The sequence below is a fragment of the Lepidothrix coronata genome, unplaced genomic scaffold (genome assembly GCF_001604755.1).
Source record: "Lepidothrix coronata isolate B3197 unplaced genomic scaffold, Lepidothrix_coronata-1.0 Scaffold113, whole genome shotgun sequence".
NCBI classification, from domain to species: Eukaryota; Metazoa; Chordata; class Aves; order Passeriformes; family Pipridae; genus Lepidothrix; species Lepidothrix coronata.
In genome coordinates, this window is record NW_016690293.1 from 1339548 (window position 1) to 1444852 (window position 105305).

General features: G+C 39.5%; 1 protein-coding gene across 3 annotated transcripts; it reads right to left on the reverse strand.

The window, feature by feature from the left end:
- Positions 1 to 355: 355 nt before the first annotated feature.
- VSNL1 (visinin like 1) lies at positions 356 to 92155 on the reverse strand. Of its 3 annotated transcripts, none has more exons than XM_017824813.1 (4): positions 92039 to 92155; positions 52118 to 52284; positions 2921 to 3136; positions 356 to 2005 (listed from the first exon to the last, which is right to left on the reverse strand). In XM_017824813.1, the coding sequence occupies exons 2-4, from the start codon at positions 52277 to 52279 to the stop codon at positions 1808 to 1810; spliced, it is 576 nt and encodes a 191-aa protein (XP_017680302.1). In that variant the 5' UTR covers positions 52280 to 52284; positions 92039 to 92155; the 3' UTR covers positions 356 to 1807. The 3 variants fall into 3 exon arrangements, with proteins under 3 accessions (XP_017680302.1, XP_017680301.1, XP_017680303.1); XM_017824812.1 differs by lacking the exon at positions 92039 to 92155 and adding an exon at positions 91168 to 91316; XM_017824814.1 differs by lacking the exon at positions 92039 to 92155 and adding an exon at positions 91155 to 91306.
- Between the last annotated feature and the right edge of the window lie 13150 nt (positions 92156 to 105305).

Here is a 105305-nt window from a genome sequence, read left to right on the forward strand (position 1 = left end):
AGTCTAAGTAAAATTCTGGTATTAGAAAATGTAGTTGAAATTTCTGCCATTTGCTGGTTTTTTGGAATATGAAGAAACTGAAATATGAATGAATGGCTGTGGTTGTGGCAGTAATTGATTCTGTGTTCCCCCCAACAACGTTTCTTAACAAGCTGTGTAAAACTATTTTTGGTTGCTTGTTTTCTTTTCCCTTTCATTTTAAGATGAGCTTCACTTTTTACATTTGAAAATACAGAGAATGATTTGGTTTGTGTCATCTTTTATTGTTTGATTTTTAGCTATTAAGAGTACCATCTCGTTTCTTCATAAGGTAAGGAAGAAATAGCAAACATGCAATTGTAAGATGTTCAGACTGTTGTTTGTTTGTTTGTTTGTTTAATCCATCAAGCAACCAACTGTTTGGAGCATCAGGGAAATAGGAAAGTTTTTATCTGCAGTTTCTGCAGTCTGATAGTCCTCCATTCTTTCCCAGGGCTGTGCAGAACTTGTACTTGTCATAGGATAGAGGGAAACTTGATTTATGCACATGTAAGTGAGGAAGAGGATGGTTCTCCTCACTGTCCCTCCTTTATCATCATACTTTATGGTTCATTTATCAGTAATGATTTTTAACATGTCTGTTTACATCGAACCCAGAGTAGTTTAGTGTCATACAGTAAGAGGAAAGACTCTTACTTCAGGAAGGAAAAACATTAAAAAAACAGGTTTAGGCCAAGCAAATAAACTGTATTTGACTTGCAGCTAGTTTAAAAAGCTACATCAGCACAAGTCTAGTAGGTGTGCTGTTAGATCTTAGCAGTAGCATCTTAGAGCACCAACAGCAGCTCTGTTGGTAAATACAAGAACTACAACATTTGGTTTCATATAATATGACTCTCCTAGTGAGTGAGTGCAAAGTAGTTTTCTTCATGCTTTCATAATGAAATATATATTTCCCAGTGTACACTGACAGATAATTAAAGAGATTGAACTTTTTTTTTTTTATTACCATGCTGAAGACATGAAATAAGAATTAGGGGAAAAGATCAAATGTTATAAATTTATTTTGGGACATATATATTGCAACCTCTGTGGAAGCTTTTGAAAATTCTGGCAAAGATCAATACACTTCCAATAAAACCTTTAAACTTGCAATAAAACAATATTTTAAACATTATATATATATTTTTATATATTCTTAATTAAAGGGATAATTTTAGCAGGATTTTCTTTTTTTTTTTTTTTAAATATACTGCATTCCTCTGACATAGCTCTTTCCAGATTGAAGGGATGCAAATGAGGTAAGAATTAAGGCAAACCTAAAAGGCATGCAAATGAAGTACATTTATATCCATTGACAATACAAGCACGTGTGGATCAGACTCGGGAGCCAAAGAGCTCTGCCCCTCTGTCTGTCCAGTACTACTTTACAGCAGAATGGTGACATGATTTATAATAAACAGTTAACATTACCATGGGAATTCAGTGTCACTAACATTACTCAGTCTAGGAGACACAGAGCTAGCATCAGTAAAACATGAACAATAAATAATATAATTCACTGCAGCACAGGCCTGCTGCACAGGCTTCAGAGGAAGAGGGTTGTTATGAAATGACATTGCACACGTCACGTTGTGGCAGTTTATTTTTATAATATATACTTTTAAAATTCTTTAGCAAATGACATTCTCATGCACACAAGTGTTTCAAACACAAGAAGCAAGTCCATTTATAGGTAGTCCAAGCAAATTTTTGTGTGTGTGGAAATAGCTGCAAACTGAATGGAACATTAAACTTCTGTGCAGTCTATGACGCGTTGTACACAAGCTCATTTTTGAATGTCACACTGCAGGAGTAATACAATGGACGGATCACTCTTTGCAGCTTCTTTGAATTCATCCAGTGTGATCTGATCGTCTTTGTTCTTATCCATCTTACTGAAGATCTTGTCTACCCGTTGCTCAGGCGTCAGACCATCCTCATTCATCTTCATCATTATCACAGTGCCCACCATTTTGTAGATAGCCTTTGGAAAGAAACCAAATGTAAAATTTAACATAAAATTCAATCTAATTTTTTGATTTGATCAAATTCTGGAAATCTATTCTAACAATAAAATGATTGCCAGTTTGTCGAAAGATTTTTTCCTTTTTTTCTTAGGATCCAATGTCCAGGCACTTAAAACAAGAAAGAATGTATTTTACTTTCCTCAGATGCAGGTTTATTTTGGCGGTTACATTTTGCATCCTGGAATGAATTTCTTTGGCTTCCTGTTTCACAGTGCAAAACTCTTGTAACTTATTCTCTGGGTCAACTGCTTATTTGAAATATTTCACATAAATTTTGAATACTAAGTTTTAGAAGTCATCACCTAATAGGTTTCTGTGTGTACATGTGGGCACAATCTGGTATTAACTACTGTGGCAAGTAGCTGGCAGATGATGAAGGTGGAAAACTTTATCCTTCTTCTTATGTGTTGTGGTCATCTTAAAGCCCATCTGTGAGAGCTCTCTTAAAATAGCATGTTGTTATCCCTGTAAATTTCTGTAATCATCTGAAGTTAATCTCTGGTAAGGTTTCAGCTACTTGAGCTACAATCCAGTAATTTCATGGGTGTCAAGTGACTTTGAGATGGGCTTTGTAAATCCTGTGCTGGGCTGTTCTTGTGGTTAATCCATTCATCAGGAAAAAAAAATCTCTGGATATTTAAAAGTTTATTTGCACATATGTACTCTCTGTAATTCTCCAAGATTACATCTATTAATATGTTAGTTAGTGCTTGTATCACTTAGACATGAGTCAGAGTAGGATGAATGTGTGCCATGTGTGTTTTTAATGATACCAGCCTCTGGTGTGAGTAACATCTGAAGTCTGTGTGAACAAGGAATCAAATTATATTAATGTTCTGACATGTTATTTTTGAGTGTCATACTGATCTCACCTCTATGATTTCCAGCATTTCCACTCTTGTAATTTTACCATCACCATCCAGGTCGTACATGTTGAAGGCCCAGTTCAGCTTTTGCTCAAAACTGCCCCGTGAGGTGATGGACAGGGCACAAATGAACTCTCTGAAGTCGATGGTCCCATCTCCATTTTTATCAAAGGTTCGGAAGGCGTGCTGGGCAAACTTTGAAGCATCTCCATATGGGAAGAACTGCAAAATAATATAATGCATAGAACTGTGGGTAATGCAGAGGAGCGAGCTACATACCTGCCTGCAAAATACTGCAGTGAGGCATCTATGAAGAGTGGCTGGTGAGCTGTGTGGGAAACTGAGGATCTGCAATGGAAGGTTTCCTAATAGTTACACTGGAATGATTACTAAAAAATCTATTACTACAAAAATCTCTCACTTTGCCACAGACTATATTACAAATATATTTAATGCTAATTTAAAGCAAAATTAACTAGATGAACCTTAAAATGAAGTGTAAATGGATGTAAATGGGAGATTGTGTGTAATATTCTCTGACTATGAAATACAGAAACTAAGGTGCATGTTAACAGTATTTTAACCAGCCTGTTACATTTTGCAACAAAGTGTATGTGTGGGATTGTTGTTATATAATTTCAGTTATTTTAAAAAAAAAATCCACACCTATAAAAAACTCCACGAACACATGTTCTGTTCTGCCAACCAACATTCAAGTACCTGAGAACTGAGATTCAGTTAAACAATACTGTGCAATGCTTTTCATGTTTAATATACATTATCAGTGAACACGGCAACTGACTGTAACTTAACAGAATATTTTAAATGACCATAACATGTAGGTTTTCAGCTGATGTATTTTCCCCTCAGGAAATGTATGGTTTAAGACATTTGAGCCAGTAGTTAGTCTTTATGTGAGCCAGACTCAAGAAAACACATCCCTTAAGAAACGCAATTTTAAATCAGTGCTGAAGTCCTGTGGCAGTGCAGGGACTATACACAAAAAATGTTTGTTTTTATATTCCCAGCATAATTTCATGGAGGTTTTCATGCTCCTAATATATAAACATGCATTACTCCCCATTTGACAGCTATCTCATTTTGTGCTTTTTAAAATTCCAATTCTTAGTAAGTACTGCATTTAATAATGTCATTTTTTACAGAAGTCTTCAGTGGCAGCCAAGGAAGTGGAACTCCATTTTACAATTTTATATTTTTCTGTCCAGAGCTTCCTCTGCAGGCTGATGTTTGCTGTGGTCACCTGTGAACGCTCTTGAACAACACCCCCAAATTTCATGGCAGATTTTGGGGATATTGGAGCATATACAGAAACCAGCACTGACAACTGTCTGACTAAATATGGCAAGTCTTTGCTGCTTTTCATTTCAGGAAGCCAAATAGTAATTTGGATACTGTGTCTTGCCCTTAAAATGCAAAACTTAGTGTACAGCCACCTGCCTGCACTATGTGGCCATGTGGGTCATGTCAGAAGCCACAGCTGTGTTTCCACAGGAGTCCTATCCTGAAGGGTTCCTTTCAACTTACTGTTTTCTCTGATATCAACTCTTCAGACATGATTCTAGATAACCTTTGCATTGTTGAAGAGGAGTGCTACAATTGCTTCTCTGACCTAGTGCATTATAGTCACTGTAAAATCTTCCCTTCAAAAGAGAGAGCAGGGTTAAATGTTGCCCAGCTCCATCCATTCAAAATATTGTCCTGTTGTGAATTACTCCAAAAGGGATGAAAAATTGCTGTATTAACCCAGAAGTGGTATCAAATATGCCCATCTCACTTCCCAAGTATCTTTTTGGGAGGATATCTGAACATGGTGTGGAGTCATCAAGCAACCGGGATGCTGTACCCACTCCATTGCTGTTAAAGTTGTGATTTCTCATTTGACTTTGTGTGGGTCAGCATCCACCCACTGCTTCTATGCCCCGTCTCCAATAGCTGAAAGAGTATTTGATATTGTCCCCCCTGAAAATGTAACTTCTGTGCCTGTACTCAACCCAGCCCAGTTCTTTTTTGATAATCAGAACTGACAGAGTTGTAAATACCTCAGGGTACTGCTGCAGATCTTTCTGAACTTTCTGCTTTCTGGCCTTTAAATATAATCATGATTGGGCTTATCAGCACATACAAAGAAATATGAGTTCTGTGATACAGTTCAGGACTGCAGAGACTGCAGTTACCAGACATTGCTGAATTAATCTTCTAGTGACAACCTCAAACTTTTGTCAAACCAAAGAGAGTTTCCTCTGTAGGAAGGCTCCTTGGGCTCACAGTCCTAGATTCAGCCAGGTCAGAACAAAGTTTTGTGAATGTGAATCCAAAACCTGAACGTTATTTGCAGGTTACTGAAAATCCTTCTCACTGCTTCCTCTTCTCCTTGAGATACCTCCCTCCTCCAACTCCTGTACCAACTGCAGATGTTAACATAGGTGATATTTAATTTTACATGTGAGTGCAGATGAATGGGGACCTCTCCAGACCACAGGTGAGAGTATAAAAAATGGCTCTCATCCCTTGTATTCCACCATGAATTCCAAGCCCCCCCTTCTATTCTTGAGAGGCTGTTCAAAGGAGAAAAGACGTATCTCTTACTTTTTAAATCTGTACTGATGACTACCCTGTGACATATGTGTTACAGAACAAAATACTTCAAAATTTTACATTTTTATTTTTGTTTAGAGCTGACTATTGCTGAGGATGCTGACCTATCTGTATTCCTGTGACTGTCACTCTACAGTCCCTATAAAACAAAGGTAAATAGCTGAAGAGAACTGGGACTGTTATTTTCACTGTCCAGAGAACCAAAATACAGAAATGGCATAAACATACTGCTAGGACCAAAGAACTAAATTCCAACAAAGAAGAACACCTATACAAAAGGCTAAGAAATGGCAGACACCCAAAAACATGCAAGAGCCCAAGAACAAAGCAGGGAATTAGAAGGGTCAGTGGCTGGAGGTGCCAAAGACCATTTTTAAATTACTCTTGAACATATTTTTCAGTCTCCCACTAGAGGAGCATCAGCAAGCTGTGACTACCTCTTTGCCAGTTACACCCTTAACCACGTAGCAGGGAGAAAAACATCCTTCTAGGGTTTTTTTATCACAGACAACACCTCAATTTTTCACTTCTGAAGTGAGGAAGGTGGTGGTACTGCTCAGAGCTAAGCCCTGGCATTTACAGCCTCGTAAGGTGAAAAAAATAGAACTGATGCCATTTTTTTTTAAATTTTTTTGTTTCTATTTGCCTTCCTGTAGGGAGCAAATGCAGTAAAAAGTCCGTAAGGGCTGAAGACACTCTTCTCCAGTCTGTATCTGCTGATTTGTGTTATTTTAAGCTCAGAACAACTGAAAAACATTGTCAAAACTTGTTTAAAAACCTACTTGAAGACTTCCATTGGCCTGCTTTGAAACAATTCATAAATAAGACACGGAGTAAAAGAAAACTAAAACAATTATAGAGCAAAAAAAACCAGCTCTGGTAAAACATTATTTGAATATTAAAATACAGTAAGACCTTAGCAAAGTATAAAGGCACACAGGCTTTAACAACTTTCAGAGTAGTCTGATCCAAGTGACAATGGGAGACAAGGATCTGGAAGACAAACACCCATTTTTTGTCAAGGGGAATATGAAGAGGGTAGTTTAGTCTGCCTCTGGCATGAGTTCAGTGAATACCTCAGAAACAAGTAAAGAAACACAATAGATTTTGAGATACTAGAGCCTTGTTGGAGGGTTGGTGCCTTCAGTGTTTTCTGCAAACTCTTGTCCAGGTGATCAGTCTACATATGACAGTAACCAGTTCCCTTCTACTGCAACCTACCACTGAAAAGTCCACTCTACACACCAGCATTGCCTCCTGCTTTACGTGTTTCCTCCAGAAATCAAGACAACAAAAAAAGCCCAGGCTTTTTACAGCAGCCAGCACCATGGGTTACCCAACACTGTTCATTCCTTTGTTTCTGCTTCTCTAGTCTCATCTAGTGAAAGGTCTCCCTGGTCTAGCGAACAGTGTGCCTGCCCATGCCAGGAGGCTGGAACTAAATGATCTTTTAGGTATCTTCCAACTCAAACCATTCTATGATTTGTCTCTTGCTTGGCCTGTGTGTTTTCTAACCAGTTAGATCAATGTGCTGGGGCGTGAACAAAGTGTTATCTCTACAGACAACTGCCAATTAGGAAAGGAAAAAGGAAAATCAAAAGAAATTCCCTTATTCTGCTTCTAAATGTTGAAGGAGAGGATTGTCTTGCAGATTCTTAGCTCCTACATTGTTTCTGGACACCTTTCTGGTATACAGGGGGCATTCAAACGGTCCTGGAATAAGAGTATCTAGCAAATATCATCTACAAATTGTATGTAACTCTTGACAAAACTGATCAAATACCTGGAAATATTTATCTGCTTGGCTGCAGCTGCTTTAGCCTCTTTTAAGTGATGCTGTTCACAGATAACTCGGTGATAAACTCTATTCAGATCATCTTTGGGAGGGAATTATTGCAAAAGCATAAAGCATATGCTAAAGCATATGGCTAAAAATTTAGCATATGGCTAAAGATAAAGAAAAAAACCCTAAAGTCAACTTCTCTAAATTCCCCAGTGATGGACATGGTGGGAAACAGAAGAGTCTCTCCTTCCTTGGTAAGGTGGAGTGGAGCCAATCTATAGACTGGCCTGAGTGGTACTTTGTTTTCCACGTGATATTTTATCATGGCTGAGATGCATTTCTATTAAAAGGGAAACTCTGCTATAAAATAGAGAAAGCCAGAATTAGAGTAGTGTACAGAAAGCAGAACACGCTGCCCACATGGGCCCAGGTCACTGATGTGAGGTCACAGCTTCCAGAACCGAGATGGGAGCTGGAGTGCAGAACAGGAGGTGGGGAAGCAGAAGGTGGTACAGTGCTTCTGTATAAGAAGCAGCTGCTGATTCCCCTGGACACATTCGGGGCTCAGCACTACCAGCTCTGCTGAGGGTTGGTACAGCAAAGGGGGATGAGGGGGCACAAGCATTGTCTGGGACCAGTAAGTAAAAATATGCCTCACAGTTAGCTCCCATCAAAAAACCTTGCACAACTGATGCTGTTATCCTTTAGGAAGGAGTTATTTACCTTTCTTATCTATTGTATTAGGTTTTATTTTCCCCCTTTTGTAAGTTTGCTAGGCACCCAGCTCACCTTTGTTAGTGCAGAACATGAACACTCTGAGAATCAGAAAGTTTGGTTGTTTTTGGAAGCTCATACAGGTATTTTTTATAGCAAACTCTTAAATTTGAACCCAGATGCTGACAGCTGCTGGTCAAGCCTGGTCTTACAGCTCCTCAGAGCTGAGGTCACTGGGGACGATGCCTATGATGACTGGGGAGCAAGTTTCTGCTTGCTAGTTTTGTAAGAGGATGAAGTTCTAGATTCGCGCCAGCAGTACAAACACAGAAGTTGAGGAAATAAGGAAAAGGATTACTCCTAAATTGTCTCCTTTATTAAAAAAAAATAAAATTGTAACTTACTGCAATGTACTGTACTCTTGCACTTCAAATTCTAAGGCATGAGAAGGGGAAGATGTGTCCAGACTGTGATTGTCAGGACCTGTTGGGAAGGCTGTGCCACTCTGGTACCAAGGTGACCCACAGGGCTGCAGCCTGTCCCTGCCAGCATCTCCTTGTAAAAAAAATGAAAACTAATGTAACAAGGGCACTACCAGACCACCACAAAAAGATGCAGCAGCACATCTGTCCTTCTCAAGAGATCTGACTGCACTGTGACTACACAGCTCAAGAGCAGGTCAGGACAGAAACACCTTTAAAATAGATAAAAGAAACATTTTCAAGTGGATTAAGAAGTGGATAAGACACAATGTGCCCCTCTTATTCAGGTTATATCTCACCCTTATTCTCTGGAGTAAGTCAGTGAAATGAATGCGAGATGTGAGCTGCCTCCATGCCCTGTGCTGGAGAGGAGAAGGCTGGCAGAGATCATCCCACCAAGGTTGACGGGGACTGAGGGGGACCAGTGGGACAAGGCAAGGCTGAGCAGGTCAGGGCTGTGAGCAGGAGCCTGTGTGGGTGTGAGAGCCACACCGAGACCCTGGATCACTGATGTGCATTGGTCACTGGAGAGGTGACTCCAAAGAGCCACCTGAAGCGGTCAAGTGTCAGAGACTTCTCCCTTGCCTGGCTATAGGGCGAGCAGATCATTAAGGTTAAATTATGGGTTTAATTGCAAATTAAGTTCTCCCAATCCAAAGCATGGAGACTTCTAGCCCTTGTAATTCTCTGATTAGGCCCAGCTATCTTCTACATACTTTTGGCTGGAGTGTTTTCAGGGCTTGCCTACAAAACAAGCTTTCGTAGGCAAATCGCAGCAGTGGGATGGTGCAGCATCCTTTCCTTGCTCAGAGGTGTCAGCTTGGACATGGAAACCTCACACTTGCCTCCCTTCCCTATCTGAGACAAGATGAACAGGCAGCTCAGAGGAATACAACAGCTACAGCACAGTCAGTATAGGTCAGGAAAATATAAGTTCCCAAACTGGGAACAACTTGTGTGAACTAATATTAAAGGGACCAGAAAGAGAGCAAGAATTTTTATTTTTTTTAACAAATCAGTGGTTGAGGAACTGCTTTAGGAGACAGAAGATTTGGATTTGAGTATTTCCTCCATTAAATATAGTTAAAATCTACTTTAACTCAGGTCATTTTCACAATTCTTTCACTTCATCTGCATCTTAGCCACTACAATAGCTAGAAGAACATATATTATTAGCAGTATGGGCCAATTCAAATGATCCAATTACTTCAATGAGCTTTGAACTGGGCTTATGATCATGCTCAATCTGAAAGTATTTCCTTACCAATTTCTAGTTCTGTTAAAGGATTCCCCTGAGTTATTATTCATTGGATGAGATCTTTAATGAACTGAAACAAATCCAAATGTTGTTTTTCAAGTCCAGATCCCCGAGGGCCTTTAGGCAACCAGGTCAAAATCCACAAAGGGACACAGGCAATGAAAGGCACTGAGTAACCTTCTCCATAGCCAGGTCTTCCATCTCTCTAAGTATCTAAATGTTTTGGCTGCGGATTTTCAAGGGCTTTTCTCACACAACTCTTCTCTCTAGACCTTGGAGATCTAGTTCCCAGAGGCAATTAAACACACCTCACTGTTTTAAGCTCTTTTGTGGTTCCTATCCCCAACTGTCCTTTAACTGAAAACTATTTAGATGCATTTAGAAAACCCCAAAGGATTTCAGCCTCAGAGCTCTCTAAGGCAGATATAACAAGCAGTGAATGAGCACCCAAGAATCTAGCTCCACAGAAGCAGAATTAACTTCAGCAGCTATTCATCCTTCCATTAACAATTTAATCAGATGTTAAAGGATCTGGATCTCAGAGATACAGATGTTCTTGTCCTGTTCCCAGCTCTTAGCCACAGAGTAGCAGCACATCAGCACAGAAAGGCACATCACATGCCTTTGAAAGGTTTGGGGCTGTCTTGTTCATACATATAAAAAATGAAGTGAGGGTTACAATTTAGTTTCATTACTGAAATTCCAGGTGGAACAGGATAATGTTTCTGCACTGTGCTAGAGGTGGGATGCTGTAACAGATCCAGACATGATATTCATAATTGTGGTAGAGATGGGGACCCTCTTCTCAGCTTTCTCCTTCTCCTCTGTTCCTCCCCACCCTGCACTGTTACTCCCTTACACAGAGAAATCCTAGGAGAGGTCTGAAAGCAACAGCTCACCCCCAGCTACAGCACTGATGCCACTGATCTCCACATGAAGCAAGTGCTGCACTAATGGGGCTGAAGGGGATCCTGGTCTCTGCTCCACAGTCATAGGAAGATGGGCAAGTTGGTTGGCTCTTGTGGGTTAATAGTGCATGTAAAACTGGAATAGCAGCAGGATTTTTGTGCTGCTATTTCAAAGCTGCCCAACCTTGCCCAACCACATCTTGTGTGTATTACCAGGCTATTCAGCTTAAAAATTTATTTTGTTAAGCTATTTTCATGTTGCATTTAAAACTGGAAAGGGTTAGTGTAGGCCTAATAAACTGTTCATGGTTTGCAGGTTGTATTTCATCTGCCTTCCAAAATACAAATAAATGTATAAAAATGGTACTAGTGTGTCAGAGTGTACCTTCTGAAATCCAAGCTCAGTGTATTACTCCAAGGCACTAATGTAAATCAAGAAACAGCAGGATCACCAAAGTAGATTATGATATTTAGCCTGTCCATGTGTAGGACTGCAGCTTCTACTGGTGGAATATGCAAAAAAGCAACTGCATCAATGTATTTTTTTGCTTGCATGTAAAAAAATATATATTGCTTCAAAAATCAGATTCATTTTGTGTTCCTCCTACAGCTGCCTCTACTGGGAGGAAAATATTATCATAGTTTTCCAGTTTCTCCTTCTCCCATTCAACCTTTGAAAATTTGAAAGGTTATTCTCTCGTTCCAGCCTGTCATATATGTACCAAGCCATTTCACACATAAAGCAGGTGGGTCCCTGCTCAGTGTCTGGGAGAAAGGCCATTTCCTGGCTCAACTTGAGCCTTTTTATTATGCTTTACAAACAAAAGGTCCACTGAAATATGCAGAATTGGAACATGCAATGCCACAACCCAGTACTGCAGGTCTGCATAGCTTTTACCAGCTGTATTCCTTCATAGAAATCAAATTCTTCTCTCAAGTCAGCCAAAAAAAGGAGTCTGATTATGTTTTGCTAAGTATCAGGGAAGAGATTACCCCATAGGATTACAATGGATTTATACACACAGATCTGGGCTTCAGTCTGACAGGATTCAGATCTGAACCTTTTAACAGTGGCAAAATTCATTGCTGCAAAGAAAAAAACAGAACACTGTTTTCTGCAGCAAGGCAAATAAAAACAAGACATCAGGGATAAAGCATCAGTTGCAGAGCAGGAACAAAACAGAAAAATGAAAAAAACCTACACCCTTATGCACTGTAGCAGAGTTAATCCTGACAGTAGAAGCCCTCCAGCCTTTTGCCTCAAAGATGCTGAGTCTGGTACAGCTGCACATCTGCAGTGTAAGATAGAAATATCCCACCTAGGACACCTGCCTCCAGCCACTTGGCTTCAGCTTGCAAGAGGGTCCCAAGGAGTGGGAACCATCCACAGCTGTGGGTCTATAGGTCTCAGCAGCAGCTAAGCCATGGGGCTCAGCCTCTGGAAAGAATAATCTTGTGGACCACCAGAATCTAAATGTCTGTTTAGATCCAGGACTCAGTTCTCTATGTGTAAATTTGTGAGCTGTCCCCACCTCAGAGGTGTGCTGGGAGGGCAAATACAAAAAAGGATTGTGATTATTTCAGATACTGCAGCCGTGGGAGTCACAGAGCTGGCAAGAACTGGGGAGAGCTGCCAAACCTCATGGATGTTTACTGCTCATGTCTCTGCTCGGTAGCTTTAATGCTGTGAACACATATGCATGCACAGACACACGGGGAGGCTTTATAAGCAGCTGTTAGTTCTTTACATAAAGATGAGCCAAGAAATGTAACTTCTTCCCTTCACAAGGGAAAATTCACAACTTACACAAGCTGAAGTGGGATCAGTAAAGAGTTTGTGTCTCACCCAGACCTCCAAAGACTGTGACTAGCCCTTACATTATTGTTAAGGACAAAGTCACTCTGTCTTGCAGGTGTTTTTAGCCACTGCAGAAATGCTCATCTGAAGAATACAGAGAAGAAATATTTGAGAATTTAGGAACTGACCATGAATTATCAATACCATTTTTTTGCAGTCATGTGAGACATCGGTTAAGAGACCAGAGAACAAGCATAAGCCACAGGCTATGATAAAGCACTGTAAAAAGGAAGAATATGCCAAGAGGTTGGAACAAGATGGATGGGAAAAGAGCAGCCATTCTTCTTCTTTGCAAACATCCATCTGGGAGAGTCTACCTCTAAAAAACCATTCAACCTGAAAAGTTAATCTCTATATTCACATTTGTGGGGAATTAGTCATTAACTAGCAGGAAATGAATCGATTTTCAGTCTCAGCTTTTCTCTGATTAGATTTGGACAATAAGAAACTTTATTGAGCTGTGGTAGTGCTAGAGGTCAATAACAGCAGCAGATCAGCTATTACTCAGTGCTAATAAAAAAAATCTTCAGAGAAAATTCTCATCAAAACAATTAGTATTGCTAGTCCTTAACACCACAACTACCACTGATTAATTGTTATTTCTCTTTGATCTTCCTTAACTGAGGAGCAGCACTGGAACACTTTATTTATTTTAAGTTTGCCACAATCTTCCACTACCCCAAGGTCAGTGACAGCACAGGGCTATGACAATGGCAGGATCCTGCTGTACTGTAGCTATGCCCCAACCTCACATAACATTCTTTTACTTGACACTATGTTATCTCTTTAGGAATCTGGGAACAGACCAGATGGAGAATACACTGATCTGCGACATTTCTTTCTCCCCCCTCCTCCTTTTTTTTCTCTCCCCAGTAAAGATCATCTGACTCGTTTTCATTTCTGAAAGAGGCTTTATTTTCCCAGTGAGTTTTGGTTCCAAAGGTTCAGAGTATTAACTTGAATGCTATGCCTGCTGTGTTGTGAAGTCCTTAGTGCAAATTTCCCAAAAGAGCAGGACTATAGAAGCATCAGTAAGTGCCATTTCCAGCCAAAAAGGGATTTGAAACACGAGTTGCTAAAGTCTGAGACAACCATCTTATGAATATACAGATGGAACTGCAGAAAAAATACTCATGCCTGAAATATCTGCCTGTCTTACATACTTATGTAATATGTCCTCCTAAAATTCTTATACATATGGAGCTGTTATAGCCCAGTACTGCAGAAAGGAAACTGCAGAAAGAGAAGGAAAATGGCTGTAGCTAGGCATAACAGAGAACTGATACTTCCCAAAGGGAGAAGAGGAAAGGGAATGAAATAGATCCCAAAGTCAGAGGGGAGAGGCAGGAAGGATGGTAGCAACAGCAGTGATAGTTGACATAACCGATAAGAGGCAGGTGGGTAACTTGGCATAATTCTTTTTTCCCTGTTGTCCCTAGGCATATCCTGTTGACTTTTATTTTCAGTACTGAGTTTGAAAACAATCCAACAACTCACAGAGGAAGTTTTGACTAATTTGAAATCAGCCCCACATTTCTATCTGCTGCAAAACTTCTGTCTCAGAAGTTTTCTTCTGCGATGAAGCTGAAAGCAGATAGGTTTTCAGGTAACCTTCTGAAAATTCTGTACAGCCTTACCTAGGAGACCCATCCCTCCGCAAGCCTTCCAGTTCTGGAGAATAATAATAATAAAAACAGATTCTTTTAACACAGTGCAGTTTTAAGAAGACAGCTTTCCAAGATAATGTATTTTCTTTCATATCTATGCTTTCTCATATACCATAAACCCTTTCAAAGTTCAGTGCTAAGACTGACAAGTCCAACAGTATATAAAAACCTTAAAATATCAGCATTCTGGTGCAAGGGATCATGCATCTATATCTATATATACCTAGAGAATCTGTATCTGTATATGTATATAGAGACATATATGAAGAGAGTGGACTAAATCAGTTCCTGTCTAGAAAGAGGACAACATGTTGAACTCATTGATATTTAAAATGAACTAGTTTTATTTACAAGAAGTATTGTGCACATTTGTGTTCCACATGAATAATTATTATTATTGCTGTTACTGCTAGTCACAGTATCTAGGAGTCTTGGTTGAGCAGCATTTGGATAACACCTACAGCTTAACATGTAAGGAAAAGGAAAAGACAGTGCAAGGAGCTTGGAAGACTTTTCTTTGCGACTTGATTCCAAAGGATTTTCTCGAGTGTGAAAAGAAGATGGGAATGGTACAACTTACTGTGTCACCTTCTGGGAATTAAGAAGATATGTGAGCAGGTCTAGAAAAAAACACAGGTATTCAAACAATGACAGTTCTCAGGTACACTGTCTCCTTGGCTATTAGCTTCACAAATCAGCTCCCCTAAGGGGAAAGGATCTTAAACAAAGACTTTCAAAGGATGTGTGGAATCATGTAAAGGAGCATTACACTCTTGGGTTTTGTCTAAAATAGTGCAAGAAGGGAAAATTCTCATCATATACAACTTATTTTTTTCCATCAGTTATGTTCTTTGCTATATGCAGAAAGAGATGTGGAAAATCTCCCCATGGGCCATATGGATAACTGCCATCTCCCTGAATATGCTGCTGCTGTCCTGGTACTGACTGTGCTCAGCCAATGGAGATAAAACGTGGATATTGATGCTAGTGATACTCAGTACTACATGGTTCCCAAAGGTATCTCCTTTTTAGGCAACTGGTCAGCTAAAGAAGACAATATCATCCTAGAGAATACAGCTTCTCCCTGGTTTCATCCCAAACAACTCAAATCAGCTCTTGGGGGATGGATGCAGATTTCTGTGAGATTACATGAGCCAAATCTTTGGAGAGGGAAAATCACCCACAGATTCCTTTTCCTCAGAAGTGTAATTTTGGATTATCACCTTCCAGTGGGTTTCTGTGGGTTTATCCACTCTTCTATCAGACACAATCACAAGGGCTCATTTTAGGGAAATCTGTAAACTTATTAGTATAAACTGGAACATGCTGCTTGTTGACTTAGAGCATTGCAAACGAGAGGAAAGACTGCCTCCCCTCCTGCATTTGCCTGATGAAGTAACTTTAAATCCTTCAGTACATGGTAACTTTGAATTTCAGCACCTTTTTGCCAGGATTAAAAGTCTACTGAAGCAAAAAGATACGTGTAGAGTAGCCTCTTCTGTTACAGAAAAGTCAACAAGCTATGAGCTTACCTGCCACTTGGTTCCTTTAAGACTTACAATTATTCATGTACTTAGTCTGCAAAAGACAACACTAGAATGCAGTAAGACCATACAAAGGGATAGTATAAAAAAAAAATCTGAAATCTGCAGAGAATGAGTTACCTTTAATTAAGAATTATCTTTATCTAAAAAGTGACAAAACTATACTCACAAAAAAATTCATCAATATGCATGCTTAAAAGAAAGCTACCACCCATCCCCATTCTTCCAGCACCAGGATATCTCACTGCATGCACTATTTGACATCATCACAGTAACTGAAGTTTCAATAACATAATTAGGAGTCAGCTGAAAGGAAGACACAATAAAAAGCACTTGAGCAATACACTTCTCTAATGTTGATCCTTTGCTGCTTTATTTAGCACACAGGCTTAGTGTAGCTACGTGTTCTTCTTTGGATTAAGTTTCCCTCTGTGCACCAGACCAGCTGAAGATACCAGCATCACTTTAGTTGTGCATAAAATTATAAGCCTGACAAATGCAAAACTGACATCTTCACTGTAGTGGTGAATGCAATTTCATTTCAAAATCAGATCTGTTTGAATTTTTCCCCTCAGCTACAAAACAAATCTCTAAAAACCTGAAAGTCCAACTAAATCCACATGCAAGCAGGAAAATACAAGGTCTATTTATAGACACAGCAAAGCATAACTAGAGGGATGTATCAAAATCAATCTTTCCCATTAATAAACATTACCTCAAAAACATGCTCAAAAATGTAGTGATGCAATTTGAACTGCCCAGCAGTATAATTATGGTAACTATCTCACACTGGGGAGCAACTGTTACTTTTCCACACTGAGTAATGAATATGAGTAATAGATTTGACTTTTCCCCTCAAGTATTCTGGTAAACATGTTAAATAAATCAGGTTGTAGGCTTTCATGAATACACAACAACAGCTACTCAGCTCTTAGCAAGCACACAAGAATACAATAACAATAACAGTGGAAAAAAAAGAGTTCAGTACTGGGGTGAGAATTCAAAGGAGGATTGATTAGTCATATGTGCCTTTGGAGAAGTTCACTCTCTTATCTTGTGAGAGCAACACTTGCATCATCCTTAATACTCTTGTACCCCAGAGTCAATAAAGATGATTAAAAAGCCCTATAGACATTAATGGTTGAACAATAAACCATGTAGTCATGACCAAACTATTACACTACCAACTGCTTTCCAAAAGGATGCTAGTTTATGCTTGCCAAGAGTGAGTCTCCAGGAACACTGTTCTTGGTAATGCCAGTTCCCAAAGTGTATTTTTAAAGTTTACAGCTGGGGGATACAGCCCAGTTCCTGATATCCACAAGTTCTTTCATTTCTCCTCCATGAGCTGACCACATATAATGCTCTCTAAAGACAAGCTGTTTCTAGAGGAACATACATTATGCATATATGATGTAATGACATATACTTCATACTTACTTGATGGACTCACATTTCATACTAGAATGTCATTAAGGATAAAAAATAATGAGTTAATTCTAGTAAGATGTTAAATTCTCAATCAAACAAAAATATCAAAACCAAAGTCACAAGAAGATGAGAATTAAACAAGAAAGCTTTCTCTCAGTTGTTTACTATTTACCACATAGGTAACCGGTAGACCTTTTCTTCAGCATGAGGGCTTTTCTGAATTTCCTCTCCTATTGCACTCCTTTCTCAACACACTCAACACACTCCTGGCTTAGTGTCTTTTTGATGGTCAAAGGATTTTAGAGGTCAAAGCCTCTAAACACTTAATAATCCATCTCAAGAGGCATTCAATGAACAACCACTCTCTTAAGGCAGCTGTCTCTAGAACACAACTAGTTTCACACCACGTGGAATCTTATTTAAAAATATATGAAAAATTTGGCATTTCATCAGTTTTAGAGTTCACATTCTTATAAAAATAGGGCAACCTCCCCCTTCTCACAGCATGAGATCTTTATGGAGACACGGCAACACCTTCATAACTAAAGTTACAACCAGATTTGCAAAAGTCTTTGCATCTTCCCTCAGTGACATCCAAATACCTGAGAGAAATACTGCCCAGGAAATGACCCTCAACAAACCAGCCAGGGAATTCAGCCTCTGAGGAAGTAACAAATACTTACTGAACAAGAAACACAGGAGAATTGTGTCTAGTCCCTGTTAAACAATAGGAGAGAAGAAACTTGAAATATGGACAGGACATATCTGAAGAAAAACAATAGCCTACCAACCTACGGGGTGCTAATGCTTTTTAGTGCTCTCAAAATACACAGAAACTTATCTTCCAGGCTGGGGTCTAGGGTCCAACTAGAAAACATAACACTGGCATTTCTTAATGCATCTGGGATGGAGCCCAGAGGATACCTAGTCCAGCTGCCAGGGCAGATTTAGCAGCATCATCTGCTGTGACCCTGGGCAGAGACAGCTCATGAGAAAGAAAGCAAAATCCTAAACCACAGCTCGAGAGCTCTCACTAAGCACTCGCCCAAGAAGACAACATTAGCAATAAGAAGCAATATTTTGGGTTGTTCAAGTACACTGAGGAGAGAATTCTGACAGCACCGAAATCTATGAAGGTCAATCAGAGACTGCTTTTTGAGGTTGCTCTGCTCTTCCTTTCTTACACAGGAGTTGGCAAGAGCCTGTACCTTTGATAGCTCGGTCTCTCCTGGTAGAGTGCAAGCAGTCTGCCAACTCTTTGGAAGCTCCCAGAGCTGAACAATATTTTCATAGAAATCTGCCAGTTGAAGACTCCTTGTGTCAAGGTTTTGGCTCTAATAATTTGGGAAACAGTGAGAGTATACTTGAAGCGAGCACAGAGAAAGGTAGCTTTTTCACAGTTGTCCAGGTTATTCATGAAGAAAATTGTCTAAATTCAATCTAAATGAAGCCCCGCCGGCAGAGAGAGAAAGTCTTAAATTTAATCATTTCTACCTGCTGTCAGCATCAATACTTCTTCCAGCCTTGCCCTCAAAAATGTTCATATCTGACTTCCCTTATTCACCATATTTCTGACACCCTCTCAGCTGTGGACAGCCCTGATATCCAATCCGTGCCACAGGACCTACATCAGTCATCTGTGAATACACCATCTTTTTTCTGGTAGCACTGCTTGCTGAAAAAATATTTTTGCAAGCTGATGAGTTTAAACAGTCTGTCACGTGTAGTTTAACAGTCAGCCTAACAAACACCAATTCAATGCTCATTGCTCAGTGGAGAGAGATACTGCACCTTGATGGGTGATACATCCCAAGACAGGTCATATATCCCAACAGCAGGCATGACCCGAATCCCACTCCAGGTGAGAACTTTGTGATTTCTTGGGGTTATGAAGGATTGCATGACCACAGGCTGAATACAAGAATATCTCAGTGAAGAGTAAGATTTTAAGTCCCAACTGAAATATAAAGTGCTACTTCCTCATTCTGTCTTAAAACTGATGGCATACTTACAACCCTTCCAGATATACCAGTGAACAAGACAGTCCTGTTGCATTTCCAATAACATGCATAATTATGTGCAGTCTACAAGTGACTATTCCAACTGCTGATCTGAAATGACAGGGAGAGAAGGGGATGGTGTGGCGCTGAAGCTTGAATGGGATGCAAATTTGAGGTCACAGTATCCTGTGTTTGAGACCTGTCATGAAGCTCAAATACAAGTGAAGCTGCCACAGCGATACAATGACAGCACAATCCAGCATGCTGAAGAAGTGATTAAAATCCAGGATGACTGCAGAGCCAAGGGGGAAAAAAAAAAACCTCTTTTTTTTTTTTTTTCTACCTTGTGTACATAAATAGGAAAGATTTGGTTGTGTTGTCCTGTGAGCACACTTGTCTGAGATGTCAGTCTAAAGCAACAACCGCCCTGTGCTATAATTACAGAGTGGCAGAATACATTGACTTTTCAGCTGAAACGTATCCTTGGCTGTTTTTATTGCTGCAGCAGAGCTGTGTTTTCACAAGAGGGCAATGTACATTTTCTACTCACAGCAAACTAGTCTGTGCTTTTCCCCTGACAGATATCAATGATCCCATTGTCTCAGGAGAGGCAACAGTGTGTAGATATAGCCAGATATACCAATTTGTAAGATGTGTGCTTAATAACAGGTTTTCAATTAAAAAAAGAGCTGTTTTCACACCTACAGAACTCTGAGTGATCCCAAAGTGCTTTGCTAGCATCAGTCTAATCCCACAACCTACCCACATAGGTGGACACCAGAGAACCAGCAAACCAAGCAACAAAACAAATGAACTTGTGAGATCACAGAAAAATAAGCCATAAACAAACTCTACCACTTTTATACCTGACTTATCACCTTACTGTTGTTGAGAACAGGTTAGCAAAGGCATATAGTGCCTTTGGAAAGCTTCATAAAAGAGTTTGGCGAAATAAACACTTGAAGAAAAGTACAAAGATCAGTGTTTACAGAGCCATAGTGTTGTCTACTCTCTTATACGGATCTGAATCATGGATCATCTACCGCCACCACCTGCAACTCCTAGAACGCTTCCATCAACGCTGCCTCCGTACAATCCTAAACATCCACTGGTCAGATTATGTGACCAGTACATCTGTTCTAGAACAAGCAGCTGTCACAAGTATTGAGGCCATGTTGCTGAGAACACAGCTGCGCTGGGCAGGGCCCGTCTCAAGGATGAAGGACCACCACCTCCCTAAGATCCTACTTTATGGTGAACTTGCCACTGGCTACCGCAAGAGAGGAGCCCCGAAGAAAAGATACAAGGACTCCCTGAAACAACATCTCAGCCTTGGCCATATTGATCAACATAACCGGTCTACTCTGGCCTCCAATCAGGAAGTCTGGAGACACACCGTCTATAACACTGCCGATGCCTTTGAGAATGCACGCAGGATCACCCTTGAGGAGAAAAGACAACGCAGAAAGAATCGTGTCTTGCAGAATTTACCACCTAAGGAGTCTTTCTGCTGTGCCTTTTGCAACTGGACATGCCTATCTCGTATTGGCCTTTTTAGCCACCAGCGTGCTTGTAACAAACGTGGGTAGAGCCCTTCCCAAATCTTCGTTCGCGAAGCCTAGCCATGATGATCACCTTACTACTCTTTGGGTCCATCTGCCTGGGACTTTCAGGTGAAAAAAACATGGCATTTGTTTTAGGTAGCCTTTAGGAAAACTCAAATTCCCAGATAAAGGACCACCCTGCATTTGCAGTCTGAGTCCCCAGTGAAGCATAGCATGTATAACATGTACCAGGAGCACCAGAGTCCATGCACTGCAGAGTCAAACATCACATATACAACATGCCCAGGGCTGATGCCAGAAGGTGCGAAGCTCATTGTTTCAGTGCAAATCAGTTATACAACATACAGGCATTAGTTACACAACATACAGACACTGGGAGGAGGTGACCTGCTATTCACACTGCACGGCATGGAAGCACGTAACTCTCCCCAGGAAGACTACCAAGAAGTCCAGGCACAACTACAAGAAACAGTATTTTCTGAATTTTGGATACTGGAAAGAATTAGCACATCAGAATCATCTACAGCTCTCGAGCCATGAAAGCAAACAGTGCACTACTGAGAGGGCAGGCAAATTTCTGGCTGCTCCAAAAAGCCCAGGAATTACAGTTTCCATGTAAAGCAGGTGAGATCTGGGTTTCTAAATACCTTGGATTGTGAATCTAAATTTTCTTCCAAATTCTCCATGGAAAGACTGATTTTTGGTTTTAGGCACTAGAAACAAATGCCAAGGCCAGATGATGAGCTAAGATGCGGCTTTTATGTCCGTGTTATGTTTCCGAGCAAGTCCCAACCACTTACTTAGTAATTTACATTTGAATACTGCATCATTCATTGCTTTCCACTGCACTGTTTAATGCCAGGTTTTCATCTTTACTTAAAGATTGTCCGAAGCTGAGGGAGGGTATGAAGCATGAAGGAGCTTCCACAGTGGGGAGCCTCAGTGTCTAATGCTGCTCAGCACTTCTGGGCTGCTAAAAATTAGGCAGCATCCCAAGAAGCTTCAGGGAATTGGCAGAGCTCCAGGGCCCTGAAAATAGTGACCATTTTCACTGGAACAGTTATGACACTGGAAAGAAGATTCCCCCATGTTCCTTAGCTTGCATCAAAATCCTGGAGGCATGTCCTCCCTCACCTGGCAAGCGGGTGCAAGGAGGTTACAGCACTGCTGCACATCCATAATCCCCTTCCACCATCATCTCTTTTCAGTGTAACTTGAAAAGATAAAAGCAATTTAATCTTTCCTGCCTTCAACTTGAAGGTTTTGCTCTAAATATATTTTGACAGCAGAAATAAAGACGAAGTTTTAATAGAACTAACTGAACCACAAACTGAATTATGTATTTCCATTTCAGGAGACAATCTCACTGCTAATAGCATCACTCTCCTTCCAAACGCATGTATGACAAAATTCAAAGCATTTCTCTATTCCGTCATGGTACTGGGTGTCTGGCAGCAGCTATGCAGCACACAGAGCTGCCTCTTACACGTGTATGTGTCATGTGTCTCACTTGCTTTGTCCAGGAGCTGGGGTGGGACCATCTGAATTGCTGAACCAGTCTGTCTGGAAAATTTGTATGCTAGTGGAGTGAAATGCAGACTGAACCCTGGCAAGATCCCTGCTTTGGATCTCTGCCTAGAACCTTTATTTCTTCATATTCAGTGTTCTCTGGAAACATGCAGCAGCTGCAGGCTTTCCATAGGACCCCCACACCAACAATCTTCCCCCATAATGGAAGCACATGGCAAGGCAGGGTCTAAACTGTACTGACAGTCTGGAGCATCTTAATTTTCCAACACTGGATCCTTTATTTGGTTCCCACCTTAGAGAAACAACCGCAGTCACCAAGCAGCTTACTAAACTGGGATCAAATCCTGAATAGATGCCTTGCTCACAGATTTGTTCTTAATTAGTCAAACACCCTGTGAAGTCAACAGAAGTGCCAATCAAGCAAAGGCACATTTTATTTTGTAACCACAAAGAAGGGGATTGAAAGAATTTACATCGGCTGTTAAACATATGCTCTAATGACCACCACTGGATTATTAGTAGTGACCTAGATGTAAAAAGCTTTGATCTTCTTACTCCTGGGTTATTATCCAGTTTCTAGATCTCTTAAGATCAACCAGAGTGAACAAAAATTAGGATGGGTAAAAATTGTGTGCGATCCAAGAAAGAGGACCATGGAATATCGAACCCAGATATTTCACTGACTAAAGCAGACAGACACCAGTAAACATGATTAATAAAAGCAAGCCAGAAAACAGCATTAAAGTTCAAAGAAATCTAAGGGTGAGTAGCTTGAGAAAATGATATACAAAGTCTTTCACATGTAGGTCACCAGTTTTAATCCAGCTCTGGTCATAGCAAACTGCAGTCATTAATATCTGACAGCTGTCTGGCAGCCACATAAAATGAGATGGTGGTCTTGGTTTAATTGTAAAATATAACTTATCATCAGAACTGCAATGTTGTTAAAAGTCTAAGTAGGAAGGTCAAGGACTGACTGGGCATTGACAGAGGATCTCTACCCCCCTTACAAAAAGCGTCATTTTCTATTAGTGTCAATATCTCAAGGGTAATAAATCTTTGTGAGGAAACAGAGGATAACGAAAGTAAAAAGCAGTTCAAAGACAGCTGTGGCAACTCTGCTGCCTTGAACTCAGACCAAGGGCCAGCTCCCCAGCTGGTTCTTCCACTGAAGTGGCAGCACAACACTGGTCCACACTGTCCCAGACTGCTTCCTGATCCTTCCAACAAGAGCAGCTCAAAACCAGGACCAGCAGATGTGAGGGCAGACACATGGAGCCAGGGAAGAGCAGACCACGGCCACAAAAAAGAGACAGAAGGAAGAAGGTGCTGCGAACAAGCTTAGAGGATGACAGTGCAGAAGATGACCTTAGCATGGGTCTTTCCCCACATGGAGCTGGTTTTCACATCTTGGCTCAGGAGGAGTTTGTGATGAGCACTGTTGGTCCCACTGCTGCCTCTGAGGAGGGTCACAGCGGACACCAGGGACTGCAGAACAGCCTGCACAGCCAGGTTGTGCAACTCACCAACCCACTCCTCAGTCCAGAGTCCCTCTCAAGAGTCACAGCAACATGCCAAGTGACAGGTGCAGTGTGGGGAGAGGATGAAGTTGTAATTCACATAATTCGAATAAAGGGTCCACCCAGAAATGATGAGTAAACAGAACTCCTTACTGCTGCCTTTTCAAAGCCTTTTCTTTACAATAAGAGAAAAGCCTGAATTTCCAAAGCTCATGTGAAATGCCTAGTATTCACCTCAGGAAACGAGAGAAGAGATAATTTTACAGCTTGCAAGATGGAGCCTCTGAATTGCACATCAGAACAGAAAACTCTGATTACTATGTTTAACTAAAAAATAATATTTTTTATTTTTTTTAAATAAAGGCCAAATTTAAAAATTCAACTTTGATTTATAAGAGCAAATGGTGATTTTTTTTTCTTTTTCTCTAATAACTGTTTGGTTTTTTGGAAAAAATTTATCACACTTTAGCTGTCTCAAAACCAGGTATTCCATCTCAGCTTGTTATTAAGGTTCCCTCAACAGGGATGTAAAACAGTCACCTCCAACAGGAGACTGATCTTTTTAAATTAGGAGGATGCTTGGAATAGGCAGGATGAAATATCCTCTCAGGAAGTGGTTGCTGGAGGTGCCCAATGCATAACTCGTTTAGACTCCAACATGGTAAAGTCAAGTGATTTGAACATAATATTTTGTAACCCGGAGTGACTCTTCAAGCATTTTATGGACATTCCACATGGATACTTTGGGTTCTGTCTTGAACAATCTGCTCTTGATGCTATGATATAAAGTATTTTTACATGTAATAGTCAAATTGTCTGAAGATTGTTTGCAAAAATGACAAATCAAGTATGTGTCTAAAAAGAATAGTATAGAGTTAAAAATTATGCATTTAAATACTTCTCTGCAATTACCAGTGCTGTTTTAACTGCTCAGCATAAGAAACATGCCAAAATCAGTCATGCTTATTTTTTTAAAAGTTTTTATCTTATAAAACCTCTCCACTTGCTTTTGGAAGTGCACGTGACATGCAAGAGTTACATTTCCAAGAATCTTATAAAAACCAGTGCTCTTTCACATCACATTTTAGATTCTATACTGATCATTCACATGGCCTCTCCAGCTGTTACATGGGGACACACTTACCAACAGAATTTTTTTTTTGAATGCTTTCACTAAGTAAACAAATAAACAATACAGAAACGCACTGAGGTAGAACAGCCCCAGGTGAGAGTTTTCCCAATTTCCAGAATAATTCTGCGTAGTTCTTTCCAAACAGCTATCCATCAAGCTGGAAGATAATCACCACTAGATGGTGGTGGTGGATGCCACACACTTCTTGCTTGGCTTTCTCACAAATCTCAAGGAAGGAGAAACACTTGGGCACACTGCACAGAGGTCCACTGTAGTGCAAGTCAAACACTGGATCCTGGATCCTTGCCAAGCAAGAGCCAAGTGCTTTAACTTTTTACAGGCTGTTGTACCACTGTCAAAAGCTGCATAATGATAAGTCTTAAAGCTTTGGAAAAATGTCATGCCCAGTGTGATACAACTGAGCACTGCAGGACATTGACAAAAACAAAGATGAGGAGTTTCTCTAGACTTCATTTAAAATAATTCTGCCCAATCATGCTACAGCTGCATTTGTGGAATTTAGCTCCATAATTAGCAGTGGAAACCTTTTGCTTTCTCTCTTATGGAATTTACATGTTCTGCTGCTCTTCCTTCAAGCAATGTAATTAAAAAACCTGCTTAGCATAATTAATTTGCAAACAGGTTGGATGAAATGGGATTGTATCCCAAAGGCTTTTTCAGCATTAAGTGAAACTACTTCTTCAAGTGAACTATAATCTAGTCTCCCGTATAGCAATTTTTTGCATTTTGCATTTTAAAAGCTCTTCATTTTGAGAAGTGCTACACTTGACAGCCCAGTTCTGACTTGTGCTGCCAATGTGGACCTAGATTATACAGCTCATTCTGCAAACCATGTCTCCACAGTCCCTCCAAACCCTGAGCAGAGGGAGGCTGTGTAGTCAAGAGCTCCTCCATGTTGAAGAGTTTTTGCTGAAAACAACTTATCTTCCTCAAAAATCCTGATCTGAAATAACAAAATGGCATTTTAGATGACAAAGAAAATATTACAATCAGTCCTGTACAGCCAGTCAGAAGAATGCTGAGGGAGCGGGGAGGGAGGAACATCTTCCCACAGGAAGCAGCTGAGACCTCGGATGAGCTGCAGTTATTCTCCACTGAGAGCTTTTCTCCTGGCTGCACCAAGACCTGCCATTATTCCTCCCTCATGTATAGGCTGTCTGAAAGGACAAGGACATAGAGAGGGCCCCTTTAGTGCATCACCCTCAGTGACAGCTGCTCCACCTGAGCAGCTGAGACATCTCCTGGTACAAAGCACACCCACGGGACACTCCTGCACCCTCCCCTGACTGTGAGCAGGCTGCAAAGGCACCCACTGAGCCCTACACCTTCTGAGAGCTCCATACAATTAACAGCCTGTTAACTGTGACATCCACACTTAGCTTCATGTTACCTTTTTTTTATTATTATTATTTTTTTAACTGGAAACCTAACCTCTTCAGTCTGCAATGCAGAGATTTCATCTCCCTCCCATGACAAACTCATTTCCAAAGAGTGACAATAAATCAATCATTTATGGCATTACCAGCTTAGCTCTAGAGACTTTTAATTCCAATACAATCACCACTAGCTGATAACAACAGGCAAATGGAAAGCCCTACCCCCAAAACCTCATTTAAAGCTGATCATCCCAGATTAGAAAGAAAGAAGATTATTTCAGTGATCTAACCTGAGAAAAGACCATTTGGGTAGTTTTACAAAAAGAGAAGAACATTTATGACATCCAGTCTCCTTCAGCAAAATGTTTTAACCGCTTGAATTCACATAGCAACTAACAGAGTTGAGGTCTGGCAATGTAAGGGATAAGGATTATCCTCTACTAGAAGACTGATTTGTCGTAGTGAAGCACCTATTAAGCTCAGCTATTATGAAAACAAAATCCATTTAGCAAACTCACAGTTTCTACTGAATATATGATACTGCCTGCTAACATTATTTCTATTTAAGCCCTAATTAGACTGCTTTTATAAACAGTTATTTTCTAATACAAGCTATACAGTTCATCAAGTAGTGAACTGGGTGATGCTGCTTAAGATATCACCAGTGGAGAACACTTGGCAGAGAACTCAGCAGATTTCATCTGTTGATTCATGACTGGAAGGAATGAACATACATGATGCTGTATGATGTATTGAACTGGTCATTCCCAAAAATCAGACATGAATCCTCAATAAATGTCAATCTAACAATGCTTCTACAATGTGGGGGCATTTGAGCAAATTCAGTTATTGAAAAGACATATTATCTTTATTAATGAAGGTCTCTTCCACACATAATCAACTTTTATCGCATCACTGGACAGTTACAGGGTATATCAACTAAAAAACCATGAAAATAGTCTGCAGTGCATACCTGAAGCCTTGATTTACAAACTTATAATAGACATGGAGGTTTATCAAAAGCTGTATGTAAGGCTATTAATTACAATCTACTATGGTTTAAGCAATAAATTTAAAATCTTAATGATAACACAAAAATAATGTAATACATTTTATCTTACTTTCAATTATTAAGAGAACAGGAGAGAAACAAGAACTCAATTGCTTCCATAAGCTTCATAATCTTAATTGCTTAATATCAAATATTTTACTGAAATCATTAATAACTTAGTTTCATTATTAAGTACAATATTGAACAGGCTATTAAACTTGCTAAACAGGGAACAGATAACCTCTTGAGCATCAGACTCAGAGAAACTCGTCATTACATCTCACAATTGAGCGCCCATGTGAATTATCTGATACATCAGAAGGTTTCAGTGCTTGTTGGTGTCTTTCCTCTGTGACGGTACTACGGCTTTATGGGGATATTTTTTATATAAAACTTATAAAAGGAATATTTTCTTTTTGTTTATTTGTTTTTGTTTGGTTTTTGGATTGTTTGGTTGGTTGATTTGAGCGGTTTTTTTTTGCATTGAGACTTTTATTCCTCTGTTCAAATTATATGAATCAGGGATACTGATCCAAAACTCATTAGAGGAAGTCAGAAAGACAGATGCAAACAAGCACACAACTCAATCACATCATCTTTAATTCCTTAAGAAAGGAGACAGCAAATATTGTCCAGACAGATATGACAGACTAACTCTTGGACCAACCAGGGACCTCAGCCAGCAGCTCTGATCTAGGACAGACCAACACTACTCCCTTTGTTTAGCATCACTGAGGGAGACAGACAAAGCCACATTAACACCAAGTGTCAAGGGGACCTTAATGGAAGTATAGAAAACTAAATTTAAATAATATCCTCAAGCAAGGACAAGACTGCACCTCAACCCCCAGTATACTTTAAGGCACTACTTTGAGGGCTCTAAAGGAGACAGGAACACTACTTTTGTGGAAAGGTTTGAATTTGCTCTGGTGCCCTGCTCCAAGGAGGGTTCTCCACTCTAGAAATCAAGAACTGAGAGACACAGCCATCTTCAGCCCAGGTCATGGGATGCTATGCTTCCTGGGAGCAGTATTTAAGCTAAATCACCTTCCTGGACATTTTTCATTGGAGAATCAGCTCTCTCTTGAAAATATTGTCTCAAGTGACTCAGCTCATCCTCCCACTGAGAAGGCACCTAGAAGCACACCCTGTGTGAAGAAAAAAGGAAAAAATATATTTTTTGTTTCTTTAACATCTATGTTATGCTGGTACTCCCAGGATCTCTTGTGCATATGCTGTTTGCACAAACTCTTTCCAACAGTGCTCTTCATCTATGCAGCCTGTTCACTTTCCTTTTCCCAAATCAGACCACTAAAGGAATTTGCAGCTCTTGCTTTGGAAGAGCTTTACTTCCTTGAGATAGACTTAGCATAGGGATGCTTAAGACATAGACCTTAGCACTGAATCATCCATCCCAGGTCCTTCTTTCTTGGCAAAGGCAGGCAAAGAATGATCTTCTCTCATGCTGGCACAGCGAAAAAGAGATCAAAGCCTAAAAACCATGCTGTAATAAACTGGACTCGGACTTTTTGGGGTGACAATTTGAAGAGGACAGGAAAAAAGACTACCTGCTTTTTCTGGATCTCCCCTATGATCTCGGCTTCAAAAACTGCTGGTTTAGGAGTGATAACATAATCCCTGTTCCCAGAGGAGTCCCAGCTGGGTCATGGTGAGCACAGCTGCCAGCACAACCACTGGCAAACACAACTTCCTGCTGTCAGAGTAGCTGCAATAGAAGCTTTGCTCTCATACAAATTCAGTGGGATTAATGGATTCATTCTCTTGGATAGTTAACCCAGGGACACAATTCCTCCATTCTCAACAGGGCTATTGGAAAGAACAATTAGTTGTTGCCTTGACCGATGTCATCCAGATGTATTTTTTAGAGAGTCATGGAATCATTTAGGTTGGGAAAGACCCTTAAGATCATCAAGTCCAACCATGAACCTGACACTGCAAGTCCACGACTAAATCATGTTCTTGAGCACTATGTCTACATGTCTGGGTTTTGGCTTGTTTATGTTTGTTTTACTTAAGTCTTTTATTTGTGACCCATGATGCTATTTAGCCTTAGCCCCATCTTGTATTTCAGTTTCTCTCTGGGTACATTATCTCAAATTCCTTCCATTAAGTTAAAACACATGAGTGCAGGTGAGAGCTTTAATTGGAAGTGCTAGAATGAGGAGTAATCAAATTATTTAGAGGTTTATTTTTCTTCCCATGGTTTTTCTCCACTGGTGCTGATGACACAATCTCTTTATTCCAAGCAGTTCAGGTCAGTGCCTTCAGGCACTGCCATTCAAGAAGTAATATGATCCTCCTTTATGAATCATAATACACATGAGAAAAGAAGGTAGCCATACTCTGTGAGATATCAATTACTGCTCTGAGAACAGCAGTAAGATTTTCAAATGAGATAATCATTGTTTCTCCTCACAGTCTTAAATATATGCCCAGAAGAAAAGATGATTAAGGCTGAGAATACGCTGCCTTTCAAAACAGCATTAACATATTAAAGTCAACAAAAATAATAAAGCATTTTGAGGCACAGGAATCCAGAAAATCCATTTAAAGACCCCCTATGGATAGTAAAGTGAGCAGTTGAAAGGCTTGGGTTATCCGAGGTGGACCTGTTTCTCAAAGGTCCTCTGTACTCAGTAGAAGGTATCCTTGTTCTGAATGATTCCAGGGAGAATTTTTATCTCTTTTCTATAACTTTTCTAGGAGAAACTTCAATCTGGTAAAGGGCTTTCCTAAATTCTGTGAGAAGTCAAGTAAATAGTATCAAGCAGATTATCTATACACACATGCCCACCCACCCCATCAGACACTTCGAAGAAGTGAGGAAAGAATACACGGTGCTGACTCTTCCCCAACAGACTGTAAATACATAAATAGCTATGGAAAAATTTCAGACTTAATACTAGTGACGCTGACAGGGGAAGTATAGCTAAATTGGACATAGTCAACGAAGTGCTGAAAAAAAATTGTGTTCAGTCAGACTAAATCATTGATTTAATCTGATTTTTTGTATGTCACTTTTTCCTGTTACTCGCCTTTTTTTTTTTTCTAAAAATACAGTGCAGTTTTATTACAAAAAGATAAACTAATCCTAACTTTTTTTTAGATTTTTTTACAAATTCAGTTGTTCTATTCTTATTGTGCAGAGCTATAAATACGTCAGTATCTTTTTTTTCCTGCATAGCATTTTTTTCTCTTTTTTTTTACAGTCTAAATATTTTGCCCCAAATGTCACAACAGTTTTGTTGCCTCATTTCAACAGTTTTAGTTTTTACTAACAAAACATAACAGTTTTGTTAGTAAAACAGTGTGCACCAAAGAACAAGCAATACATATGAAAATGCTTTGTCTCTTACAACTGTATTGTTAAGGGACTGCATGTATACACATTGGTTCCAAGAGAACCAGGGGAACTAAAGAACTAGGAATTTATTGCATGAACTGCCTGGCTAAAATGATATTTTATGATGTTATATTCTCATCAGACGATGTCTTGAAGTGCAGGAAAGAGTAACCACTTGGTAGGAAACTTCTCTTAAATGCTTTAATAAAGAGAGTTAAACGTCCTACTTGGCATATAGGGTTATTCTAAAGGAGGGAATGCTTTAAGGAATTTTAAAATGCCTTCAAAACTAGAGAAAAATATGAACAAACTTCAGAGGAGAATAAAGAACTTACACTTCTGTTGTTCATGATGAAAATCTGACATTTTCTCAGTCCAAACAGTTTAAACTTGCTCGTTGACAACCTTCTGTGTCCTACAGCCTTCACGGTACCTCTTTCTTCACTGTTCCAAGGCACAAATGCAGACTGAGTCTTCACTTCAAACAGTGATGTCGCCTGTAACTACCTACAGTTTTGTAGCAAGCAGCATTATATGTTCTTCCCACTTATCCTGCCCAGTGCAGGATATTTCCTGCTCTTCAAAGTGTCTTCTTGAAATCTGTCTGTCGCTACCCAAGCCTTGACAGTAGTCATCTGCCATTTGGATGTGACTTCTGGGGCTCTTGGTCTGTTTCCCCCCCATGTACCACCTTCTCCTTAAATGCAGACTATGAAGTCTGCAGGGTAAAACTGTCTGTATACTTTGTGTTAGTACAACACTACTGCTCATACAGCCTTAGACTTGAATGCTAATGCCATTAAGTGCCACAGCATTTCTAACATCCAAACCATTTCTCAGGAACAGTCCCACTCAGTCAAGCCGAAGGCATGAGACCAAAAACACCAACAGAAAAGAAAACCAATCAAGACTTGGAAAAGCACTGGAGACTGACTCTTTTCTTATCCAAATATAACTACATTTGCCTCTTTTAAAAAAAGTAGCAAAATCACTATGAATCAAACAAAATACTACGAATCAAATTTTGTTGGAACTAGATGATCTTTAAGGTCCCTTCCAACCCAGGCCATTATATGATTCTATGATTTAGAAATACTACATGCATTCAATTAAATCTTCTTCGTGATGTTCTCCCTATTCCTTACTCCCCATTGTCCAATACTGCATGTATACCTATTCACTTCTTGGTAAGGTCTGACCTTGGTAAGGCTGTCTGACAACAGCCTGTTTTCACGAACAAATCACCAAAATATAACAAATTGATGGAATTTCTAATTTTTCTCTAACACATTATATCACCCTTATTCACACGATTCTAGAATGGAATTGTATTCCCCTCATACGTCCGCATTTCTACATATTTCCAAAACCACATTCCTCACTTGTTATTCTAAGTATATTACACATCCATATTTCTATCCATCCTTTTTACAGACCTGGGATTTCAATCCAGGCCTTGGCAGGTAGCTCAGCCCTGTTGCTTAGCAGCGGCTGAGGCACATGTAAATGCAATAATGGAAATTCTCGCGGTTACAAAAGTGGAAAGCCCTCGCCTGCTGAAAGCGGCTGTTTATAAATCGGCTGGGAGCAGAATAAGTGGCACTAATACATTAGAAAAATTCTTTCCAAACAAAATACAGTTTTGAATGGAAAACCAAGCAGCCTGACACAACCGCAGTAATAGAGACTGAGGTTAAAAAATCAAGAGTCAATATTTAATTATGATTGCTTCTATATATTGATTACTCCAGTCTGTTAACCATCATATGATTACCAGTAAAACAGGCCACTCTACATTTCATTTAATGGGTGAAATAATGGATTCTTGAAAGTCAACTGCAAAACTTTCACCACCTTTATAAAACTGGGTCTTCTTATAATCTAAATTTGTTTTCGTTAAAACTTATTTTTAAAAGCACTGATCCAAGTGTCAGTGTGGATCTAAAGCCAACTGCTTAGCACTCCATCTCTGCTTAAAAAAAAACCCTGCTTTAATGTGTATTTGACAGGTCCACATGCTCACAGAAACGTGGATTACAACTGAAGCTTCTTAACTCCATGGTACCATCAGCAGTAAGGAATCTAAAATGGTCTCCAAACTGAAACAAATGACATTGAGAATGACCCCAGTCAATGACGAGATCTGTCCCTTCTCACAAGTACTTCAATATCTTCTGCATTGCTGGCACGTAGCATGTTGAGAGGTGAGCCCATACTCCTCATGCAATTTATCTTAGGCATCTAATTTGTCTAAAAGACAGCTATAAAACTTGAGAATCCCTCTATAGTGAGAGTGGTGTTTCCAAAGCATCATTAATTTCTTTGAAAAATAAGTGTTTACAGTCAGATTAATTCCTTTGAGAACTCTCCTTTGGTCCATCAGCTAATAAAGAAAAAAAGGTGGTTTTGCATAAGGCAGAAAAAAATGAATAATCCTATGGAAACATCTCTTTCTTTCCATTGACTCTAATGGATCCTAAATAACAAACTAGCCTTCAGATGGCAAAATTAATCCCAACCTTTGACTCTGTGCTGAAGCTCAATGGCCAAAATGAGGATGACTAAATAAGCAATGATCTAGTGGAGAACATCCTGGATTTTAACCAACAGAATCTATCATCCACAAAGGTGCTAATAATCTCCTGAAAATTAACTTATGTCCATTGCCACCTCTAAGGCAGACGGCTTCTTAGAGACTGTAAAACAGTTATTTTGATAGCCAGATCTTGCTTGGAACTTCGTCGACTTAAAGATAATTTAAAACCTCATATTAGTCTACAGTGACACATTCCCTGAGTTCTACCTCCATTTATTGTTTATACAATGCATATTCACACATGCACAAGGTTTTTTTTTCTTCACTGAACTCTGTACATCAGAAAGGAAGAAATATTCCTTCCTATTCTAAATATTTGACAAAAGGTTTTATTTATTCCAGCTGAACACTATTTATTTGTGATTTTTTTCTCCCTTCTAAGTATGATGGTTTGTGAGCTTGTGACGTTCATTCTCTATTCATTTCTATCAGCTGTGTCGCTGGCTCCCATGAGAACACTTCAGTTTTGTTGCATGGCCCAGAAATATGATAATCAACAAATATTTCTAGGCCAAATCCATTGTCACAGTGTCAGCGTGCTCATGTGAAATACTGATGCAATTAAACACTGATTTGCCACTCCATCTCCCAGCAAGAGAGATATAAAATACATTTTAGTTATACAGATCTTTTAAAATTATCCCCTTTAAAAACCTTATGAAAGATAATTGGTTATACTGAAGAACTGAAACAGGAAAAATGCTTAATACTTTTATGGTGTTTTGCATTTTACTGCTGTACAAACATTAACTAATTAAGCATCACAGTACCCAAGTGAGGAATGGAAGGAAGTATTATTATGGTTATATATTATAATTATACTCTCTCCTTTAGAATTTCCTGGGTTTTGACTTTTAAAAGAATTATTATAATTATCACAAAACTAATAAAAAGTCAGAAACAATCTTTTTTTCCCACTATGAATATCCTCTAAAGTAAGCAAATAAAAGAGTTTACAAATGCCTAAAAACACACTTTCTTCCACGTATCTCAGCTTCTGTTTTCCCTTTGTCCATCTGAGTCCACAGGACTGGATCTTATTTGCACCAAAGGGGAAGAAAATCTTGTCAAGGACCACAGTGGATCCTTGAATTCAACAACAATAAAAAGATAAAGAGTGTGTGAAGTGAGCTTATCTCTATGATTTTTACCATTTGCTAAGAAAACATTGTGAGGTCTTGATATAAAACATGCTTATATATTCCAAACAACATTACAAAATCTGTATGATATTTTGCAATTGGGATTAATTTTTAAGTATTATTATGCAAAATTGCTTTTCTCTCAAATACCTCTCACCAAGATCTAGATTCCTCTTCCTAGTTCTAGCCATCTAACAGCTCACTGGCACCCTTTAGATAGAGGTAGATAGGTTATTTCCAAGGATGATTTCTGCCATGTCTCTTATACATTTATCTTGTAAAGAAATGGTTTCCCACTGGAGATGCCTTTGCTCTCCATTAGTAACAAAGTCCCATACATTTCTCCTATAATACTGGATTTTTTAAGGTCTATAGGGACAAAATCCATTTTATTAACTATACAAAAGTGTCATACAACATTTGAATGTTCAGCTGGCTCCATCATTATAGTCACTGCAAATTCTTAGGATTTAACCATAGCATGATTGTCCTCTGGGAGAAGATTCCTTATAAGGCCATAATTGACTGAATGATAACCTGGAAGAGGATCTCAGGTAGTTTCTTTTTAGCTGGAAGCACAGCAGCTGTGATAATTTCCTTCTTCTTCTTTTTTATTTATGTAGTATAGACCTAATCATACTAATGTATGTACAGTAGATCCAGCAGAAGAGATGAAAGAGAAGTAGTTTAAAGAACCCAAAATACACACAATACTATTTTGCCAGCAGGTGCTGAAAAAATAGACAAAGAAACTAAGATCTGATGATATATAAAGCAGGTCAGGCCAAGATTAATACAAGACACAACAGAAGGACCACAGGGACCTGGGCAAACTCAAGAAGTGGGCCCACAAAAACGTCAGGAAATCCAACAAGGTCAAGTGCAAGGTGCTGCACATGGGTTGGGACAATCCCAGTGTAAGTACAGACTGGGAGAAGAGCTCATTGACAGCAGCCTGGTGGAGAAGGACTTAGGGGTTCTCACAAATGAAAAGCTGGACATGAGCCAACCGTGTGTGCTCACGGCCCAGAATGCCAAGTGTATTCTGGGCTGCATCCAAAGCAGTGTGGGCAGCAGGCTGAGAGGGGGATTCTGCCCCCCTGCTCCGCCCTGGTAAGACCCACCTGGAGTGCTGCATCCAGCCCCGGGGTTCTCAACACAAGAAGGACGCGGACCTCTTACGGCAGGTCCAGAGGAGCCCACAAAGATGATCAGAGGGCTGGAACATCTCTCCTATCGAGACAGGCTGAGATAGCTGGCGCTGTTCAGCCAGGAGAAGAGAAGGCCCTGGGGAGACCTCACAGCAGCCTTTCAGTACCTTAAAGGAGGCTTATTAAAAGGAGGGAGAGGGACTTTTTGTATGGGCAGATAGTGACAGGACAAGGGGCAATGATTTTAAACTGAAAAAGGACAGGTTTAGATTAGATGTTAGGAAGAAATTCTTTACTGTGAAGGTGGTGAGGCACTGGAACAGGCTGTCCAGAGAAGTTGTGAGTGCCCCATCCCTGGTAGTGTTTAAGGCCAGGTTGGATGGGGCTTTGAGCAACCTGATCTAGTGAATGGCATCCCTTCCCATGGCAGGGAGGTTGGAACTAGATGATCTTTAAGGTTCCTTCCAACCCAACCCATTCTATGATTCTAACATTAAAAGATTAATGTTCCTAACTTGCATTCCAGAAACCAACCATAGCACTACTCCGTTTTATAGGCTGCCACCTACTCCGTGCATACCTGAACCATGGCTGGAGATGGTGCTCAGTTCATCTGCCTGTTAGAAAAAAAAATGCCATCAAATGCCATCAACAGGGGTTTTCTGTAAAGTAATTCCTTTTCTCCAGCAAGTTGCCAGTGCAATCCTTGTGCTACTTGTAGATAGTATTTTGACTGCACTTGCCTCATGACACTCGAAAGACCATCTGGCTAAACAGATGTGGTAATCTGATTTGTTTGGCCAATGAACTGAAAAAAACCACAATGGTTTGAATGGGAGTTCCCAGGAGTTCCCAGTCCAGCATCTTCTCCGTGCTTGTTTGTCATTTCAGGAACAGTTTGGTAATGGATTATTTATTTGTGGAAGTTACCAAGAGAGAATGAATTTCCATACAAAAGATAAAAAGAGGTGAATGTATTTTCATCACCAAAAAAAAAATTAGTTATACGGTCATCTGTCATTCTTTTGCAGAGTGTATCATACGTTATAAAACAAGAAACTGGTAAAATGCAAGCCAAGCCTTGGTCCCACAGAAGGTGTCAAATCTCCCATGGATTTGAACAGGACCATTGGCTATTCAATCTGGTAATTTATAACCTTATTTAAAGGCTGCAGTACAGGTCTTCTCAGAACCATGTGTTTTATTACAGATAAATAACCTTAAATATGGAATGGACTGTCTAGATAATGTCCTCCTGCCAACATTCCCTTCATCATCTGTCTTTATTTTTAAAATCCTTAGGTTTACAAAGGTCTACAGCAAGTTTACACTTACCCCCCCTCAATTTCTTCTCTTCCTACTTTATTTTCATTCCTCAAACCTGTATTGTTTGACAACACAATGCATATAACTGGCATTACTGTCAAAAAACATTAAAAAATAAAAAAAATACAAAGCCTCTCCCCCCCCTACCTCTGGCATAGTAAATTAGAAATTTATACATTTGAAAATTAAAAGGAAGGTACTTCAAAATCTTTCTGGAGACATTTCATTTTAGTTCAAGTGTAAGAGCCTGGACAGTTCCATTTCTTGAAGTGTTTCTCAGCTCCATTCACAATAAACAAACACTTAATTATGCCTATTCTTTTTGCTTTGCTATGCAGTATCTTGCCAGAGCTTGTATACTTGTATTTTAGAAAAGCTTTCAGCTGTAAGGTTTTCCTTTGCATAAAGGACCAGGCTGGCTTTCTGATGTTGAGCTGCCCTTGTCTTGAAGTAAAGAGAGACAAAATAAAATGACCAAGCTACCATCACAGGCTGAATGAGCACAACTAACAGAAAGCTTCTCACTATGCTTAAGTCACAAGGCAGAGTTTGCAGAAACTCAAAAGTTGCAGAAGAAAAGGACAAAGGTATACAGATATCACATCAGGCTTCACCACTGATCCAGCCAGTGCCTTAGCGAAGAAGGAGATGAGCTAGATGAGAAGGAAAGCACATTATGGTTAAGAAAAAGATGGAGATGTAGCTCAAGATTCCACATGCCTGACAGCCAGAACTGTGCAGGAGTTTGAAGATGCCAAGGTTGCATCTTCTGGCACACTCCAGGAAAAAGGAAAGCACTTTGCTCCATGGGGAAGAAAACTTACTTTTTCATTATATTGCATTCTGTGAATTTACCCAGTGATACCAAGAATTAAGGGCTTAGTACAGTAAATCAGCTTTAACATTTTAAAAAGTGTATTTTTAGTGCATCATGAATTATATTAAAGAAATATTCTCACTTTGGTCAAACTCTTACCCGCCACCGTAATGTTTCCACTTCACTGTATACGTGACATACACTGTTACCACTCCTTTTTGTTATACAGTAAAAGATCTACACAGTAATTAGGGACTGCATTTCTTTTAGAGACTTTCTTTTCCCTTTGTTTTTATTTGGCTCCAAGACATCCTGTTTGCATAGCAACACAACTTTAGCTGTCCCCTGACCCAGTTATTGCACCAATGTGCTGGCAATAAAACCTGTGTGGGACTTCTTCAACCAGTGAGCTGTGTGAATTCACTCACACCACACATATAAAGGACTTCCATGGAATATTTCTATCCTGTCTACGTAAAAGGGAAGGAGAAAATATAAAAAGTATTCTTGCCCACAGTTGTACTTTGCAGTGACATAGGCCATTTCCACAGAAATCAGGGGTCCTCTTAGGACTACATACTGGCTTTCATAGCATTATATGTAGAACAATATTTCTATGAATCTGGAAATGTAAATATAGCCCAAAGTACTCTGGCAACATGTAGAATGTGCACGCACGAGCCCAGAATAGATGACAGCAAAGAAAATGATTGAGATGAACAATCATGTGGAAATAAAAACACTGGGTACATGTATAGAAAATGGAAACAAATAACTGAAAACTGCCTGAAGGCAAGTACTACTGGTGATAATCCAGGGATAATGTTTTCATAGGGATTAACTGTTCTGGAGCATTTTTCCCATGTGTAAAGCATAACATACTTTTTATTCAGATAGGTTGATTTGGCAGTCTCTTTATTTCTAGCAAAAACTATTTATTGTGCCTGTGAAGGAAAAATTCCACCCTTAGATAGCCAGAATACAAGTTTTTTTCTCTCACACTGACAATTGCCTGCTGGATACAGCTCAAGAGCCAATTTCCCACAGATAATCTGCTTCTATAAGATTATTAGAAGTTTGCATGCCAAATTAATAATTTTCAAAAGTCTTTAATAAATTTGGCTACATGTTATTGTCATTTTTATACTGAATGTGTTAAATTTATCCTTTGGAAACAGATTTCATTTCTTTGGCAAAATGTCATTGTTTTTACAGAGAGGTAACAAAGAGGTACATCATTTTAAAAGAAACTGCTGTATACAAAGATCAGCATTTACCTTTTGTTAGCAGATTTTTTTACTCAGTTTTATTGCTCTGGACCTGCTGGTGATTTTCTGTATAAGCAACTAAATTTTCTGAGAATGAAAACAGGGTTTCCTTCCAGGTTGTTTCGGAGCATGTGTTCTTTTTCATGATTTTCCTGCTTCAAAGATAACCTGGGGTAGTAGTTACAAAACGCAGAAATATCATTATTCTCCCAACTCTTGGTCATACATTAGAATAACCCCAGCATTTATGTCTCTGTGAAGGTAACATCACGTCTATTAAACACCACATTCTTGGTATACAGAAAAACTCCAGGGGAAAAGAATCTTAAAAATAAATGAGTACATAGACTAATACACCAGAAGGGCTAATCTGCGGCACTGAGTTAGCAATTCTAAGGCTTCCCTTGTCATATACTGTATTTAATTGTAGCAAGAACGAATTGATAAACGTTTGCTTCTTCAAGCCAAGACTAATATAGCACCCTTACAATTACATATGACTACTACTAACTCCCATTTTCAGAATCCTGCTTAACATACCAGCATTTCTTTCAACTCAGGAAAAAAAAAGACATCAGATATGCTTTAAAGAGCTGTTCTAGACTTTAACCACAGTTTTCTTGCTGGGCTCTTAAGAACTACAGTATAGTGGAACTTAGAAAATGTACTTCTTTCAGGCCAACTCTTATCCGAAGTATTACTTTCTTTTAAAAAACACAAACAGCAAATGTCACTTATAGAAATTATATTTAAAAATAAATAAATAAATGGCTGAAATATTTTTAAATTAAATACTGGGAAGTTTGACTTTCTAAAGTAATAAATGGACCGTTAAGACATCCCTTGTTCCACACACATGTGCAACAGGAGATGAAAACGATGTGTTCAATATCATTACACTAAAGGTGATGCTCCACCTTTCTGTGGCTTTAGATTATGAGATGGTATGACTGTATTCCTCCAAGAAAACTGTGGGATTTGGTCACCACTAAGCAATTGTGAGCTCAGAAGTGAGGATTGCCACCAAAATCACTTGTCCTAATTAAGAAGCTTAATGTGTGCATATAATGTTTGCACTGAGATTACCAACCCACAGGTAATATAAGACTCGATGTGCTGAAAATGCTTTGAATTGAAATGCAGAAATTGGACCCTGAGGAAGGGAGATGTGTTTTACTCCAAAATGAAGTTAAGAGTTTTAATAGAGTACAGGGAATGGTACCTGACCTGCCAAAGTGCAGGTGGGAGGGTAAGTGAGAAGCAGTGATTTCACAGAAGAAACAACTCCATCCTTTCCCTCTGGGGCTAAGGCATGTGTATGTGTGGATAGGAAGACTCAGAAGGGAGCTAAGGACATCTGCATTTCACCAGGACCACACTCAAAGAGCATCACCTTCCAGAGACCAGTGTTTAGCAGCTGTCTGAAAAGCAGCCGGCTGGAGTTTACTCTGGTAAAAACAGATCCATGCTAGGAGGAAGTACATCTCCTAAAGTCATCTGCATCCCTGTGGTATCCCATGAGGCTTTCACAACATAATTTCTTGTTTTAGTTGATCCATTCTTAGACAACTCCATCATTTCAGTTAAATATTTTAAGTCATAATTATCTGCACTGACACATATTATAAAATTAGGCACTGTAATTGCTACATTAACAATCATCAACACAATTAAGAGTTTTCCAGAACCAAAAAGGTATTTAGACACAGATATAGTCACCATGGACACAAGTAGCAGCAGTAGCTGGAGCCTGCGAACACAAAAGCGAATTCAAGAACTGTTCTTTTTTGATCAGTTCCTGTGTATTTGGTATCAGCACTAGGGACAGGAATCACATAGCCAAAACTCATGTATCTTGGAATAGGGCTTTAACCGTCTCCTAGCCTGATTTGGTTTGACAGCAAGGAGAAAACTAGTGAGTATATGCCAAAGAAAGCTGTGAAGAGTCATAAATATGCTTACAGGTGTGTATTTCCTAGTTAGGGATAACAACAATCCTAAGGTATATACTATCAAATGAAGGGGACCTCTGGAGCTACCTAGAAACAACTTGGGAATTGAATATACTTCTGCAGAAAGCTGCTGACAAGGTCCATATAACATCTTATGTCAATTAATGATATAGGAATTTTTAATTCCTTTTTTCTTTAATAGCTTTGTTTATATGGAAATAATCTCCAACTGACTTTGATATTCACTTTGAAGTAAACTACAGTGTTGATTTACACTTCTGTATATACTGCTCTTTCTTTGGACTACAGTGGGATTTTACTTAGAGATGCATGCTCAGTTCTGGGCTATCTATGCAACCAGACAGCCAAACTTCACAACTTCTTAAACAGGCAGATTTCACACCAAACTCTTCTGAGAATGTCTCATGTGTATTTCAGCACAATGGCAAAATCTCCTCCTGTCTGATTTTCCCTGTGTTGATTACTTTATCTTCCAAACCATATGTTTTTCTCATTTTGATTTGTTTGTGATTAAAATTAAGATAGCTACCTAATTCTCATGCAAGGTAGCAGTAAATCATTTCAATTCATCAATCATTAGGTTTGTCAGAGCAAATAGTCTATTCCTATGAGCCTTAATTAAACATGAAAAGATGGAAGTTCACTCTCACTGAAGAAAAAGAAAGTTGATATCCCAAGGTACTGGTAACATTCAGACTACGATTAGTAGAAACCTAACTGGAATGTCGACTAATGTCTACATGATAATAAAAATTGTGTTTAATTTGGTAACCAAATGAGCTCTCAAATGCCTGTCCATACCACAGTACCCTGAAAAAGCAGCTGATGTTTCAATACCTGCTTCCCACAGCAGCATATTCATTGCAGTGATAATGGTGATTTGCCATCTCAATGCACCACGAGCAGATGGAGCAGGTTGAGATGCAGTACCTGGCTGCAAGTCCAGACTAATGCAGGCTCTTTAATTTTTGGGACATTCACATCCAGCTACAGTGACTAACAGCTGTCCATCAGGGAAGCTCTGGAAGTAATGTCAGTAAATTAATTTTCTGCAGGACCGATGAATTTCCTGGGAGGAGGAGGGAGGATAAGCTGAGGTGTGGAGTCAGAGAGGACACACGAGGGTGAAGGGACTCAGTTCAGAGCACCAAGTTCCTGTCCACACCTTAAGAAATAAGAATGCTGTTTTCAGCCCCAGGCCTTGTGTACAAGTGAGATATTAAAAGCAGACTTTGGCACTAGAGGAAAATACTTCAATGTATTAAAAAAAACCCCAAACTTTAAATCATATTAGTTCATTCCAGTGCTGAAATGAAGTGCCCAAGTTTAAACGCTCCTTCAGGAACCCTGTAATACGAAACAGCTTTTTTTTTTTTAATACTTTAAACAAACAGAAATGTTTATAGTTCAAGAAATGTGGCAAGATGAAATCCCTGAAAGACCTGAGTTCACTTTGTCTCAAGTAAAAAAACCACATGCTTACTAGCCTTCAGAATAAGGCTAGTATCATTCTAAAAGGATGATCTGGTTTCCAAAATCTCAATTACTTAGATTTTGAAATAAAGTTAAATACAGGTTTCCACTATGGCATGATCACAGTTTAATTGTAGAGTGCAGAAACCAGTAGAGATCTAGATTAACATCTGGCCAGAAGTGCCATACTATTATGCACACGTAGGACCTCAGGAAGGCATTCCCAAGTCATTCTGTAGGAAAAAGAACAAGTCCTCACTCCAAAGAAATGAAGTAAGGGACATTTATATTTTGAACCGTGAAATAATTTCAGCCCTGACCTTGCCAAAGACATCAAGCAAATGGTTTAACCTTGTTGTATCGCAAATGTATTTTTGTACATAATATAAAGACTTTATATACTCCATTCATGATTACTTTTTTTGGCTGCAACAGAAAGGAATATCTCTGAAAGAAGTACAGTCAGTATTACCCCTCTCTCTCTCTCTCCTCTGCATATCCTCAAGGATTTTCACTGGTTTTGTGAACACCCTTCCTTGTAATGAGAAGGAAAGCACTGAGATGGTATGAAGGGAGCTAGGAAACAGAAGTTTCAGGACAAAAAAAAAGTCCAAAACACTTGACTTTTACAATAGATTGTATAAAGGTTGTGAACCACTGATCAGTTTTGATAGCTGCTGTGAGGTGAAATAAGCATTGTTTAACAAATGTTTCACCTTAACAAAGGTGAAATAAGCATTGTTACAGTGTAACAGCTAAGGGACTTGGTGCTGACAGTTCATTGGGTTATTTTTCTTTGAAATCTTTCATACTTTGTGTCAGCAATGGCTTTCTCCATCCAAGCCGCAGCACTCCTTCTTTATTACCCTTCCTATAATCTTATTAATGAATTCAGTGTTTTGCTACAGAAATAATCACAATATTCCAAATTCATTGTTTTGATTTCTCGGAGGAATCCAACACAGATCAAAGGTGAGCTGTAAAGGAACAAGGTCTCTTATAAAAATGCATGACAGTTTTGGGAACTGGTGAGCTTCCTTCAAAATAAAAGATGAAGTGAAAGTAATTTGCATGTTTTTGTTGGCAGATTTACCCAGCCTGCATTCTTTTATCAGACTAGAGTGGAAACTAGGGCATGAATGTAAATGGCGATATTTTTAAGCATTCCAGGCTGCATCATCTTGTCCTGGTTGGACATACTCTCTTCAGTGCATTGGGCTTAGAGTGCCTCAAGTTAGCTTAGAGTGCCTCCAAGAACCACACATAACCACAGAATTACAGATCTATTCAATACTTAGTAATAATCAGAGGTTTGGACTAAACCTTTGCATTCCCACACATCTGCTCACTCTAAGCCTTGGAGATGCCTTTGGACAGTTGGACTGCTTTAGGGATTCATGTGACCATGATTCCCGCCTCTCACAGACAGAGTGTCAGCATATGTTACTGATTTGTTTAAACATTAGGGAGAGTCATTCCACTATCTTGGATACTCCACAAGCTACTATTTGGAGCAATTAAAATTTAGCTGCTTAGATTTCATCTTTTAGAATTGTCTGATTTCCTTGTTTTCTAAATTTAGAATCTCCAGAGGAGATTGTCTGGAGGATATGAGCCATTATATGCTCTGCAACAGATGTAAAGAAAAAAATGTATTTTAGCCTTTACAATTAACCACTAGCCATAATACTGCAAATAGAAAGGGAGTTGTCCTTTGTCTCTGCAACTCTTTTCTACTAACTTCAGGACACTTACTTTCACCCCTCACCCACAAAGACCTAGTTTTCAAACAGCTGCTGCCTTTAAATGGCAGCTAGCAATCTGTACATTCTTCACAGCTGATGAAGAGCTCTCTAGGCTCTAGATCCAGCTTGTAGGACTGGATATTAATGGTTAATGGAGCTCGCACCAGACTTCACAGCACTCAGGTCTCACAATGATAAACAATTTTGGGAACTCAGTACAGTCCTAAGCGCTTAAGTAAGGATCAGGAATGAAAACTCCCATCAGCTTCACTGAGATTAGGATTTCAATCTAAACTGACTCCATTCCACACTGTTAAAGGTTCTTAGCATCCGGTGTTGTCATTTACAGCTGTATTTTCAGAACTGTTTGCTACCCAGCATGCTGGCCTCTACTGGAAATTACTGTTTTCAATTTACTTTGCAGCTTAAATGAGAATCTGTGTTTATTTACTGTATTTTGTTTTTCAATATAGTTTCTGATCTTTAAAGCTCTGTTTACTAAAGACAGATTTTAAAAGCTCTTCCACAGAATGACATTAAGTCCAGACGTTATTTTTCCTGGGATCAGCACAGAGACAGAAATGCAGAAGGAGGGCACGTTACCAGTATCCTCCCCTTTCCTGAATCACTCAAAGTCAGCCTCGAAGTTAACCCTGCCTCTGGGATTTCTTTGATTTTGGTTTTATATGGAAGAAGCATTCTGGCCCTTTGTTTTAAAATTCATACAGCACAAGCTCAGCTTCTGTTTGAAACATATAATAAGCCTCTTATGTGGTTTTGTACTAGACCTGCATTTTGGCACAGCACCTGACTATTCATGGTTATAAGGAGAAGAAAACGAATAATGGCAAAAGCAGTTTTGCATGGAAAACATCCAAGCAACAAGCCCATGCTTTATTTTTTTTTTTTAAGCCAAGTCCTGTATGAAAAGCAATTGCAATCTCTTTTGCTTTTAAAGTTATCAGAAACCAGTTTTAATTCAGCTTTGGAGCACCAAACACATTGCTCATCCTGAAAAGCACTTCCCCATGATATTTCTGGACCGCAAGCACAGTGGCTTTTCAGCCTTTTGGATTCTGCTATATTAATTTGCTTTCATAGGAACTTCACTGTACTTCTAGTGAAAGGTTTTTTACTCTTTAGAAGCATTTGTTCCTAATGATTTACTATAATTGTCTCAAATGTGCAGACTTATACTAAGTGCTTAAGGAATACGTTTAGAATCTTTACCTCATCGACTGTTTTACAATCCTTCACAAGTAAAACTTCCACTGATGTTAATAATGTTACTGTCATTCCTTTCTAACCTCTATTTGCCTATCTACATATGCACTGCTTCTTTACAGAGCCACCTTGTAATGTCCCCAGATCAGAGCTATTCACTGCTTTATTTGTTTGTATCAAAAATTTCTAATGTAACAGTAATAGCTTTATTATTCTGCATCAGTTTGAAAAATCTAATAATAAAGCAGTAATATTAATCAGTTTAAGGATTTGTTTAGAGTCATGTTTATAAATAAATACATATGATGTTTTCTATGGTGTTGCAGTTAAATTTAAGTCGTACATCAAACAAACATTCTGTTATATTGTCCAGGAAGTCTGCTGGTGCACCAGATGCAATCTTCTGGAAGGTAGCAACACATGAGCTAAAATCACTGTGTGATAGATTAGTATTTCTTATAATTGGCATTATTTCAAAAACATGCTGTAGTTCTTTAGCAATACAGGATTGGTATAATATACTAAATATAATAGTTATATTAGGCATATACCGTTCTGATCATCGAGATCTGCCATGGCCCTTTGGAGCATCATGCTAAAGAAGACTGTGAATAGGGTAGAAGCGAGAACGCAGCCTTGTTTTACACTATTCTTAATTAAAAAGGGCTCATCTCCTGAGATGGTAAGATTGACGGAGAAATAGACAACAGGATAGCAAAGGCATACAGTGCTTTTGGAAAACTCCATAAAAGAGTATGGTGTAATAAACACTTGAAGAAAAGCACCAAGATCAGTGTTTACAAAGCCATAGTGCTGTCGACTCTCTTGTATGGTTCTGAATCATGGGTCATCTACCGCCACCACCTGCGTCTCCTAGAGCGCTTCCATCAACGCTGCCTCCGTTCAATCTTAAACATCCACTGGTCAGATTATGTGACCAATACATCTGTTCTTGAACAAGCAGCAGTCACAAGTATTGAGGCCATGTTGATGAGAACACAGCTGCCTTAGGCAGGGCACGTCTCCAGGATGAAGGACCACCGCCTCCCTAAGATCTTGCTTTATGGTGAACTTGCCACTGGCTGCCACAAGAGAGGAGCCCCGAAGAGAAGATACAAGGATTCCCTGAAACAACATCTCAGCCTTGGCCATATTGATCACCATAACTGGTCTACTCTGGCCTCCAATCAGGAAGTCTGGAGACACACCATCTGTAACGCAGCTGTCTCCTTCGAGAACACACGCAGGATCACTCTCGAGGAGAAAAGGCAACGCAGAAAGAACCGTGTATTGCAGAATACACCTCCTAAGGAGTCTTTCTGCTGTGCCTTTTGCAATCGGATATGTCTGTCACGTATTGGCCTCATAAGTCACCAACGTGCCTGTAACAAATGTGGATAGAGCCTTCCCAAATCTTCGTTCGCGAAGCCTAGCCATGAGAGTGAGTGAGATTAGGCATAATATACGTAACATTGGTATAAAGTACCATAAAAGTACTTCTATTATAGGGAGAACTTAAGTGGCCAAACCACACTCATAAAACCACCACAGCTCTACCAGTTAAAAGAGATGATCCCAGAAAAATCAGTTTCTGCCAGTACAACTGCATCTATCTTCAGGACATCTGTAAACACAGCTGTGCCATTCTGGAATCCTACTTTTTTGCAGCCACTTAAAGCCTGAAAAGCAGCCCTAACCTAAAATTTTGAGTAGCTCTGTGCCATCTTTAGAAAGATGCTAGCCTATCTTGAAAATCTGGATAGAGAAAAAGAGGCTGCAAATACACCCTCTTAAATGTAATAGATCTTTGAGATTCTTTTGTCCTACACATATTAAAATGAAGGACTAGAAATCAATTCCCTTCAAGTCCAGAAATGTGAGATAGAAGCCAAAAATATGACAAACTATTTGACTGTAATTAATCAAATAGCATCACTTTTTCTTCATCTTTTTTTTTTTCATTTAAATGTTATCTATAAAACTCTAGAACATAGCTAAATATATAGGTGCCATAAATTCACAAACTAAACTGCTTTATTTAATGCTAGCATTATATCATGATCACTCCTAACCCTACCCTTCCAGTTATAGGACCATTGATGCTTATTTCTGTTGTTAATGCAGAGGATATGCTTTTCATGTTCAGTGACCCAGTTCAAGAAGTATCACAATATAGAAGCCTATTTTCCACTTAATAAACATACATAATTCCTGTGAATATTAGCAGTGATTATGCACACTTACACACTCTAGGGCATATTCATCTAAACCCAGTGAATTCAAAAGATCTGAAGAAAAATGTATTTGGCCCTCTAGACTGCAAGAAACCCTAAAGAATGATAGGAACACTTCAGAATTTTGTATTAGTATATTTTATTTTAATGACAGTTTTGTATATTAATTTCTTAGCTCTCTGCTCACAATGTTAATGAAGTTTTACGTAAGATAAAAGAATTAAGGACTTTTCAGAAGAGAAAAAAGGAAAATTAAGAAAGCCAGGCAGGATTAAGTTAGGGTATTCTCTTTGAACAGGGAAATTCTAGGTTTCAGCCTGTCTGATGCTATTTCCTGCAGAAAAAGAGGTTAATTGGGATATTGTCAGCATCCCAAAAGGTGATATTTCATCACAGGTAGATAAATGAGAGGGTGAGCAGTGCAGATTCAAACAGGGACAAGATAATTCACAAAATGGGTAAGGTTAGAAGGAACCGCAGTGGTTTAACCTCCCTGCTCCAGCAGAGTCATCCTAGAGCACATGGTACAGGATTGCATCCAGACAGTTCCTGAACATCTCCAGTGAAGGAGACTGCACCACCTCTTTGGGCAATCTGTTCCAGTGCTCAGTCACCCGCACAGGAAAGAAGTTCTTCCTCATATTCAGGTGGAACTTCCTGTGTATCAGTTTCTGTCCTATTGCTGGGCACCACAGGGAAGAGTCCAGCTCCATCCTCTTGACATCCTCTCTTCAGATACTTATGGACGTTGATGATGTCCCCTCTCAGTTGCCTGTTCTCAACGCTGAACGGGCCCAGATCCCTCAGCCTTCCCTCATAAGGGAGATGCTCCAGTCCCCTGATCATCTATGCTGCCCTCCAATGGACTTGCTCCAGGAACTCCTTGTCTCTCCTGTACTGAGTTGCCCAGAACTGGACACAACACTTCAGATGCAGCCTCAGCAGGGCTGAGTAAAGGGACAGGATCACCTCCCTCAGCCTTCTGGCAGTGCTCTTCCTCTAATAGATTCAGGGTTTTCTACATCTTAAGGAGTACTTAAACCACTGTGATAAGGCAATTATATTATCTTCGTCACTTAAGAGAGAAAACAAAAGGACTCCAGTCAGTTGTTTTTGCCTGGACTTCTAATGTTCTAGATAGTTCTCTGTGGGAGAGGTTTGAAAGGTGCAAGTCCCATATAAAAGCAGATACATATACCCTGGAGAAATGTAGAATTTAATAGCAATTCCACATTTGTTTACAGCATGCTGGTTTGAGTTTTAGCTTCTTCACAATGTTATCCACAGATTTCTCCCCCTCCCATGCTCTGTGCAGACTGTCAGGACAGCTAACTCGGTGTTTCAGCATTTAGGTCTCTTTGTGGCTCTGGGCTTGCAGTATATACCCAATTCTTCAATAAACTATTTCAGAAACTCCTGAAGCATTCATATCATTCAGCATCATGCAGGGAAAGATGAGCCCTAACAGCTCGCCACAGATTTTGGATCCCCAGAAGAATCTATCTACCCAAAAATGAACCAATATTTTTAATGAATCTGTTATATTGCAGAAGATGCTAAATATGCAACAGTATAAAGTATGCTTCTGCCTATTAGCTGCTTATTTAAGAGGTGTTCTTGACTAAGTATTTTTATAGACACTTCCACTAAAAGCACTGCAAATAATTTTTCTGTAGAGTCCATTTGTGTAACTGCTATTTATTTTAAGCACTGGATGATTGGTATTCATAATGGAAACTTCAATAGCAAATGTTTCCAAGCCAAACTAGAGTGATTCCCCCTTTAGTCAATACAGTCTTCATCTACATCAGTCAACAGCACAGTACAATTGATGCAAATACGTAGACTTGGTAGAGTTGGTGTGGAGGACCTGACATCCACATCACACACGTTCTGGATGTTCTGCTTCAGATCAAATCAAGCTTATTAGCAGGCATTAGATACAGTAACATATTAGGTGGGATCCCAGGACACCTCTAGTTACATTTCATTAAGAAAAAAAAAAAAGCAGCTCCTGTTCTCCAACATTGTACACCCCACTCTGCAATTATGATGGAAGAGAAGTGGAGACATCAAGGAAATTCACCTCAAAATATTGCTCCTCATATAATATAAAATGTTTGGGCTCTTTAAGCTGAGGATATTTTTTACTTTGTATGAGTTAAAAAAAAAGAGCTATCTTTGCATCTTAATTATATGACCAACACCTTTTTATCAATGCATGTAACAGTGCACCACACAACACATGAACAAAGAAACAATGTCATCTTAAGTAAATATAAATCTGAAATGAAGGTAAGTCTTGTATTTCTTTTCAAAATATATTGATCTGTGGAAATCTTCTTCAATAAAATACAGTTTAGACCAACAGATAAATGTCATCCCTCCCAACTACAAGCTTGTGCAGAAGAATTACAAATCAATACATGCTTCATGTATTTTCACCCTGAACATGCTTTAAGGGGACTGAAGTGCTGGTGGCTCCTCCTGGAAAGAGGAAATTTCGCATCTGGGGTTTTGTCTGCAGCCAGCAGCTGGAGCAGGCAGAATGTCCTGCACAGGAGAAGTCGCCACCACGGCCAACACTCAGACTATTGGCTCCTCAGAGACATTATTTTACAAGCATTTCTGCAACAGAAAGAGTAGTACAGCTCTGGATTTACTACAGCTAATCGTATTTCTCCTCTGCAAAATTAGTATTTTGCCCTGTATAGACACTGTATATAGGATGGCAATAAACTGGACTAAATATATGACAGTGCCATTACACAGCAAAACTCAAACCCCACAACTACCAAAGCAAGGGAAACGATTGTATTTGATGTGCATATCTAAAGATATATGAGGCCATAAACCTAAAGGCTAGATATTGCAGTTTAGTAAGATTAGAAAGCTGTCTTCAAATTTCAAGAGCGAAATACAGCTTCTGCTTTTCCTGTTATTTTTTGCACTACCATTTCTGTAAACATGATATTGAATTTACTCTCTGGTATGCCTTCATGAGTAAAGTATCTTGCGAAATATCTACAAACACTTCAAATGCCCCTTTGAAGGGAGGTAGTCCTAACAGCTTTCAGCTGGTTTCAGAAGATACTTTTTCTCACAGCACACAAAAACTGTTAAAAAAAAAATAATCCGTTTACTCTGATTTGCCAAAAAGAAAGTAATTATTGCTAAAGAGCTGACACACTTTATTAGGAATTTTATAAAGACTGTTTGCTTTTCTCAGAAACATGTATGAGAAATGACTAGATGTCTGCTCTTGCTGGAAGTGCACTCAGAAGAACTATTTAAAATAGAAGTTATAAATTATCAGTCGATAACATGCATAATACCTGAGGCTGTAAAAATTCTTTCATCTGAAAATAACATCTATTACAAAGTCATTCATTTCTTAAGAAAAGGATTGTGAGGCAACATCTTGAGCTATAAATATTAAAATATGAAGACAGAAGCTTATTTATGCAAGCTGGAGTTGGAAGTTTTTGCTAGACCATTCATTAGAAAGAAAATGGGGCTAGGCATAATTTGCAGAATGATTGGGTTCAAGGCTGAAGAAATTTAGGAAAGAACTGTAGTATGCATTTGAGAGAAACGACAGTACCACTTGTCTGAAGAAACTGCCAGTGTGCTCAACACTAACTACTTACATTTGAAAGGCTTTTTTATTTTTATTCAGCCTCACGTATTTATGAGCTATTCTGATCTTACTCTTCATCACTGCCATCCAATATTTCTCCTAATTAACATTACTTTGAAGTCTCTGACCTTTAGGCAGACATTCAATTCTGAATTAAAATATAATTTTCTTTGTAACATGAATACACTTCTTATGCTACCCCCATACTCTTCTTGTTACAGAATAAATACATAATAAATGTAAGGAAAAGACTAAATTGAACTTGATAAAATAATGAAAAATAAGAAGAAAATAAACAGATCAGCCTGCTTTTCCTTTCCAATAAAATAAGAACAAAGTGACAGTAGGGAAAAAAATAAAGGCAATACTTAAAATTTATAAACAGAATTCCTTTGTGGACAGTGTGTAATTTATCTGCAGCTCATACTGCCATGAAACTTCATCACTGTCATATAAGTATGTCCAGCAATCACATGGTTTGTATTGAGCAGGACCACAACCATCTTTTGAGGGTGAAAGAGGCCCATGAATTGCAGAGCATAGAGAATATTTTTCTTGTGAATATATCACAGCTCTTTTTCTAAACTTTTGTTTCCAGTCACTGCAGTTACATGAATCTCTGGTGTGATGACAGTAGCACTTCCCATTTATCTCATCATCATTGCTTCTCCCAGTGAAGTTATTCCTTAGTCTAAACGACCAGCGAGTCTTGACCACATTTGCTTTATGTTACTGCATAACTTTTTCTGCAGTCAAATAGTAGGAACTTAGTTAAAGTAAGTTAAATAACTTACTTTTACGTAGAGCTGCTGAAACTCCTCAAGGTTCAGTCTACCACTTGGACAGTCCTTTAGAAATCCTTTGTACCACTGTTTTAGCTCGTGTTCATTGAACTCCGTGCTCTTCACCAGATCCTCCATCACCTCGGGGGCCAGCTTGCTGTTTTGTTTCCCCATTTTGCCTTGAAAATAAATGAATATAATTAGCCAAATGTGGCCATTAAACTGGAATTGACATAAAGATTGAACTTCACACTCGTACTCACTGCTGCTTTCAGTCAAACTTCCCAGATCTGTTAGTGAACATGAACCTTAGTCATACTTGAATACTAGAGGTTGAAAATATTGAAAAGGCAATATTCTTCTTTCATTTAGGAATCTCAAGGCCTGGAGACAGACTAATTATTTGCCTTAAAATTAGGTAACATACAGCATTTTTTTACACTAAGATTGAAAAAGATTACTTAATTTTTTTCTTTGAATTTACCAAAAAAAATCAGAAATTCAGGGATGTACACAGAATTACTCTTTGTCTTGAAAATCTCTTCTGATATGACACCCACATTAGCACCTATTCCTCATAGGTCCAATGCTGTGGACAGAGAGGCTTGTAACATACAGCACGAGGTGTTCCACTGGGAGGAAGCAACGCAAGACTCCACACACTTGGTCTCAAAAAATGATGAAACTAAACTGGAAAAATAAATTTAATTCCTATATATTTGTACATATAAATGTATATATACACATATGTATACATAGATGTATATTTATATATTTAATGCATAGTTGATATGCACTAGATGGTTTACATTTCACACTGTTAACTCCGGAGATATTCAATGCATTAATCAAATACATTCGGTATACACACTTACAAATATTAAACATAAAACAGCCAGAAATACAAAATACGCATGTATGTATAGATAAATACAGCAATTTCAGTATTACTCATGTTGGTCCTCTGAGATACTTCCACGTTCTTTGACATTTCAAGAAAGACATCCTTTGACAGAACTTTAGAGAAATCCTCTTCTTTAATTTTTCCCATTCTGCTACAGTTTGCTTCATGACAGATGTCTTTCAGTTATTTTTTAGTCAGATGACAGACAACACTTAACTTGTCCTGTACAGAACTGCAAAGTGATGAATTTCTTTCCTGAGCCTAGCTTTCCATTTCCATTTTTATCTCCAGTTTAGCATCTATCTCTAATGACTGCACCACGCTGAATGCCTTGATTTCTAGTCCATATGACTACCCATTCCTGATATTAATCGATTGCTTTTGGCATATTCCCCTGTTTCGAAGGGGCAATTTCTTTCTCCTCAGAAGGACACACTTAGTTCTATTCCAACATATCGATCTATTTATATAATTTCCTTTATGGGAACCTTCCTTGAGCAGGTGCAAAGTTAATCACTTCTCCTTCATCTTTCTGAACTACAAGAACCTGCTGCAAGGGCTCACCCAGCTGTTAACTAAGGGCAGCACACCGCTTGCTCTAAACTTATTCTGAAGCTTTGCCAGTGTCCCATTCACATGTTTTGGTAAACTTAGAACAAATATGCAAGGGTTTAACTTTCCAGTTAATTGCCACAGGAATAGCTGTACACTCAGATATCCAAAAATCAGCAGTTTTGACCGAACAACTGGTTTGCAATTCACAGTATTTAGAACAATTGCCCCAGTCTTATCTCTGAAGTCCCCATCTTCTCATGTATGACATTGACTTAATTTGGAAAAATCTGAATTTAAATCCCATGGAGACTACAGTATACTAATACAGTTATTTCTCTAGCTCCAACTTAGATACCTTTACATGAAACAATGACTGGTTTATTTGTTTTAGTCTTTATGGAGCCTGTTTATTTCCTGGTTTTGTTTTTGTTTTTTTTTTTTTAATTTAAGCTCTGTTACCTTTGCAGTCATAACGTGCTTTGCCTAGGACCCAGAAGACCTCTAATGATTCTCAGCAATTATGGTAACTACCTTAGGTAGATTCATAAGACATCTTTTGGCTCTCTTAATTTAGCCAAGTGTTTTTTTACTTGACTTTTCATGTGGATTCTTATCCCCATTAATGTTTAACTCAACAACACCTATCAATGAAAAAAAGCATCTTCAATGAGCAAAAATCAGGTGGTTTTGACTGACAATTTTTCTGTAATAGCAACTTTTAAATCTTTGTTGTGTTAACTTTAAAGCCCTTGGAACTGGCACTACACAGGTGGAAGCAGACAGAACTGTGAATCTCAGCTCCATCTTCCAAAGTGACCTGTATTGTTTTCAATATTGTGAACATAAAACACTATAGAACATCTATAGAACATGGAGATTAAGCATGTAAGAATACATGAATAAACACACATATCCACATGTAACCTTCTCTATCATCAGATTCAGAGAAACAAGACACCAGCTTTCTGCTTCTGTGATACGGGTCCCTAATTTTGGTCAGCTGCTTGTCTGCCACAGGTAGTCCAGTAAGTCCCAAACACCTTCCATCCATATCTGATGTACTTCACCATAGAATATCCTATAGTAAATGAAAACCACGGCTGACATTTTGATAAACACTCTCAAACACTTATTTTTTCCACAGAATTAACCTAGTATTTGAGAAAGGTATCATTTGGGACTGCTGGGTTCGGTACTTTTATTTGCTGCTCCAGCACAGCATGGTGCATAATCTGCTGGGCTCTGTTTGAGACGTGCTGACCAAGCTTGCCACAATGCCTTCCTGGAATTAGAAGCATTCATTCTTTCTCCATGTTTTAAAGCTCTTTTCTTATGGAATTGAATTACAATCTGCAAGAAAGCTCAAGAGTCTCATATAATTATCAAATATAATCTCACACTTCTGGCTATGGGAGATCCACCTTGTTTGGGAATAAAAACTCAAATACACAGATTATCTAGTTAATCATATCCTAAGATCTTCTAGAGCTTCACTGAATCTCTTATTACTATTGAAAAAGTACAGTCACCCATTAGCATTGAGTATGCTACCACCAACACATTTAGTTTTCTAAATGAAAACTATTTTTAATTAACTTATAATCATGGTTTTGCAAACATGCATTTTCTTTGTGAAAATCAACGAATACGCATTAGGAAAAGACAGGAGAGAACAGCTGCACAATCACTAAGTTTTCAAGAAGAGGAAAGATCACTCTGCAAGCATTTCTTTCTTTAGTAAATTTTACCATTTTAAACTATAAATTTGCTTCCAATTTCCATACTTCCAACGATGTAATGTGACAATTGAAACACTGCTATTCATCTTCCGTTGTGTTTTCTGGCAAAAATCATGAAAGGGAAAAGGAAAAAAAAAGCATCATGCTTTGATTTCAAGCCATTGTGGGGGAGAGATTCAAAATAAACAAGGAATCAGGTATTTGAGTGCCACATGGCATCAATAAAGGTGTCAATTCTGTTCCCAATGAGGTTACTCTGGCAGGAGAATGCTTATTAATACTAACAAGGACAACACAATCCAAAGTAGAGATCAAGAAAAACAGTAAAACTCTACTGTTGTGTAGCAAGTAGCAACAGCAATGAAGGTTGAGTTTAAAAACACGTCCCTTTCCTGAAATGCTCAAAGAGGCCATCAGCTGCCCAGAGAAAATGGCTTTTGAGAAATACTTAGTAGACTAGTACTCCAGTACTTCATTAAGTAACACCTTAATTGCTGCTTTTACAGGTCCATAGGAAGGTCAGATTTAAAAGATGGAAATTTATTAAACAGCCAATCCCCAACTTGAGGCAAGTGCAATATAAGGATGTACCTGCCTGCTCTTTGCCCTGCTGGACCTCAAGAGGCCCATGCCAGCCAGCCTGGGAAGCAGGAAAGGGCTTCAGCATCAGCTGGAACTTACTCTAAAATGGTTCACCAGCATGGGTTAGCAAATATTTTATATGATTTACTAGGGCCTTTAGAGGCAATGGGCATTAAGTCATCATGTAGAAAGAGGAAAACAGTTCTTCTAGTTTTAAGACCTGGTATCATTTGTTTAATAGCTTTCCTGCAATGCTATCATGTGTCCCACATGTGCTTGTCCTATTTCAAATGCTCTTCACTCTCCACTCAATCATCATCCAAACCTCCTGGCCAGCAAGGTTTTTTTCCCTGGAATATCTTACAGCAATTCCTGCACAGGTTTATCAGGTCTGCAGCTCCCACTTGGCTTGCCAGTACTAAGCTGCCAGTGTGAGCACAGTTCTACAAAACAAAATTTTATTAAAGATGTAAGGAAAAAAATGTGAGTTCAACAGCAAAATGTGACTTACGGAACCTTGTTTGCTGTTTAATGATTTCAAAAGATCTCCCAAACTGTTGCTAACACAGCTTCATTCGGACCGACTTCTTTCCCCTCCTGTTACCTTCCAGTCTCCTCAGCAAGTGCCCAGAGTTCAAAGGGACCAAGTGCAAACAAACAGAACTCTGGCTGCTCCTAAGGAAGAATAAACTGAGTGCTTCCAACGATCTTACGTTTGTGCTGAAAAAGGACCCAAATTACACTGAGAAGACAGGACCAACTATGTCCAGCCCTGTCCTTGAAAACCAGTTCTGTGTTGTTTTGCTTACTTCCCATAAATACAGTTATATAAAACCATTTCCTTTTCATGTTGCTTCAGGAAAAGTGCTGACAGGAGGTTGAGGGAGGTGATCCTTCCCCTCTGCTCTGCACTGGGGAGACACATCTCACCAGTTCACCAGGTCACTGGATCCACTGTTGGGCTCCCCCTACCAGACAGACATGGACTTACTGGAGAGAGTCCAGCAAACAGCCACAAAGGTGATAAGCATTGGTCATACAAAGGAAATCTGAGACAGCTAGGGCTGTTAAGCCTGGAGAAGAGAAGGCTCAGAGGGTCTTATCAATGTGTGTCTAAACACCCAATGAGGGGAACAAATATGGCAGAGCCAGCCTCCTCTCAGGGGTGCCCAGGGAGACAAGAGGCAGTGGGCACAAACTCGGGTTCAGGCAATTCTGTTTTAATGTAAGAAAATGCTTCTTTACTGTGCAGGTGATCAAACACTGGAAGAGGTTACCCAGAAAAGTTGTGGAGTCTCCATCCTCGAAGATACTCAAAACCCCACTGGACAGTTCTGTGCAATCATCTCTAGCTGACCCTGCTTGAGGAGGGGCTTGGACTTGGGCATCTTTAGAGGCCTCCTCCAGTCTTGGAGATTCTGTCATTCTGTGACACAGTTAGAGGGAAATGGGGCATACGTTTTTGGCATACGCAGTAGCTGCCTAATTTCACTAAATTCCCCCATGGATAGCTGAGAGAAAAAGTGCTCATCCAAAGGATCATTTAGAGAAGAGGTGCTGGTGACTGGTCACCTCCCTCCCCTCACTGATTCCAGGAGTGCCTTATATCCCTGGGCACAAGCACCTAACTGATTGGAACTACCCCAACTAATCCCCATGTACTTTGGCTGCTTTGACACCTGACCATGTTCACACTCTGGTTTCCAAGTAATTCTGCATGAGCTGAAGCAGTTGGTAGTCAACTAACACCTCTGCAGCCTCGTGAGTTCTGTGCATTTGATGAATTCCCTTGTATGGTGCATGTTTTTCTTGCTCTTCGCTGGCTTTGGGAAATGGGAATGAGTCGTGTGGACTATGCCAGAAGCAAATGACAACACTCACTTTGCCAGCTCAGCTGTGCTGGCAGGCACTCATTAGGTTGGAAGGAAAACTGTGGTTCACCCCCACCCCTCTGCCCACTCCGAGCTCACAAGCTCCCACAGGAACGTGCTGACTCCTGGGGACTACATGTGAAATCCAGGCATTGAGCAAGCAAGCATGGTGGGTGTCTTTGCAATCTTTGACACAATACAAATCTATAAACGGCACATCAAACACTGTATAGACTCCAACATACATACATACAGGTAACAAAACCCCAAACAATTAGTGCTGGGGAAAGCATATAATTTACAATAACAGAATCATTTTCATATGATTTTTAAGCAGGCTGTTTATCAAATTTCCAGCTGTGTGCTGATACTAACTCTAACTCCTGAAGATTCTCAGCATCGTTCCTTTCTCTTCAAGCTACTTCAGACACTGCCTTTTCTAACATCAGTATGAAGGATAGATAGAAGCAGGCTATCAAGCCACAAAGATGCCTCATTTCTTCAAATACACTTATTGTTTCACAGAAGAAGACGAAATTTGGAGCTGTAGCGTGTCTTTCACAGACAAAACAAACAACGACCTCATAGCCAAAGCCCCATGGAAATAAGTACCCAAGGAAATGTATGTGTGGAAAAGAAGAGGAATTTTCCCATCCCCATGGAGAGAGACTCTTCACCAGGGGTTGTAGTGAAAGGACAAGGAGTAACGGTTTTATATTGAAAGAAGGTAGAGATAAGGAAGAAATTTTTTGCAATAAGGTTGGTGAGGCACTGGAACAGGTTGCTCAGAGTGGTTGATGCTCCATCCCCGGAAGTGTTGAAGGCCGGGTTGGATGGGGCCCTGGGCAACCTGGTTTAGCGGAAGGTGTCCCTGCCCCTGACAGGTGGTTGGAACTAGATGATCTTTAAGGTCCCTTCCAACCCAGACTATTTTATGATTCTATTCTCCCTAGGCAATTTGTGAAGCACCTCTTCACATCAGTTGTCAACACAATTTCTAAGTCAGTTTGCATGAAGCAAGGATGATGCTGAGTCCTATACCTTGCATAGTAGAACCATACTAGAAAGCCCTTTTTTCTCCCCAAACATTCAAAAGATTAAGATATTTTAGAGAAGGTTCTGGTACTGTTGCATGATACCAGCTCTTATGATGCTGACACCATGTAAGTACCATACTATGATTAAACCTTTCGAAAAAGGGGCCAGTCGTGTTAGAAGGAACTAGTGGTGGCAGCAGTTGTTTTTTTCCTGTCACTGTCTCTCCTGTAAGCCAGATCTTCTTCAGTGATCAGGAGCCTTTACTTAATGACGTCATGGTGTACCAGGGTGAATTTACGCTGATACTTCTGGTCTGTGTTTGGCCCAAACAACTGTAAAAGTTCTGTTCTTTCCCTGCCAAGTTTTGAGAAAACAAGTACTGATAAATCGATACTTCGTCCTTGGAAAGAGAGCTTCTTGTATAAACTATATTAATTGGTGTTCTGTGATTGGTTCATCGTCTGCCAAGGACATTTGAAGGAGAAACCAAAGAAGAGGGGAGGAAGTCATGACCCCCAACTCAATTAGGGAAGATCCCCTAAGCATACTGCGCATGTGTACGGGGAATTCCAAAATTCTCACGCATGCACTGAAGGGATGCACTTGCACAATAGGTGGTGGGATGGAGGACCTCTGGCTGGGTGGTGATGGCCACACCTGCAGAGGTTGAGGTCATTCAATTAATTGTATAAAAAGCAGATAGCTCTTCTTTGGGAGGAACTAGCTTCACAACAAGGAAGGACAACGTTGCCTTTGGCGGGGACACCTGCCACTTTGTGAACTTACTGACTCTCCAAGGATGCAGCTTCTGCTATGGGTAATTACAGGCATGCTAGGTCGGTAAGATAACTTTATGGGCAACAGCTGGGTAACTGGGGAGGTCGTTCTGGGGGCTTATTTCTCTCCTCCTTCCTCCCTTTTGGGTTTTTTCGTTTGGTTGGCCACCTCTTGGTAATAAATATCAGTTTTGTTGAGCTTGCAACAGTGTCATGGTTTTCAAGATTCAGTATGGTACAAACCCCTCCCTAATACACATGGCATCTGTGGCTCTCCCGCAGATGGGTCTGACCCCCATGAGTCAAAAACTCCCTCAGTTGGCTTAGTCCCATCTTCCTACTCCTTTCTCAGAACCCCTGGATCTAAACACACAGCAGCTCCACATCTGCACTTTGCCTGCAAGAAAGAAGAGCTGCAACAACCTGTAGGAGTGGAAGATGAAAGAAATCCACCTCCAGGTGTTTGCTGTCAGGACAGAAAAGCCAGGCAAGGAACACCACCTCAGACATCGGCAGAGGCACCAAGGGCAGAGTACTTGACACTGTGACAGCCAAATGGGGCTGGACAATGCCAGGCACTGAGGACCCACTCTAGCTGACCCTGCTGAGCAGGGCTGACCACTGCACAGTCTTCAGAAGTCCCTGCCACCCTCCACAGTTCTGTGACTCAAGAGCTGCAGACATCCTTTCAGTAATAGTTGTGGGAGAAATTGATTATCAGGTATAGGTAGAGCTAAAAGACTTTTATGTTGCTGTATTGCGCATCAGTTACCTCAGGACCATGTTGTTCTCCCTACTTAGAAGCAAAACCAAGCCTGAAGGAACAGCTTTCTCCTTCAGACAATACCTGGAGCTCTCTTTTGAGTTTCTAACCAACTATGACTGAAAAATAAGAATTTACATGTGTGTGTACAAGGAAGAACCTCTTTACTGTGTGGGAGACCGAGCACTGGAACAGATTGCCCAGAGAGGTTGTGGAGTCTCCCTCACTGGAGATATTCAAGAATTGGGTGGATGCAATACCGTGCAACGAGCTCTAGGATGACTCCACTCAAGCAGAGAGGATGGACCAGATGACCCACTGTGGTCCCTTCCAACCTTATCCATCCTGTGATTCTGCGTTTGTGTAACACTGTACTGCTATATACTGAAATATATAGCAGACATGATTTACAGCTGGCAACATAAACTTCAAACTATGGGTGAAACAAATAGGCTAGATCCTGATTTATATTACACTACAGCAAAAACTGGAATAAATCCAGTGATTTCAGATTACTTTACTGGCTTTACCAAATATCAGATTCAGGTCCGTAATCTCTTCGTGCAAAAGAAATGGGGAAAAATATAGAGTAATTACATTAAGGAATGCAATTATCCAACCGAATTGAATAATAAATGGAGAAAAGAGGTTTAACCAAGAGAAGAGAGATATATGTTTAAATTTTATTTGAAATGAGATGGATATTCAATTAGATTCAAGCAATAAAAAAAAATTTGAAAGGGTAAAAGCTGTGCAGGAGGATGCTCTAACACAACAATGACTGGTATGTAGGGCTTTTTTTTCTTTGGGTGACTAGGAAACTAAAATTGCATTTATCTCATTAAAGGTGTGGATTTGCTTTCTGTTGAGTCTGGAATAAAGCAAAAGGGAGTTCTCTACATTTTCAATATGAAAATCAACAGCAATACCAGATTCACCAGTAGTTCCACTGTTGATGCACTCCTGTGAGTCACAGTAGGGCTCTATTCAAAGCCCAGTGCTGAAGCTGGCAGCTTAGGTAAAAACTAACCTGGTCTAAAGAACATGGCAGGGTCTTATTTCTGCCCCCGTTCCTCATTTGTATTGGGAAGTTGCTTACAAAAAGCTATAGCTAGCTCTTCTCCTTTGCAAGTGGACATGGATGGCAGGACACAGCGCAAAGCTAAGAATTACTTGAGTTGTTCAACAAGACACAAGTGCTCAGAAGAGCTTCCAGGCTCTATGACTTAGCTTTGTACTTGGAAAGACAGGGACAAAATCCCTCTTTTGCTTGTTCTTTCTCTCAGGCTCTTTCAGACCACAAGGAGGAGAGTGTCCCCATTTCTACAGAAAGTTTAGGCTCTGAATGATCAGTTGTCCTTAAGAAAATTTTTGCTTCCTCTTTACCTTTGTTATTTGGCTTTGATGCCTGCCATAACTCAAACTTGTTTGTTTGTGAGTTTATTGCCATGTCAACCTATTTTCCAATATTTCAGTAGAATTTAGTGATTTATATGTTCTACAAAATTTAGTGATTAATTTCTGGAGAGAACAATATGCTTGTTAATGCTGAGACAAACATGTTAAGTTCATCTGTTGCCATAGTTTCATTTTGCTACTGGCCCAGTGTCTATTGCTGGTGGTGCTCAGTGAGTAACAAGAAGGTGTGAATTTAGGAAGAAGACTCATTTTTCAGCAGTGGAATATGTATTTTCTTCACAGGTCTGTTGTCCTGAATTTTTTCCTCGTAAATAATAATCTTAAAATGCCTGCAGCACATTTACTGTACCTTTCCCTAATAATTCATATGCTGAATACCATTGCAATCACCTAATTATCCAGAATGCTCCAATATCAGAGCCTTGATTGCTGTGACAAGTTTGTTTTGTACCTTTTATGAAATATAAGAGTTTTTGATTGCTTTCTCTGAGGTTTTATTCTAGAATATGGTTTCCAATAAGCTTTCCCTCATGAGATGTGAAATCTGGAGCCTCCTGGACATCACTACTTCAGAGTGGCCACTGGAACAAGTTACATATCAGCACTGATAGTCACTTTCTAAGCCTTCCATTTCAAAAGAGTGGTTCATACAATTTTAGATATTTCAGAGATCTATCCACTATTCAGTACTCCACCTTTTCGGGGATAATTTTTGCAAACAACTCTTTTTTAGAAGAACACTGACAGGGCATGCATGCACATTTTAATTTCTCTGAGTAGGTTCCAGTCTTATTCTGGAACCATGGGACAACATTTGTGTAGATTGTAAACACCCATCTAGTTTTGATATGTCAAACTGTATCAACATTTCCTCTGTCTGAGATACAGAATTTTTGTCAATTTGTAGAGACTAGTGTGAATTAAAATTCTGCTTTTCTTTGAGTTAAAGATTATTGAAGGTTCATGCTTGGGGATAAGGTTTTTTAAACTTTAGCCATTGCCTTGACCTCATTTCCATATATGCACATTTTTTCCTTAGTTTTCATTTGTTTGTAGATATTCATTTATTTTGTCATAAAGTTATCAAAAAGTATTACGTGCTTTCTCTCCACTTGTATTACATTCTGATTTGCTATCAGTTTTCCATATTGTTAGTTTGAAATGTCACTGTACTCTGGTTTGATACGTGCAAAGCCAAACTCCTTAAGTTGGTATTGTCACTAAGAAGTACTTTCACTGTTCACCTTTCAGCCTCATTTTAATTTGAGTTTGAATCCATCAGATGCCTTTATAGGACTGCATCTCTGACTCATAAGTCATTGGGCTTTGCTTAATGGTACAAGATTCACTCTTCATTTATATCTATACTCCTCATCACTCTTTTGAGTGCACTCAATTAGTGCACTCTTTCTGCAAAGGTGCACTAATTGAATCAAATGTTTGATGCTTAAAAAGTCAGTTGTCTTTGGTCCCTCTGCAGTCAATGGAGATGGCCAGAAATTTCAGTGTGATTCACCCCATACAGAGAGAGATGTCTGAAAGCGGCAGGATGAATATATGCATGAGTATTTTAAGACAGAATGAATCACCAAGTGCCTCTTTCTTTCTGCTGCTTGTAGAGGCAGCCTTGTAAACTTAGATCTGAAACTGGATTTCTAAATGCTTAAAGTGACACAAGAAAAATCCTACCTTGCTTATTGACAGTGGATAACCTAATGCTGTTCCTGATCTCACTGAGAAACACATACATTTGCCAAAGTTGACTTTTATTCCTATACATCTCAATACTTATTCAGGTTTGATTAATGTCATGACAAGTGTAATATTCTGGTGTACCACATACAGGCAGTCCTTTCTAAAATACTATTTACTTCCATCAAAGACGTGGAAAAACTCTTTTCCACCCTTTTCCAGGCCTCCTCAAACCAAAATAGTTTTAAGTAGCTGAACTGCAGAGATCAAGCTGTTCAGGATTGTTTTTTTATGTCCATGTCATTCCCTGCTTTTTCTTCAGTATAGTTCTCAAGTCCTTGCCTCAAAGAGTAAGATAAATAATTCTTCTTATTATTAAATACAACATTCTATTGTAACGAATTTCACTCTGATCATGTAAATGCTAAATTACATTCTCCAACCCACCTCTAACATCCAACTCTCTCTTTACCCAACACAGTCCCTTTAGCAGCCCCATCCAATAATGCAAGACCCTGTCTCATTGCTCTGAATTCACAGGGAGAAGAAGGTATGGTGAGCACTGTATGGCCATCCTGCAGACTCTGCTGGAATTAACAGCAGCCAAGATCAGTGATTGGATTGTTTTCTCTCTGTTCCCAACTTACACAGCAGTGACAGGGTCTCTTTTTCATCTTGTTCATGCTCCTGTGTCCTGTAATGACAATTATATATCAGCATATGGGCTACAAATAGTGTTGTGATAACTGAAATAAATATAAGCTAACACATAAAGACACACTTTAAAGTTTTTGCTTCCATTCCATTTCTGCCTGAAAAGGAGCATCCCAGACTGGAGTTAGCTCGCTTTTGCACACCCATCTATGACTGCTGTCATTGAGCTGATTTCAACAGATTGTTTTGACCTATGGGCTAAAAAACTACATTACTAAAACCCACATGGCTGTATTATGGCAGATTTTAACAGAAGCAGTTAGCAGGAAAGGAGATTACAGCTTTTTATTTTACTAAAAACCTTTCAAAATCAAAATAAAGTGTTTACATCATTGTGGCTAGTGATCCATTGGCGCAATGCTCACCCCAAATTCATTATAAACAAATCGTCAGAACTATCCCTTGTGACTGCTTCAGATGGAGCATGATTAAATGCAGAGGAAAGACATTACTGAGAAGATGAATCATAATTCTGCAGAATGGAATCAATGGCTTTACACTTTTCAGTTGGACGTTGAGGGGTGATCAAAAATGTTACTCATACAAACAAGTGAGCAAATGAATCACACACACAGCTTGAACAGGAAAAATATACTTAAAATTCACACAGGAATAACAACAACTATCAAGGAAACACAGAAGAAAACCTGAAAATATTTTCCTAAGGTAGAATTTTCAAACTTTGAAATGCAAAGTTTTTCCATCACTTTTGATATTATGGTTTGGAATAAATGTAATAAATTTTAGAGTCGTTGGATGGCTCATTTGAAATAACATTTTAATACCTTCAATCCAGCTCTAAGCAGACAGGTTGGCAACCACCTCACAGCAACAAGGATGAGATGACCTAACTGGTATGACTTAAGCCACTCCAGTCACCTCAGCTGTCTGGACACATGTTGATGTCTCAGACACCTTAGGCCCTTACAGATGGCATTAGACACCTCTGCTTAAGCAGCTGAATCAGGTGAATGTGATCTTGCCCTCATAATTTAGACAGTTAACTTAGAATCATAGAATTTTTTAGGTTAGAAAAGCCCTCTAAGATCATCAATTCCAACAGCTAACCCAGCAACACCGTGTTCAGCTCTAAACTATATCCTCAAGTGCCACACCCATGTGCCTTCTGAACACATCCAGGGATGGTGATAGCACCACTTCCATAGGCAGCCTCTTTCAATGTCTGACCACCCTTTGAGTGAAGACATTTTTCCTAATATCCAAACCTCCCCTAATGCAACCTGAGGCCATTTTCTCTCAACCTGTCGTTTGTTTCCTGGGAGAAGACCAACACTCACCACACACTTGAACTAACAAATCAGTTAAATGACATGGTGCCCTGTTTTGATAGCAGAGAAAAGCCATCATAGAGAAACCCTGCTTGCTGAAATTAATTCATCAGGCTTCTATCTATAGGCTCTCCCTCTGGAGTCCATGAAAAATGCCTTAATCCCCACTTGCTTCTGAAGGTTGGATCTGAAGGTTGGATGGGAAATAAGGTGTTTCTGATCTCACTTAACAGGTTGATGCTGTTGTGCTATGCTATGTTAGACAACAAGCTGTCAGCCCTCCTGTCCACTCAAACCAGCACACACACAACCAGCAAGGAATGCACGTGCAGCCAGGACAGGTCAGCAGTGCCCAAGACAGAGCTTCCAGGCTCACCTGTTCTTTGTGCCTATGCACAGATCCAATCACAGAATCAGAGAATCGTTCAGGTTGGAAAAGATCTTTAAGAACACAGAGCCCGACCGTTAACCCAGCACTGCCAAGTCCCCCACTATACCCCCTTTGCTGTTTCATAATGCACAGGAGGTCCAAATCATAGTTGATCTCCAAGTCATTTCTCAGCCTTGACTAGTATCGTTAAAGGATATTGGAGCAAAAAAGGTCAAAGCTGGGAATGTATGAACTGGTCCTACTAGGACTGAATTTAGAAGTATTCACTGTGCTTCCTCCTTTAGAAGATTCTCTTTCCAGAGCTGCCAATCCAATTCTGTCATAAAGCACACAATTGATTAAATGTAAAAATTTCTTTAATGCAGACTGAGAACATGAGTTCTTTAGTACCGAATATCTCTGTTACACAGGCAAACCCAGCATCAAAAAGCAATAATGCATGTAACCATTACTTAGTATTTCCTCATTAATTAGCACGTTAATTAGCACACTGCTCTTTGAAATCACTGATAGATAATATAGACAAGTCTAACAAACCTTTCTTCCTGGAAAAATGTAAGTATTTTTACAGATGACAGAACTGCTAGCAAGGTTATATATTGAGGGGAAAAAAGAATGCATTCATTAATATTGATAGAAATTGCAAAATGAGTAAAAAGGACAAAGCAAAAGGAATGCTGGCTGTCTCAGAGGAGACTTTATGTCCCCAGTACAGGAACCTCATTATTATTTCATGATCTTAATGGCAAGCCTCTGAGCTTTGTGTATGTCCTTCATAACTAAAAATTAATTACAAACACAATCCAGTAAATCTTCGCAATGCAGCAATTGAAAGCCGTTAGCAATTTCTTCTAGTTTTGACTTCATTTATACAGTACAATAGTTCTGCAACAGAGCAAGGTAAAACATACAACTTTCTATGAGTCTCAAATATGAATCACAGCATATGGTCTTTCTGTTAAAAGATAAGCCAGAGGGAGGCAGGAAGGGAGAGAGAGAAAGCCTCTCATGCTAAAGGACTTCACAGTTTTATCATTTCATACATTAAAAATAATTGGAACAATTTCTTCCAACTGTTTTTCAATGAGGGCTCTATTGGAATAAATTTTTATAAAAACTGGCTGTTGCCATGCCATCACAAAACTGATAAATCACTCAGCTGAATCTGTGTGTGCACACATGCCTTTTTTTTTTTTTGTAATATAATAAAAGGTATTTAAAAAAAAAAAGAAAAGAGCGACATACAGTCTAAATTTTGGTAGCATTTATCATGGCCAAGAATAATAAAATCTATACTGAAGTAAGGGGAGAAAACCAAAGAGACCTATACAATGCACCACACATTTGTAATACTACATCATCCATGAGAACTTCAGCGCCTCATCCTGCAAAGGACAACAGGCAAGGTACACAAGTCTATTGTGTACTGGGCTTTTTTGATTTACAGAGATGCCTGCTTTTCAGATCACTTTCTAAAATGTTTGTTTATCTAGAACACATCTCAGGAATTATATTTTTGCTGATGACCAAAAAAAATAAGTAAGCAACATTTTTGATTTGGATATCAGTGCATGAAGAACTCCTTCAGCAAAGTACATGGAAAGCTGTTACAAAGGAACAGCTCTGGGACAGGCCATAGCAATACACTGGACAAAATCACTGGACAAAAAAAAAGACAATGGTGATGCAGATAAACATATGAAAGAAAACAAATGAAAGCTATATAAGGATTTAAATTGTTAAGAAATTCACAAAAAATACTTCTGAATTCCTTCAGTTTATCAACTACCAGGAAAAAGCAATTGATAGAGGTTGCTAAGCCCAGACAAGCTGACTCAGAAATCTTTTCAAAGGTCTCAAAATTGCAAATCTAAAATATCAGCCTGCAGTTCCATTAAATTGTCTAGGAAAATAAAATTTTGTTCTGATTCACTATCTACCTTTGTTAGATAAGGACCCCCTCGGGAAACTATTTTAGAACACCTAGCAAGAAAAAGACATTATTGTAGGCTATGTATCCTGGAAAGCATGACATATAGCTCTAATTCTCAAGGGGCAGGATGTTTTTCCCTAACTTAGGGCTGTCTGTCATTGAGTTGACCATGGGAATAGTTCAGGTCTATGGAAGCAAACGACAAAGGTGCTGGATAAAAAAGGAAAAGTAAGCATAAAAAGATGTGTTCATTATAAAGCAGAGTTGTACTTGCAGAAACAGCCCTGAGGCTCTTCTTGAAGCCAATCAGGGAGGATGTCCCCAAATTGAGGAGGGAATTGTTGGAGGTAACAGGCAAGGACAGAGAGCCTGGACAGCCTTCACACAGCTGTGCCTTTTGCAGCAACTGCTGCTCCCAGGTGACAAGATACAGCAGTGGGTGAAATATTTTTATTCCCAAGCATGATACTAAGCAGCTGTAACTGCACTGGCAGCTACCCTGGACTATTTAAGTCCATAGAATCTGGAAAGCTAGAAATATAAAACACTGCCTTCCTTGGCATTACCTCATGATTACTTCACTCATCACTGGAGAATGTGGAGGCAAAAAGGTTTAAGATAAAAATGGTTGTTGCTCTCTCTAATGATTCCAGAGTCTGAGAGTGACTTTGGGGATGATATAATCTCCTTCATATTTCTTATACTTCTGCAATAAGGTGCAAAAATTAAACTGCTGCTAACAAAGAACAAAAATATCCTCATGACAAATAGAAAAATATCCTTTCTATATAATCAAACACCCTCTTCACCACTGAATTGCACCCACAGCTTTTTTAACAGCAAAACAGACATCTCCAGATAGCGATTCAGCAAGTAGATCTAACACACTTCTCCTAGGATGGGATGAGTCATACTTTGGAGGTGCTGTTCTCTCTCCATTGACTCTCCAGACTGTCATGTCTAATAATCACTGATTAAATTAGCTTTCCTGAATTTGTCTGATCCCTTTTTGGCCACATTTATATCTTGGTCTCCACAACATCCTGTGGAAATCAGTTTCATAATTTAATTAAATGTTATACAATAATTTCATTGGTGACCCTCTTTCTTGCACTGTGAGAAACAGTGACTATTTCTTATTCACCTGCTCCTCATCAGGCATGAAACAGCCAGACCCTTTCTAGCCTATGCTCCACGTTTCTAAACAATTTTACTCCCTTTTTCTAGGCTTTTTACAAATTTACTAATTCTGTATCATACAAGTGACTATAATTACAGATGCTCCACATGCTTATACAATACGTTTCTACTGTCCTAGTACTTCCTAGCCATTTAAACTGCTATTTGACATGAACAGGTAATTTCAGAGATCTGTCCTCATTAATGCCCAGTTCCTCTCCTGATTTCTACTAGTTAAACTATAGTCATCAACATACTTTGTCCCACAGACATGACCTTCCTCCTTCTGCCAACAAATTCACCTGATATTTTATCTTCCCAATATTCAGTATTACATAATCACACTGCAGCAATTTATACTCTGATATAAGTCCAACCATTACCAGTAATCTCAAATCATACACAAACCTTTTCACTTCACTAGTCAACTCCACAAGTCATTTATGAATACATTTCATCTCTTCCCCCTCTATCCATAAATCATAAAAACGTGAAATAACTGTATTTATGTCTACTATCTTTCACCATATTATGGGTATAGAAGTACTACAAATTACTTAGAAAATTCAAAACTATACAGAAGATGGCTTAAATACATTGTTATCATTAAAGGCTAAAAACCTGACTAAATATTTCAGAGTCTCGTATTTTAACAGCCTAGGAAGAAGTACCGTGATTATTTAGGACAGAAATAGTACAATTTCACACACAAATTCCTGGTTCATCTCCAATCTTTCTTATTGAGCAAGAGTACAGTTTTTGGATAAGGCACCTGGTCTTGATTCAAAGCTTGAAAACAACAGACAATCTACCAGGTCTGTAGTTGGATCAGGCCCTACTTACGCTAAGTGCTGCATTGGTAGAGCTGTTAATTCTCTCTGGTGTGACAACACAGCAGAAAAGTTAAAGGAAATTAAGGCTGCACCTTAGAAATAAGCTAAACAGTGAAATAAAATATAATAATAACAAAAAATCCCCAAGTCCCCTGAACCCAACATCACGAAACAGAGTAATGTTAAAAATTATTGTGGCACTTGTCAGGAGTTTGGAACATCTACTAAATCAAATCAGAGGATGTAATATAAGAACTGCTGCCTGCCAGAAGGCAAAGAACTCTTTGAGCTGGTTATACTTGTAGCACTTTTTTTTTTCTTTCTTTTTTTTTTTTTTCCCCTGAACTACTCCCAAAAGACTCAGTATAAAAAGAACCTGTTACAGAATGCCCTCTGGAAGTGAACAAGACTCCAAATGATGGCCTTCTGGTAGCGATATTTTTCCATCTCCAAGACAAAAGAGAATACAGAACACATGGTATTCACGATATCTGCTTTTTTATGGTGGAAAAAATCCCTTTATCTTTGCTGATCAGAGCAGCACTGTTACTGAGGCCAAGTAAAAAGGGAGGGGAGAGAGTGTGTGTCAAGAAACAGACTCAAGAAAAAGGATCAAAAATCTCTTTTATTACTTATAAAAAATCTGTATTATTTTTTGTGGGGAAACGTGCATATCACGGAATGGAAAAATGTAGATTTCAAGGCAAGTGTTATAAGGAGCAAGCTTTACAAAGACATGTAAGTGCTTCTATAGGTCTGGACTACTGGCTACTGTAGATTTGACTAATTGCCTTGTTTCATTTCTTATCAAGGAAGTCAAGGTGATGTTCAGTATAAATCAAGCATCTCTCTGGCAGCTTGAGTGCTCTCAAGAAATCTCACCAGGTTCCTAAATAGCTATGCAAATCTCATCTCAAGTATTTAGTTGCTGCATTCCCTGCTCAAAATGCAACTTAAACTCTGTCACCTTTACTTTCTAAGCATATGACACCAGTATACAAAGCAGGCCAGACACTGAACTTCAAAATGCTGGCCTGTGCATCCATGCCTTGTCCTACATGGTACCACTTCTTAACATTCTGAAGGTCCCAATTTCTCACACACTGCCATTGTGAAACATTCAGGTTGGCATTTGATTCTTCATAAAAATGAAGAACTGTGAGTGCCAAGCTGTGAGCGCACGATAAGAGAGCGGGGTATGGAATGTGCCTGAACAGCCCAGTGAAATGGCTGGCTACAGTGCTGCTGAGAAACAACACCACATATATAGACACACACACAGAAAAAATATAGGCCAAGCTGGTTTTATTATGTAGACATGCTTAGCATTAAGAATGCCTACACAGTATTACCATGGCTCTGCTGTTAGACAGACAAAGGTAACAGCAAATTGATTGTAAATCTCAGGCCCACGTTGTCACTGTTCTTCTTCCTTGTCCAATCTTTTCCTGTACTTTTGGCTCCCTGGCAGCACACTTGCCAAGCCAGTCCCATCACATCTGTACCAGCTCAGCCTGACTCTTTCTCCAACTTTCCTTCCCTCCTTCCTTCCTTCCTACCTGGTTCTTATTCCCTACCCACTGCCAACTCTCATCACTCTAATGTTTTATCTGTACTTTGACTTTTCGGTCTTTTCATCAGCAAAAGCAGTGAGAGCAGCAATGTTCACAGCCTGCAATGTGGATGCACAAGGGAAAAAAACAGAAGCAGGCTTGTTTAAGCTGCAGAGGAGTTCATCTGGGCAACATCTTATCGACATTTAAACTGGCTTGGCATCTTCAGGCACAAAGATAACCACTCCCAAAGAGCGGAGAGTGATGGATGCTCAGGCTGCCAAGAGGGCTGTCAGCATCTCTCAGAGAGGCAGCAGCCCAGTAGCAGGACTCAGCATGTTTAAATGATGCTGCACATCATACAATATTGGAGAGCGTTTTATATTAAAAAACAGGTTGTAAAGTCTAAGTGAATTATGCAGCTTATAATTATGTTGTGCAAAGCGTAAACAACCCAAGGTAGCCATCAAAGAAACACCAGGATTTACAGGTGGCAGGTGCAGATGCATGGGGGAAGGCCAGACTAATACAAATGCTTCCCTCACATGTGGGCAAAGGTGGGGTTTGAAGATGTATGTGTACTCCTCTGGTACCCAAAATCACCACAGACTGCTCAGAGGAGACAACACTCGTGGGGAAAGCCTCAGGTTTCTCAGTAGCGGCTTAAACTGAGGTTGTTTGCTTTTCCCAGAACAAATGCAGAAACAAACCTGACTGTTGCTGCCAGTCTGCCCCTGATAATAGGATAAAATGAAAATGCAAAAGGCATTGGGGTCAGAGATGTCACTAGCATTTTTACTTTCTCTTTTAAAAACTAGCTATGATTCCCAAGGAAACCTTCTCAGAACATCTAGGAAAAACATTTTTTAAGGTTAAGAGGAGCATTCAATTTATTCCTCTGCTCTGCTTGCCGTATATATCTGTTTCCAAAAAAAAGAAAAAAAATTTTAAAAAAAGGAGAAAAAAAATCTTGGACCTGACCGGCATGGGAAAGACCTGAGGAACTGCAATCTCCCAAACAACCAAACAATTACCATCTTGAAGTTTCCATTAAATTACTCCTTGCCACCAAATAAAGTCATTTGACAGTCTGCTTATTCTTCACTGATGTCATACTTTAACCCTATTACAGTATCAGTGCTCCAAACTTTCTTAGAAACAATTTTTCTTTAACTTGAAAGGAGCTACATTGATTTATGACTCCAAGAACATGGTCAGAATCCAGAAAACCACCCAACAGCCAGTTTTTAACTTAATCTGTTCCATAAAGAAACTGAATTAAAATGTTTTTATTATTATTAATGATTATAGTAAATAACAAAAATGTCACAATTTTTAAAACTGTTATACAACCAGAAACAACAGAAAACTGAGGAATTGTACTATTAATGTCAAACCATTTGAAATTATTGCAAAGAAAACCAAGAGAAGACTCTTCTCTAACGCAGCATCCACAAATCATGCACAGAACAGGGAAGTTATTATAGTCAGTGGCAGGGAACTTGATTAATCCAGGCTAATTCTACCTGGGTGGTAGCCATTAGCAATTGGATATCTAATCTAAACTAGTCATCAAGGCTCCAATGCTCAACGGAGAGAAACAGGGACCCAATTCACCAAGAGGCAATTCATCCCATACTAAAACTATATATACAAGGTAAGTGGGATTAATTGCTCTCTGGAAATATCTACTCTTGTCTGACTAACAAAAAAGCCCACACAATTAGACTAAACATTTAACTCCTAGACAGCTAGAATAGTATGAAAAAAACCCGTCTACTCTCAGAGCTCAGATGGAGCTGACTCTCCCAGGACAACTGTGCTTCAAGCACATCCAAACTGTGCTTCAAGCCTCGGCACTACCTGCGTGGTGAAGCCCAGTGAGGAGGCAGTGGACCTTTGCTGAACTTGTGGAACAAAATACCAGCTTGACGTTACAGCAGCCCCTGCAGAGACTCTTCCCAAGAAACTGTCTTTCAACACAGCCAGTTACCAACCTGTTTCAAACAGCAGATTTACTAATGAAAATCACACAGCTTTATGTTCTCTGACTTCTCTGAACATCTTCATATATTCACTCAGTTAACAAGCTTCTTTTGGATGAAAAATGGGGACTACGTTAATTTAATTATTTTTAAAGGTATTTTTGATACTTTGAGAGGTTAGTACCACTGCTGACACTTCCATGGGGAATGGCTTAGTATTAACCGGCTCCAACCCTTGGTAATTAATCTACAGGAAAGAACACAAACATTTTTACAGTATTGTATTTCTATAATTCTATAAACAAACTAGTTTTGTATATGTGTATCAGTAAAAGTTAACTTTAGAAAATAGCGTCTATCTGGTGGTACACAAAGAACTGGTTATAACATCTCTACTGCATCTACAATGCTTAGTTTGAAGCACCCAGAGATAGGTAGGTATCCTTAAAGTCTTACTTCTCCAAACAGCACAGGTCATTTTGACATTTTTTAAGAGGACTAATTTACCAGGCACAGTGTAAATTAATTAAATGGGTTGAAGCAAATCCAGTCACAGACAAGGGTCCCATGTTACTCTCTTTACTTCAGGTCTCCTTATATGTTTCTCTAGATTCTTGTTTTTCTTAAAGAATTGTCCTCTGAATATAGAACTGGCATGCAATCATTTCTAACTTCAGCCATACTTAAACTTCTTTGATTTGCTTTCAACCATGACATATACTCACTTTGTCCTTGCTTTTGTTCTCTAAAGCAGTTTATAAAACTTGAAAAAAGGACTGCTTTGTATAATATGGAAAATAACTGCTGTAAGGAACAATACCAAGGCTGAAAAGCCTAAAATTAGACCTGTAAGCTTTGCTTTCATTGGCAGTGATGTGTGAACATTCATATTGTCCCAATCCCACATTCTACCTCTTCTGTTCTTGCTAAACACACTACTTTCTGAAAAACACTGAAGTTTAAAATTAGCAAACATGTAAAATTCAAGGGTATACTGACCTTGGTGATGGGGCTATTTGGATCACCTTTAGGCTTTAAAAGTGAATTACAAGATCAGCTATTTTCAAAAGAAACGAAGAAAAAGCATTTGCAGAACAAAAAGCTGAATGTCTCTGAAATGGTGCCTGGAATAATCTTGTAATTTCTAGGTCGCTCTTTTTTTTTCCCTCCTAAGAAAACTCAAACGCAAATCTAGCAGCTGTGTTTTTCTACTCTGAAAGCAAGCTAGTGAGGAGATATGCAGTGTATAAAGTCACTGGTGCTGGGCAACATGGGACCAACAGGGATAATTTAGTCCTAACAGGTTAGCATCTATGATGTACCCATTCCCTTCTCAGCTATACTCATTCTGTTCCTACTGCAGTCAACAGGGGGAATAAATAAGAGCAAAATGTATTCAAAAGGTCAAACTTCACAGATTTTCAACTGAAAAAAGACAGAGAGGCTAAAGTGAAACTAATGCTTGCTACTGCCTTAAAGATAATTCAAGCAGTTGCTAGTGTAGTGTTTATTTTGAGTGTCTCCTCATGGAATTTCAGGATAAAATATGAGATTGGCAGTGAGCCTGAAGGGGGTATAGTCAGAGCAGTCCAATTTCAACAGACTATCAAGATGAACTGTTGGGAGTTATTTTACAGGTTTATGGCTATAGCTCACTCTGAAGCACAGTGTTATTAATATTTGTAGAGCACTATGATATAAATAGCAATACTACATCCACCACCTAGACACCTGCAGTATGCTCTGACAGAGCACTTTTTAGATAACCAAATACCATTAAATGCACCACAAATGCCATACCTGAGATAGGATATTACATACAGATGTAACACAACAGTTATTTACCCATCAAAAATGCTGATGTGGACCTGTAATGCAGCACTAACATCAGCAGCCTTAGGCACTAAGTCAGGGGTGATTTTCTGTCAGAAAACAAAACTAATTCTAGCACTGTTACAGCTAACAAGGAGCCAAATAGTTTCCTGGGAGTTAGGACCAGGAAAAGCCTAGATAAAACTGGTCCTGAACTCTATTCATTGTTTCCCACTGGAAAATCTGTGGCCATAAAAAGTAATGTTTTCAAAGTAAGACAAAGAGCAGCTGGAGAATACTATTTATTTCATCACACTGATCTTGTCAGTATTTCCTAATGTTTCCTACACCCTGGAAATAGCGTAGGTTGTCCTTCAAGCTTCACTTACCAAGCAGCAAACTCCACGGGTCACATGGTGGCATTTCAGACAATGTTGAGCTTTTGGAAAAAGAACTGAGGCTGATTGCACCACTGAGACAAAATGGAAATGTGAACCACCAATTGGCTCATGAGAGGGTTGTCATGGCATGGAAACCCTGGGAAAGGTAAATACACCTTTCTCTGGATCAGGAAGTTTTGTCCTAGTTCCAACCTCAGGATGAGGTAATTTCTTCCTGGGACAGCCCTTCTTTTGTGCCTAATAAAGCCAGGTAATTGCCTCCTGGATTTTGTGGGTAAGAACACGATGTGCAGTAAGACCATTTATGGAGCTGTGGTTTCAGTCTCAGGCTCAGCTTTCTATTCCTACATATAGAGAACTGCTTTTACTGCCTTGGTAACTGGTATTTTTCAAGTTTCTGTAATTCTTTCAAACACCTGTAATGATTCAATCATTACGAACAAGTCAATACTTGAATAATAGTTCAAATTAAAATTGGCAGTGGATATAACTACAAAAGGTATTCCTGAGAATTTCAAGGTGATAACATTCTCACTCCTTTTTTACTCTTCAGGAAAGTATCTTATTCATACAGTTATGTTTCCAGTGAATTCCCTACACTTAGAGTATTTATACATAGCAATGTTTTGGAATAGCTTTTCTCAAAAAACATCAAGTAGTATTCCTCTTTGCTATTCATTTTGTTACAAAAATGTGAGCTCTCATTTTACATAGAATCACAGAATTTGGGTTGGAAGGGACCTTACAGATCATCCAGTTCCAACCCCTCTGCCATGGGCAGGGACACCTTCCACTAGACCAGGTTGCTCAAAGTCCTATCCAAACTTAAAACTTCCTGGTATGTGGCATCCACAACTTCTCTGGGTAATCTATTACAGTGTCTCACCATGTTCAGAGTGAAAAATTTCTTCCTAACATGTACTTTAAGCCTGCCTTCTTTCAGTTTAAAGCCAGTACCCCTTATCCTATCACTCCATGCCCTCCTAAAAACTCTCTTTTTGATATTGGAAGACTGCTATAATGTCTCCCTAGAGCCTTACACATACAAGGTGTAAGATCCATGGACCTATATACTAACAGAAATACATTAAATATTATTTATTAATTATGATAATGGATAATCAATAGTAGACTTTCTTACTGTGAGAGCGGTGAAGCACTGAAACAAGTTGCCCAGAGAAGCTCCCTACCCTTAGAGGAGTTCAAGACCAGGCCAGATGGGGCTTTGGGTAACATGGTCCAGTGGAAAGGTCCATTCCAACCCAAAGGATTCTATGATTTTATTATAAGTGCACTGGAAGGAGATTTATCACATAAAAAATCAAAACTGTTAAAGATTCTACAGTGAGCTGTAGAATCCTTTTTAAAATATTTAAATTAAATTAAATTAAATTTACTTTAAAAGAATTCCCACAGATCTCTAAATCCCCACACAGGCACACTTGTGCTGAATAGTTTATAAAATTTATATACTCCATACTATACCATATGTAGGTTCTACACAGAGGCAGGAGGTAGATTTGCAAATTCCTTCATGAATAATGTAGCTAAATGTCAGTTAGGCTCTCCAGGAGACAACTTACAGAGCAAAAGTAATGGCACAATATCCTGAGTCTGTGTCAACCAGACAAATAAGAAACTTTTCCTCCAAGGTTCACACAGACCTCAGGGAAATGCAAGGTTAAACTTGTGACCTGGGCATAACTCATGTGGGCTGTTTGTTTCCTAGGAAAAAATGGGTTATCATTCAAGCTGTCTGTGCTGTCTTCAGGTTTTTATTCTCTTGGAGTATCTTCATGGTAGGTGCCAGTTGTCACTGAACTGCTGGTCGCTGAGGTGAGTTGTGCACTGGGCTCCCGAACTGCCCCAGCTCCTGGCTTGTCCCTGGGATGGCTCTTCCCAAAGCCCAAGGCAGACCCTGATGCTAGCTGGGTGTGCCCACACCAGATGCAGAAGCAGGACCTCAGCACCATCCTCTGTGCTTCACTTCACACCACCCATTCCCCAGCCAAGGAAATATTTATTTCAGTCCAAAGCAGTCTGACATAACACACAGAAGCACAAAAGATTATTACCTGACACAAAACCAGAAGAAATCATCTGATAAACTTCAGAAAAAAAACTGACAGGTTGAGTAAGCTTCATGCTAGTGAATATATTCCTCTCATAATCTTCTTTTTGAACAGCTTCTTCATCTGCTCACCCAGGAAGGGCTGCTTGCTGCTTCTCGCCAGCCATATTCTGCCTTTCCACTACTTGTGTCTTGTTTTCATTTTGGCTGAGTTGAAGACAGATATGGAGAAATCCTTGCAGGAGTGGCAGAGCACAGGGAGCTGCCTGGGAAGGGAGGCAGGATGATCGTGTCCTCCCTGCTTGTTCATCTGCTCCCCTGGGAACAAGTCATATTGCAGTGGCACATTAAGGCATTTGCTGACAGAAAAAATAAGTGAAGTATCAAGTGACTGAGCCCTTTCAGCTAGCCATGGGATGCAGGGCTGTTTCATCCAAAACAAAGTCCCACTACAGCTAAAGCCTACCTTTAAATTTTTCATTTAGAGGGATAAAAAATCCCATTGAACAGCCTGAAGCTACAGAAGCGGAATAAAATTGGCAAGTTCTTTTGTTTAAAAGCAACCAGACTCTTGACGTTCTACTTTTAGAATACACACCTAATCTGGAAAGTTTGCTGTAAGATCTCCCGAGTCTTGGTGTGCTAAAAAAAAATTGTGCAACCAGCTCTTACATATGACAGATTTTCTTCTTTTGTCTTCCACAATGTGGACTTGGCTGACAGCACTTAATAACAACTTAATGGAGCCTGAATTGACTTATATCCAGAGTGACTGGTGCAACTGACTCCACTTTTGAATATTTTGCCATAATAATAAGTGTGAAGTAATGATCAGCCACAGTTGGCCAAAGAAATATCAGATTTTTCAAAGGAAAAACAGGGAGCACACAACTTCTGGACCATTCCACATAAAATACATACTTTTTGTTTTCTTCTGCTCTAGTACTTTAAAAAACCCTACTTTTACCAGGTCTTGGTCTTTACATTGTCACACCCATTCCCCTCTGAAACAAGCAAGAACAGGTAACAGCCACTTCTGCCAACTCTTACTGCGGTGACAAATCTCAGGTAAACCCAGAGACTAGCAGAATGCTAATGAACTGGTTATGCCTGTTCACTGCATTGTACTGAGAAATCTTCACATTTCTGTTCATTCACAGTCAAAACAATTTCCAGGTAATGCTTCATATGTCCAAGGGGTAAAGCTACAAAGCCAGTCTAAAGTGGAATTTGGCTGTACATCACCAGAGAGCTCTACCATTTACCTGTATGGTATAAAGCACACAGGTCACTTTCATGCCTCTTTTTAAAGGATAACTTCAAATCCAAATGAAAAACTGGTCTGACCTTAATTTTTCATAGTACTTTGACAACTCTGTGAGGATGGGCAATGAGTATGCTGACACCTGTATTTTATTATGCAAAAGCCTAAGAAGGAAAAATATGTCAAGGACTATGGCTAAACGAATAATTAAAACTGATGCAAGAATTTTATGTAAATGCAATATAATGATCCAATTAATCCAATGTAATTAAAACCCAGAGGTAACGGAGACATGCGCCTCCTCACTATATACTTAAAGAGACCAATCCGTGCTCTGCAGCCCACTCCTCATCAGCTTTAGTCCAAGTGGACCATCATTATCACAACACCACCTGACAGATCTCAGCAGCAAAACTTGAGAGACATATAAATACCTGATTATTTTCACTTTATAAATATTCCAAAACTAGACTGGTGGTGATACTAATGACTTAAATTTAAGCTATACAATAATTATTACTTTTAGTTCATTAATAATTTTGTTTAATTTTTAGTTCACCAACTACACACAAGCACTGCTTCTGTAAGAATTTATCAGATTAGCCAATATTACTAAACTGCACTGTTTAGCTTCCTACCAAGTACCTTAAAGAGCCAAGAAGAAAGACGAGCCGAAGGAAGAAGTCACAGTCAGACAATGACAACAACTCTGTACTGGTCCCATTGCATCATGGGAGGATGACTACACAGTGATTTTAATCTGACATAATCCAGTTCTGCTGCCAAAAAAGGTTATACTCTCCAAAGAATCATATTCATTAACGGAAATAACTCCTTGCCTAATGCCTTGTGTATATCCTAGGATCTGTATGGTCACGTGCAAGGCAAGATAAGAAAAAACTTGTCATGCCACTCCACCCAGAAAAGAAAGTAAGGGTCATTTGTGTGAGCTAAACCATAAAGAAATAGGGAAGGGTAATAGGAAAGTGAGGGAACAGGGAAAGCTTCCCCTTCCAGCAGATATGACCACAGAGCCCTGCCAGGAAAGGCCAGGTTGGGCTGGATGGAGAGCTCAGCTCAAGTTGGTGCCAACGTTCATCTTCCCGCTGTCAGGAATGTAGATCATCTGGTGCTGTGGTAATCAGACATCATGTTTCACTCGATACAGACCAGTGTCATACAAAAAGTCCAATGGGACACTGCTTACATCCAAATTTCTAGGTCTGCATCTTCATTCTTTTAAAACCCCAGATAAGGTCACTTCACCAGCAGTTCTGATAGTATTTGTCTCACTGACAGATGCAGAAGACAATCATCAATCAGTGATACCCAAATTGCATGAGCAACTCTTCTGAGGAACAGATTGGTCTTTACTGATGTACAGGAGCGAAATACTTGTAGCTTAGAGGGGAAAAATTTACACAATTGCCAAACGTTTTTCTACCTTGACTTGTAACAACCAAAAAAATTTCAAAGTTTTGTCCAGCCTCTTTCAATTTATGCAAACTGAGCTCCTCCCATTACAGGACCTTCATTATAGCACTGTGATCAAGCACATATATAACACAGGGTCTGCAATTCACTGTGAGAATCAGAGTTTTGGATTCCATCCTCTGCTTTGCCATTAATTGTCTAAAAGCTCCTGGACAAGGTATGTTTCTGTCTTCTGCATGATCATGTAATACAATGTGAATGAAATCATGTTAAATTCAAAACTGACATCAGCAGTGAAAAAGTACTTGGCATATCTGTATTTAATACAAATGCAAAACAACAAGCAACTTGTCACATAAATTCTTCAAAATCAGGGTTCCAAACAGGTTTTTACTTCAGAAAAGCAGGATTTTTAAAAGCAGCTGTTCAGTCATAAGATCAATGAATCATATGATGAGAGAACATATAAAGTCTTATGCAAATACTTCAAATTTTATTTTTCAGTCCTTCTCCTCACTTAGTTTCACGTAGCAAATGCCTCTAGATGAGCAAATTCCCCTGCACCCACACAGAGCTCACTGCCAGAGAGAGCCTGCACTGGGGGTGTTTCTCTGGTCATTTTTAGGACTTACTTGTATGTGACTTAAAACCATCTCCATTCTCCTTCCTCTTCTCCAACAGCAACATCTATCACCCATCTGACACACAACATAAGAAAAGTTATCACAGTGATAACAGTTATTGGCATCTCAGTAAGGCTCCCCCGAGCACATAACTCAAATGCTTCTGCCCTAGCACAGTTCTGATGCATCTTGTCTATCATTATATCCAAAGAGGCAGTTCAGAGAAAAGTGGCAACAATCCACTGGATTTATCACTGAATTGGATGTTTACTGCAAATTCAAACTTTCCCTTCAAAGTTTTCTCACAACAGCTAAAAACTCATGAGAAGTGGTGAATCTGCTAGTAATTCTCACATTAATCACCCTTTTTGTGAGAGACTGTCCACTACTCAGTCTTTCCTAGATGTTGATATCTTTGCCTTCTGCTAACTTCAAATGCTATCCTACTCTTTTTCCTCACTCCCCCCTTCCTTCTTGATTCATTTAGAATTAATCTTCCTAGCACTGAAATCCTCACAGATCTCATCCTGCCTACATCTCTGACATGATTCATGATCACAACTTCTCCTTTTCCCCGAGTCTCATCTCCTTAAGGCTGTGAGCTTGCTGAACACTTACACCTACATTTCTAGTCAACTCAGTGTGTTCAAAGCAACACATTTCCCCATGTATTTAAATCTAATCACTCACAGAAGTGTTTTCGTGGTTCAGGATGTACTTTGCACCATGCAAATCCACTCCCTGATCCAATTTTTTTTTCCAGCAGGGATCAGATCAGCACACAGAATGAGTCCTTACATGTGTATGGCCTTGGACTTTGGCCCAGCTACTTCAGGATAGGACTGATTCAGAAATCTCCACATTTAACTCTATGGGAATTTTTAATAATGAAGCACCATCAAGCCATCCTTCCATGTGTTCCTAAAGATTTTCCAAGGTCAGTACTTGTAAATGATGCTGCTAATGCCCACTGATAGCATACACTTTTTCTCACTGTACAACCACATCTAACTCACTTTTACTGTAATTTGAATTTTCAAAGTATGGCAAGTTATCATAGCATAGTTGAGATGGTGACTTTGTCCCTATAACTTGTGTGAATTTGCTACCTTTGTGGGGTTTTTTTGTTTATTCTCACAGATTCAATGTTTATAGAAGTGTATAGTCAAGTGTCCAGAGTGACACCACAAACTCTGTTCATGCAGAACAAACAAAAAAAATTAATTTCTGCAGAATTCTTGAAGGTATTTTCAAAGGAAAACAGAAGTACAAGGCTGACATGGCTACGAGCTGTTGTGTAGGTCTTACTTGAATTGGGAATCTCCTAAATTACTGAGTGACAAAATGCAGCGTTGCAGAAATAAGGGAATATGTTAGTTGTTTCAAACAGCTTTGGATGTTGAAGCCCTTCTGAATATATCAATGCTGTCAACAGTAAATAGTTGGGTTTCCTGGGCAATACTGAGAATTACAGTCTCCAGCTATCTCAGTTACATATAACACCAGAACAACCTTGAACGCTTCGTGAACTCTTTCTTTTATCTGGAGATGGGCTGACATTGATATATTGTTATTGGTCATCACTAATACACTCCTGTTAGCAACAGGGAGATGCAAGCAGCTGAAATGAGTCACATATTGCAAGACCTTGCAATTTATATGGAAGAAAGAGCAATTTTAAAAATATCTCTGTCTCCTCAGCCGTCTGTGCAATGCAAGACACCCACTAAAACTCAAGTCATAGTCAGACACAGTTAATTTTCATATATTTGAAGCATATGAAGTTACAGCATTAACTTTTTTATTTTTAATTAACTAGCTGTATTTCACCAACATTACATCAGCAATACAAAGTAATGATAGGACTGTTTGATGCTGAAATAAAAATTACTCTAGTATTTGATATTTACCATGGATTTCTCATGCAACAATTCAGAACCTTGTTATACTGTTTTCATTTATTTATAGTTGCACATTATAAAAAAATCTATATGCGATTACAAATACTTGAAGCAGGTAATAATGTAAAATAATGCATCCCACAAATAATAGCAAATAGGTAGCAATCAGTTCTCTAGATCATTCTCCTGTAAAGAAAGAAAATTGCTTCGTTTGTAGAACTTGCATTAATAGGTTTTGTTAAGATAATTGACAGTGTTGATGTTACGGCATTAGGTGATAAGAACATACCAACAGAAGAACATTTTATAACAGTATGTAGACATAAAAAGCATAGAGTATGTTATGCCAAATTGTTGTAACATTTTCAGTCCCCTGTGTTGAATCTTCATACCCCAACATTCCACAACCCAGAAAGAAAAAAAAAAAAATATAAACAGGCTGTGTTTCTACTATGCAGATTTACAAGAACATCTTGGGCCTTGCACTACAATACAGAATTAAGGCACCGAAGAGAGCGATTCCACAGACAAAGCAGACAGACACACAGAAAGAACGCAGCTGTATTCAACATCTGTTCACATTTTACTGTGATTGCCTACAGACCTCTCTTTGAAAATACCAGACACCTGGTATATATCTAGATATATCTGGATACAAATCCAGCTGTTTAGGACATATTTTAGGGTGTATCTACACTACAGCCCAACAGCTGGAGAAGAGTGTGCCTCAGCCAGCTTCAAACTCACTGGCTTCACCACTGCAAACAGTCCCACCGGGGCCAAGCAGACCGTGGTGTAACCTGCTCAAGGGCAGGATGAAGACCTGATGATATCAGCCATGCTAAGCACTGCACTGCTATGTCTGGCTTGCTGCAGGTACATCGTATATTGGGTTTAGAGCTAGTCTGATTATGTCAGCATACTTCTTTCACAACCTAGTGACTGCAGTATGAATGTATCCTAATTAGCTTTGCAGGAGACAAACTCAGTCGCTGCTATGGATTGGTTCAAAGTCACTCCATGAAATCCCTGAACTTGCACTTTATCTTTCTGCACAGGTTGTAGGTATATCTTACATGTTGTTACAATTTTAATAAAAACATTTACCCTTATAGCACAGTACATACAGCTGCACTTTCTAGAACATAGAAAAGGCCAGATCTCGTTTGATAAAGCTCACAGTTTAAAAAGCAAACACAAAACCACAGTTAAAATGCAAGACGAAGGAGGCATCCACCATGGTGAAACAAGCACAGCCAGGTATTGTCAAGGAGAGGGAGACTCTTAGGCAACAGGAGACCTATGGAGCATAATCAAAGACGACAGGAAGCAGAGCCAGAGAGAGAGGAAAAAAGGGATCAGTAAAAGCTAAGAATGACATAAGACGTGAGGCAGAGTTAGTACGTGCTGATACTTCAGGATTACATTCTCATATAACAGAGTGGGAAGCCTGATCGAGTAATGTTCACCTCTCAAACCACATAGAAACAAGTATTACTTACTGATCTGTGTTCCAGTAGCACCTCTTTGTGGTAGACACTTTAGAAAAACATAAAAGCATCATAACCCCTCCCAACCCTCCTATCTTCCCAAACAGGAATTAAAATAAACAGCCATTGAACTAAAGAGCTGAGCACTCACTCAGTATGGGGGGCAACTCTTGTAAACAAAACTTGTTAATGAAGAATGACAAAGGGTATTTTGTGATCTTCTTACCATACCTGAGGAGAAAAATGGATCCTTAGAAGCTACTTCTCTTAAACACTTTGGCATTTCAGTAATACAGCTGTATTGTTAGAATTTCACTGACAGAAGGAGGCAAGTGTATTTTATATACTTTTATGTGTATGAGAAAGACAGTTTGTGATTACTGACTCTCTTTATGTAAGGATACATGATATAAAAGTTTTAACAAGGTAAAACATTCTGACTTCAAGGCCAAAAAGCACACCAATCTTCTAAATTTTCCCATTCTACATAGATGTCAAGGACCAGATTTCAAATCCACTGGAGCACATTGTAGAGCATTCTTTAACCTTACAATGTGGTTGATGTGACCTATCCAAGTAAGATGCAAAAAAACCCCAGGTGAAAAACACAGGTCATACTTTGTTAGACATTTGAAGATACAGTCTGGTTTGCCAAAATTGCCAGTATAATCAGATGCATCAAACCAAAATTCCTTTTCAGGCTATCATCCTTTCAAATTGAATGCCTTCTATGCCATTCAAAACAGGCATTTCAAGACCATTCCTTAATGTTGGTACGCCTTTGTATCATCTGAAAAGAATGTATATTTAAAAGGAAAAATGGCTGCTTAAAAAAATGCAGTATATATTCTGTTGTAATGAAAGAACATCGGGTATGTTGATAAATTGACTGGATATGTGCTATATATTAACAATATTTGCACAAATAACTTTTTGCATCATTATTCATTATATAAGCTGATTTTACTTTCAGTAAAAAAAGACCTTGTAAAAATGTTCACTTTCACTACCCTGCAAATTAATTTTTTCTCTGCATATACCAACTTCTACTAAAAAATAAAAGCATTTTAATTCTAACTAATAATATCTCAAATTTCATTCTCTAAGAGTCTTCAGTTACTTTGTACTTCTAAATATAGAAGATAATAGCACAGAGAAATATGCTGTATTGTAAGAGCTTTTATAAACAAGATTTTCTAATTTTAGAAGACTCCATTCTGAATAAAGTCTAATTAAACCACATATTCTCTCCAATGCAGTCCACAAAAAGGATAATATTCAGCTCCACTTGCTGCTATTTGATTCCATCTTACTGTGAATGATTTAATATCTGCTTTTGAGTAAAAATGTTTTCTATGAAGTGGAACACTAATCTTTCATTAAAAAAAATAAATTCCAGTAACATACTGCCTTTGTGAAATTATTTTTATATATTCAAATCAAATCATAGGTATTTTACACACACTTGGCTCAACAGCTGACCTATTTAAGATTAATATTCTTTCAACTACTTTGGGGATTGATTGGTTCAAGAACTCTTAATGAAGACCAGAACCAAGACATGAGGCATATGTTTTAACACTAAGGATAATTAATTACTGAAAAAGCTTAGAGAGAACTGAGATAAATTTTCCATTTCCCATAGTCTTTAAATCAAGACAGATTTAAAAAAAAAAAAAAAGCGTTTCATGAATAGGAGTCTGGATAGAGGAGTCGCCAAGTCAAATGCTATGGACTCTGCTAGACACGCTTAAAATGTTTACTATTCTCCCCTGTAGAGTTAAACATTTGTGAATCTAAAAGCTTTCTTCCCCAGAATACAACTTACTATTTAGCTACAAGTTAAAACTAATTAAAATTAATTTTCATCATAAGATTTAGAGCCTTATATTTATTAGTCTAAAAGCGCTGTAAATTACGGTCACAGCTTTCTTCCTGAGTATACATTTCAACTTGTACAGTCAAAGTTTGAACAACCAAGGTAATCTCATCAGTTTTTATTATACTAGTTGATTCAACTCACTGGGAGTTAAAATTATACTATATTTTTATACTTAACTATGATATGAAAATACCTTGATAGGATCACGAAAAAAAAAATTCAACACCACTTATAAATCTTATGATTATGGATCTCAGTTTTTACATATTTTCATAAATGAACTCTGAGAAAGTCTAAGTTAGTGAACAAGAAATAGATTAAAGGATTCTTTCTGGTATTTAGTAGTGTTGAATAAAAACAATTATGCTTTTCTGAAATCATCGATTATTTAAAATTAAATCTGCTTTAAGCCAAAAGTGATTAAAGGTTCATTTTAACTAAAAATTTTAGTATCTCATATATATATAATAGTGTAAAAGGTATAAAAATCACCATTACAGCTTCTTTTTTTCCTGCACATCAGTTCAGTCTCTTGTAATGCTGATTATGTAGATAATCTTCCTCAAATGGCTTTGTGATGATAAAATGATTCTAAAATTCTTTATCTTCCTAGTAGGAAATTATTTTATTATAATTATCTTAAAAGATACACTTGGTCACCTCAACTTATCACTTCCCATTACTTCAAAATTCATATGTTGTTGACAAACTCAAGAATGTAGCAATCTCTCACTTTTTCAAAACAGTGAAACTGGGATGCACTCTTAAATTCTTACAGTCTGGGATTGAAAATGTGAGTCCATGGGGTTTATTTCAGGGGAAAAAAATCTTAAATAATATCTGTAATGCTTATTCCTTTGTCTTTGATATCATAATTTTATAATACATCATGCTTAGAAGCAGTTGTCCTTTCACTCCCAATGAGCACTGCTTATTTCAATTAGCTGTGGTTTTACAAGCTATTTTACAAAGCATATTCTGTTCCTTAACCTCCTCAGGAGAATAATCACAAAGAAAAACAGCTTGATATTTGTATAAACACATCAGTGAAATTGACTGTCAAGTGATTTTTATCTTTTCCTCTCCTTCAACTGCCTCCTTGAAACTACTTACTTTTTACAACTTTAAGCTACGAGACCATCTCTAATAATCTGTCTTAATTTCCTACATGTGTATTACTGTCCTTTGAGTCACATTCACATCCAAATGTGGAAAAGCTCTTGAAAGGAGAGATCCTGTGGAAAACATCCACATAGCTTAAAAAAAAATAAAATTGAAAACAATACATATGTATTCTTAGCAATTTATAACTTAAAAAGTAATATGGATTTGTAGCACTACCCCAAGATTTTGTATTCCATGAAAAAGTATCCTTTCTATCATCTGCTTCGTTATCTTTGAAAAGGTTTAGAGCTATTACTCTCAGAACAACAGTATAAAATTCAAAAGATAAGATTCTCTCTTTCTATGAAAAAAGACAAGGATTGGAGCTGAGGTAAGAAAGCGCCGCCCTGCGATGGGAGCCCATCTGGATCCTTCCATCTCACAGCACTGCATATGCTCCGAGCCTCCCCTATTCGTGCCGAATTCCTGTACCACACAACACTTTCAGCGGTGTCACGTACGGAAGCTGTAGAGTAACTCAGGGTCTTTCCCAATAAAGAAACAAACAGTGAAGAGGATAATTGGTAAGGAGGAAAGTGATCGAAAGATGCAATGAAAGCACAGAGAAAGAAGAAACAAAATTACGCTCCAGAAGAAGAAAGAAAAAGGCCGAGGATTGTAGAGAATGGCAAAAGGTATGCAAATGCAGGTAATGGGGACCCACAAGAAAATGGGGACAGATGAAATGGTCTAGGTTCATTAGAGTGAAGTCTGAGTCAGAATTAGGCATGAGGAGGAGGCTTTTCTCTACTAAAGACAAAATTAAAGCAAAGTGCAAAATCCACGGGCAATCAAAACCACTTGCAGACAAGCTTCTTTATAGACTTCTTTATAGACTACAAAGGGTATTTAGCCCCAATCCACAGTGGCAAAACAATATGTATTAAAAACAAAAGGATGATGATCAGTGTTGACAATATTTAACATCACAGACAAGAAGCGCAGTTGCTCAGGGTAAGTGCTATGTGCTTCAATTCCAAGTACTTAAAGAACAAATTTGTCTATCATACTTTAATTTTTCTAACTCTGATTTTAATTAGTGTACATTACTGTTTGATTCACAATTAGAGGATGAACCAGCACTATTTGACCAATTGACATAAAATTCTGAAAATCCAAGGGAATCTGCAAAACTAACACCTGAGCGTGAGGCACAGATATAATACAAAAAAACCTTAGTGATGCATAATGAAGGCATAACATTAGAATTCCAAAACTGAAAAACAGAACCAGAACAACAGCATGAAATGTAAACAATTTTGGAATCATCTACAACAAAGTTCATCACACTCATGTGTTAAAAGGAATCTCTGTTCTTAGATTTAGATCCCTCCTACAGCTATATTGAGCGTATAGATGGAAAGAAAAGTCAAGAGGCCTCTACTACCCCAACACACTGAAAAGAGCAGAAATGGAGACACAGCAGCACATTGCTGCAGCCCTCGAGCAGGACTATGCTGCAGGCACACCAGGACCTCCCATGCCCCAGACATGCTGCAGTCAGCAGGATGCCACACCCTGGGACACGTGCAACGTCTTTTCCAAACAGTACCAAAGCCAGATTCATTTCACTGCTTCCATCCTACTCAGCCAGCCTGATTCCTTCTCTCTGCTCTGCCCTACCCTCAACCCCCCACATCCTGGTTAGACTTCACCTTATCATTCTCGGCAGAGCATAATTTTCCTTCTGGCTGGTGCTGTGGTGTGGGACCCACAGCAGTGGAGACATCTTTGGCTTTGCTCTGTGGTTGTGAGTTACATAACACTGTGATACTCCCAAGTAGATGTCGCTTGACAGAACAGCTGATGTGCTGGCAATAGCTGGATGCTCCAGAACAAGAACCATGTTGAAAAATCAGTGGTGCAATTCTGTGTGCAGACATACCTTTGTATGGGGCAAAACTGGGCAACCAGAAAAGTGATTAAATATTGCAGCTCTATGTCATAAAAGTTTGTGGATAAATAACAAGATAAGGATTCAGTCCTTAATGAAAAGGCAGGAATAATACATAACGAAGATGAAGAACATGTTTCCTTAGTTTTCTTTGACATCAACGTTAGCCCAGACTACTTCTTGCTTTGTTAGAATGGAGCAAAACGTAATTAAAGTTTTAATTAGAATTGATCGCAGTCCACAAACGTGAAATGTATTGTGCTGTTCGAACACTGTACTGGAAGATCTCTCTAGTAAACTGATGTTCTTGAATGAACTATGTTCTTTAAAAAGGAAAGGCATTCTGTCAAGCAATAGGGTAGTAGTGAAAACTAATGACTCTGAAAATGTGTCACAGAAACAAATACTAGTAAGCATGTGTTCTGAAAGGGCCAGTGATTATGTATTTTACAAAGACTGAGCTTCCTCACACTTATTTTTCTCTGTGATTAATCTGTTCCATATCATATTCCAGTTATAAAATAGGTACAGCTTTTTATTCTTCATAAAGAGGCGGTGATACCTCTGAGATCTACTTTCCAATGCACGAAGGAAGAGAATGCCTATCCACTAGTAACAAAATATTGTTAAAAATATTTTGCCATCAGAATTGCTGGGAGAAGTACCGGTATCTCTTAAACCCATCTGTTACATTAACATCTTCTGTACAACAACACGGAATTTATTCATACATTTGGCCTTTTGGTAATTGGCCAAGCCTCTAATGTCCAACTAATTACCTATCAATTTTAATGAAAAAGGCTGCTGTTTTCATCACCCCGTTATCTGCAAGTTTCCTTGTCAGCCGAAAAACCTGGTGGTGCAGGTAACCCCCCCCTCCCTTCCCGGTCTTGCTGCATCGCTCCGGGCGGTGCGGGATTTCGGAGCGCAGTACCTCCGCAGCGGCGGGAGCTCCGCACGGACCGGTTCGAGCTGCCCCCCGGCCCGAAAAAGGCGGAGAACTCCGTCCCACCTCCGCACAGCCCCTAACAGGCTCCTCCAGGGGCGAGAAAGTGGGGGGTCTACAGTTGCGTAAGATCAGCCCCTCCCTCCCGCTCCTCTCCCAATCTCCGACGGTTTATCCGCACGCTGGAGGCCGGAGCAAACACCCCGGGCGGGGACAAGTCAAGGAGGTGCCGGGATGGGGAAACAACCATCAGAGGAAAGGCTCATGGCATTGAGGACAGGATGGAGAGTTGAGGGGGGGGGGGACCTTGCAGGTGGATTCACGCAGGGAGAGGACCAGGGTTGGGAGGAGAGGGGCGTTCCCTGGTGGGGGCAGTGGGGATAGCGGGGGACTCCGGGGGGTGGGGACACCCCTGGGCGGGCAGGGGAAGCCTCGTACCGGCGGAGCCGGCGGCACGGGCAGCCCTGCGGAGGGCAGCGAGCGGCGGGGCACGGCGGGGCTCGCGGTGCGCGGGGACCGAGATGTCGAGGAGGGCGGCAGTGCCGGGGGTCCCTTCCAGCAGCCCCCTCTGGAGCCGGCGGCGGGGAGCCCGCAGAGCCCCCATGTCCCGGCGCGGCACCCCGGGTGCAGGGACAGCGTCCCCACCGCACTCCCTCCGCACCGCGCCGTCGGGATCCGGCCCTTCCCAGCGGGGGCTGGAAGAGGAAGGAGTAGAAGCCCTCGAGGCACTGGGCAGGCGTTCCTCCCCTTGCCCCACACACAGAGCACGTCTCGCCGGGGGCGAGCAGCTCATCTCCAAGCGATGCCGGCGCGCAAAGTTGCGCCGGCCGGGCAGCCCCCGCCCGAGTTCCCTCCCTCCGCGGCCGCGCACATCCCACAGAGCCCCCGCACTTCGCTCCGCTCAGGTCAGCAGGGAAAACGCCTCCCTCGCTTTCCGCCCCGGCTGCTCACGATCTGCCTCAACCTGCTCCTCCTTTTGTTTTGATCTCTGGAAATGAAATTCTCTCTCCTGCCGTCTCCTTTCCCTCCTCCTTCTCACGCCTTCGTGTCGGAGATGCCCGGGATCGCACACCAGCTTTTGTTATCTCCTCCCACCTCCATCTTCACTCCGACTGATGCCCTAGTAAATAGCAGGAGCGCGGCACCTCCGCCCCTCACCTACCCCGCGCCCACCTGCAGACACCTCGCGTGTTAAATATATTAAATTATAAAATAAAAACACCCCTCACAGGCAGTAAGAAAAGCGACAGAGCGATCCCATGGATCGGGAGCACTTCTGCCTAGTCTAAGGTGTGATGACCTTGCGAGGGCTGCTCTGGCGCTTGGTTTCGCATGATCTTTTTTTCCCTATTTTTCTTTTTATTTCCCTACTGGGGAAAAAAAAAAAAAATCACGCCCTTTTTCGCTATCGCTTTTCAAACCAACACGAACGCCAAAGACTCCCACTTCCACCAAAGCGTTTCCAAGTGCAAATTGTTACGCGACAGCTCAGCTCTCCCTTTTGATGCTGTCGGTGTTTATATCCGGATCGGTGCGGGAGTCGGTCCCTTCTCTCTCAACATGTTCGCGGCGAAAATCGCCGCGGGTGCGATTTTCCTCCATCTCGCCACTGGAACAACAACTCCCGCACACGGAGCACACGAGCACCCGACCAAGTTTCCCGGCGAGGATGATCCCCGAGCGCTGAGGCCGCGCAGTCTCCCCGGGAGGAGCAACCCCGCGCAGGGCACCCCGACCCGCCACCGGCACCGGGGCAAAGCGGGCGGGTGCGGAGCCCGGATCCCCCTCCACCCCCCAGCCCTCCCGCCCTCCCCGGCTGATCTCCCCGCACTTACAGCGGGCGCGGGGTGTCGGGCGGTGCGGAGGGAGGGCGCTGGCCCGCGGGGTCCCGCCGGGGTGCTGGGGCCGGAGGGACACGCGGCGCCGCCTGTGGGTGCGCGCCCGCCGCCGCCGCTCGCGCCGCAGCTCCCGGTGCGCGCCCCCGCCCCGCCCCGCGCGCCGCCCGCCGCCGCCCCGCACTGCAGGACCGCCGCCCCGCGCGCCGCCCCGCGCGCCCGAGCATGCGCGCGGGGGGAGCGGGGCTGGGGGAGCGCGGCGGGAGGGAGGGATGGAGGGACGGGGGAAGCCCCCGGGGCGGCGGGAATGGGGGCGCCGGGAACCCGCAGGAAGTGCGGGGAAAGGGGGCTGGCGCCCCTGCGGGGGTCGGGGCTGCCCCTGCCGGGGTCGGGGCTGCCCCTGCCGTCGCCTGGGCGCCGCTCTCAGCGAAGCTCCTGCTGCCCGGCGCGGTCCGTGCGGTGCCCGGCGGGCAGCGCTTCACCCGCGGTTCCTTCGCTCCGCATGTGGGGACTGCCCCGGCAGTGCGGGCGGCACGGGGTGGTCACAGAATCACGGAATCAATCAAGTTGGAAAAGACCTCCGAGATCATCGAGTCCAACCTGTGACCCAGCACCACCATGCCAGCTAGACTATGGCACCATGTGCCACGTCCAGTCTTTCCTTAAACACCTCCAGGGGCCGTGACTCCGCTACCTCCCTGGGCAGCCCATTCCAATGTCTAATCAGCCTTTCTGTGAAGAATTTCTTCCTGATGTCCAACTTAAACCTCCCCTGGCGCAGTTTGACGCTGTGTCCTCTTACCCTGGTTGCCTGAGGGAAGGCGCCGATCCCCATCTGGCCACAACCTCCTTTCAGGTATGAGGTGATGGCACTGGTGTCCCGTGCGTGGAGCCGCCTGTAGCTGTCACACGTGTGTAGGCATCATCTTCCACACTTCCACTGTGGTTCCTGTCCACAAGCTTCTTGTACTATCATGGAAGTTAATGTTAGAAAGTTTAGCTTTATAACACTGTTCAGCCCTTCGATGTAAAATTCAACTGATCTTGCCCTTCAGTACAAACCCTGACTGATACTGCCTTGCCCTTGCTGTTCTCCCCATCACTGTAGTAGTTGCTATTGAGGTAGGTGTAAAAGATCAGGGCTCCTTCACTAGACACTGCACAGCATATAAGTAATTGTAGGCCCCTTCTGAGGCAAAGACATACATCAATGTTTACTTTCATGCATGGCAAGTTCTGTCACTAACTGTTTATATAAATTAAGCATATTTAGCATGTCCTAAGCACAGCACTAGAGAAAGCAGATAGATGCAGCAAGATGGTGAAAGGAAGGCAAACAATGACATATAAAAATTACACCATGCCTGTTTTTAACTGGCTACTCATTATTTCAGAAAAAAAAGATAAAGGCATGAAGATTGTGTAATATGTGATACATGGAAATAATTCTTGGTTTATTGTTGAAATGCCTAAAAAATTCAGTTATAACACAATATGATGTGTACAAATGTACAGGAAGGGACAGTATTCGCGGTTTACTAATGTAGATAATTGAATTCATAAGTTATCTTTTTGTGATATAGCCATAAGTAACCAATGTTACACCCAGAATTACATTTTGAGTATAAGACAATAATTTTATGTTTGTGATTTTTCTTATTTCCCAGTGCACCTCTCTTCTGTAGTTCATGTTTTGATTTTCTAGATGTGCAAAAATGCAACCTGAAAATGCTAAAAATTTAGGTTTATTACAGGCATAGCAAAATCAAACACTTAGGAGGTGATACACTTCACTGGGTATCTCTGAGATTCATGTTTTCTTCGTTCTGATTAATTTAAAATATTTTCTGTCATCTTCATATTTTGCTACCTCATTGCTTGCTTGGCCTGCCAGATCATTAATAATCATCTCTAGCATAATGAAAGCTAGAATGCTGTAGCATCTGCTTCTAAGTTTTAACCACATTTTCCCCTCATATTTTTGTCTTTTACCATCACAGTGCAACATTAATTCTGTGTGACCTATTTTGACTGCATCCATATTGTAGTTACTGCATGACTTCATCTCATCTTCATAACTCTTCTAGTGGCAGCAGTGTAGCTATGGGAGTGCAGAGCTCTGTTTTGACTCTAAACCCAGCTATTTACTTGGTGTCTTAGTTGGAGTTTGCTGCCATTTTTTTCTTCCACAGGTACCGAGGTAGAAATATCTCCGGTAGCTGACTGAAAACTAGCTTAGGGTTAGTTCTCTGCTGGGTGACTGTCACTTAGACATGATGTAACTTTCTAAATCATTGGTGGTCATTCTTTGCCAAAAGGTGCTGAACAATTGCGTACCCTCAAAAAGCAAAAATTATAGATTGAATTTAAAAAAAAATGCACATTTAAATAGGACTTTTCATATGTCATAATATTTTTTCACCTAATTCAGTGGCCAAATTCCCATCTGCTACAGCAAAAGTGTAGATTAAGCAGAAGATACTATGTAGCGTGTTTTCATGTAAGTCTTCCCTGTCTACATTTAGATAATTCTGTATAAAATCAGGTTACTTACTTACTGTGTTTTCAAATGCATTTGAAAACATGATGTTCATTTGAAAAAAGAGTTACTCTACAGTATTATTCTAGAAAACTGGCTTATTTTTTCATGTACTACATCACAGAAACAATGCAATATGAAATCCCATTTAAAAAATAAATATACATACAAAACCTCTCCACTCATATTATTACTTCTCAGTCCAAAATGCCCATGAAGAAGCTTCCTTTTGCTGTAAATCAACAATTGAATAAGTTCTATGCACGGGATTATCATTAGAAAGGTAATAATGACATTATCAATGAGTGTGTGATTATGACACGTCTTACACTGTGCTGTTCTACACTGTATGCAGTTACTGAAGGCTTTTGTAAGTTGCGTGTAAAAGTTTACCAGTTCAGATCATTGGCATTTTACATTCATTTGTAATCTATGCAAACGATGTTGTATTTTAGACTGTGGAGAATTACATCCACTGCACTGGCTTCTCAAGATATATAATAGTAGAATTTTTCGTTTTCTTGCTATACAGTTCTTTGGATTTTACAAATTGAATTGTTGCCATTTAGCAACTTCAGATGGCTTTTGAACCTAAATAACATGGTGCTCATAATGGAACTACAACAATTCAAAGAAAGTCATGATCAAATTTAAATCTATTTAGAGTATTTTTTTTAATTTTAACATCAGAATGAACAGTGTAAATATAGGAATTCTTAGCTTATGAATGAATAGCATAAAAATGTAGGTACCTGCTTCTTTTACAGTCTTCCATGGCTTACATGGGTCTCTAGGCTTTGAATCTCCTAAACATTCTGCTTATGCCTTTGAAAGAAGCCAAGTGATGCCTTAAGCCTCTGATCTTGTCAAGGGAGATAGATAGGCATCTCCAGAGGGAAATTTAAAATCTAATGAAATCGAGGATCCTCTTCTCCTTTTTTCTCTCCCTTCTTTGCTCCAGAATATACAGTTCAATATTAAAAGACATAGTAGTCTCTGAAAGAAATCACTATCTCAGCAGGTGGCTTACTGGTAATGAGATTTTATTTTTTTTTAATTTAACATGTTCTCCTGTTTTGCAGACACTAATTTAAATGCAGAACACCATTTAAGGGTTTGCATTTTCCCCTCTCCCTTTTATGCTTAATACTTGCTAAGAATATATTCGTGTATATACTTTATGAGGGTCAACAGCAGAAAAAATTAAAACGACAAGGAATTTGAGCCTATATCTACATCTCTAGATGTATGCTTTATGTTCTGCCAGACCCTTTGAAGGAACAATTTCCTTTCTCCCTTCTGTGTTCCCTTGATGTAGTTTCTGCACGCTGAGATGTACTTGTCTATTAGATGGGGAGCTGAAAGCAGCAATGCGGCTGCAAGGATTGGCAGAAGGGAGCTGCTTCAAGGCTCTGTGATTAAATGAAGCTGCTGCAACACACTGCAGTTGGAAAAGGGTGAGATTCTGGATACTCAACAGCAAACAATGAGCGTAACTGAGATTATCAGTTTCAAAATGACTATAGATTGTCTTACTTCTTTAATGTCCTGTATATAATTATATGAAAATGACATTTTTATATGTGTATTATCTTTCACTTTCATCTCTCATTCGTTTTTTAAATAATGCCCATAAGAATATAGATAAAACAAAATGTACTTACTTTACCAATAAATCCAGTTTTTCTTCTTTATGAAATATAATGATTTCGTGTTTGCAGATCACCTTTGAATGTGTCAAACCAAATAACTTATAATTCAGTCTTTTTATAAATGACACTGTTTATTAGTCTTCAATTTCTCAGGCTCATAGAATGAAATGCAAAGAAAATAGCATTTATGTAACATCATCTCCAATGTTGTATAATACAGTCACAACTGGGGTGTGTGTGCAATGCTTAACTTTAGATCCCTACATTTGATAGCTACATACTTGCCTATTCACTTGCATTGCCTCTTGTGTCAATGCAAATACAAAGATGCTGTGATAGGGTGATTCAGGCTGGGAACTTGGCTAGCAAGAGTCAAGAAAAGATGTATTTAAGTTTAGACACCTAAATGAAATGTCCAAAGCTAAATGGCATGAGCCCAGGTTTCACTCCAGCAGGCTGCTTCCCACAGAAGCTGTTCCAGTTGTTCCTCTTAAGTGAGGCATTTGCTCAAACGGAAATAAAAGGTTAGCATTTTGGACCTGAGAAATATAACTCTTAAGTAAATAATGGGTGTTTAGAAGGATAGGAATGACAAAACTTAGAAGCATTTCATTTTCTACAAATGTCCTAAACATAGCATCATGCTTTCCTCTGCCATTTAGCTCGAGGCAGAACTCTTACATATACAAAATAATTCTTGTGAAGTCACGATGGTCATGTGCTCTTGAGATGTTCCAACAGGGCTTCTTTTGCTTATTTGATCTGTGAGTGATTGGTCTTTGCTAAAATATTGTAATGGTGACATGTAAAAATTGGAATGCAGCTGTAGAAATAATAGCAAGTAATGAAATAAAAATAGAGGAAAAGGCCACAAATTGCAGCTAGGTTAGCAGATTTATTAATAATTAAATGCTCGGGTTTACCAACGCACATCAAAACAAACAAGATGCTACTTAACCTTTTTTTTTTTGACACCAGATTTTCTTACTCAGTTTGTAATTTTTTTCATTATTTTTGTCATACAGATCTGTATGATGATGTGATATGAGTGTACTTTCTACTAACAAATGATGGGAAAAGTAGATGCAGAGTAAATGTTGCAGCAGACTGTTTACTTGCTTATGGACAAAATGTACCCGAAACTTGCTGGATACATAGGTAGTTATCTTTGTATAATTAAACTGCACTGTGAGACATGATGACTTCTTATAATAGTCTTTATTTCAGAGGTAATACTTTTTAATACAATTTGGTTTGAAAAAACAGCAGTGAATCAGCACTCTTGGACCATAATCGCAAAAGCAGGATGTACTGCTAGGAGAAGAGATACATCTCAGAAAGTAGGCTACTGGACATAAAATCAGTTCAGAACCAACAGAAACGAACCATCAGTGAAAAGAAATGTTAAACAAATGTGGTGGGTTGACCCTGGCTGGATGCCAGGTACTCACTAAAGCCTCTCTCTCACTCCTCTCTGCAACTGGACAGAGGAGAGAAAATACAACAAAGGATTTATGAGTTGAGGTAAGGAGCGGGAGAGATCACTTACTGATCACCATCATGGGCAAAACAGACTCAAAGTGGGGATATTAATTAAATGTATTACTTACAGAATCAGATCAGGAGAGTGAGAAGTAAAATAAATCTTAAAAATTCCTTCCTCCACCCTTCCCTCCTTCCCAAGTTCTAACTCCTCTCCCCCAGCGGTTAAGGAAGACAGGGAATGGGGGTTATGGTCAGTTGTTGTTTCTGCCATTGCTTAGGGAGAGGAGTCCTTCCCCTGCCCCTGTAGGGTCAGTCCCACTGGAGACAGTCCTTCATGAACTTCTTCAGTATGAGTCTGTCCCAAGGGCAACAGTGTTTCACAAACTGCTGCAACATGAGTCATTTTTCCACAGGGTGCAGTCCTTCAGGCACAGGCTGCTTCTGCGTGGGTCCCCCACAGGACCACAAGTCCTACCAGGAAAACCTGCTCCAGCATGGGCTTCTCTCCCTGCCAGGTCCCTGCCAGGACCCTGCTCCAAGACCGGGCCTCCCACGGGACCACAGCCTCCTTCATGCATCCACCCGCTCCTGCATGAGCTCCTCCATGGGCTGCAGGTGGGTCTCTGTACCCCCATAGTCCCCCATGGACTGCAGGGCACAGCTGCTCCACCACGGTCAGCACCACGGGCTGCAGGGGAATCTCTGCTTCAGCATCTGGAACACCTCCTCCCCCTCGTTCTGCACTGACCTTGGTGTCTCCATAGTAGTTCACATGTTCTCACTCTGCTCTTTCTATTGCAATGAGTTCTACAGTTAAAAAACTTTTAGATATGTGAAAAAAATATTTACCCATACCATTAATATAGTAACCATTTTTCACATGCAGTGGTGAAAAATGTAGTGCCACACTGAAAGCTAGCTGTGCAATATCAGCATATTAATTTGATGTAACTTTGAAGACACTAACTTATAAATATTTATTAAAATACATAATAAAAAAAGATATTAATACTGGGCTAACTGTACCTATTTTTTCCATCTGATAAAAAAGAAAAAAATATTAAATTTCTAAACAAGTATTCTGTAGCATATCCTATCACTATGTATGCTTGGTGTAGAATTTATGGGCCTTTCCCCAAAGTCAGACCTCAGAGAGTGTCTGGGATTACTTTATTTAATATGTGAGGATGAAGAGGGTAAGATGAGGAGAGTAGGTGTTCTCAGAATCTACCTCCTAAAACACTATGAGCTTAGAAATCATTTACCTCTGAGAACAATCCTGGGTGGTTTAGCCTGACAGCAGACAATGTTCTAAAGTGTTTCTTCTTCCCTGAGCCTCCCTAAATAACTTCCACTCCCTTTTGAAGCCCTTAATGTTAAATTCCAACCATTCTGACTTCTGTTTCAGGTCCCTGTCTGACCATTCTGCATCACTGTTCACTCCTTCTTCCCTAGAACCTACTGTGCTCTTTGCTGCACTGAGCAGCCTGTTACCAGGAGCACAAGCCCTATTCCAGAATGGCTGGTTGCTCCCAGAGAAGGGTTCTACCAAAAGTTAAGAAAGGGTAGCTGAGTATGTATAATATTTTAAATTTTAAATATGGCTTATTATCTTATGTAAGAGAAGGAGAATTTTAATATTTTTACTTGCTCTTGTGATTTGTTTAGCATTGATAGGAAAGTAAACAAAGCTAAAAGGAGAACAGTCTGGTGTGGCTGTCATAAACAAACAAATATGTAGCAAGCCAGAACACTTTAAACAAATGCAGCAGATACTCTGCAAAATTGTTGTCTCAAATAAGCATTCTAAACTTCTCTAGTTATATTTTTTAGTCTGGTTTTCCGATATATCTGTGTGTCTGGAGATAATTGAAAAATATTCATACACTTGCTAGCTTATCCAAATTAGGTATAATATAGCAATAATAAATGTTTACTGTGTGCATAAAATATTTTTTATTTTTAATATATATTTTTATTTATTTTTAACAATTTGGTAGTTTATTTAATGTTTTGCAGCACTGTACACTGTACAAATAATCTTCTATTTTCAGATTCTTTAGGATCATGATTTTTGTACCCAGAATTATTTTCTACATGATGTCTAAAGTACTGGTCAGCATACTTCAAGTCATTCCCAGGTGCTGTTTAGTTCAGTAGTGAGGCCATCAGTGTCTGTAATTTGGGAGGTGAACCAAAAATCATGGAGTTACTTACATTAGTTTAAAATCAACTCTCTGTGAAAAAATGATTGCCCCTAGCTCTTTATTATGTGACTGCAGGCTGCTGCTAACTGTGTAGTATATTCTAACACAACACTATACTACAGCATGAACAGCAAAGAATTGAAAGCAATAATGAGTTGGATGAATTTTAATAAATCCAGAAACTAATAAAGGCCTTAGACTAGATGTTTTAATTTACCAATATTTATAATATCTTTTAATCAGTTTTAATAAGGTCTAAGGAAATGCTGAGTATATTTTACTTCAGGTAATCACGGAGTCATACAATGATTTGGATATGAAGGGACCTTACAGATCATCCAGTTCCAACTCCCCTGTCATGGGCAGGAACACCTTCCACTCAAAGACCCATCCAACCTGGTCTTGAACACTTCCAGGGATAGGAAGTCCACAATCTCTCTGGACAACCTGTTCCAGTGCCTCACCACCATCAAAGTGACGAATTTCTTGCTTATAACTAATTGAAATGTGCCCTATTCTAGTTTAAAGCCATTCCCCCTTGTCCTATCACTACATGCCCTTGTAAAAAGTCCCTCTTCAGCTCCCTTATAGCCCCCCCTTGGGTACTGGAAGGTGATGTAAGGTCTCCCTGGAGCCTTCTCTTCTCCAGGCTGAACAGCTCCGACTCTCTCAGCCTGTCTTCACAGAAGAGGTGCTCCAGCCCTCTGATGACCTTTGTGGCTTACTCTGGACTCACTCCAACAGGTCCATGTCCTTCTTATGTTGGACACAATACTCCAGGTGCACTCACCAGAGCAGAGTAGACAGGCAGAATCACCTCCCTCGACCTGATGGTTGTGCTGCTGTTGATGCACCCCAGGACATGATTGGCTTTCTGGGGTGCAAGCTCACATTGCTGCATCATGTCAAACTCCTCATCCACCAACACCCTCAAGTCCTTCTCTTCGGGGCTGTTCTCAATCCATTTTCCTCCCAACCTTTATTTGTGCTTGGGATTGCCCTGACCCAGGTGCAAGATCTCGCACTTGGCCTTGTTGAACTTCATGCAGTTTGCACAGACCCACCTCTCAAGCCTGTCAAGGTCCCTCAGTGGCATCCCTTCCCTCCAGTGTGTCAAATGCACCACACAGCCTGGTGACATTGTCAAACTGGCTGAGGATGCGCTCAATCTCACTGTTCATGTCGCTGCCAGAGATGTTGAACAGTGCTAGTCCCAATACCGATCCCTCAGGAACATCATTTGTCACATACTTGGACATCAAGCCATTGACGACAACTCTTGTAGTGTGACCATCCTCCCAGTTCCTTATTCACCAAGTGGTCTATCCCTCAAATTCATGTCTGTCAAATTTAGAGACAATGATATAATGCAGAACAGTGTCAAATTCCTCAAGAGGAAGCCTGGGTGGCTCAGACTAAATGTTTGTTGCAAGTGTTTGTCTCAGTGAAGATAATGCTTCCCCTTGTGAGGTTCGGAGAGGTTCCGAGAGGTTCAGAGAGGAGAGGTTCAGAGAGGAGACGAGAGGTTCGGAGAGGAGACTACAGGGAGACCTCATTCTGTGTGTCTAGTACTTAAAGAGGGCTTGTGAAAAAGGGGGAGAGACTTTTTACATGGGCAAATAGTGATACAACAAGGGAGAACAGTCTTAAACTAAAAGAGGAAATATTTAGATTAGATATTAGAAGAAATTCTTTACTGTGAGGGTGGTGAGGCACTGGCACAGGTAGCTCAGAGAAACTGTGGCTACCCCATCCCTGGAAGTGTTCAAGGCTGGGTTGGATGTGGGCCTAAGCAGCCTGGTCTAGTGAAAGGTGTCTCTGGTGGGGGGGTTGAAACTAGATGGTCTTTAGGATCTCTTCAAACACAACCCATTCTATTGTTCTATGAAGACATGTCTGTGCTTCACAATGCTATTCCAGAGATGCATAATACTGAATGAGCTTACTTGGGTTTCAGCAACAGGATAGTCATGCTAATGCATTCCTGAGTCCAGATTTATTTAATTCCTGGTCCAACAGCTTCCTACATGCAAAATATTTAAAAGTTCATGAGCTTGCATTCTACAATGCAGTTTATTACACAGTCTTTTCTCATTATTTTCTCTCCAGCCTTTTCTGAAGCAATACTTTACTAACTTCTCAAATGATTAGCATTTAATTGCAAATTCATTGGCTAATCATCACTTAACTGAATTTAGACATTGGAGTAGCCCTCTACATTTTAGGTAGCCACACTGTGTTACCAGTATAGTCAGTTGAAACAAACAGGTATTTTTAATCTTTTATCTCAGCCTGAAAATCTAAACCACTTCATATTTAGTGTCAGCCCTACAGGGCTTATTTTTTCCCACTGTCTATAAAGGGAACCTTGAGTGCTTAGCTCAGATGCAGATGTCCTAAATTAGGTTACATGAAAAGCACCCTGTAGTTTTCAGACTGACAAGAAAATACCTAATTGTAAAAATGGCAGCCCTGGTGCTCAAATCTGTGGGATCTACACCTCCGACCCATTTGCTTCACTGTTGAATTTACATTAATTTAGATTATATTTCATCTTCAGCAGACATAATGTATTTTAGAACACATAGTGAGATCCAGTCCATGTGCCATGATTTGAGTCTAATAATTTCTTCATCAGTACTCTGGTTTTAATCTTAGCTTTTAGATAAATTCAGTAAGAAATGGATAATAGGTCAAATGCAGATTTACCTCTTGGACCTACAGCATGTTATTTCAGAAGTTTAGGTGGAAATAATTGTACTTAATTTAATCTTTATTATGAAGAAATTGCCATTACTGCAAATAATTTTACACTGTCTTTGTAACTGGGGAGATACTACCACATGGGAACATATCTTTTCTGTCTTAGAGTCTTAGAGGAATCACCACCTAAATGAGAATCTCTCACACTGGACATTTTAAATTACAGAAGTGAGGTGAATTAGCTACACAGTGAAAGGGCACGGGGTTTAGACCTCATTTGCTTATTACTAGGATGATCCCTTTCAGACACAATATCTTAAGAAAGCTGTGGGTTAAGTTTTAATGTTAAATCTACATTATTTACTGCCAAATTTCATGTGTTAAATGATTTATTCTCTTCTTTACAAAATTTGTTTATAATTTTTTTATGTGATTACTTACCTGCCTCTTAGTTGTTCTTTGACTAGCTGGTAATTTGGGGATTTTTTAGCATTCCTATGGATTGGTCTCTTTTACCAATTTGTTGATGTTTAAGACATCTGAGCTATTTCACAGATGCTTATTGGGATATTGAACTGTTTTATAGATATTTAATCAGCTTTCTTACCTCATGTTGAGTCTATTCTAAATTTCTATCCATAATTGAAATGGAGGTTGAATGTAGGAGTTTTGTAAAGACCTACTGAAATGTGATTTTTAATGTCTACCTGTGTTTACAGATAAGAATGCCTCCTATATAAAATTGTATAAATGTGCATAACTATGATATAAAATAATACATACAATAATTTCATACAGGTTTAAAACCAATACAATATGTAATGGGTCAATCTTTTATGTGAGAAAAATGCTGATCACTTTACAAGATACTTTAGAATAAATACCTGCAGTCTTTCTCATGTTGAAAGTTAACCATGTTTAAGACTGAGCCAAGCAGGAGCCAGAAGCTGTCTCATTTTGGAATTGCTCATCATGAACCTCAAGAAGAAGTTCAATGTTCTTAAAAACTTTTTCTCCCCATAAGGCTTTTATTGAACAGAAATTCCTGTTCATATTCTTGAGAAAAGAACATTAAATTCTTCCTGTATTTATGGACCTAATAGACCTTGTGTAATTTCTTTTTCTCCACTCCTATTTTTTTTTTCCTAAGACTGGGAAAAGCAATTAAAAGGGAGATTCTGTTTAAAAATAATTAACTGATCTCTATTCACACCATATCATCATCATGGCTGGGCTTCGCGAACGAAGATTTGGGAAGGGCTCTACCCACGTTTGTTACAAACATGGTTCCATATCTCTTTCAAACTAGACTAGATTAAAATAGATTAGAAAGAATAATTGCTGAATTTAAAAGCAAACCGCTTATTAAATCAACATAGTGTAGCGGTTGTTTTAGCAGGCAGTCAGTGTGGAAACCATTTACCAGTTGCTAGGATGTCTCATTTATTGTGTTGACCTTCAGCTGTATCAAATCACCACATGCTGGGAAAAAGTGGAGAGGAATAGCCTACCTGCCTGTACACTCTGCCTGGTTCCTGGGGCTTGCTGAAGACAGACACAGTGCTTTTACAGTATACAGCAGTGCCAGGAAACTCCGGGATCACAGGAAAATATGCTCCCATTGGAAAATAAACTCCCATCCAGCCCACTCAACAGAATGAGCAGAACTGAGTGGCGATGAATGGACATTTCCTCCCTGTGTTTGCCTACCTTACTACTTTTCCTTTCTTCCAGTGTTTTCCTGTGTCTGTGGAGAAGATTTTTATAAGTAAATAGATGTGCATAAATTAACACTGTAGTACACTGTGACTTCATGGTAGGTATCAGAAAGCATTTTCTACATGAAAATACATGAACAGAGGGCTGCTGTTTTTTCAAGACAATAAGAAAAAGGCAGTGATTTTTTTTAAAATATAATAACCTGTTGTCTGGTTGCTTTAAAGAAATAAACCCAAAGAATTATAGACTGGTTTTATGTTGTATAACCACTATTTTACACTGTTCCCTTCCTAAAAATGAAATATATTTTTATTTATTTTGTATTTGATTTTAACAGGTAGAGGATTACTCATATTAATGGTTGCATAACAATTTTTATCATTGCTCCCATTCCTTAAGGTATGCTGGTATTAATTTTTCTGAGACTTTGGAGTTTCACGTGCTAACAAATTAAAATATGCATTTTGATTTACAGTACTTTATATATGTTATTATAATTAGAGAATCTCATCCATACTAAGATAACTGGAAAAGATGCTAAGAGAAAAGTGCCATCCACTATATTTAAAACTGATTTCGATAAAACATTTTAGACTCATTTGATTTCACCTTACAAATACTGCAGAAGAGGTCAAAGTGTTATTATTGACAGACGATTATAGATTATTTTGAAATGTGCTTTCATAGTTAAAAATATTTGAATATTATCAGCCACTTAGAGTATTTCATCATTATAACCTACAGTTTCTTCAAATACTATCAACATTATTCCTCCTTTTGTGATTCTCTCTTAAGTGAATTTCAGCCCTGTCACTCTCGTTTGCATCATTCATCTTTTAGTCATCATTTTTAATATAGAAGATAATTTATTCACAATAAACCATAATCTACTCCTAATGGTTCCATATTAACTGCACGAAAAGATGCGCTTTACTGAACAAACGTGTTTTGTGCCCAGGTTT

Bases quoted from the DNA above. Each gene is read 5' to 3' on its own strand.
- VSNL1 (XM_017824813.1), bottom strand. From the start codon at position 52,279: ATGGGGAAACAAAACAGCAAGCTGGCCCCCGAGGTGATGGAGGATCTG. The intron at 3,137-52,117 runs GTAAGTTATTTA...ATTATTTTGCAG, and splicing joins TTCAGCAGCTCTACGTAAAA to TTCTTCCCATATGGAGATGC. The intron at 2,006-2,920 runs GTGAGATCAGTA...TTCTTTCCAAAG, and splicing joins AAATGCTGGAAATCATAGAG to GCTATCTACAAAATGGTGGG.